Source organism: Stegostoma tigrinum, chromosome 21 (genome assembly GCF_030684315.1).
Source record: "Stegostoma tigrinum isolate sSteTig4 chromosome 21, sSteTig4.hap1, whole genome shotgun sequence".
NCBI classification, from domain to species: Eukaryota; Metazoa; Chordata; class Chondrichthyes; order Orectolobiformes; family Stegostomatidae; genus Stegostoma; species Stegostoma tigrinum.
The window spans coordinates 48,458,685-48,564,611 of record NC_081374.1 but is presented as its reverse complement, the minus strand read 5'-3'; the positions used below and the strand labels follow the sequence as shown (position 1 = coordinate 48,564,611).

The window sequence follows — 105,927 nt, the reverse complement described above, 5'->3', positions numbered from 1 at the left end:
AATGCTCCACCAGTGAATTAATTTATTTTAATTGTTGTCAACTATAGGTGGTTTTCTCTGTACCTTGTTGAGCTGCATGATGTCAAATTCAGCAGCCCCAGCTGGCTTGGATACAGTAACTGTGACTGAATCCCATTCACAGGTTGGCTTCATTATCATGGAAATGATACTCATCCTGTTTATCTCCTCAAGTTGTTTCTCAACTAGTTCTATTAAAGGATTTGGAATCTTTCCGTTTCTGTATAAGCATTACTCTTGAGCACTTTTCATCAATGTGATATGCATTTAATATTAATCTTTCCTGATCCTGTTAAGAATTGAGGATATTCATTTCAAAGGGGAATCTTGATCTTTTGCTGCTTAACCTGTCTGACTTTTTGAAAACGTTTGAGGTACATATTCTGCATCAAGAGTAAGAACTCTTAACTGTGAACTATATAAGAACTAAAAGAACTGCGGATGCTGTAAATCAGGAACAAAAACAAAGTTGCTGGAAAAGCTCAGCAGGTCTGGCAGCATCTGTGGGGGAGAAAAAAGAGTTAACGATTCAGGTCCGGTGACCCTTCCGCAGAACTCACTACTGCACTCTGATCCATTCTCACCCCACCCCCACATCAACCAATTCCCTCAGAACTGTGAACTATATGCTAGTTCTCTATTTTCTAGCACCACTTGTGTTACAAGCTGATTATAGCATATCTTTAATCCTTAGTGCTACACTTCTTGGGCCATGGAGATCCATTGCTGTAAGCTGTAAATAGTATTTCATCAACTATATTGCACTACAGATACTACAGTGATACTCATCTCTGCACCCAGCTTAAAATTAGTGAGATTTGCATTGGTGTAAACATAAGGACTGTAATTCCATGATAAATATGATAAATATGAATAGAAAATGTTTCTTTCCCTAGTTCAAGCTGCCTACGTAAAGGAAACAGTGTTGTGCTAATAGTACTTTGTTAAAAGTAAATTGTGTTTAAGCATCTTGCGTATTCTGATGAGGCCACAAAGAAAATGTAGGTGAGTCATATATTTGATGTGAATTATATGGATTTCCAAATGGTATAGACTCCCTAACAGTGTGGAAACAGACCATTCGGCCCAACAAGTCCACACCACCCCTCCAAAGAGTATCCCACCCACACACATTCCCCTGAGTGTAGGTAGGGAGGTAGGGAGGAGATAGGTCAGTCCAGGGAGGACAGTCAGGTCAAGGGGGCGGGAGGCAGGATGAGATGCCCAATGGTATCAATGTGGACTTCACAAGCTTCAAAATCTTCCCTCCCCCTACCATATCCCAAAACCAGCCCAGGTCGTCCCCGTCTCCCTAACCTGCCCTTCCTCCCACCTCAAGCCCCACTCCTACCTACTAACCTCATCCCGCCCCCTTGACCTGTCCATCCTCCCTGGACTGACCTATCCCCTCCCTACCTCCCCACCTGCACTCACCTTTACTGGCTCCATCCCCGCCTCTGTCTGTCTCCTCTCCACCTATCTTCTCCTCTATCCATCAATTAACTCAGTCAGTCAGGATATCCTACTAACAAATCCATGCTGACTATCCCTGATCATCACACCTTACCAAGTGACAATTTATCCTATCGTCCAGAATTAATTGCAATAATCTCCCTATCACTGATGTCAGACTAAGCAGTCTGCAATTACCTGACCTCTGCTGTCACTATTGAATAAAATAACTACATCAGCTATCTTCCAGTCATCTGGCACTTCACCTGTAGCCAATAAAGTGTAATAGACTATTAGGTTTGAAGGCTGATAAGTCCCCGGGACCTGATGGTCTGCATCCCAGGGTACTTAAGGAGATGGCTCTAGAAATTATGGACGCGTTGGAAATTATTTTCCAAGGTTCTATAGATTCAGGATCAGTTCCTGCGGATTGGAGGGTGGCAAATGTTGTCCCATTTTTCAAGAAAAGAGGGAGAGAGAAAACAGGAAATTACAGACCGGTTAGCCTGACGTCAGTGGTGGGAAAGATGCTGGAGTCAATTATAAAAGATGAAATTATGACTCATTTGGATAGCAGTAACAGAATAGGTCAGAGGCAGCATGGATTTACGAAGGGGAAATCGTGCTTGACTAATCTTCTGGAATTTTTTGAGGATGTATCTATGAAGATGGATAAGGGAGTGCCAGTGGATGTAGTGGACCTGGACTTTCAGAAAGCCTTTGATAAAGTTCCGCATAGGAGATTGGTGAACAAAATTAGGACACATGGTATTGGGGGCAAAATACTGAGTTGGATTGAAAATTGGCTGGCTGACAGGAAGCAAAGAGTAGTGATAGACGGGTCCCTTTCAGAATGGCAGGCAGTGACCAGTGGGGTACCACAAGGTTCGGTGCTGGGACCGCAGCTGTTTACGATATATATTAATGATACAGACAAAGGCATTAGAAGTAATATTAGCAAATTTGCTGATGACACAAAGTTGGGTGGCAGTGTGAAATGTGAGGAGGATGTTATTAGAATACAGGGTGACTTGGACAGGCTAGGTGAGTGGATGGATGCATGGCAGATGTAGTTTAATGTGAATAAATGTGTGGTTATACACTTTGGTGGCAAGAACAGGAAGGCAGATAACTATCTCAATGGAGTCAAGTTAGGTAAAGGGGAAGCACAATGAGATCTAGGTGTTCTTGTACATCAGTCAATGAAAGCAAGCATGCAGGTACAGCAGGTAGTGAAGAAAGCTAATAGCATGCTGGCCTTCGTCACAAGAGGAATTGAGTGTAGGAGCAAAGAGGTCCTTCTGCAGCTGTATTGGGCCCTGGTGAGACAGCACCTGGAGTATTGTGTGCAGTTTTGGTCTCCCAATTTGAGGAATGACATTCTTGCCATTGAGGGAGTGCAGCGTAGGTTCACAAGGTCAATTCCCGGAATGGCGGGACTATCATATGTTGAAAGATTGGAGCAACTGGGCTTGTATACTCTTGAGTTTAGAAGGATGAGAGGGGATCTGATTGAGACGTATGAGATTATTAAGGGATTAGACACTGTGGAGGCAGGAAGCATGTTTCCGCTGATGGCTGAGACCAGGACCAGAGGACACAGTTTAAATATAAGGGGTAGGCCATTTAGAACAGAGTTGAGGAAAAACGTCTTCACCCAGAGAGTGGTGGATATATGGAATGCTCTGCCCCAGAAGGCAGTGGAGGCCAACTCTCTGGATGCTTTCAAGAAAGGGATAGACAGAGCTCTTAAAGATAGTGGAATCAAGGGTTATGGGGATAAACAGGAACAGGATACTGATTGTGGATGATCAGCCATGATCATAATGAATGGTGGTGCTGGCTCGAAGGGCCGAATGGCCTACTCCAGCACCTATTGTCTATTGTCTATTGTCTATAAATATCTCTTCTACCGAAGAGGGTCCCAAAAATCTCCTCCCTTGCCTCCCATAAACAGCCTGGGATATATCTCATCAGGCCCTGGAGATTTATGCACCTTCATGATTGCTAGAACATTTAATACTTCCTCCTTATTAATCTTAACATGCTCTAGAACCTCACCATCCCAAATGAAACCTCCATCTTCAAAGTCTTTCTCCTTTGTGAATACCGATGAGATTTAAGACCTTAACTATGTTCTCTGGCTTCATACACAAGTTGCTGCTTTAGTCTCTAATATGCCACACTCTTTCCCAGGTAATCCTTTTGCTTTTATGATTAAGGAAAACCTAAAGGCTTTTCATAGATATTTTATGGCCCTGCTTTGCCCTCCTAATTTCTTTTTTAATGCTTCTATAAAAGAGGCACCTGCCAGTTAACCAACTTGGAAAAACTATGGAATTGGATTCAGGAATGCACATGAAACAAAATGTTGAGCAGCAGAGCAGCGAGAAGAAAAATGGAACTGTAAACAAGTACTAGAAGGCTCTCTCTCTCTCTCTCTCTCTCACTCTCACTGTTTGTTTTTCACATCATCTCAAAGTACAGCTCCTGTGGAAAATTGACCAATCCCCAAGAACTCAAAGAATCTAGATTCTGCTGAAGTTGGGGATTCAGATTTATAATTAAACAACTGTAATCTCAGACACCTCAATGACTCTCAGCAATTTTTAAGTATGAAGCCTCTATTTTAGATTAATAAACATCATAAATTAGAGATTGGAGTTAAAACAATTTTGTTTGGAGTAGGCTCCTTGATTCCCTGGCAAGCTCTAATAAAGCATGTCAATTCTACTCCTGCATGTACTATGCTCCATCGAGGGGTAATATTGGCCTCTTGTCTGGAAGAAAGATGAAATTTTATTATCTGCTAACCCTGACAGAAAAAATGTCATAAAAGTTGAGACATTAACACAGCTAGTAAGTTTGAGGTAGGAAGACTGGCTATCCTCAGCCCACTGCCTTCAAAGTAGTTCAGAGTCCACACTGAGTCAGGAATCAGAAATGGGACTGACCAGAATGAATGTAAGGAAGATATGTGGAACCTTTCAGAATTAATGATCAGACCCCAGGCTGGAGTATTATTACTCCCACACATGTAAGGGGAAAAAGGTGGTAACTTCATTCATATGCAAATGAATCCTAGTCGCCAACTTTAATGGCACTGTGCATTTCAAATATATAACCTGCTGAACAAATCCTTGGCAATCAGCTTTCTCATTTTCAATTGAACTTAATAAAACCAAGTGGCTGTGTGCTAAAAAGAAATAAAACTACTTGTTGTGACCTTGTCTGGTTGTAACAATCTTAAAAGCTGAAATTGGTGAAGGAACATCAAGATTGCTTGTTGGTCAATAGTGAGAATCAAGTGACTGATGTAATTTTGTCAAGGAAATGATCAGATGATGACAAACATCTTTTCAGGCAATTAAAAAGAAGACTGCAGAGTCTGAGAAATCCAGGCAAAGCGTTTGCAAATCAAATCAGTGATTTGGCAGTGATACGGAAATGTTAGAAAGAACATTTGGACCTATGTCAGCGAGGATATAAATCCAGATCATTTAGGCAAAATTAAACAGAATCTTAACATGCCAAAGAAGAAAAAGATGGATGACTGTTTAGAAAGGGCTTTGAAAAGTTGGAGACAGTAATCCACTGAAGGCCACAAGCTGGCATTTTGGGGTGACAAGACTCTGAAGCAGCAATGGCTGCCATAGTGCTCTGATCAAGTTACAACAGCTGTCCAGCTATCCTCCAACTCCAACAATTTTCATTTTGATCATTTTCAAATCTCAAAATGAGAATCATATAGGGAAAAAGTTGGGAATTAGTAGTGATTTACACCTTGACATGCCAAAGAATGAGAACATCAGAGAAGCAAAGAGGTCCACTCGGAGGATCCCTGTAATGGAGGGATTATCTTATATGCAAAAGCTAAACAGGTTGAGACTCTATTTACTGGAATTTAGAAGGACGAGAGGTGATCTCACTGAAACACATAGAATTCTTAATGAGCTTGACTGAGTAAAGGCTAGCAGCATATTTCCCTTCATGGGAGAGCCTAGAACCAGAAGTCAGTCTTAGAATAAAAGGGCCCCAATTTATTAATGAGATGAGGAGGAATTTCTTTCCTCAGAGAGTTGTCAGTCTGTGGAACTCCTTGTCACAGAGAGCTGTGGGGCAAGGTCCTTGCATGCATTTAAGGCTGAGATAGATAGGTTCTTGATCAATGGGAAATCAGTGGGTTAAGGGGAAAAGGCAGGAAAATGGACATAGGAAATCAGCCACGTTCCTACTGAATGGCCGAGCAGGTTTGAGGGGATGAATGGCTTAATCCTGTCCTATTCTTCATGGTCTAAATATTTACTCTCAAAGTCAAAGTCAAGGTTGAATGTCTCAGGATTGAGGAATCAAAACAGAGCTCTCATAGCAAGAAACAGAAAGCAAATGGACAAGGACAAAAGAGACGCTACATTCTACAAAGGAAACATTACCAAATGGAAAAGGAGAAGAGACAAGGAATGAAATAGAGACAAGGATAATAGAAAAAAGAAAGGAAATAAACTCTGGAGTATGCTGACATTAATAAGAAAATAAAACATGCTTGTCAGCAGGTCAAAGAAGAACAGGAATAATAGGATGTGCACGAAAGTTTTGAAGTTGGAATGAAATCACAAGACATGAGTTATACTCCAGGAAATGAACTCTGGTCATTAGGTAGGAAAGGATTACAGCAGTGAATTCGTAAAAGACTAAGATGATGAAATATTATTTGAAAGGGCTGCAGTAGCAAATAATAGAATATAGAAGTACAATGATCCAAATCGAGGGAGACTTCAAGATATAGCCGCAAACAATACATTATAATACGAGAGGTAAAGAATGCTTTAACTGGATGAGTTCAGGTGAAGCGGCCATTGAACATCAAGAAGGCTTGTGAGAAACAATGGGATTATAATAGAAATTGTAGCAGACATAACTGAATATGTTCAAATAAAGAGCAGAGCATATGTTCTGTGTGACTTGAGACATTCACTACTTAAGTTACCTAAGAAGCTGAAAGCAGCGGAGTGTAATCATTTTAAAACCTAAGTTTATTGAGTCATTTGCTTATAATGATCCTGAAAATCAATGGAAAGAGAGGGCAGACGGGAAAATGGGATTAAAACAATGGTTGTTTTTGACTGGCACAGACACAGTGTGCTGAAGGACATTTTTCTATGACTGTATGATTCTAAAGAAAGAATAGCATATTCAAAGCAGGGATTGGTGAAACACAGGGATTTAGAGTCTTGGTCGGAATAAAAGAGGAAATATTTAATTTATTTTAATAATTATCTTGAAGTAAACAAAACATTTACATATATTTCATAGATCATGAAAAATAATCTAGTAAATGAATTAATAAAATGTGATATTGTCAAAAAAGATGTGAGGTTCATTTAGAGTCAATACCGGGACCCAATAGTGAGGATCAGCTGAAAAAGAAACAATTAGATATACTTCTGAATGAATTTTCAGGGGTAAAAATTGGAAGCAAGACCATAAATTTATAGCAGGCTGATGACAGACCAGCAGAATCAGAGGGCCTGTCAAGGTATCACAGATGAAGTAAAATCTAGAATCTTAGAAATGGATTGAATATGAGCACCAAAAAGACACAAACAACTGGGTTCAAACACATCGGCAGAATCTAGAGTGAAGATGGAGTCACTCTGGAACATATGTCAGCCAAATGATAACAAACGATGGCAGATGTGATGCAGAAGGCCAAAGAAAGCTTGAGATAGTCAGAAGTCATTGTTTGAAGTTGAAAAGCATCAGTGTTTCAACCATTCCATCAGAGCTGAAAAATATTAAGATTCTCTTCCAAAGGGTGATGCCAGCAGAAGGATATACTGTTGATGCAAGAGGGTAAAAGAAGTAAAAAATATTCATACTTCGAAATGAACAAACTTATTACCATTAAACTGCAATTCTGTTTTGAGGTACAGGATATGTTAGATCTGCACATGTTATCTGCAACTTTTATTGCCTTTGCCGTTCTGGGGAAACATCTGAGGGGAGAACGGAATAGAGGGTTTTAGAGAAAGACTAAGATGAGGAACATTGGGAGGAGACTCAAAAAGAGCATTGACACCAGTATGGGCTGGTTGTGCTGAATGGTCTATGTCCAATGTTCACTGTAATGCTCAGTATGTGATCTCTGAACTTCTACAAGATGACAGAGGAAGGGGATTGCCAACCTTGTGCCTTTTATTCTTCAAACCATTTCCACGTGCAGCAAGTAGCACAGGGCTGCCACAGCACTGTCATGATACAATGCAGATACAGTGTGGTTTATCTCTGGGATACACAGCCCACAATGAAACAGTGGAAAAGCTGTGAAGAGGCTGCATTAAGTTGAGCTCTCTGTTCAGCTAAACACAGGTGTTGTAACTCAGAAGTTATCATTGAAAAGGAAAATACACATATATATTTTTTTTTTCTTTTACAGGTGTCACTGGCAATGTCAGCAGTTACTTTCCATCCCCATACTACTGTCCCTGGCCCCCACTGCCTTCCCCCTGCCCTCCTTTCCCCTTCCCCATTGGCCCTCACTCTCCAAGTCCTGGCCCACACTGCCCCTCCCACCCACTTCCCGATTGGTCCTCATTCCCCCATCCCAGGCCATCACTCCCCGTACCCTCCCTGTCCACTCAATCCACCTTCCCCTGCCCTCTCTCCTGCCCCAGCTCCAGCCCTCCCCCACTCCCCTCACTCCATCTCCCCCTCCTCTCCTTTCACTCCCCCTCCCTCTCTACTCTTCTCACTCCCCCAGCGCTCACTACCCAGGCCCCGAACCTCACCATCCCAGCCCGAGCACTCACTCCCCTCTCCCTGGCTCTCACTCCTTCCCACTCACCTGGTCTGACCCCACATACTCCATGCCCCTCCACTCATCCCGTAGTATTCTTCACACTGCCATACACCACATCTCCTCCCTCACACTTCTTTCTCCCTACACCCTGACACTCCCTAACTCCCTCCTCCACACTCTCCACCCCTCCACTGTCCACCTCAACAACAGGCACTCTTTCCAAGATCTTACAACAAGTCACTGACCGGATCTCCCACTGAGTCGTTACAGTCTCCATTCTGGGAATGCAATGATCATGTGAAGGTATCGGAAAATAGAGAGGCCATTCAAACGACCTCCACTTTCAAATTTTGCCACATTTTGCCTCCTCTACATTGGGGAAACCAAGTGGAGACGTGGGGACCACTTTGCAGAACACCTACACTCGGTTCGCAACAAACAACTGCACCTCCCAGTCGCGAACGATTTCAATTCCCCCTCCCATTCCTTTGACAACGTGTCCATCCTGGGCCTCCTGCAGTGCCACAATGATGCTACCCAAAGGTTGCAGGAACAGCATCTCTCATTCCGCTTGGGAACCCTGCAGCCCAATGGTATCAATGTGGACTTCACAAGCTTCAAAATCTCCCCGCCCCCTACCGCATCCCCCAACCAGCCCAGCTCGTCCCCGCCTCCCTAAGCATTCCTCCCACCTCACGCCCCACCCCCATCTCCTACTCACTAACCACATCCCGCCTCCTCGACCTGTCCATTCTGCCTGGATCGACCTATCCCCTCCCTAACTCCCCATCTATACTCACCTTTACTGGCTCCATCCCTGTCTCTTTGACCTGTCTGTCTCCTCTCCACCCAGGTTCTCCTTTATCTATCTCCTGTCCGTCTCCCCCTCTCCCTATTTATTTCAGAATCCCCTTCTCCTCCCCCATTTCTGAAGACGGGTCTCGACCCGAAATGTCAGCCTTCCTGCTCCTCTGATGCTGCTTGGCCTGCTGTGTTCATCCAGCTCCACACCGTGTTATCTCAGGCTTACCAATATCCTTGAGGGAAGTAAGTCTGCTGTCTTTTCCTACATGTGACTCCAGATACCCAGCAAAGTGGTTGACTGAGAAGTGTCCTCTGAAATGGCCAAACAAGCCATTCAGTTGGAGGGGAAATTAGGGATAGCAACAAGTGCTGTTGCTGTTGACATTCTGTTAATTAATAAAGGGAGTGATGATGTCAGAGAGGGAGCAGTAATTTTATCTTTCTTCGCTGGGAGAGATGCAGCTGATGTAAAATTACATTCTTTATTCAGTCATCAAAATCTTACCTGATCTTTCTAGAAAAGCTTGCACTCAATCCTCTTCTCTCACTGAACACGTAGACAGTTCTTCTGTTTTCAGTAGCTATCTGTTTCCTGCTGTATTTAGTTTCTGTGAGGTAATTTGCCCTAATCAACATTTGGATATCATTAACTCACATGCTGATCCATCCCGACATGAGCACTTCTCAAACGGTCACAACCAAGACAGGTGAGAAACAGTGTTCAATAGGAGCGACTGTGCCATCTCCAGATGAAAAACAGTGTTCAATAGGAGAAACTGTGCCATCTCCAGGTGAGAGACAGTGTTCAATAGGAAAGGCTGTGCCCTTACCAGGTGAGAAACTGGGTCTTCCCCAGATGAGTGAATGATTTTGTTTTGAATGCCTGAGGTCTTGCTATTGTTTAAGGTATTTCACCTCTTCATCTCATCAGGATAAGAGACCAAGATTAGACCCTCTGATGAAGGGTCTAGGCCCGAAACGTCAGCTTTTGTGCTCCTGAGATGCTGCTGGGCCTGCTGTGTTCATCCAGCTCCACACTTTGTTATCTTGGATTCTCCAGCATCTGCAGTTCCCATTATATAGGATAAGAGACCAACTGTTGACAGAATGCTCAATGCCTATTGATGGAAAATGTTATCTGCCTTATTTTTAGCCATTTGCCTTCTCTGTCCTCACGTTACTCAACTTCTTAATTTGTACTTCAGTTTCAAAGCTTATGTTATTTGCTAATGTAGCAACAATGTGCAACTTCAATCCGACTCATTTAAGATTTGAGTACCCTCCCCTAAGGCATCTGTCTACAAAGAACAACTATTCAGCACTTCTCTCACTGAGTGCTCTCAGAGCCTTGCCCCTCAATCTCCATTTCAACCTTATAACTTCCTTCCCCTCATCCTCACTCTTCTCTGATGCTCTTCTGTCCCCTCACACTCTCTCCATCTCCTCATCCTTTCCCTTTCCCCTCACCGCCTTCTCTATCTCCTCACCCTTTCCCTTTCCCTCTCCTTTCTATCAGTACTCATCTGTAACAGTCTCTGTGCCCATTACTCCCGCTCCAGCTTGTCCATGCTCACTTCCCTTCTCCTGCTTTTCGTTTTGGGATTGCAGGCTGTGAAGAGGACACAAAAAAGCTGCAACAATGTAGATATCAAGGGAGTGGTCAATAAGGTGGCTGATGGAGTCCAACTTGCAGAATATAATAGAAATACATTTAAAAGACATGAACCTTGTAAATACTCAGAGACACGGATGGACTCGTACAATGAACACAGGAAACAAGCAAAAAGCTACAGGTAGCAATTAGCAAGCAAATGGCATCTTAGAACACAGAACATAGAACATTACAGCTCAGTACAGGCCCTTCAGCCCACGATGTTGTGCCAAACGTTTACCCTAAACCTAAGGTCTATCTAACCTCCACCCCTCCCTTATTCTATCATCCATATGCCTATCTAATAGCCACGTAAATGCCCCTATTGAGGCCGAATCCACTACCCTCTCCGGCAATGCATTCCAAGCCCCTACCACACTCTGAGTAAAGAACCTACCTCTTACATCTCCCCTGTGTCTACCTCCACTCACTTTAAAACTGTGCCTCCCCGTAATAGCTACCTCCACCCTTGGGAAAAGTCTCTGGCTGTCCACCCTATCTATACCTCTGATCATTTTGTACACCTCTATCAAGTCACCTCTCATCCTTCATCGTTCTAAAGAGAAAAGCCCTAGCTCTCTCAACTTTTCCTCATAAGACCTTCCCTCCATTCCAGGCAACATCCTGGTAAATCTTCTCTGCACCCTTTCCAACACCTCCACATCTTTCCTGTAATGAGGCGACCAGAACTGGACACAATACTCCAGACTGGCCGAATCAGAGTTTCATATAGCTGGAGCATAACTTCACGGCTCTTGAACTCAATCCCTCTATCAGTCAAAGCTAACACGCCATACAACTTCTTAACAACTCTATCCACCTGGCTGGCAGCTTTCAGGCAGCTGTGAACATGAACCTCAAGATCCTTCTGCTCCTCCATACTGCCAAGAATCTTTCCTTTAACCCTGTATTCTGCTTTCAAGTTTGTCCTTCCAAAACAAATCACCTCACTCTTTTCCGGGTTAAGCTCCATCTGCCACTTCTCAGCCCAGCTCTACATCCTCTCAATGTCCCTTTGAAACATAGAACAGCCCTCCGCACTGTCCACAAAACGACCCACCTTCGTATCATCCACAAACTCGCTAATCAACCCTTCCACTCCTTCATGCAAATCATTTACAAAAATCACAAATAGAAGAGGGCCCAGGACAGATCCTTGTGGTACATGACTCGTAACTGAGCACATTGTATCTTGGCCTTTACTAAAAGGGGTTTGAATACAGCATTAAGGAAGCCCTGCCATGGATTGTGCAGGGATTTGGAAGCTAGATGTACTTTAATCTCCATATTCGGGAAGGATATAGTACCGTGAAGCGTTGCTAGATTGGTCGCTGGGATGATAATGTTGTCTTATGATAGAATGCTGAGGAAATTGGGTTTGAATTCTCTGCAGTTTAGAAGAATAAGAGATGACCTCATTGGGATGTGCAAGATTCTGAAAGGGTTTGACAGGGTGGAAACTGAGATTGTTGCCCAGTTGAGAATCTATAACACTCTTCAAAGTGAGATTAGGAGGAATGTTTTCTCCCAGTGGATTGTGCATGGTTGGAATTCTGTCCCCACGCGGGGTGGTGCATGGTTGGAATTCTCTCCCCACATGGGGCTGTGGATGGTTGGAATTCTCTCCCCACACGGGTCTGTGGATGGTTGGAATTCTCTCCCTACATGGGGCTATGGATGGTTGGAATTCTCTCCCCACATGGGGATGTGGATGGTTGGAATTCTCTCCCCACACGGGGCTGTGGATGGTTGGAATTCTCTCCACACACGGGATTGTGGATGGTTGGAATTTTCTCCCCACATGGGGTGGTGGATAGTTGGCATTCTCTCCCCACAGGGGGCTGTGGATGGTTGGAATTCCCTCCCCACATGGGGTGGTGCATTGTTGGAATTCTCTCCCCACATGGGGTGGTGGATGGTTGGAATTCTCTCCCCACATGGGGATGTGGATGGTTGATTGTTGAATTTATTTGAGACTGAGACAGACAAAGTTTTGGTAGATGAAAGAAGATGGATTGAAAGGTGAGGCTGAGAGTCAGCCTTGATCGAGTTGACCAAGGAAGGAGCCAAATGATTGATTCTTGTTCTCGGTTCCTATGTTCTTGAATCCTTCTTTCTTCTAATTCTCTGACCAATCTTTGTCCCCTATTGCACTTCACTCTCCTCTCAATGTCACACTCTCTGCCGTCTCTGCTCACTCAAGCTGACTACTGTCTTGATTCTTTCCCTCTATTTTCACTCAATACTCACCCTTTACACTCCCTCCTCTCACCCTCACTCTCTTTAATCTAGTTGCACCTTCATTCTTCTCTCTCCCCCAGTACTTCCTCTTGGTCTCATCATTCCCTTCCTCATGGCTTTTCCATTCTCTATCTATCCCCAATTCCATCCTTCAGTCTCTCTCACTCTCTTCTCTCTCTGAATCCCCTGATGTTCCATCAGCCCCTGTACCCTGACCATCTAGCGCCTGTTGCTGTAGGGTTGGTTTTGGAGAAGGTCATAAAGCTGACTCTATTCTTGCGTCTTTGCCCAGCTCCTAGAGAGGGTGTGCCCTCCAATCCTGGAGGCACCATGAAGACCGAGCGTGAATTGGAGTTGGCACTGATGAGCTTTGAAGCTGATGGGGGTGACATGCTCCTGGAGAGTTGGTCGAAATCTGATGCCAGCTTTATAAGCCCATTGTGTACCTCAAGAATCCTAATGGGATATAAGCACCTCCCCAAAAACATCCCGAGCGAGCCAGACTTGGAGACACAATGTGAGATGGAAGAACTATTGGAGCAGGAAGGCAGTCACAAGGTTATCGTCAATGTTGCTGGCATGAGATTTGAGACACAGCAGAAGACCCTGGCTCAGTTTCCAGACACATTGCTAGGGGACCCCATCCGCTGTCTGCCTTACTTTGACCCCCTCACCAACCAGTATTTCTTTGACAGGAGCTGACCAAGTTTTGATGGGATTCTATTTTACTATCAGTCAGGGGGTAAGATTCGGAGACCTGCCAATGTACCCCTGGATGTCTTCACTGATGACATCATCTTCTAGCAGTTAGGTCCTGAAGCCATGGAGCAGTTCAGGGAAGAGGAAGCTTTCATCAAGGAGTTGGAGGTTCCACTTCCTATGAGTGACAGCCTCAGGCAGCTGTGGTTACTTCTTGAGTACCCGGAGAGTTCAGGGACAGCCCGCGGCATGGCCTTAGTCTCTCTCTTTGTCATCATCCTCTCCATTGTTGTATTTTGCCTGGAGACACTGCGTGAGTTTCGGGAGGGCCCTGAGCTAGGTAGCCCCAGCCATTTGGCCAACCCAACACAAAGCAATGTTGCCAATGTCAATCACTTCACCGATCCCTTCTTTCTCATTGAGAGCTTGTGCATGATCTGGTTCTCTTTTGAACTGCTGGTCAGATCTGTGGTTTGTCCCAGCAAATGTGACTTCTTCAGCGACATAAATGAACATCATCGACGTGATCGCCATCATCCCGTATTTTGTAACCCTCATCACTGAGCTGGCAGAGCAGCAGCAACAGGCAGGCAATGGGCAGCAGCAAGGGCAACAGGCCATGTCTCTGGCCATTCTGAGGGTCATCCGCTTGGTCAGGGTCTTTCGGATCTTCAAGCTGTCCAGACACTCCAAAGGGCTACAAATCCTCGGGCAGACCCTAAAGGCAAGTATGAGGGAGTTGGGTCTCCTCATCTTTTTCCTCTTCATTGGAGTCATCCTCTTCTCCAGCGCTGTCTACTTCGCTGAGGCGGATGAGCCCCAGACCCAGTTCTCTAGTATTCCTGATGGTTTCTGGTGGGCACTGGTCACTATTACAACAGTTGGCTATGGAGACATGTGTCCTGTAACAATCGGAGGTAAGATGGTGGGGACCCTGTGTGCCATCGCTGGAGTGTTGACCATCGCCCACCCTGTGCCCGTCATTGTCTCCAACTTTAACTACTTCTATCACCGAGAAACAGGGAATGAGGAGAAGCTCAATCCCCGAGAGAGTCCTGAGCATCAGGCTCTGCTCCTGTCCCTCAAGACTGCATTGCTTCCATCAACAAAACCAACACATCCTCCCCCACTGAAGATCCCTCATAACCCAAAGCCGTACACTGGCCACATCCACTCTGGATAGTCCATTCCCAGCTCAACATATCAGCTCCTCACCGTTTACCATGGAACAGCAGGGGGCCCTTCAGCCCCTTCTATCTGCCCCAAAATTCAAATCAAATTAGATGTGTATCTTAACTCAACTGGATAGTGTGTGAGCAGGCTCCTTTCCAGGCTCACGGGAAAGCATTTGAGTATTTTTTGCAAGTGGGTAGAGTTTTTTTCTGGTGGATGGGGCATTTACTCTTGGTGGTTGCGATGGGTGAGAGCCATGGACAAGGTTTGAGTGTGTGGGTGTTTGTGACTGTGTTGACGGGATAAGGGTAATTGAAGGTCAGGTTGTGTCGGTATGAATTTGAGGGCAACTGAGGGTTTGAGAGTGAGTGTATGAGGATGAATGAACCTGAGAGCAAGGACATGAGGGTGAGGTGAGTGAACATGAGGGTGAGTGAATGTAACAGCAAGGATGTGATGGTAAGGGTTGGGGAATGTGATCAAGGGTGTGAAGGTGGTGAACATGAGAGTGAGTGTGTGAGGCTGTGAGTGATGATGGAGTTGAGTGTGGAAGGGTAAGTGAGGGCCACAGTCTGAATGACTGGTGATGAAAAAGGGTGCCATTGTGTAAGTCAGACTGTGAAGAGTGTGATGGTCTGAGAATGTGACGATGAGCGTCTCAGGGTGAATGATGATGTAGGTGAGGGTGAGCGAGGTGAGGGTGAGAGTTTGAAGATGTGAGATGAGGATGCGAGTTTGACGGTGAGGTCAGGTTTGAAGGTGACGGTTTAACGGTGAGTAAGGCGAGAGTGTGAGATTGTGGGAATATGTGAGGGCGAAAGTTTGAAGGTGAGGATGAGGATGAGAGAGTGAGAATTTGAGGGTGTGAGGGTGAGTTTGAGGGTGGGTGAGGTTACAGTGAATGAGGTGAGAGTGAGAGGATGAGAGTTTGAGGGTGGGTGAGTTGAAGGTGTGAAATGACAGTGAGAGTTTGAGGGTGAGGGTTATTGAGGGTCAAAGTTTGAGGGTGGCTGTGTGAAGGATTCCCTGGGAACACTTAACTATTAGACAGAAATGTTTCAAGCATCAATTTTATTGTAAAAAGCGTACTTTATTTTGAACAGAATGGAAACTGTTCGTTGTAAATTTATTCTTTATATTTTTTTCTGTTGAGTTGCCTGTTTAATGGTAAATAAACTGTTTTGGCACTTAGTTTTGGCTCAGCCATTTATTTGTGAGTTCAAGGTTTACCACCTTTAGCAGGAATGTAAAACACTGATGGCCATTACACTTCGTCACGTTTACTTCCACATTGGACAAGAAATCCAGAACTTTCAGCTTTGATGTCCAACGTAACTGTGGCAAAGAAAAATGTTCCTTCCCAACTTGTCTGCAACCTTGGCTCTTCCATGGTGCCATCATCTTCTGACATCTCTCTCTGTGGTTCAGCTGGTTGGGAGTACTCTCACCTGTCACCATCACCATTAAAACCACAGGCCAGAATATGTCGGAGCAGAAGTAGGACCCACTGAGTCTGCTCCATCATTCAATGAGATCATAGTTAATCTAACAATCCTCAACTCCACTTCCCTGCCTTTTCCAAATAAGCCTTGGTTCTCCTCCTGATTAAAACACAGTCCATCTCAGCCTTGAGTATACTCTACTTCCCTCTGCAGCAAAGAATTACACAGATTATCTGTTTTAAATGTGCACCCCCTTACTCTGAGATGATGCCCTCTCCCACAAGGGAAAACGGCCCTTCCACATTCACCCTAACAAATCCCGTCAGAATCTTGTAGGTTTTAATAAGGCCGCCTCTCGTTCTTCTAAATTCAAATGAGCACACACCCAACTTACTCAGCCTCTCCTCATAAGAATCTCCCTCCATGCCCAGAATAAACCTCATGAACCTTCTCTGGTCTGCCTCAAGTTCCAGTATATCTTTCCTTAGATGACAGGGCCAAAACTGTTCACAGTTTTCCAGCTGTGGTTTGCCAATGCGTTTCCTATTTTTAGCAAGATCTCCCTATTTTTATACTCCACTTCCTTTGCAATAAATTGCAACATTGCATTTGCCTGACCTATTACCCTTGAACTTGTATGCCAGATTTTGTGACTTATGGATGAGAACCCCAAAATCCTTCTTGATGTGGCCTCTCCAATTTAAATAATATTCAACTCTTCATTTCTTCCTGTCAATGCATACATCCTCACATTTCATATTAGATTTCTTCTGCTTAGTTTTTGTCTATAGCTCCCAACAAACTCTTCATTATCATCCTTCCAACCTATTTTTGTGTCATCCACCAATTTAGTGGCTCTACTCATCCAATTGTTTAATATACGTTATAAATAATTGTGGTCCCAGCACTGTCACACTCCACTAGTTATATGGATTATCATCTTGAAACATGTCTCCCTGATCCCCACTCTCTGTCTTCTATCAGTTAGACTATCCAAGCTAATACAGTACCTCTAACGCCATGGAATCATACGTTCTTAACTAGCCCTACATAAAGTACCTCAATGAATACCTTTAGGAAACCCAAATGTACGCTGTCTACCAGGTCCTCTTTATCTATTTTGTTTAACAAATATTGCCCCTTCCTGAAGCCATGTTGACTGTTTTTAAAAGCTCTGCTATAACATGATTTAGATTCTAACATTTTTCAAATCGTACTTGGAGATTCATTTCCAAATTCTTTTCATTCTCCTACTCCACTATCTGTTGCTAAATTATCAGACCCTTTCTCTGGTCTCCAGTACTGGGTGGGCTGACATTTCATCAAATTAAGTAGCAGGAAGATAGAAATGCTCTCTTCCCATTTCGAACTCCATTGTTCCTGATAAGTATCTCACATTAAACCAATGTGCTCATAATCATGGTGTCATATTTCACCCCAGGATGAGCCTCCAAAGTCGTCTTCATGAAAACCATTGATTTCTATCTTCATTACATTGCCTTCCTTGTATCATCTGCTGCAACCTTCCTTCAGGTGTTTGGTACCTCTAAACCTGACCATTCCAACTCACTTCTGGCCAGTCTCCCACTTTCTTCCCTCTTCAGATTATTCAAAGTTCATGCTTACTTTTGCCTTAACTCCTATTCCGGCATCAACCATTGAGCTCTGACCTACACTTGTTCCAACGCCTTATTTTTAAAATTCCCAAGCTTATTGTTAAAACCACTGTATGACTTCATATCTCCCTACCTCCATAATCAGCTACACCTAGATCTCCAAAGAAATCATATTGGCCTTAAAACGTTAACTGTTTCTCTCTCCAGAAATTCTAAAAAGCATGGGGAGGTGATGGACTAATGGTATTGTGCCTGGATTATTACTCCAGAAACCCAAGTAATGTTCTGTGGACTTGGGATCAAATCCTGCCATGGCAGCTGGTGGAATTTCATTCAATTAAAACAAAACTGGAATTAACAGTCTAATGATATCCATGAAACTATTGTCAGGAAAACCCATCTGGTTCACTAATGTTCTTTAGGGAAGGAAACTGCCATCCTTACGTACATGCGACTTTAGATCCATAACGATGTGGTTGACATTTAACTGCCCGCTGGGCAGCGGGGATGTGTAATAAATGCTAACCTAGCCAGGGACACCCATATCTCATGAATGAAAAAAGTGCTGAGCTTTGCAGAACTTAATTTAAGACTTCTACACTCCTCTAATTCTACCGCATGAGCATCTCTGATTTTAATCTTTTCACTTCTAGTCACCTTGCCTTCATTATTGTGCCCCAATTCCCACACTCCACCTCTCACATCTCACCCTTATGTTCCTCCTTTAAGATACTCTTAAAACTTGCCTAAATAAAAAACCAAAGAACTGTGGACTCGGAAAAGACCTTGCTGGAAAAGCTCAGCAGATCTGGCAGCATCTGTGAAGAGAAATCAGAGTTAAAACTTCGGGTCCGATGACCCTTGCTCAGAACTGGTCACTGGAGCTGAAATTTAACTCTGATTTCTCTTCACAGATGCTGCCAGACCTGCTGAGTTTTTCCAGCAACTTCTGTTTTTGTTCCTTAAAGCTTATCTCTTTGACTAAGCTTTTGAACATCTAATATCTTATGTAGTTCAGTGGCACACTTTGTCTTATAAAGTTCCTGTGAAGTGCCTTGGAATGTTACATTAAAAATGCTACAAGAATAAGTCATTTTTTTGCAATGTGATGTTCAATTACAGGACTACAGAGAGTCACCAGGCTGTAGCAAAACAGTAACCAGCCAACATGAATTGGTAACATGGCCTCAGTGAACTAGTAAGTAGGCATCATTGAATTGTTAATCGGCCACAGTAAACTAGTAATTTGGCTTCACTGGTAACCAGGTCTCACTGATACTGGTAAACTGGTGCTACAGGTAAACATGCGTCACTGATGTGGTAACCAGATCTCACAGGTAACCAGGCTCACGGGTAAACAGACCTCACTGAACTGGTAATTAGGTCTCAAAATAGGAGATTTCCAGCTAACAAGGAGTTGCAACCAGGTCTCACTGTAACCAGCGACAGTAGATGCTGGAGAGTCTGAACACAGCAGGCTGAGCAGCATCAGAGGAGCAGGAAAACTGACGTTTCAGGCCTAGACCCTTTTTCAAAAATCAGCTTTCCTGCCCCTCTGATGCTGCTTGGCCTGCTGTGTTCATCCAGCTCTACACCGTGTTATCTCACTGTAACCAGGCCTGAATGTGCAACCATGTCTCACAAAAATGGCAACCAGACCTCTGTGTATCTAAGTCAGCAAATTCACCCGGTCAACCAGTTTATTCAAATGACACCATATATTTAGAGTCTTTTGTTTAAAACAATTGCAAGAATTTTCATAAGTTTATGTAAAATAATTGAAGCATTACAAGAATGAGAACCTGTCCAGGTTTTTTTCCACAATACAGAAAAATAATTGGTATCTACTTAAATTAACCAACAAGCAACTAGATATTGGATCGATTTCCAATTCGAAAGGTGCACATAGTACTGAAAGAGTCGCTGCAATCATCCAAATGTCACATCATGTCCTGTGAATTTCGAATCGCACAGCACAGAACCATACTGAAGATCATCCCAAATATCTGTCAAATAACACAACGTAAGTGCATCAGTAGTGAGAAGCAGAAAATTATACCAGTTTCTGCAAAATTCTAAACGTCACAGCAAAGAACACAGCATTGGCAATAAACTCTTCAACAAACTGAGAATGCGATAAAATCAGCAGAAAGTAATCCGTTATCACTCAGACAGAGGCCATGCAGCTCATTATGACTGTGATAAGTCCTTTGATAACATTATCCAACTCATCACAGGCAACTCCCCATTGCATTCAATCCTTTCTATTCAAGTCCTTTTCTTTCTTACAAATGAGCTCTTGTCAAGTGTGTGAAGCAGCATTATCGAGTTTGCAGATGATACAACATTTATGGTAGAGTGTGGAGCAATTGCTCACGTCTGACAGATGGAAGAGTAAAATAGCCAGGAGCATGCAGATCGACTTAATCCAGAGAGTGCACTTGCAAGGATTATTATTGGGACATAATTTGTGAAAATCTGGTAGATTATACATATATTTTACAACGTAATTTTTAATTATAGGATTTAAAATATTAACTATGAACAAATGGGAACCCTGTTTTATAAACAGATAAGCAATTCTGAGGTAAATGCATTACAAGTAAGTTTTTGGAGTTGACTGCATTTAAAAGGTAGCCTAGGAAGGTCAGAACTCATGACAAAAACTTGAACAAAGAATGATCTGTATCTTGTCATGCAACAGAGCTTGGGAACATGGAGAGAGAGTGTGATCATGTCCACTAGAAATTTAAATTATTCCTATCAAAGAATTCTGAAGGTAACTTTTTTATGTATTTGTGATTGAATCAACCCTTAATATGTCATGTTACCACAGAGATAGCCTTAGTTCAAAGATTCTTTTGATTTTTCTTAACTTATCCATCTTTTTTGTGGCCAGAAGCAAGCACTTCAGTTTCGGTTTCATAAGGGAAAAGCAACTGGACATTCTGCCACTGCTAACAGCCAGTGAAAGAAATCTCCGGTGGTCTTCAAAGATCATTGCGGCAGAAAGCAGTCAGCTTAAAATGTTAACATGGTAGGAGTTGTACTGAAGTTACATGTGCAAACTGGGAAATAAACATGCTATTTATGATCAAAATAAGAACAGGGAGGTGAAGAGTCCACCATTGTGAAAACTGAAGGGTCATTTCATCAAAAGCAAGTTAAAAAAGAGTCCCCATGTTATTCTTACCTTGAAGAATGGCTGGAATATGAAGTAGAATTCAAATAAATTCTGAAGTGCTATGGCACACAATTAGGATTGGTCCCAGGAAAAGGGAATGAAACTTCATGATTTAATAAGATAAGGGAACTTAAATGTGGAACTGAGCTTATAACGTAAAAGTATTTATAACCTAGAGCGTTAAGCTAGCAATGTTTCTCCTTGTTTAGTTTCCCCTTACATACAATAAGTTTGTTTTTGCTGAAAGAACATGACATCTTGTGGAATAATTCTGTTTGCTAATTACTGTGATGTGGAGGTGCCAGGGTTAGACTGGGGCAGACAAAGTCAGAAATCACATAACACCAAGTTATAGTCAAACAGGTTTATTTAAAATCACAAGCTTTTGGAGCACTGCTCCTTCGTCAGGCAAATTGACTTCATTTAACAAAGGAGCAGCATGCTGAAAGCTTGTGGTTTCAAATAAACCTGTTCGACTATAACCTGGTGTTAAATGATTTCTGAGTCAGTTAATTACTGAGCATTGAATTTCATTTTAGGATGTTAATAGTGCCTAACAGGGTCATAACAAATTATTTAACATAAATAGCATAATTATGAAATTGTAGATGAGTAAAAACATAGAAGATAAGAGTAGATGTAGGCCACTTGACACTTCAAAATTGCTCCACCATTCAACATGGTCATCGCTGATCATACAACTCAGTCCACTAATCCTGCTTTTCCCATACTCTTTGATCCCTTTATCCCTAACGATGACATCTAACCCCTTCTCAAATTTTTGTGTGGCAGAGAATTGCAGACTCACCGCTTTCTGGATGAAGAAATCTCTCCTCATCCCACTCCTAAATGGCCGACCCCATATCCTTAAATTGTCTTGACTCCCTGGTAAATGGGAACTTCCATGTATTTATCCTGTCCACTCCGCTTAGAATTTTATAGGTTTCTATGAAATCCTACCTCATTCCTCCAAACCCAGTGACTTTTGTTCTAACCAATCCAGTCCAACTTCACATGTCAGGCTTGCATCCCAGGAATTAATCTGGTAAACCTTTGTTGCACCCCCTCCCTCCAAACATCCTTCCTCAGATGAGACAACCGAAATCACACACAATATTCCAGGTGTGGTCTCACAAAGGATCTGTCCAATTGCAGTAAGACATCCCTGCTCCTGTACTCAAATCCTCACGCTATGTAGGCTAACATACCATCTACCTTCTTCACCGTCTGCTGCATCTGCATGATTATGTTCAGTAAATAAAAATCAAAAGAACTGCGGATGCTATAAATCAGGAACAAGAACAAAGTTGCTGGAAAAGCTCAGCAGGTCTGGCAGCATCTGTGGAGGAGAATACAGAGTTAATGTTTCAGGTCCGATTCTGAGGAAGTATCACTGGACCTGAAACATTAACTCTGTTTTCTCGTCCACAGATGCTGCCAGACCTGCTGAGCTTTTCCAGCAACTTTGTTTTTGTCACAGATTATTCCTGACTGATTATGACAAGGGAAGGAAGGTATCTGGCTAGGACTGTTGGTGCTGAAACCTCCCCAGTAAGCTGGCCTATGACAAACCTTGATACGTCAGTCAGGCCTTTAACAGCAGTTTTAAACATTTCTTCAGCCAGAGAATGGTGGGCTTGTGGAATTCATTGCCGCAGAGTGCAGTGGAGGCCGAGACGTTGGATGCCTTCAAAGCAGAGATCGACAAATTCTTGATCTCAAAAGGAATCAAGGGCTACAGGGAGTGTGCAGGGAAGTGGTGTTGAAATGCCCATCAGCCGAGATTTAAATGGCGGAGTGGACTTGATGGGCCAAATGGCCTTACTTCCACTCCTATGTCTTATGGTCTAAACCAGTTGTATAGTGGATTTACAAGCTCTTTCCATTCACACACTGAAAGGCTGATCTTGGGATCCATTTTGAAATCTCATAATTTCCCTGATCAATAAGTCTGTAGGCTCAATGTCCTTAAATCTGGTGATTTGATATTATTTTAAATCTGCACCATTCAGCCTGAAGGGATTGAGGGAGGAATACTTTCTAAAGAGAGAAAGAGAGAGATTTGAGTTCTATGAACATGGCTTACCAATTTAGAGTCTTTGTCCTTACAATTACAAGAGAAAATAAAAAAAAAAGTCAACCATAAAGTAAGCAGATAATGCTAGAAACACTCAGCAAAACAGCCAGCATCTGCTAAACAACAACAATAAAAACAAAGTTGCTGGAAAAGCTCAGCACGTCTAGCAATCTGTGAAGGAGAAAGTAGAGTTAATGCTTCGGGTCCGGTGACCCTTCCTCAGTGGAAGGGTCTGAGGAAGGGTCACCGGACCTGAAACGTTAACTCTGTTTTCTCCTCCACAGATGTTGCCAGACCTGCTGAGCTTTTCCAGCAACTTTGTTTTTGTTCCTGCTAACTTTCAGTGACTGGTGTACAAGGACATCCAGGTCTCGTTGCACATCACTCTTTCCCAATCTGTTGCCATTCAAATTGCAATCTGCCTTCCTGTTTTTGCTACCAAAGTGGATAACCTCACATTTATCTATACCTGCCATGTATATTTCCACTCATTCAACTTGTCCAAATCACACTGATGCATCAGTTCACCTTCCCACCCAGCTTTGTGTCATTTGCAAACATTGGGAATAGCTTGGGTCGTAGAATCCTTACAGTGTGGAGGGAGGCCATTCAGGCCATCATGTGCACACCGACCTTCTGAACAGCAGCTACCCGGATCCACACCCCTACCCTATCGCTGTAACCCTGCATTTTACCTGTCTAATCCACATAGCCTGCACATCAATGAACACTATGGGCAATTTAGCATGTCCAAACTACCTAACCTGCACATCTTTGGGCTGTGGGAGGAAACCAGTGCGCCCAGACAGTCGCCTGATGGTGGAATCGAACCTGAGTCCCTGGTGCTGTGAGGCAGCTGTGCTAATCACTGAGCCACCATGCCACCAAACACTATTCCCCGCAGATTCCCACTGCCACGCAGAAAGTGATAGACTTATTTATACCCTTTGTTTCCTGTTTTGCCAACCACTTTTCTATCTGTGTCAGTACATCACCCCCCAATCTCATATACTTTAATTTTACGTGCTCATCTCTTACATGGGACATTATCGCACACCTTCTAACCATATCCACCAACTTCCCCCTTATCAACTATACTCGTTACATATTCAAAATTTCCAGCAGATTTGTCAAGCATGATTTCTCTTTCATAAATCATGTTGACCCTGTCTGATCTGTCTCTGTTTTCCAAATGCTCTGGTGCTAAATCTTTTATTTAAAAACAAATCCTTAAAGATAGCATGGTAACAAAGTGTGAAGCTGGATGAACACAGCAGGCCAAACAGATGAAGGGTCTTGGCCCGAAATGTCAGCTTTTGTGCTCCTAAGATGCTGCTTGGCCTGCTGTGTTCATCCAGCTCCACACCTTGTTATCTTGGGTTCTCCAGCATCTGCCGTTCCCATTAACCCTTAAAGATAGCAGCATAAGTTGCAATGATGTTTAAATAAAAAGATTGGTTTTGCCATAGAATAAGCATTCTGTTAAAAGATTTTCATCTTGTATGAATCAGGGCATAAAAAGAACACCAAATTTAAAGGGAGCAATAATTTATACTGCATGGCAAAAGAAGAGTGCTGATTGGTTGGCAAGTAGACTCTAATTGGTTGAGATGTTGCCACGGAAAATTCACCAGGGAACAGTTATTTCCCAAGCTCGTTTCCCTTTCAAAAGGGATAGATCGGCTCTGATTAGTAGGGCACATGAGGAATGCATCAAAGAATAGTATAAGTTAGTGTATGATAGTATAATGTAGGGATGGAGGTTAGATAGACCTTACTTACATGCACATGGACAACAGTGAATTGAGGGGAATGTAGGTTAGGTTATTTTATTTTTGGATTAGGATTATTCCACGGCACAACATCGTGGGCCAAAGCGTCTGTACTGCGCTGTACTTTTCTATGTTCTATGTTCTTAGGTTTAGGGCAAACGTTCAGCACAACATTGTGGGCCAAAGGGCCTGTACTGTGCTCTACTGTTCTATGTTCTAATTGTGACCTCCAGATTTCTGTTAATTAAGAAATGCATGCTGTCAGTGCACATTGTTTCCGTTTGCAGTCCGCAGGGTCCTGCATGAGAATTTAAGCAGCTCCTAGTCAGTATAAGCGAGCAACATTGCACACCTGACTGAGTCTTAAACTGGTTGTCAGCATAATTCTTAGCACACTCTGGACAATTGCAGACAGAGTTCAATCTGGATAAATGTGAGGTATTGAATTTTGATACAACAAACAGGGATAGGACTTATACCATTAATGGTAGGGTCTTAGGTAGTGTTGTAGAACATATGGACTTAGGGTTTTAGGTACATAATTCTTGGAAGTTTGCATTGCATATAAACATTGCTATTGTTGTCTGCTTCTACAAGATCCTCTGGCAGCACATGCCAGGCACCTACCATCCTCCATGTAAAAAATCTTGCCTCACACAACTCAATTTCCTCCAATTGCTGATACTTTCACCAAAATATTATTTCTTATTCACTCCCATCAAAACTATCAAGGATTTTTGCCAACTCCAATAAATCACCTCTTACCTTTCTCTTCTCCAATCTATCCGTGAATTCCCTCATTACTGAAAATGTTCCCAGAAATCTCTTTGACCCTCTCCAAAGTTTTCACACCTCTCTTCATGGTGGTGACAATATTTTTCCAGCTGAGATCAACTATGAAGCTTTCATGTTACTTGTGTAACCTAGTTATCAATTAATAAACCAAGGGTCCCATTTGATTACTTCTCAACTTGTCCAGCCATTCTCAAACATTTTAAATTGTGCCATTTAAATAATATTGTCTCTCCACATTCTCCTGCCACTATTATTGTATTACTTTTCACTTAATTTTAATTTGCTCCCTGTTTATCAGCAGTCTCTGTCTTCCTCAAGTATGCTCTTAGCCTTCCAATGGTTTTGCTACATTTCTGAGTTTGAAATACTGGCAAATATTGAAATCGTACCCTGCCTACCTAAGTCCAATCATTCATATAGCTTCAGAAGAATCTTTGGGAAACAGCATCGTACACTTCTCTCCAGCCTGTAAAAGCATTCATCACTACTCATTCTTTCTTTCAATTTAACATACATATTTATGCTGTCCATTTAGTAACAAACACATTCATTTTTATTATTATGGCCCAGGCCAAACCCCTCCCCCCCAGAATATATTAAGAAGACAGCCTAGAGCCCAGATTTGACTTATTTTTAAAGGCAAGTATAAGCCATTGTGTTCTGGACACAATTTGATTGATCAAACTACCAGGCTTCAAGCCAAATACACTTTATTGCTACATTACAGGTAAAATACAAACAAAACAAAGACTGAAATTACGAAGTCAATTGGAAAACCTAACAGAATAATAGATTATTTCACTTCTACACAGCAACTGTTCCAAAATAGTAACATCCCTATAAACACGCCCTTAGCAAAGGCAAATTCAGTAAGGTAACTGTCTCACATGCAATTCTCCAATGCAGGAGGAAAGAACATCAGTCGAAAAGTCTGAAAGAGAGAGAGAGAGAGAGAGAGAGAGGAGAACTCAAGCATTTTGCTGTAACAGGGAGAGATGCACAGCAGCTTCTGATCCCCAACAACTACTGAAAGTTAAACTGAAATCCTGGTTCAATGGGAGCTTGATCCAACCCATTTAAGTTGTTTCTATTGTTCTACCTTTAAAATAAAACTCCAGGCCTTACAACCTGTTTTCTTTTATTAGGTTGGGACAGACCACTCAGTACCTCTGCCTCAACCTCTCCTCATTAAAAAAAAATGACAAAACTACATCTTTTAAAACCATAATGTCATCACATTATAAAAAAGAATACTATAGAACCATACAACAGACAAGACACACAGTTAGGCCATTTGGCCTGTCCTATCCAGTCTGGCCATCAAAAGGGACAATTCAACTCATTTCACTCCACTGCATCTCTCAATAAACACTGAAGGTTCTTCCTTTCCAGATAAGAATCCAATTCCCTCTTAAATACCTCAGTTGAAGCTGCCTCCATCACACTCTCAGGCAGTGCTTTCTGAATCTTCCTGATGAAAAATATCTTGCTCATGTCAACCTTGCTTCTTTTTCCAATCATCTTAAATCTATGCCTTCTGGTTCTTGATTCTTCTACCAATAGGAACAGTATCTCCTAATATACGCTATCCAAGATGTCTCATGATTTTCAACATCTTTATCAAATCTCTTCCTAACATTCTCTTCTCCAAAGAAGTGTGTCCAGGGATGTGCAGGCTAGGCAGTTTGGCCATACTTAAAAAATGAGAGACTTGGGCTATAGGGTTGGGGGCTGAGTTTGGGAGGGATTTTCTCTGGATGGTTGGTGTAGACCCAATGCTCCAGATGGCCTCTTTCTACACTGTAGGGGTTCTATGATGAACTGGGCATAAAGTTTGAGTTGAGATGTTTTATACAAGTTGAGAGTAATTTCTTTGTTTTGTGTCTATGCTCCTATTAAGAAAGGCCAGGATACTGTTTGCCTCATTAACTGATCTCTCAGCTTGTCTGACACCTAACGTGATTTGCGTATATCCAGCTCGGCCTGCTTCTGTATTCCCTTAATTTTACATTCTCTCTCCATGTCTTTCCAATGAAAATGAATCATTTCACTCTGATGTAATCAGTGGACTCTATCTTAAATGTGCATCTTGTCAGCCCACATAACATATACTGCAGAACCGGGTTTGTAATGCATCAGATATCTGCAAGTTTACTAACAACAATACATGCTGATATGATATCTCAGGCGTACATATACAGCCTGGGATCTATGCTTACTTAGATTACAATTGTTTACTGAATGACTGGCTAGCAGATTGAATATACAGAGTAAGGTGGAGACATTGTATATTTGTGTCACAGGTCATGAAATCACCTAGCTGTCTTAAGAGATATTTTCAGGAATCTGTTCAATGTATGACACAATGCTCTGCATTAAGTTTCCCATCATGCAAGCATTGTTGTCACTGAAAATGTTGAAATTGTAGCCTTTACACAGAAGTCTAGCATCTTTTTAACTCACTCATGGGATATGGGAATTGCTGGCTGGGTCAGATTTATTGCCCATCCAGAGTTGCCCTTGAGGAGGTATTGGTGAACTGCCTTCTTGAACTGCTGCAGTCCATCTGTTGTAGATAGATCTATAATGCCCTTATGCAGGGAGCGCTAGGGTTTTGACCCAGCAACAGTGAAGGGACAGCAATATATTTCCAAGTCAGGTTGGTGAGTAGCTTGGAGGAAAAATTACAGCTGGTGGTTTTCTCATGTACCTGCTGTCCTTGTCGTTCTAGATGGAAGTGGCCGTAGGTTTGGAAGGTGCTATTCAAGGAGTCTTGGAGATGGTCCTGCTGTTACCAAACATCGGTGGTGGAGAGTGTGGACGTAGTGCCAAACAAGCGGGCTGTTTTGTCCTGATGGTGACAAGCGTTTTGTGTGTGAATGGAGAAGCACACATCCAGGCAAGGGGGGAGTTTTCCATCAAATTCTCAATTTGTGCCTTGTTGATGGTGGACAGGCTTTAGGGAGACAGATGGTGAGTTACTAACTGCAAGATTGCCACTGTGTTTATATGGCTAGCCCATTTTAGTTTTTGATCAATAGTCAATAATGGGCAATTCAATGATGGTAACACCATTGATTGTCAAGAGTGGTGATGAGATCATCTGTTATTGTAGATGGTCATTGCCTGCATTTGTGTGGGGTAAATGTTACTTACCAGTTGTTAGCCTGGATGTTGTCCAAATCCTGTTGCATTTGAACATGGGCTGCTTCAGTATCTTAAGAGTTGCAAATGGTGCTGAACATTGTGCAAACATCAGTGAACATTCCCACCTCTGACCCTAGGATGGAGGGAACGTCATTGGCAAAGCACCTGAAGATGGTTGGGCAGAGAACACCACTCTGAGGAACTTCTGCAGTTTCGGTCTCCTAATCTGTTGCAGGACATTATTGCTGTTCAGGGTGTCCAGCGAAGGTTCACCAGACTGATTCCCGGGATAACAGGACTGACATATGAGGAAGCATGGGGTCAAATGGGCTTGTACTTGCTGGAATTTTGAAGAATGAGGGGACTCATAGAAACATATTAAATCCTGATGGGATTGGACAGGCTAGATGCAGGAAGAACGTTCTCTATGTTGGGGAAGTCCAGAACAAGGGGTCACCGTCTAAGAATAAGAGGTAAGCCATTCAGGGCTGAGATAAGGAAGAATTTCTTGATTCAGAGAGTTGTGAGCCTGCAGAATTCTCTACCACAGGAAGTTGTTGCAGGCAGTGCATTACAAATATTCAAGAGAGAGCTGGATGTGCCTCTGCAGCTAGAATTCTTTATATTTGAAATATACTTCACAGAATCCCTACAGTGTGGAAGCAGGCCATTCAGCCTATTGAGTCCACACCAAATCTCTGAACAGAATCCCACCCATACCCACATCCCTATTCTATCCTATAAACTTGCATATATCATGGCTAATCCACCCAGCCAACACATCCCTGAACACTATGGGCAACTTAGCATGGCCAATCCACCTAACCTGCACATCTCTGGATTTATTCTGGATATTCTGAAATATCCATTAAACGTCTGTCACTGCGTCTCTATTATTACTTAATCTCTCATGTTATTTACATACACTTCATAAGACATTTAATACAACCATTAGCTAAATCTTGGTGCTAGCCCCAGGCGTTACAATTTATTAGAGATAATGGGAACTGCAGATGCTGGAGATTCCAAGATAATAAAATGTGAGGCTGGATGAACACAGCAGGCCAAGCAGCATCTCAGGAGCACAAAAGCTGACGTTTCGGGCCTAGACCCTTCATCAGAGAGGGGGATGGGGGGAGGGAACTGGAATAAATAGGGAGAGAGGGGGAGGCGGACCGAAGATGGAGAGTAAAGAAGATAGGTGGAGAGAGTGTAGGTGGGGAGGTAGGGAGGGGATAGGTCAGTCCAGGGAAGACGGACAGGTCAAGGAGGTGGGATGAGGTTAGTAGGTAGCTGGGGGTGCGGCTTGGGGTGGGAGGAAGGGATGGGTGAGAGGAAGAACCGGTTAGGGAGGCAGAGACAGGTTGGACTGGTTTTGGGATGCAGTGGGTGGGGGGGAAGAGCTGGGCTGGTTGTGTGGTGCAGTGGGGGGAGGGGATGAACTGGGCTGGTTTAGGCATGCAGTAGGGGAAGGGGAGATTTTGAAACTGGTGAAGTCCACATTGATACCATATGGCTGCAGGGTTCCCAGGCAGAATATGAGTTGCTGTTCCTGCAACCTTCGGGTGGCATCATTGTGGCAGTGCAGGAGGCCCATGATGGACATGTCATCAAGAGAATGGGAGGGGGAGTGGAAATGGTTTGCGACTGGGAGGTGCAGTTGTTTGTTGCGAACTGAGCGGAGGTGTTCTGCAAAGCGGTCCCCAAGCCTCCGCTTGGTTTCCCCAATTTAGAGGAAGCCGCACCGGGTACAGTGGATGCAGTATACCACATTGGCAGATGTGCAGGTGAACCGCTGCTTAATGTGGAATGTCATCTTGGGGCCTGGGATGGGGGGGAGGGAGGAGGTGTGGGGACAAGTGTAGCATTTCCTGCGGTTGCAGGGGAAGGTGCCGGGTGTGGTGGGGTTGGAGGGCAGTGTGGAGCGAACAAGGGAGTCACGGAGAGAGTGGTCTCTCCGGAAAGCAGACAGGGCAGGGGATGGAAAAATGTCTTGGGTGGTGGGGTCGGATTGTAAATGGCGGAAGTGTCGGAGGATAATGCGTTGTATTCGGAGGTTGGTGGGGTGGTAACCTACAAAGAGGCAGGCATAGCTGGGGCCCATGCGGGTGCCCATGGCCACCCCCTTAGTCTGTAGGAAGTGGGAGGAGTCAAAAGAGAAGTTGTTGAGTGTGAGGACGAGTTCAGCTAGGCGGATGAGAGTGTCGGTGGAGGGGGCCTGGTCGGGCCTGCGGGACAGGAAGAAGCGGAGGGCCTTGAGGCCATCTCCATGCGGAATGCAGGTGTACAGGGACTGGACGTCCATGGTGAATATGAGGTGTTGTGGGCCAGGGAATTGGAAGTCCTAGAGGAGGTGGAGGGCGTGGGTGGTGTCACGGACGTAGGTGGGGAGTTCCTGGACCAAAGGGGAGAAAATGGAGTCCAGATAGGTGGAGATGAGTTCGGTGGGGCAGGAGCAGGCTGAGACGATGGGTCGACCAGGGCAGGCAGGTTTGTGGATTTTGGGAAGGAGATAGAAACGGGCCGTGCGGGGTTGGGGAACAATGAGGTTGGAGGCTGTGGGTGGGAGGTCCCCTGAGGTGATGAGGTCGTGAATGGTGTTGGAGATGATGGTTTGGTGCTCGGGTGTGGGGTCATGATCGAGGAGGCGGTAGGAGGTGGTGTCGGAGAGTTGGCGTCTGGCCTCGGCGATGTAGAGGTCAGTGTGCCATACTACCACTGCGCCACCCTTGTCTGCGGGTTTGATGGTGAGGTTGGGGTTGGAGCGGAGGGAGCGGAGGGCTGCCCGTTCTGCAGGGGAGAGGTTGGAGTGGGTGAGAGGGGTGGAGAGGTTGAGGCGGTTAATGTCTCGACGGCAGTTGGAGATGAAGAGGTCGAGGGAGGGTAGGAGGCCTGGGGGTGGTGTCCAGGAGGAGGACATGTGTTGGAAGCGGGTGAAGGGGTCAGTGGAAGGAGGGTTAGGTTCCCGGTTGAAGAAGTAGGCATGGAGGCGAAGACGGCGGAAAAGCTGCTCTATGTTCAACCGTGACTGGTATTCGTTGATGTGTGGTTGTAGGGGGACAAAGGTGAGTCCCTTGCTAAGGACTGACTGTTGGTCCTCAGTCAGTGGGAGGTCTGGGGGGATGGTGAAGATGCGGCAGGGCTCAGTGTGGCTGTCTCCTCTGGGGTTGCAGGCTGTGGAGGTTGTGGGCGGAGCGATGAGGTCGTCGGGCGTGGGCGGGGTTCCGTCGGCCGTGGGCGGGGTTCCGTCGGCCGTGGGAGGATCACCTCACCTCAGCTGCTGCCGCCCACCCCGATCCTCCCACCGCCGACGGAACCCCGCCCACGGTAGACGCCGACGGAACCCCGCCCACGGCCGACGCCGACGGAACCCCGCCACACGGCCGGCGAAACCCCGCCCACGGCCGACGCCGACGGAACCCCGCCCACGGCCGACGGAACCCCGCCCACGGCCGACGGAACCCCGCCCACGGCCGACGGAACCCCGCCCACGCCCGACGACCTCATCGCTCCGCCCACAACCTCCACAGCCTGCAACCCCAGAGGAGACAGCCACACTGAGCCCTGCCGCATCTTCACCATCCCCCCAGACCTCCCATTGAATGAGGACGAACGGTCAGTCCTTAGCAAGGGGCTCACCTTTGTCCCCCTACAACCACACATCAACGAATACCAGTCACGGTTGGACATAGAGCAGTTTTTCCGCCGTCTTCGCCTCCATGCCTACTTCTTCAACCGGGAACCTAACCCTCCCTCCACTGACCCCTTCACCCGCTTCCAACACAAGTCCTCCTCCTGGACACCACCCCCAGGCCTCCTACCCTCCCTCGACCTCTTCATCTCCAACTGCCGTCGAGACATTAACCGCCTCAACCTCTCCACCCCTCTCACCCACTCCAACCTCACCCCCGCAGAACGGGCAGCCCTCCGCTCCCTCCGCTCCAACCCCAACCTCACCATCAAACCCGCAGACAAGGGTGGCGCAGTGGTAGTATGGCGCACTGACCTCTACATCGCCGAGGCCAGACGCCAACTCTCCGACACCACCTCCTACCGCCTCCTCGATCATGACCCCACACCCGAGCACCAAACCATCATCTCCAACACCATTCACGACCTCATCACCTCAGGGGACCTCCCACCCACAGCCTCCAACCTCATTGTTCCCCAACCCCGCACGGCCCGTTTCTATCTCCTTCCCAAAATCCACAAACCTGCCTGCCCTGGTCGACCCATCGTCTCAGCCTGCTCCTGCCCCACCGAACTCATCTCCACCTATCTGGACTCCATTTTCTCCCCTTTGGTCCAGGAACTCCCCACCTACGTCCGTGACACCACCCACGCCCTCCACCTCCTCCAGGACTTCCAATTCCCTGGCCCCCAACACCTCATATTCACCATGGACGTCCAGTCCCTGTACACCTGCATTCCGCATGGAGATGGCCTCAAGGCCCTCCGCTTCTTCCTGTCCCGCAGGCCCGACCAGGCCCCCTCCACCGACACTCTCATCCGCCTAGCTGAACTCGTCCTCACACTCAACAACTTCTCTTTTGACTCCTCCCACTTCCTACAGACTAAGGGGGTGGCCATGGGCACCCGCATGGGCCCCAGCTATGCCTGCCTCTTTGTAGGTTACGTGGAACAGTCCCTCTTCCGCACCTACACAGGCCCCAAACCCCACCTCTTCCTCCGGTACATTGATGTCTGTATCGGCGCCGCCTCTTGCTCCCCAGAGGAGCTCGAACAGTTCATCCACTTCACCAACACCTTCCACCCCAACCTTCAGTTCACCTGGGCCATCTCCAGCACATCCCTCACCTTCCTGGACCTCTCAGTCTCCATCTCAGGCAACCAGCTTGTAACTGATGTCCATTTCAAGCCCACCGACTCCCACAGCTACCTAGAATACACCTCCTCCCACCCACCCTCCTGCAAAAATTCCATCCCCCGTTCCCAATTCCTCCGCCTCCGCCGCATCTGCTCCCACGATAAGACATTCCACTCCCGCACATCCCAGATGTCCAAGTTCTTTAAGGACCGCAACTTTCCCCCCACGGTGATCGAGAACGCCCTTGACCGCGTCTCCCGCATTTCCCGCGACACATCCCTCACACCCCGCCCCCGCCACAACCGCCCCAAGAGGATCCCCCTCGTTCTCACACACCACCCCACCAACCTCCGAATACAACGCATTATCCTCTGACACTTCCGCCATTTACAATCCGACCCCACCACCCAAGACATTTTTCCATCCCCTGCCCTGTCTGCTTTCCGGAGAGACGAATCTCTCCGTGACTCCCTTGTTCGCTCCACACTGCCCTCCAACCCCACCACACCCGGCACCTTCCCCTGCAACCGCAGGAAATGCTACACTTGCCCCCACACCTCCTCCCTCACCCCCATCCCAGGCCCCAAGATGACATTCCACATTAAGCAGAGGTTCACCTGCACATCTGCCAATGTGGTATACTGCATCCACTGTACCCGGTGCGGCTTCCTCTAAATTGGGGAAACCAAGCGGAGGCTTGGGGACCGCTTTGCAGAACACCTCCGCTCAGTTCGCAACAAACAACTGCACCTCCCAGTCGCAAACCATTTCCACTCCCCCTCCCATTCTCTTGATGACATGTCCATCATGGGCCTCCTGCACTGCCACAATGATGCCACCCGAAGGTTGCAGGAACAGCAACTCATATTCCGCCTGGGAACCCTGCAGCCATATGGTATCAATGTGGACTTCACCAGTTTCAAAATCTCCCCTTCCCCTACTGCATGCCTAAACCAGCCCAGTTCATCCCCTCCCCCCACTGCACCACACAACCAGCCCAGCTCTTCCCCCCCACCCACTGCATCCCAAAACCAGTCCAACCTGTCTCTGCCTCCCTAACCGGTTCTTCCTCTCACCCATCCCTTCCTCCCACCCCAAGCCGCACCCCCAGCTACCTACTAACCTCATCCCACCTCCTTGACCTGTCCGTCTTCCCTGGACTGACCTATCCCCTCCCTACCTCCCCACCTACACTCTCTCCACCTATCTTCTTTACTCTCCATCTTCGGTCCGCCTCCCCCTCTCTCCCTATTTATTCCAGTTCCCTCCCCCCATCCCCCTCTCTGATGAAGGGTCTAGGCCCGAAACGTCAGCTTTTGTGCTCCTGAGATGCTGCTTGGCCTGCTGTGTTCATCCAGCCTCACATTTTATTATCTTACGTTACAATTTATTTGTCAGTTTGACAAGATGTCAAAATGGGGATCACCAGACTGGCCCGCACGCTCTGCAGCAGAAACCTTTGACCCTGCAGGCCTTTGGGACTATCTCAATAGAGCGGCTTTCCGCAGACCAGGAGAGAGAGTTAATATCACTTACCATTATTCCTGCAATCCCGATTCCCACCACTCCAATCATGTATAGCTTTGAGTTGAAAAATTCCTTTAATTTCGAAGTGCAGTTCTGTGGAGACATTAACGGGAAGCATTTCCAATCTCAGTGATAGGGATCAGAAGTTGGGGGAAAGTGGCATATTTTCAAAGATAACATGAATAAGTGATTTGATGATGCAAAAGCAATTTTCCCAAGTGTTGTAGTTCCCAGTTTCCTCCCCTAAAGTTTATTTTAGTTGTGTTCCTTGAGGTAAATATTGAGTAGGACAGTAAGAACTCCCCGTTCTTCCTGAAAATACAGAGAGGGATATTTACATGCAGGGTACAGGACAGGCAAAGCTCAGGTGAACAGATTTTCTGAAAGACGGCACCTCCAACAGTGCAGGTCTGTCTCTGCGTTTTATTGAAATCTCAGTTCGGATGATCAACTGGAGTGGGGCATAAAAACGCAATATTCTTTTTGAAAGACAGCATGTTAACACTGAAACACAGTGAGTTCTAATTGTGACCAGTGCGGTCTCCCAGGGATCAATGCAAAGGGAATACTGTACAAGAATCTGTTCAAACTCCGTCTTAACACTGAATTCAGTTTCATGAATAGCAATGAGAAATACATTGTTGAGGCTGACGAAAGAATACGTGGAAACAAAAGGTTTATTGCTTGCGTAACCAGGGCAACGCAACTACGAGTCTAATGCTCAACAGCAAAGCACAGATGTTGCCTACCGTCAGGTGGAGTTTTATTTAAGAAGCACTATTACTCAGAATGGAGGGCTTTTGAGGTACAGTGGTAATGTCTTTACCTCTGAGCCAGAGTTCTCAGGCTGAAGTCCCACCCTGCTCCAGAGGGTGTCAGACATCTCTTAACAAGTTGACTTGAAAAATATCTACTCAGACTGGGAAAACTTGCAGCAGAATTGAAATCTGATTAAGGACTGGAAGGAAAGGCCTGTATGAAAACAGATGCAATAGCTTCAGTCAAGAGACTACATTGCTTTACTTTGTAAGATTCAGAGGATAGAATGCTCAAGGTCAGTATTAAAGTTTGTAGTTGAAGGGTCACTGACGCTCTGCAAGAATGGGCAAGTAAACAAAACAATCAGGTCCCAAATTCTGCTTAAAACATGGAACTCACCACAGACACTTGCAATGTAGGACACAGATGCTGCACATTAGGATCTGGTAATGAGTCTCCACAGCACTGCAACTAAACAGAGAGGGAAACATCACAAAACATATCACTTAACATCTGGCAATGCACGAAAGACAGCACAGAACACATCAGGAAGTTGGAGCTGTACAGTGTCAACTAGTGAGAGTTGTGCAGAAGTGAGGGTGAGACCACATGGTGACAGTGAGTGTGAGACTGCAGTGTGTCAATGGAAGGAGACTGCAGTGTGAGTGTAAGACTAGTATCAGTGAAACAGAAAATGCAGAGAGAGACTGCAGCGCGTCAGTGAGAGAGAGACTGCAGCGCGTCAGTGAGAGAGACTGCAGCGTGTCAGTGAGAGAGAGACTGCAGCACGTCAGTGAGAGAGAAACTGCAGCATGTCAGTGAGAGAGAGACTGCAGCATGTCAGTGAGAAACAGCCTGCAGCGCGTCAGTGAGAGAGAGACTGCAGCGCGTCAGTGAGAGAGAGACTGCGTGTCAGTGAGAGAGAGACTGCAGCGCGTCAGTGAGAGAGAGACTGCAGCGTGTCAGTGAGAGAGAGACTGCAGCGCGTCAGTGAGAGAGACTGCAGCGTGTCAGTGAGAGAGAGACTGCAGCGTGTCAGTGAGAGAGAAACTGCAGCATGTCAGTGAAAGAGAGACTGCAGCATGTCAGTGAGAAACAGCCTGCAGCACATCAGTGAGAGAGAGACTGCAGTGCGTCAGTGAGAGAGAGACTGCAGCGTGTCAGTGAGAGAGACTGCAGCATGTCAGTGAGAGAGAGACTGCAGCGTGTCAGTGAGAGAGAGACTGCAGCGTGTCAGTGAGAGAGACTGCAGCGTGTCAGTGAGAGAGACTGCAGCATGTCAGTGAGAGAGACTGCAGCATGTCAGTGAGAGAGAGACTGCAGCGTGTCAGTGAGAGAGAGACTGCAGCGTGTCAGTGAGAGAGAGACTGCAGCATGTCAGTGAGAGAGAGACTGCAGCGTGTCAGTGAGAGAGAGACTGCAGCGTGTCAGTGAGAGAGACTGCAGCGTGTCAGTGAGAGAGAGACTGCAGCGTGTCAGTGAGAGAGAGACTGCAGCGTGTCAGTGAGAGAGAGACTGCAGCGTGTCAGTGAGAGAGACTGCAGCGTGTCAGTGAGAGAGAGACTGCAGCGCGTCAGTGAGAGAGAGACTGCAGCGTGTCAGTGAGAGAGAGACTGCAGCGCGTCAGTGAGAGAGAGACTGCAGCGCGTCAGTGAGAGAGACTGCAGCACGTCAGTGAGAGTGAGAATGCAGTGTGTCAGTGAGTGAGTTGGCAGCGTGTCAGTCAGAGTGAGACTGCAGCGCGTCAGTGAGAGAGAGACTGCAGCGTGTCAGTGAGAGAGACTGCAGCGTGTCAGTGAGAGAGAGACTGCAGCGTGTCAGTGAGAGAGAGACTGCAGCGCGTCAGTGAGAGAGACTGCAGCGTGTCAGTGAGAGTGAGAATGCAGTGTGTCAGTGAGAGAGAGACTGCAGCATGTCAGTGAGAGAGAGACTGCAGCGTGTCAGTGAGAGAGAGACTGCAGCGCGTCAGTGAGAGAGACTGCAGCGTGTCAGTGAGAGAGAGACTGCAGCGCGTCAGTGAGAGTGAGAATGCAGTGTGTCAGTGAGAGAGAGACTGCAGCATGTCAGTGAGAAACAGCCTGCAGCGTGTCAGTGAGAGTGAGAATGCAGTGTGTCAGTGAGTGAGTTGGCAGCGTGTCAGTCAGAGTGAGACTGCAGCGCGTCAGTGAGAGAGAGACTGCAATGTCAGTCAGAGTGAGACTGCAGTGTCAGCGTGTCATTGAGTGAGCGGGTGAGTGAGTGACACTGTAGTGCGTTAGTGATTGTGAGAGTGCAGTGTGTTGGTCAGAGTGGTTCTGCATTTTGTCAAATTGAGTGAGACCACAGAGTGTCCATGAGTGTAAGGCTGTAGCATCAATGAATGAGTCTGCGCTCTATCAATGAGAGTGTGACTGCAGTGTGTCAGTGGGGGAGAGAGAGAGAGAGATTAAAACTGCAGTATGTCAATGAGTGTGAGACGACAGGTTACCAGTGGGTGACACTGCAGTGTGTCAGCAGGCAGGGGATTGACACTCCAGCGTGTCAGCGAGGTGGGGGGTTGACACTGCAGTGTGTCAGCGAGGGGGGAGAGACATGGCAGCATGTGAGCGAGGGGGGAGAGACACTGCAACGTGTCAGCGAGGGGGGAGAAACACTGCAACATGTCAGCGTGGGGGGAGAGACACTGCAACGTGTCAGTGAGGGGGGAGAGACACTGCAACATGTCAGCGTGGGAGGGAGAGACACTGCAGTATGTCAGTGAGGGGGGAGAGACACTGCAACGTGTCAGCGAGGGGGGAGAAACACTGCAACATGTCAGCGTGGGGGGAGAGACACTGCAACGTGTCAGTGAGGGGGGAGAGACACTGCAACATGTCAGCGTGGGAGGGAGAGACACTGCAGTATGTCAGTGAGGGGGGAGAGACACTGCAACGTGTGAGCGAGGGGGGAGAGACACTGCAGCGTGTGAGCGTGGGGGGAAAGACACTGCAGTGTGTCAGCGAGGGGGGAGAGACACTGCAGTGTGTCAGCGAGGGGGGAGAGACACTGCAGCGTGTGAGTGAGGGGGGAGAGACACTGCAGCGTGTGAGCGTGGGGGGAAAGACACTGCAGTGTGTCAGCGAGGGGGGAGAGACACTGCAGCGTGTGAGTGAGGGGGGAGAGACACTGCAGTGTGTCAGCGAGGGGGGAGAGACACTGCAGTGTGTCAGCGAGGGGGGAGAGACACTGCAGCGTGTGAGTGAGGGGGGAGAGACACTGCAGCGTGTGAGTGAGGGGGGAGAGACACTGCAGCGTGTGAATGAGGGGGGAGAGACACTGCAACGTGTGAGCGAGGGGGGAGAGACACTGCAACATGTCAGCGTGGGAGGGAGAGACACTGCAGTATGTCAGCATGGGGGGAAAGACACTGCAGTGTGTCAGCGAGGGGGGAGAGACACTGCAGCGTGTGAGCGAGGGGGGAGAGACACTACAGCGTGTGAGCGAGGGGGGAGAGACACTGCAGCGTGTGAGTGAGGGGGGAGGGACACTGCAGCGAGTCAGCGTGAGGGGGGGACACTGCAGCGTGTCAGCGTGAGGGGGGACACTGCAGCGAGTCAGCGTGAGGGGGGGACACTGCAGCGAGTCAGCGAGGGGGGGACACTGCAGCGAGTCAGCGTGGGGGGGACACTGCAGCGTGTCAGCTGGGGGAGGCACTGCAACGTGTCAGTGACGGGGGGAGGTCACTGCAATGTGTCAGGGCGGGGGAGGTGACACTGCAGTGTGTCAATGAGGGGGTGACACTGCAGTGTGTCAGTGAGGGTGTGATGGCAGTGTGTCAGTGAGTTTTGTGCGGAAATGTATCAGTGAGAGTAGGAATGCAGTGTCGGTGAGAGAGAGAGACAGAGACTGCAGTATGACTGAGGTTGAAGCTGCAGTCTGTCAGTGAGAGTGGGACTGCAGTGTATCACAGTGACTCAGCAAGGTGGAAGAGAGTGCGAGACTACTGTGTCTCAATGAGTGTGAGACCGCCGTGCGTAATTGTGAGACTACAGATTGACAGTCAGATAGAAAAAAGAAGTCTGAGACTGCAGTGTCAGTGAGCATGAGTGCAGTGCAAACGAGTGTGACACAGCACTGTCAGTGAGCATGAATGTAGTGCAAATGAGTGTGAGACTGCACTGTCAGTGAGCATGAATGCAGTGCAAATGAGTGTGAGACTGCACTGTCAGTGAGCATGAATGCAGTGCAAATGAGTGTGAGACTGCACTGTCAGTGAGCATGAATGCAGTGCAAATGAGTGTGACACAGCACTGTCAGTGAGCATGAATGCAGTGCAAATGAGTGTGAGACTGCACTGTCAGTGAGCATGAATGCAGTGCAAATGAGTGTGACACAGCACTGTCAGTGAGCATGAATGCAGTGCAAATGAGTGTGAGACTGCACTGTCAGCGAGCATGAATGCAGTGCAAATGAGTGTGAGACTGCACTGTCAGTGAGCATGAATGCAGTGCAAATGAGTGTGAGACTGCACTGTCAGTGAGCATGAATGCAGTGCAAATGAGTGTGAGACTGCACTGTCAGTGAGCATGAATGCAGTGCAAATGAGTGTGAGACTGCACTGTCAGTGAGCATGAATGCAGTGTAAATGAGTGTGAGACTGCAGTGTGTCAGTGCGAGAGTAATTGCAGCGTGTGGATGGGAGTGACACTGCAGTGCTTTAGTGAGACTGGAACATCAGTTTAATAATGAGCGAGACTACAGTGCGTGGGTGTGAAACTACATGGTATCAGTGAGAGAGAAAATATTGAGAGGCACTGCAGTGTCAGTGAGTCTGAAGTGAGTCAATGAGAGTGAGTCTGCACAGTGTTATTGAGTGTGAGACTGCAGGGTTTCAATGGGTGTGAGAATGCACCTTAACGGTGAGTGCGAGTCTGCGGTGTGTTGGTGGGAGGCACAGCTGTGTGTCAGTGAGAGTGGGACTGTGTGTGTCAGTGAGAGTGGGACTGTCGTGGGTCAGTGAGAGTGGGACTGTGTGCGTCAGTGAGAGTGGGACTGCCGTGGGTCAGTGAGAGTGGGACTGTGTGTGTCAGTGAGAGTGGGACTGTGTGCGCCAGTGAGAGTGGGACTGTGTGTGTCAGTGAGAGTGGGACTGTGTGTGTCAGTGAGAGTGGGACTGCCGTGGGTTAGTGAGAGTGGGACTGTGTGTGTCAGTGAGAGTGGGACTGCCGTGGGTTAGTGAGAGTGGGACTGTGTGTGTCAGTGAGAGTGCGACTGCCGTGGGTCAGTGAGAGTGGGACTGCCATGCGTCAGTGAGAGTGCGACTGCCATGGGTCAGAGAGTGGGACTGTGTGTGTCAGTGAGAGTGGGACTGTGTGTGTCAGTGAGAGTGGGACTGCCGTGGGTCAGTGAGAGTGGGACTGTGTGTGTCAGTGAGAGTGGGACTGTGTGTGTCAGTGAGAGTGGGACTGCCGTGGGTCAGTGAGAGTGGGACTGTGTGTGTCAGTGAGAGTGGGACTGCCGTGGGTCAGTGAGAGTGGGACTGTGTGTGTCAGTGAGAGTGGGACTGCCACGCGTTAGTGAGAGTGGGACTGTGTGTGTCAATGAGAGTGGGACTGTGTGTGTCAATGAGAGTGGGACTGCCGTGGGTCAGTGAGAGTGGGACTGTGTGTGTCAGTGAGAGTGGGACTGCCGTGGGTCAGTGAGAGTGGGACTGTGTGTGTCAGTGAGAGTGGGACTGCCACGCGTTAGTGAGAGTGGGACTGTGTGTGTCAATGAGAGTGGGACTGTGTGTGTCAATGAGAGTGGGACTGCCGTGGGTCAGTGAGAGTGGGACTGTGTGTGTCAGTGAGAGTGGGACTGCCGTGCGTCACTGAGAGTGGAACTGCCGTGTGTCAGTGAGAATGGGACTGTGGTGTGTCAGAGGGTGTGAGACTACAGAGTGTCAGTGGAAGTGAGATAGCAGTGTGCCAAAAAGTGTGAGACTGAAGTGTGTGAATGCGAGACCAAACAGTGTCACTGAGAGAAAATGCATTGTGACACTACAGTGTCAGTGTGAGTGAGACTGCAGTGTGTCAGAGTGGGAATGCAGTGTGTCAGTGGGAGTGAGAATACACCGTGTCAATGAGAGTGAGGCTGCATGTGTCAGTGGAGACAGACACTGAGACAGCAGTGTGTCAGTGAGTATGAGACTGCAGTACGTTAGTGAATGTGAGATTGCACAGTACCAGTGAGAGGGAAAATGCAGTGTGAGACGACAGTGTCAGGGACCGAGTCTGCAGCGTGTCAGTGAATGTGAAATGCAGTGTGTGAGCACGAGACTACACAGTATCAGTGAGAAAGAGAAACTGCAGTGTGTTTGTGACTGCCGTGTGTTAATGTGTGTGAGTGTGAGAGCACATCGTGTCAGTGGGAGAGAAAATGCAGTGTGGTACTGCAGTGTCAGTGACAGTGAGACTGCAGTGTGTTGGTGGAACAGACTGCAGGGTGACAGTGTAATGGTCAGTGGAAGTGAGCCTGCAGTGTGTCAGCGTGTGTGAGAGAGACAGAGAGAGAGAGATAGAGACTGCAGTGTGTCAGTGACATTGGGATTTCAGTGTGCCAGAGTGAGTTGGCAAGGTGTAACTGAGTGTGAGACTGCACAGTGACAGTCAGTGTGAGACTACAGCCTGTCAGTGGAAGGGACACAGCAGTTTGTTAATGAGTGTGAGATTGCAGTGAGAGTGTAATACTACAAAATACCAGTGAGATAGAAAATGCAGTGTGAGACTGCAGAGTATCAGTGAGTGTGATGTTGCAGTTCTTTTAGAGAGGAGTGAGACTGGAGTCTGTTAGTGTGGGTAAACTGCAGTTTGTCTGTGGTAATGCAAAGAGAGTAACAGCATTGGTCAGTCTATGAGAATATAATATTTTTGCAATCTCTGGTATGTGGTTGAAGGAAGGGCAGGACTGGCAGCTGCCAAGGAAGAAATGCCCCAGGCCACTGGCACTCGAGGGCTGTCAGAGACCAGGCACCTGCTCAGCTCCTGTGATGTTGGCAATGAGGGACTTTGCACAAACAGACACAGGAGCAGCTGCCGAGGGTCTCAGGGGCACTGGGCAACCTGACAAAAATTTGCCATCCTGAGAGTGTCTGGCTACCTCTGTGGAGAGGTTGACAATTACCATGGAGATCCAGGCCCAGACCCTCAGGGTCTGCTGGGTAAACACACAGACCTGTTCTCCATCACTCTGACAATGCCAACAGCAAGGGAGCTAAGGAAACTTGACCTCACAAGCAGGCACCCAGCCAGAGGACCCTCGAAGACTCCTTTCAGGACACTCCAGAGGTGGTCAGGCCTTTCACTTTCACCCTGCCTGCCACCCTCAGCCCTGTAGGAGTTCAAACTGAGGAGGCTCCCCCCTGCCTTTGGGCAGGACACACTCAGTATGTCAGGATACTCTAGACACAAACATCCCATCCCCACACGTGCCCCCTCAACACCAGGGTCACCTGACCACATCTCCAAGGTCAGTGGGCCCCAAAGTAGGGCAGGCTCCTTCCACCCCATCTGTAAACCCCAAGACATAGGGGGACAGAGAGTAAGAAGCCCTTCTGAGGGCACATTGGTGGCACGATGACACTTCAGTGTCAGTAAGTTATTACATTTGTAAATGGATTCTCTCTTTACACCATCAGCTGTATGTGAGAGTCTCTATCTGACTGAAATGCCAACATTCAAGAGACTGAGCTCAGCTGTTGGACACTGTTTGATGGTCCAAGGTGTGAATGAATAGCTCCTTGCACCAAATGGAGCCAATGGGAAAATGGCAGGCCACTATTACTTTGGCAACTACAGTGAGCCTTTCCAGGCTACAGCACATTGCTTGTGGAAAAGAGTGGAATTGGTTTATTACATTGCACGATTTTTTTTAAAAAATTCACTTATGGGGATGTGGGTGTCGCTGGTTGGTCAGCATTTGTAGCCCATCCCTAGTTGTCCTTGTGAAGGTGCTGGTGAGCTGCCTTCTTCAGCCACTGCAGTCCACCTGCCATGCATTGACCCATAAAGCCATTCGGGAAGGAGTTCCAGGATTTTGACCCAGCGACATTGAAAGATTTTGAACAGCTCAGTCAAATCTCCTCTCAGCCTTCACTTCTCCACAGAGAATTCCCTCAGTATCTCCAATCTCTCCACACAATGGAAGTTTCTCATCTTTGCACTGATATTCCCTACTCCCATTGGTAGAGCTAACATAGAACAGCACAGGACAGTACAGGCCCTTCACCCCTTGATGTTGTGCCGACCTATTATCCTACTCTAAGACTAAAAGTAACCTGCATACCTTTCATGTGCCTATCTAAGAGTCACTTAAATGTCGCTAATGTATCTGATTCTGCTACCACCACTGGCAGTGCATTCCATACACCCACCACTCTCTGACATCTCCCCTATACCTTCCTCCAATCACTTTAAAATTATGGCCCCTCGTAATAGTCATTTCCGCCCTGGGAAAAAGTCTCTGGCTATCCACTCTACCGATGCCGCTTATCCTAAACATTTCTTTAAACATGCTCTCAGCCTGTGCTACCAGCTTCAATAATTGTTAGAGCCCCTTGCCTGGGTCCTTCTGATGCTGCCGACCGTTTACAGTTGTATCCTTCATTTATATTGTCTGCCCACACTCTTCCAACCAAAATGAATCACTTCATCCATCTCTGTGTTAAATTTCACCTGCTGGTTTTCCCCTGTTCCAGCAGTCTGTATCCTCTTGCTGTCTCACACTCTCCTCCTCAGTTTGCAACATTTCCAAATTTTATGTCATCTGCAGATTTTGAAATTGTCCTTTGTGCTCCTAGATCTGGAGAGTGAATAGATATCAGGAAGGGCAGTGACTCTATCCTCGAGAGTCCCGCTGTGTGCCTTCTTCTAGTTCAAGGACAGCCCCACAACACTCTTATTTCCAACCCTCAGCCCACTTCATATCCACATTGTCCTTTTCATTTAATGGACTTCAACTTTGTTCACAGGCTTATAATGTGACATGTTCCTGCACAGCTTTTGGGATTCCATGGGCACTACATAAACCATATTTCGCTCAGCAAAGAACTTCAAATTATTTAAATACAAAGTGCCTTTAACAATTCTGTGTTTGTTTTCCAAAGTGAATCCATGTTTCTCTAAGTGGCTGCTACTTCAGTCTCAGATGACTGCTTCTTAAAGGAGTATGTAGACAGTTCACAGAGGTGCGTGAGAGTAATAACTGGATCATTGTACTAGGGGATTTCAACTTTCCCAATGTAAATTGGCATAATCATAGCATTAAGGGTTTAGAGAGGGGACAGATTTCTTGAAATACCTCACCGATGAGTTAAGCAACAGCCCCATACAGCTATGCTGAGAGAATCACATCTTACACACAGTGTCCCAGACATCACACCACCATTCCTGGGTATGTCCTGAACCATATCACGGTGAGCTGGTGGCTTTTAAACACTTGAACATAAGCCTAGAAGTCTCTGGGATATTACGCCACGGCCTCCCCAGTGTATATACTGCTGTGTAAGTCAATGACAGCATCTCTATGTTGAGGGGATCTTGCCATCTCCGAGCTGCCTCAGTCACGCCCTCTGCCTCCCCGTCTGAGCTGACAGCCTTGCGATTGGTCCTTTAGTGTTAGGACCTTGCCAACAAGCAGAGGCAGCCAATCGGGAGAGTGCCTCTCAGAATATTCCAAGCTCGTCTCACAGGTGCCAAACGCACACTCGACACCCCCATTTACTCACTGCATCGCAGCCCTGAATCCCAGGCGAAACTCCTGCCCACTGTTTCCCCCTTTGGCCCAATAATGTGACAATTTGGAGAGTTGGTTGTGTAGGTCTCTGTATTGATTGTGAAAGTCTACTGTAAATCCTCAGTACACTCTGGTGTTTTGGTCTTGAGGTTTGTAGGTTGTAAATATATGGCATAGGAAGGTGGGTATGTATTATGTTTATCCATGCATGATAGACATTTGAGTTGATTGAGTGTGTAAATGTTCCACTCTGAAGGTACTGTGTGAGGCATCCACTCACCACACTATGAATGGCACGTAATGTCCTGTTACCCGCTCCAGTCATTTTATAGGCTTGCAGGGATTTGCTGTAGTACCCACTCATCTCTTGCAGAATCTATCAGTAAACAGAAAAAGAAAGTCATTACGCTGGAAGATGCCTTATCAACAATGGTGGAGGGGAGAGAGGCTCAGGAAATGAGAAACAAGGTCACCGAAGAGAGAAAGAGAGAGAAAATGACTGATCGCACAAACAAGGCAGGGAGAGAGAGAGTTAAAGGAGGGGAAGATCAAGCAAGGTGGAGAGAATGAGAGATAACAGGAAGGAGGGGAGAGACAAAAAGCACAGAAAGGAAAAGAAACAAGAAGGGAAAGCAAAAAATACCGTAAAAAGGGAAGTGGAGGAAGGAGAAGCAGGAAGACGAGAGAAAGATGGAGAGAGCGAGATTGGAAAGGGAGACAGGTTTTCTGAAGAAGGGTCCCAACCCAAGACGTCAAGCTTTCCTGCTCCTCTGATGCTGCTTGGCCCGCTGTGTTCATCCAGCTCCGCGCCGTGTTATCTCAGGTTAGAACTCAAGAGGCCTGGGACACAGGCAGAGGAGGGGGACAGGAAATAGATGGTAGTTTGGAAGAGGAATGGAGGAGGAGGAGGAGGAGGATCAGGAAATGACAGATGCAGGGAGAGAAGGTGAAACAGGGAGAGGCCTGGGAAGGGGAGATACAGGGACAGGAGTAGAAACAGAGAGAGTGATAGGAAGGAGTGGTGCAGGAAGAGGAACTGAAGGTTAAGAGAGACAGAAAGGAGAAATGCAGCAACAAAAATAGAGCGAGAGAGAGTGATGGGAAGGAAAGGCGGAGAGTGAGAAACAAACTACGAAAGCTGGAATAAACTTAATGGGCTGAGTAAAAGCCTCTTTCTGTGCCATAAGTGTCAATATTTCTATTAGTTAGGGAGTGAAAACTGGATGGGATAAACAGATGGGGGAGGCAAACACATGCCTTAAAAAAGGAGCTGGGAAAGAGAAGGTGCATGAAATAACCCCATGGACGTTGGTGTTCCGTCACCATGTCATCCTTTATTTACATGTGGAAAGTTCTTGATTCTGACCCTCCTCATCAGAATCAGCACCCAGAAGGTTAGAAACAGACCTGACAGTCCTGCTTATATCTGTCAGCCAGGGCTCCCTGACTGGACCAGGTTAACAGCCCCACTCAGGGAACTCATATTCTATGATGTCCAGCTGGCTGACTGCTTTACAATCACTACAATGCCGTTTCATGGAACACTGCCACGAATGGAGGGGAAAGATATCTGATGAAGGGTCTAGGTCTGAAACGTCAGCTTTTGTGCTCCTGAGATGCTGCTGGGCCTGCTGTGTTCATCCAGCCTCACATTTTATTATCTTGGATTCTCCAGCATCTGCAGTTCCCATTATCTCTATTACACTGCACACTTGGGGTGGGTTTTACAGAACTGGGCCAAATGAAAGTATAAATAGAGCAGAGGGCAGGCCTTTCACATAATAAGTGAGGAGGATGGCTTGCATAGAAAAGGTGCATAAATAATGGTTCAGAAACTTGGGAGAAAATAGAATAACACTAAAGTAACACAAGAACTGCAAATGCTCTAAATCTGAAATAGAAATTGCTGGTAAAACTCAACAGGTTGGGCAGAATCTGTGGATAGAAAGCAGAGTGAACATTTCAAGCCCAATGAATTCTGAAGTAGAGTAACAGACAGGCTGTGCTTCAGGTGCGACAGCTAAAAAGTAAAAATAAAAGACACAAGGTCAGGAAAAAGAATTAAGAAACATCTAAGAGTTTAGCTGAAGGATAGGTTGGGGTATGCAAATCAAATAACCATGGCATCTAAAAAGCAAACACAATAAACTGCAAATGGAAATTCAACTCAGACGCCAAGACATAGACTGCATTAGTCATGCAGAGCTGCGAGCTGGTCAGATCAGGAGCCAAGTACACCAGGGTGAAGTGGGGCATTTTCAAGTTAGCTAGCTGAAACAACAGTGTCACAGGGTTTTTTGCTGTGCCCTCAACCATTTATAATTCATATCAATTGCAATCAAAGTAAATATCGATATAAAAGTAAGTTGTCAAGATGACATAAGGAGTCTGCAAAGTGATATAGATAGGTTAGTGAAGAGGTAACAGTTTGACAGATAATGTAGGAAAATGTGAACTTATCCACTTTGGCAGAAAGAATAGGAAAACAGCACATTATTTAAATTGAGCATTATTGCAGAACATTGCAGTTCATAGAAATCTGAGTGTCCCAGTATATGAATCATGAAGAGCTGGTTTGTGGATTCACTAAGTGATTAGAAAGGTCAATAGAATGTTGGTGTTTACTGTAAGGGAAATGGAATACGAAAGTTGAGAAATGTTGCTGCAGCTGTACAGAGCCTCGGGAAGACAGCACCAAGAGTACTGTGCATCATTTTTGTCCTTTATCTAAAAAAGGTACCACAAGCATAAAATTATACTACAGCTTTAGTAATAACTGTAGTCTCCTTTTAACGGTGGGCAGAAAGAAGCTTTTAACATTGGCTTCTCTTGTGGCATAAACCACAATTGGAACCAGATGGTACTTATCTCAAAACCTTCCATAACATTTCCAGAGGGGAAAACAGAAAAACATTGACAATGGTTTCGCCGGAAGTGGGAATACTTCTTTTCAAACTCACTAAACACCAAAATAATGGGAGCCAGTTGTATTAATAGCTGAAAGAATTAAGTAGGTAATTATATTGGCTCAAATCAATAGGTGGGTATGCTTCAGACCTGGGCAAACTCAATGTCGAGTATAGAAGCATGATTCAACATTTCGGGACAGCAACTCATTTTGAGTTTTGAACTGAAATCTGGTTGGGAATAGCCATTCAGAGCAGAGGTATCAAGAAGACAGTACCAATCAATGCTCTCCACTGAACTAACTGTGAACTGTATGCCATAGTTACATTTTCTCTCTGATACCAAGGAAAGCTGCCCAAAAAATCCTCACTGTCCCATTGCAAAGGAAAGCAGCAGTTTCCAACTACAGTGGGAACATCACAATCTGCAAGTTGCCCTCCCAGTCACTCACCACCCTGACTTGGAAATATGTCACTGTTTCTTCACTGTCTCTGAGTCAAAATCCTGGAATTCCCTCCTTAATAGCATTGTGGGTGAACACACAGCACATGGACTGCAACAGTTCAAGAAGACAGCTTACCACTACTTTCTTGAGGGCAACTGGGGGGGGGGGGGGGTGGCAGGCAATAAATGCTGGCTGAGCCAGCGATGCCACATCCCACAAGTGAATGAAGAAGGAACAATGTCAACAAGACAGGAGGAGAAGGGGCCTTCACTCACTGCCTGAAGCTGTTCTGCCTACTGAGCGCATCTACAAACTCCAGCTTTTTGACTACAGAAGCCATCATAGTTTGCAGGTGAAGTGTCAGTTGCCTAGAGTGAAGGGTTAAAGTCGAAGAGTTGTGCTTCACACTTGTCTTCCAAACTTGACTCAATTCATGAATTAAGGATTTGTCTGATATTGGTTGGGCCTGTCCTGATGGGAATTTCGAAGAATGAGAGGTGAACTTACTGAAACAAATATGATTTGACAGTGTGAATGCTAAGAGGATGGTTTCCCCCAGAGGGGGAGTTTAGAAGCAAGAGACAGATTTTAGAAAGTAGTTGTCTCTCATCATTCTTTCTCAGAGGATTATTAGAATACTGAGTTCTCTTCACCAGACAGTAGTGGAGGCTGAAACATTGAATATATTCAAAGATGAGTTAGACAGATCTGTAATTGAGCAATGAGTCAAAGGGTTCGAGGGATACACAGGGGACTGCAGTTGAGGCCACAATCAGATCAATTATGTTCTCACTGAATGGGACAGCAGGTTTTAGCAGATGAACAGCCTCCTGCTCTGAATTCTTGTCTTCTTCTGATTGAAACTGGTGACATATATCCTGAATGGGCTGCCCAGAAAATCCATGATATCAATTTATTTTGTATCTGTTTTTTAACATGTAATTTGTAACATATATTGACCCAAATTTGTCTGGTGATTTATGTTTAATTTATGTGGATTTTATATTAAAAGTACAATCATGTCCATTGCCTTTCATATTGGTGCAGTTCAATAAATTTGATCCTTTTGGTTAGTTCTTGTTATTGTCCTTGGGTTCACTACAAAGTAATGAAGCAGGAGTAGGAATGCTGAATTTTATACCTTTCCCCACTAGGGCTTGATAATTGATATCTCAGAACATGAAAGGAAGTGGCCCTGGAAATATTGAATGCGTTGGTGATCATCTTCAAAAATTCTATAGACTCTGGAGAAGTTCTTACAGATAGGAGGGTGGCAAATGCAATAACATTATTTAATAAAGTAAGGAGGGAAAAAACAGATGATTATAGACCAGTCCGTCAAACATTAGTTGTGGGGGAGATGCTAGAGTTTATTACACGTGATAAAAGGACATTTGGAAACTACCCAATGGGGCTGGGCAGAGCCTGCAAAGGTTTATGAAAGACAAATCTTGCTTAACTAATCTACTGGAACATTTTGAAGATAGTATTAGTAGAATAGGAAAGGGAGAACCAGCAGGTGTGATGTTAGATTTTTCAGAAGGCTTTTGGTAAGATCCCTCATAAGAGATTAACGGGCAGATGTTAAGCACATGGGATAGGGGGTAATTGGGGATATTGGCATTGATTTGAGAATTGCTTGACAGGCAGGAAGCAGAGTGGAAATAAAAGGCGGCAGAAAGTGGCTAGTGGAGTTCAGCAAGTATCAATGCCGAGGCCCAGCTGTTCACAATATATATAAATAACCTGGAACAGGGTACTAAATGTAATTTTGCCAAGTTTGCTGATGACACAAAGTGGATACAAAAGAGGCTTCAAGGTAGTTTAGACAAATTGAGTGAGTGGGCAAATATGTGGCATATGTCATACAACATGGTTAAATGTGAAGTTATACACTTTGGTATAAAAAAGAGAAAGGCAGAGCATTATTTAAGTGGTGATCTACTGAGAAACGCAGGTGTACAAAGGGAACTGGGTGGCCTTGTATGCCAGCAAATGAAAGTAGGCATGCAGGTGCAGCAAGAAGTTAGGAAAGCAAATCGTATATTGGCTGTTATTGCAAAAGCATTTCAGTTCAGAGGTAGGGATGTCTTCCTGCATTTATACAGGGTATTGCTGAGTAATTGGGATTACTGCTTGCAGTTTTGGTCTCCCAATCTAAGAGAGGATATACTTGCCACAGAGAGATTGCAGTGGGGGTTCACTTGCCTGCTGCCAGTGTAGCAGGACTGTTCTATGAGGAGTGGTTCGTTCAGACGGCTCTATATTCACCAGCGTTTAGAGAATTAGAGGGAGTCTGATGAAAACATATTATAAAATTCTAACAGGGCTAGACAGACTAGATGCAGGGTGGATGTTCCCTGTTTGGGTAGTCAGGAACCAGGGGTCACAGTCTGGGATACAGAGTAGACCATTTAGGACTGAGATGAGAAAAGGTCTCTTCATTCAAAGGTTAATAAACCTGTGGATTTCTCTACCACTGAGGGCTGTGGGGGTGAAGTCATTGAATACTTCCAAGGAGACAGATACCTTTTAGATTTTAAAGGCATCATAGGTAATAGGGAGAACATGGCTGTGAGATAGAGGATCAGCCATGATTATATAGAATGGTGGAGCAGACTGTAAGAGTTGAATGGCCTACTCCTACTTCTAGTTTCTATGTTTCCATAATCTGCAAATCAGTCCTGGACCAATAGCCTATTTGAAATCTACAATTGATAGATTTTTGTTAACCAATGGTATGGCGAAGGCACCGGGGGTAAAGGGTAACTATACGGTGAACTCATTGATCAGCAATGCTCTAGGCGCCTGGCTGAAAGCCTCCTGAATGGCCTCCTCCTGTTCCGAAGTGTGTGAAGTTGAGTGCTAAGGATTAAGGAGTTTGGAGAATGGGAGGGGTGTCTCTTTTGAATCCTGGAGCTGAGAATGGGGAGAGCAGTTCTGATATTTTACAGCTGGGCCGATTTAATACATTACCTCATGCTTGTTCAGGAAACCCCAGACTCCAGCTGTGATCTCAGCTACAAAAATCACCAGCAGACACATGAAGAACTGGAGAGAAAAAGTCAGCATTGTTAACAACAAACAACCTGCAGCACCCTGTACTCTAACCCCAGAGACTCAATAACACTGAGCTGAAACATAATCTAACATTTCCCCTGAAATTCATGATGAATCCATGGACACCAGACTCCAGAAGCACATTAAACATCCACCTATACCCAGGATGGACTCTGATCCCCGACAGGCTCTGAGCCCTGACCCCAGGCAAACTTCAATCCCAGACACACATCAATCATTGACCTAGAAGCACATTGAGCACAGATCTACAATGCACCTCAGCTGCACAATCACCTGTGGTCCCACTTGTAGAATCCCCCATGACACCAGAACCAAGTCTAAGCCGTGACCCCAACAAACAATGATCAATTCCAAACTCACATTGTCCAAAGATTGTAATTCAGTCTGGACTACGAACCTGAGACAGTCAACAAATCCTATCCCTGCTGCACACCGATTCCTGACCCCAGACACACTCTAATCCCAGAGTGTAGAGGCCCAAAACAAAGCCAAAGATGTCAGGGTAATGGAGGCAGAAACTCCCAGAACATTTAAGAAGTATTCAGATGGGCACTTGCAATACCATAACATACAAGGCTTTGAGATACACACACCTTTATGACTTGATTACCTATAATCACGAATTCACATTTAATACAACCCTCGACACCAGAAATAAAACAAATCCTAAACTCAGGCACGTGCAAGTCACTTACCTCATCACGGACACCAGACACGCTGATCCCTGACCCAGGCAAATATTAGCACCTAATCTTTGTCACAGATAACCCCTGACACTAGCTAGGCATCGACATGTGACCTCAAACACAGGTCAACCTTGACTCATGATGTACAATCCACCTGATCCCAGTCACACACTAAACCCTACCCCAACACACAACGACTGAAACCACTGATTGCAAACCCCCAACACCGTTAGAGAGTGACATATGGCCACATCCATAAAACCAACATGGAACCCAGATATACACAGAGCCCTGATTCTGTATTCCAGCTAACTCCTAACCCTATGTCACCAACCAATGAATAAGGCACACATACTGAATCTAACAACAAATAGAAATTATCTTGACCCAACCCCAGGCACAGATTAAACACCGGCCTCTGAGCCTAGTGATACTTACAGCTCCAAGTAAACACTGAGATTCATGCACCACGCCACAACAGCCAAGAAACCCCACCAGCATCATCAGGGCACCAGTGGCAATCAGTGTGTAGACTCCTGAAAAATGAGTGAACAGAATGAGTGAGTAGTAAGTGCAGCGAAAGTGGGAGCAAAGGCTGGGTTAGCAGGGAGGGAAAGGGAAAGGAAGTTAAAGAGTACAGGCCCAGGAGGATGATAGTCAAAGGGAAGAACGATAGAGAGGAATGAGAGAAAAGATTGGGGAAGGAGAGAAATCGAGAGTCCAAGCAGAACAGAGTGTGGAAAGAGAGGGACATAGAAAAGAGAGTGAGGAGGGAAATGAAAAGAGAACTATAGCAAGAGAGTTACAGAAAGATATGCAGTGAGACAGGAAGAGATGGGAGGTGGAAAAGAGAAAGGACCAGGATGGGTGAAAGAGACTAGAGAGGGAATGTGAGAGGTGGGATGGAGGGCCAGGCTGGGGGGAAGTATGTGAAAGAGAGGGAGGAGGGGAGAGGGGCAGTGTGGAAAGGGGTGGATGGCGGTGCTGGGTGGAGGTGTGAGACAGGGGCAGTATGGAAAGGGAATGGGTTGAGGGCCTGGCTGGAAACCATTCCATGTTCAGCATTTAATGGCTTCTGTTCATAAACATAAAATAACTATGTCAGATAACACGGTGCGGAGCTGGAGGAACACAGCAGGCCAGGCAGCATCAGGGGAGCATGAAAGCTGACGTTGCGTGTCAGGATCCTTTCTTCAGAAATGGGGGAGGGGAAAGGGGGCTCTGAAATAAATAGAGAGAGGAGGGGTGGGGCTGGGGAAGGTAGGTGTAATGGTGATAGGTGATTGCAGGCAGGGGGTAGTGAGGATTGGTCACTGAGTTGGGAGGAGCAGATAGCTGGGAGAGAAGATGGGCAGGTCAAGGAGGCAGGGATGAGAGGGACGGTTAGTCATGGGATGAGACCTGGGGTGGGGAGATTTTGAAGCTGGTAAAGTCCACATTGAGACCATTAGGTTGTAGGCTCCCGAGGCGGAATATGAGGTGCTGCTCCTCCAGTTTCCGGGTGGTGTCAGTGTAACACTGAAGGAGGCCCAGGATGGGCATGTCATCCGAGGAGTGGGAGGGGGAATTGAAATGGTTCAATGTTGTCGTTTGTCGTGTGCTCTGTGGAGCACCTGCACTCAGTTTGCGACGAATGACAACACCAATTTTATTTAAGGCAAAGTTGCATTATTATTTCATTGATTTATGCTGCAAATAAAAGATGCATATACCCCCTGCATTAGACTTCTATTACTTAATGTGTGTTTTTACTTTGAATATGTGGACTTCTTGATCAACCAGAATATTCAATTAACCAGAACACTCCTGGTCCTATAGGTACCAGTTGATAAAAGGTTTATGTTCCTCCAGCTCACTGGGTTCCTATCTCTTAGGTAGTGAAGATCCTGATTTAACACATTATGTTAATTCAAACATTTTACATCCACTGCTTCCCCTAGATCTGTTCTGCTTATTACCTCCTCAAAGAACTGTAATTAACTTTTCAAGCTTGATTTACCCTACATGAAGCCATGCTGACTCTGCTTGATTTTATCAAGCATTTCTAAATGTTGTGGTATAATATCCTTTAGAACAGACTCTACCATTTTCCCAATGACAGATATTAAACTAATTGGCCTGCAGTCACCAGTTGCTTGCTTCAGTTTTCAAACAAATGCAATACACTGGTTGTTTTTCAATGATCTAGGATTTTTCCGGATTCTAAGGATTCCTAGAAAATTACTACCAGTGCATCCACTATGAGCTGTAACTATTTCCTGGAATATCCCAGGGCACAACCCATTAGCTCTAGGGACTTATTGGCCTTTAGGCTCAGTAATTTTCCTGGTATTTTTTCTGAAGTGAGAGCTATTGTATTTATTCCTCTACCCCACCAATGTCTCCACCCTCACCATTTTTCCCCTTGATTATTTATCTTTATTTGAATTCTATTTGTGTCCTCTACCATGAAGATGAGAACAAAATATTTCCTCAACTCCTCTGACATTTCCTAGGATCCCCATTATTTCTCCAAACCCATTTTTTGAATGGGCCTATTTTAACTTTGACCTTTCTTTTCCTTTTCACATATGTAAAGAAACCTTTACTGCCCATTTTTATATTACTTTCTAATTTACCCTTATTGTTTGATTTTCTCCCTCCTCCTTTTGGTCATCTTTTGTTGGTTTTTAAAACTTGCCCAATCCTCTCGCTTACCACTAATCTTCGCTGCATTGTATGGTCTTTTTCTTCCAAATTGATGGGAGCCAAAACTTACTTTGTTAACTATGATCTGTTTATTCCCTCCCTCGAATCTGACTTCCTCACTGGCATATGTCTTTCCTCAGAGACATAAACTGCTTTCTTAAACATCTGTCATGTTTCCTCTTTACCGCTAAACCCCTTTCCCAATCCACTCCAGCCAGCTCTGCCCTCATTTGTATATAATTACCCTTATGAAGAGGAGGTGCCAGTGTTGGACTGGAGTGGACAAAGTCAGAGGTCACATGACACGAGGTTTATTTGACTAAGGAACAACACTCCAAAAGCTTGTGATTTCAAATAAACCTGGTATCACGTGACTTCTGACCTTATTTAAGATTAGCCTAGGTTTTTTTTATCAACCCAGACCTCTGCCTCTGAAACTGAATGCTACAATCTATCATGTTATGGTCACTGTTCCTTATAGGATCTTTTATTTTGAGATCATTTATTAAAACTATTGCATTATACATCACCTGATTCAAATCAGCCTGGTCATTGTTTTTTTCCCTTAGAAGTAGGAGGCTGTATATTACAAAGCACGTGCAAGGGTGATGTGTTTAAAAAAACTTCAGAAATATAGAAACAAAGAAAATAGAAGGAGTAGGTCATTCACCCTTTCAAGCCTGTTCCATCATTCATTACGATCATGGCTGATCAGGCAACTCAATAGCCTGTTTCTTCCGTTCCCCCACACCCTTGATCCCTCTAGGCCCAAGTGCTACATCCAGGGCGCTAACTCTCCACTGGCTGGATTCATACCTGACACATAGGAAGATGTCTGTTTTTGATAGACATCAGTCATCTCAGCTCCAGGACATCTCTGCAGGTGTTCCTCAGGCTAGTGTCCTAGGGTGCAGCCATGTTTAGCTGCTTCATCAATAATCTTCACTTCATTTTAAGGTCTGAAATGGGGATATTCATCAACTATTGCGCGATGTACAGCAGCATTCATGACTCCTCAGATCCTGAGGGAGTCCATGTTCAAATGCAACAAGATCTGGATAATACCTAGGCTTGGGCTGATAAATGGCAAGTAACATTCATGCTACACAAATGCCATGTTATGATCATTATCAATAAAAGACAATCTAACTAACCCCCTTGACATTCAATGGTGTTACCATCACTATCTACATCCTGGGGGTTACCATTGACCAGAAACTCAACTGGACTCACCACATAAACACAGCAGCTATAAGAGTCTAAGAATATCACGGTGAGTAACCCACCTCCTGACTTCCCAAAGCCTGTTCACCATCGACAAGATATAAATCAGGAGTGTGATGGAATACTCCCCACTTGCCTGGATGCGTGCAGCTCCAACAACACTTAAGCAGTTTGACACCATCCAAGACAAAGCAGCCCACTTGATTGGCACCACATCCACAAATGTTGATGCCCTTCACCACCGATGCTCAGTAGCAGTGTGTAATATCTGTAAGACGCACTGCAAAAATTCACCAAACATCCTCAAACAACACCTTCCAACCCCACAACCACTTTCAGCGAGAAGGACAAGGGCAGCAGATACATGGGAGCGCCACCATCTTCGAGCTCCCCTCCAAGCCACTGACCATCCTGATGGAAATATATCACCGTTCTTTCAATGCTGCTGGATCAAAATCCTGGAAATCCCTACCTTTCAGCATTGTGGGTCAACCCACAGCAAGTGGACTGCAGTGGTTAAAGAAGACACCTCACCACCACTTTCTCAAGGGCAACTAGCGATGGGCAATAAATGCTGGCCCAGCCAGTGACACCTACATCCCACAAATCAATAAAATATGACCACAAACACCCCCAGGTCTACATTTTTTGTTATCCAGAGGCGCTTTTAAACAAACCCGAACAGATTTATTTTACCATCATCAAATCACTGAGACATTTTTTGTTCATTTGTTAACCACCAATCGATCACTCATGTAGCCAAATGGATACTTACACACAAAGCCCATTGAGGCCAACGTTAATCATCAAAAGGTGAGAGAGAGACAGGGAGATGGGAAAGGGCTGAGTGTGCTTTTTTTGGTATAAATTTAAACCTATTTTTCTAATCAACCTCGTCAGACATATTATTACACACCTCTGGTGCAGGTAGGAATTGAACGGGGTCCTTCTGCCTCAAAGATAGGGATCATTGCACCACAGCAGCCCACTCTGCATCTGCTTCTTCTTTCAACTTCACCTATTTTTTCTAATCAACCTGATCAGAGACGTTACTACACAATGCAAGTAAATGGAGAAACTGCCAGTTAATAATTTCCCATCAGAGCAGCAATTGACAATAAGTTGGTGGGACTTGAACCTGGGGCTATCAGTCCAGGAGTAGGGTCACTACCACTACATACAGGACAGCACCCTCAAGACTGCTTTATAAAGGGCTCAGGTGATGAGTTCCTGTTGGACAGGCCATTGCCTGTTAACCAGGGAATTCATATTCAAAAAGCTCCACAGAGAGATTAATTCATGATTGACGAAGGGCCTAGGAGGCGTTACGGTAGTTTATTACCTTGTTGTGTCATTAAATATTTGTTGGAAATCCATTTTTGTTGGAATACCATGCCCACAGATAGACCTTCAAATGCCCTACCAGCTACATCCCCAAAAAAGGATAAATTTATCGCACATGGTTTCCCTTCAAAAATCATGTTAACTTTGTCTAATCAGACTATGCTTTCAGAGGGCTTCATAATAAATTCCAGCACTTCCCAGCACTGTCAGTCTCTGTGCTGACTGGGAATAACTGTGACCAGTCTCTGTTAGATGTTACAATGGACTGTAACAGTATTTTCACTGATAAAGAGCGACTGTGTCTGTAGCCAGTGTCATGCTTCTGTGACTGCTTCCAGCCTTTGCACTGACATGTCTGCTCTTCAGTTACTCCCAATCAGTCCACTGACATTGTATTGTAACATGAAATGATTTGCTCGACATACTGGCAATTCCTGAGCTTATTGTCAATTGCTGCTCTGATGGGAAATTATTAACTGGCAGTTTCTCCATTTACCTGCATTGTCAGTCACACTAAAAACTAGCAGATTCCGTGACAAAAATAGAATTTGCTGGAAAAGCTTAGAGGGTCTAGCAGCATCTGTAGAGGGAAATCACACCTAATGTTTCAGGTGGAGTGATCTGAAACATTAACTCTGATTTCTCTCCACAGATGCTGCCAGACCTAGTGAGATTTTCCAGCAATTTCTACTTTTGTCTTCGATTTCCAGCATGCACAGCTCTTTTCGGCTTTTACTTTTGTTATAGCAGACCCTGCCGCTCACAGTACTGCTCTAGATTTTCTGGAACTCCTGCTACTCTCTGTACAGCAGCACAACATTATCACTAAAGTCAGCATGCATTTCACCTGGGCCTTATCAGTCAGTCCCCACCCTGTTACTGTGGTTACTGCCACTCACTGTTCTGACTGGGCGTTTCTGGGATGTTTGCCAGACTGAACACATGCTGCCTGTTGCAATTTTTGTGCCGACAAAGATTGACTGTAATCATGATCGTTCTCTGCAATCACTCTGAACGCTGACAGTTCAGAATCAGCACATGGTGTCTGCAGAGGGTTAACCAACCCCGCTGATTCCCTGCAATCCAATCTGGAACTCCATCCTAACAGGCACAACCTGCTCCCAGTCAGGAATCCACCACTTCCTGCACACAAGCTATTTATAGAGAAAAATGCAGAAAACCAGGCAAACATCACCCCACCCCCGCACACCATTCTTCACCCAGCCACCAACTCACCGCAGCTCAGCTCAATACAGCCTTGATCAATACACAGAAGCACACTGCAGAATCAGTTCAAACTGAGAGGAGGTCAAAGATGAATAAAAGAGGTTAGAAGAAAGCTAGAAGGAGTTGGGGCAATGGGGGCTGCGATGGCCTCGTGGTATTATCATTGCACTGTTAACCCAGAGACCCAGATAATAACCTGGGGACCCAGATTCAAGTCCTGCTGCAGTCGATGGTGGAATTTGTATTCAATAAATATCTGGAATTAAGAATCTAACGATGACTGTGAATCCATTGCTGATTGTCAGGGGGGGAAAGCTCATTTGGTTCACTAATGTCCTTTAGGGAAGGAAATTGCCATCCTTACCTGATCTAGCCTACATGCAACTCCAAACCTACAGCAATGCAGCTGATTTTTAACTGCCCCCCTGGGCAGTTAGGGATGTGGCAATAAATCCCGCCTAGTGAGTGAACTAGAGGTGAGGAGAATTTATTTCTCTCTGATGGTAATGGGTTGTTGGACCTCATCTCACAAGGGCAGTGGAAGCAAAGTTTTTTTAAGATTAGATTCCCTACAGTGTGGAAACAGGCCCTTCAACCCAACAAGTCCACACCGCCCCTTGAAGCATCCCACCCAGACCCATTCCCCTATAACCCACACACCCCTGAACACTACGGGTAATTTAGCCTGGCTGATCCACCTAGCCTGCACATCTTTGGACTGTGGGAGGAAACCGGAGCACCCAGAGGAAACCCACGCAGACACGGGGAGAATGTGCAAACTCCACACGGACAGTCGCCCGAGGCTGGAATTGAACCCGGGTCCCTGGCGCTGTGAGGCTGCAGTGCTAACCACTGAGCCACCGTGCCCCCCCCCCCACCAAGTTCTTGAATACATTTGTGACAGTAGTAGATTCTTGTTAAGTAAGGAGCTGAAAAGTCGGGCACAGGCAGGAATGTGAATCTGAGGTTACAAGCAGATCAGCCAATAACAACGTTTTGTGGAGCAGGTTCGAGGGGTGTACTCCAGCTCCTAAGTGAATCTTAGACAAATCAATAAAGAGAGGGAGAGTCCGAAAGTAACGTGGAAACAAATAGCGACTTGCAAAACCAAAGATACCCACAAAGAGGGAATCAGAAAGAGGGTGCTACCTACAGTGTGGGAATCAGAGAAACTGACACCCACAGACAGAATCAGAGAGAGCGAGAGACAGACAGTAACACCCACACAAGCAGACAATCAGTGAGACAGTGACACACATTCACAGGGTATCAGAGAGAGAGAGAGGGAGAGGCACCCACAGAGAGAAGAAGTCAGAGAGAAAGTGTTACACACACATAGAACATAGAACACAGAATATTACAGCGCAGTACAGGTCCTTCGGCCCTCGACATTGCGCCAACCTGTGAAACCAATCTGAAGCCCATCTAACCTACACTATCCCATTATCATCCATATGTTTACCCAGTGACCATTTAATTGCCCTTAAAGTTGGCGAGTACTACTATTGCAGGCAGGGCATTCCAAGCCCATACTACTCTGAGTAAAGAAGCTACCTCTGACATCTGTCCTATATCTATCACCCCTCAATTTAAAGCTATGTCCCCTCGTGCTAGCCATCACCATCCGAGGAAAAAGGCTCTCACTGTCCACCCTATCTAATCCTCTGATCATCTTGTATGTCCCTATTAAGTCAACTCTTAACCTTCTTCTCTCTAACGAATACAGCCTCAAGTCCCTCAGCCTTTCCTCATTAGGCCTTCCCTCTATACCAGGCAACATCCTGGTAAATCTCCTCTGCACCCTTTCCATTGCCTCCACATCCTTCCTATAATGCGGTGACCAGAACTGTGCGCAATACTCCAAGTGCAGCCACACCAGAGTTTTGTACAGCTGCAACATGACTTCATGGCTCTGAAACTCAATCCGTCTACCAATAAAACCTAACACACCTTATGCCTTCTTAACAACCCTATCAACCTGGGTGGCAACTTTCAGCGATCTATGTACATGGACACCAAGATCCCTCTGCTCATCCACACTACCAAGAATCTTACCATTAGCCCAGCACTCTGTATTCCTGTTACTCCTTCCAAAGTGAATCACCTCACACTTTTCCGCATTAAACTGCATTTGCCACCTCTCAGCCCAGCTCTGCAGCTTATCTATGTCCCTCTGTAACCTGCATCATTCTTCTGCACTATCTACAATTCCACCAACTTTAGTTCATCCACAAATTTACTAACACATCCTTCTACACCCTCATCCAGGTCATTTATAAAAATGACAAACAGCAGTGGCCCCAAAACAGATCCTTGCGGTACATCACTAGTAAGTGAACTCCAGGATGAACATTTCTCATCAACCACCACGCTCTGTCTTCTTACAGCTAGCCAATTTTTGATCCAAACCGCTAACCACCCTCAATCCCATGACTCCGTATTTTATGCAATAGCCTACCGTGGGGAACCTTATCAAATGCTTTACTGAAATCCATATACAGCACATCAACCACTTTACCCTCATCCACCTGTTTGATCGCCTTCTCAAAGAACTCAATAAGGTTTATGAGGCACGACCTACCCTTCACAAAAATCGTGCTGACTATGCCAAATCAAATTATTCCTTTCTAGATGATCATAAATCCTATCTCTTATAATCCTCTCCAACACTTTACCCACAACTGAAGTAAGGCTACTGGTCTGTAATTACTAGGGTTGTCTCTACTCCCCTTCTTGAACAAGGGGACAACATTTGCTATCCTCCAGTCTTCTGGCACTATTCCTGTCGACTGAATTAGGGACAGTGACATACACAGAGGGTATCAGAGAGTCACCACACATATATGCACACATGCAGAATCAGAGAGATTAATATACATACAGAGAGAATCAAAGGGAAAGTGACACTGTTTCACCGTTTATCTGATTCCCTCTATGTGCGTCATTCCCTCGTGTGCAACTGTGTGTGTGTGTGTGTGTGTCTGTCTGTCTGTCTCTGTGTGTGTGTGTATCTGTGTGTGCGCGTGTGTGTGTCTGTGTGTGTGTGTGTGTGTGTGTGTGTGTGTAGGGGCTGTGAAACACACAGGGAATTACAGAGAGAGAGTGACACACATGTAGACTTATTCAAACAGAGTGACACACAGAGTCTGGGACAAAGAAGAAATCCCTGCTGATCACAGCCATTGCCAGAGTCCTCAACAAAAGGAGACAAAGAGAACTGTGGGAACTACAAAGGAATCTCTACTCTTCTTCATCAGGAAGATGACTGCCCAAATGACATCTGTGCTGCCAAGCTTCTTATGTCATCCTTCCGAATCTTCGAAATAACTCCTAACTTGGACAATATATCGACACCAACTCGATGCCCTGGAGAAGTAGAAGCAATTCTTTTTGAGACTGATTCTCTACATCAGCTGGTAGGACAGGTGTACTGACACTGCCTTCCTTGAAGGACTCAATAGCATTGAAGCCGTGAACATCAAAAACTAACTCCGCTGGACCACTGTCTGAGTTCCAACTGCCAAAGCAAACCTTCCTCACTCAGCTGAAGGCACTCAAACAGGAGCAGGAGAAAGGAAACGGTTCAAAGACTCCCTGAAGGCTTCCCTCAAGTAATGCAATGTACATATCAACTTGTCGAAGACCCTCATTCAGAAGGAACCAACTTGGAGGAGCACCCGGATGAAGGGACACAATTCTTTGAGAATACCCACCAGCACGAGGAAGTATGGAAAAGGAGCTAGAGAAAGGAATGCCAATGATCTCAAGGCCAAGGACCTGTTCCAGCTTCTGAAAACATGTGCAAAGTGTGTGGCTGAATCGGGCTCAGCAAGGACCCACAGAACTCACAACCAAATACATGGAATTTCCTACAGGAACATTCATATTCGTTAGACAGTGCTTGCCAACAATGATTAGGATCTAGAACGCAGAGCCTGGAAGTGGGGTGGAGGCTTTCAAGAGGGGTACTGACTGATTGCTTAAATGGAAGCAATGTGTACAGTTGTGGAGAACTGGGAAAAAGGCAGGACAATGGCAGTGATGTTTATTTGGAGAGCCTGTGCAGAGGTGATGGGCCAAATAGCCTCCTTCTGCACTGTAATATTGTTGTGATTCTATACAGGTTTTTTTTAAGCTCTGATATACAACACGGCAGCCTCTGTGTCTTAGCCAGCTTTGAAGTGCAGAAGGAGTAGCAGGCAGTTTCTAACGGTGAGGAGAGTAAATGAATCAGTCAGAGAGAGGGGTGGACATGTCACTGGATGGCTCAGTGCTCCGTCAACAACAGAGAGTGCAACACCCACCAACAGCATACGCAGCAAACACACTGCACATGTTTCCAGTTACTGGACATTGGCCCATCACCAAGATCCAGCACAACCAGTTCAGGGACTGCTGGGACATCAGTCGTGGGCGGGTAGGAATGGGATCTGATCAGTCAGGGCTGTCCTACTGAGTCAGTCCAGAGGGTGGACCACAGTCGGTCTTCAGGGATGGTCAGTAATTGTCCGGGGGCAGTTCCATGGCTTCAGAGAAAATGGACAACAGAAGTTTGGGGGATGGGTTTCATTGGATTGGGTTGCAAACAGAATGGTCACTGTGGTAGAATGCAATTGGAGATGGTAGGGTGGCACCTCATAGTGAACTCAAAAGTAGCGTTACTCTGGATAGAAAAGATGTAGGCCCCAACAACGGCATGGAAACTTCCACAGAGAGAGGGTCTAGGTGAAAAATAGGCACATTAATAATAGTGATAGAGAAAGGTTCATCGAAATGGGGTGGGGGCTGAAGGGTTATCAGGTCCATGGAGACAACAATATGAAATGGAAAGTACAAAAGAGAACCTGAGAATCACAGATGGAGCAGGTCACTCAAACACAAACAAACTTTGAACCTTGCTATATCAGAGTCAAATTCAACTGCACAATAAGTTTACTAAATGGCTGGGACAACGTGCAAAGTGGAAGAGGCAGGATACTCATTTTTTGACAGGGGTAGAATTTGAAACTAATGCCACAGGCAATTAAAACCATTCCAATTCCTCACCTCAGAGCTATACCAGTTGCTAGACGAGGACTGGCACTCACGAGGATTGGGTGGCGATGCCATCCAAAGGTTGTCAGACCCACAGCTGCCCTAACATTTTTATGCCAGCAAATTTCAGCAAACTACTGGGGACCTGCATGGAATCTGCTAACCCTCCACTCAGATTAATCTTGATGAGATTTTCACCAGAGCTCACCTCTTCTTAACCTTCAACCTTGCTGAAGAAAGTCAAGCAGCTTGGTCATTGAGGTTCTTCACCATCACTGGCTTCTCCCAAGTCCAGGGTACAATCACTTGTACCAACATTGCTTTGCGAGTGCCCTTTCACCAAACACTGGCGACTGTGAATAGGAAAGGATTCCATTCCCATTAATATTCAACACATTGCACCCAACAAAGACACATTTTACAGATATCCTGGGAGGTGCCATGACTCACACTTATTATCTAAGTGGAGAAAAACTTTGGTGCAGAGGGATCTGGGTGTCCTTGTGCATGAATCTCAGAAAACTAGTTTGCAGGGACAGCAGATAATCAAGAAGGTAGATGGAATTTCGGCATTTATTGCTAAAGGAATAGAATTTACAAGTTAGGAAATGTTGCTGCAACTGTACAAAGCATCAGTGACACCATACCTGGAGTACTGCATACAGACTTGGTCTCTGTACTTGAGGAGAGGTGTAGTTCGTTTGGAAGCAGTTCAAAGGAAGTTCACGAGACTGATGACAGAGGTGAGGGGGCTGTCTTATGAAGAGAAATTGAGCAGTTTAGGCATACACTGTCTGGAGTTTAACAGACATGGTGGAGATCAAATTGAGGTCTCTCATATGTTAAAGGGGAATGTCAAAGTAAACGTGGAGCAGATGTTTCCTCATTCGGAACAATCTAGAATGATTTAGGATAAGGGGTAGGAGATTTAAAATAGAGATAAGGAGAAATTACTTCTCTCAAATGATTGAGAATCCTTGGAATTTACTACTCCAGAGTTTGATGGATGCTGGGTCATTAAATAAATTTAAGGGGGAGTGAGACATGCTTTTAACTAGTGATGAGCTAAAGGGTTACAGAGAGCAGCAGAAAAGTGAAATTGATGCTGGGATGAGACCAACCGTGATTGTATTGAATGCAGAGCAGGGTCAAGGAGCCAAATAGCTAATCCTGCCTCTAATTCTTGTGTATGTACTGGAGCACTTGCACGCTCCTGTCTTTTTGCACAGTCTTCGGCCCATATAGGGACAGCTGGTGGGACACAAGGGCTACCCCCCCTCCAAATCTGGCTATGACACCTGTTGGAAATACACAGACAGATACGAGGCTGAGATATTCACCTCACAGATGGTAAAAAAATGAGGGCAAGCTGGCTGCTGGTGCATTCCCTGGATATTGCCTTTAGCCTCAGTGTCCTCCAAATTAACATGCAACATCTTGGACTGCAGTAGATCACAAAATCCCTAAAGGGTGGAAGCAGGCTATTTGGCACACCAACCCTCCAAAGAGCCACCCCCTATGCTAGGCAATGTAGCATAGCCAATCCACCATCTTCAGACTGTGGGAGGAAACTCATGCAGACACGGGGAGAATGTGCAAACTCCACGCTGACAGTCACCCAAGGCTGGAATTGAACCCGGGTCCCTGGCGTTGTGAGGCAGCAGTGGTGCCCCAGTATGAAGTTTCAGGTTTTGTGTTAAACCTTCAGGCTATTTGCTTGTGAGAGCTGAGCAATGCCTGGTGGTTGCAAAGCATCCGTGGGGTGCATGAACTGGTTCCTTTTCTCTCACATCGGTGTAATTTCACCAGCTCCTGTCAGAGACAGTGTAACAGTACAAGTGAAAACCTTTTGACAAAAGTGATAAGAAAATTTATATTCTTGATTTTTTTCAGCGTCATGCCTGTCTTATTTGATCTTTTTGTCTGTTTATTTTCTGTGCACTGCTTTCCTTATCTCCATATTTTCTTTCATCTTCATTCACGGGCTCTCCATTTTTACACCATTGTTTTACAATATTGTCACTGTTTTATTCACATTGGTATTTCTTCAGGTCTAATCTCACTCACATTCTAACTCCTACAGTATTTCAGCATCTTAACCTAATGTAATCTTCTTTCTTGGCTCACTCATCATATCACTTTATGTCTCATTCATTTGAGGCCTGTCCTCCTGCTCACTCCATATTCCTCTCAATATCTCTCAATCAAATTCCACTGTCTTACTGATTCTCCAAACCATTTAACCATTTTCAGTCGAATTCCACTCTTCTGCTTATTCCTTTTGGATTTGATTTGATTTGATTATTGTCACATGTACCAGGATACAGTGCAAACAATTGTTTTGTGTGCTAACCAGACATATCATACCTTACATAAGTATGTCAGGGTAACAGAACAGAATGCAGAACACAATGCTACAGCTACCGAGAAGGTGCAGAGAAAGATCAACTCGAATATATGAGAGGTCCATTCATAAGTCTGATAATAACAGGGAAGAAGCTGTCCTTGAACCTGTTGGTATGTATTTTCAAACTTTTGTATCTTCTGCTTGATTGAAGAGGTTGGAAGAAAGTGTTCTCTGGGCTGATTATGTTGGCTGTTTTCCCAAGGCAGCAGGAAGTATAGATGAGGTCAATGGGAACAGCATAAGAAACTGGAGCAGGAGTAGGCCATTCAGGCCCTCAAGCTTGCTCTACCTATCAATGAGGATTTGGCTGATCTGATGCCAATCTGAAATTGTCTCTCCTGCCTAGTCCTCATAAACCCGGTTTCCCTGTAAGTTCAAAATTCTGTCTATCTCAGCCCTGAATATATTCAATATCTCAACCTCTGCAGCTCAGTGGTGGAAAATCCCTATGATTCATGGCCTTCTAAAATTCCTCATTATCTCTGTCCATTAGTTCTGAACTCCCTACAAGGAGCCTATCATCCACATTGACCCTGTCAATCCCCCTCAGAACCTTATATGTTCCAATAAAATCACCTCTGATCCCTCGAAACCCACAGGTCAACATATGCAACCTCTTCTTATGAGTCAACCGTTTAATCTCAGGCATTAGCCGAGTGAACCTTCTCTGAACCACTTCCAGTGCAAGTCTATTCCTCCTTCAACTAGGAGTGCAAACTGTGCTCACTACTTTTGACATGGCTTCAGCAGCATCTTGTACAGGAACAGCAAAACTTCTCTCCATTCCACTTGCCTTCTGCGTAACTTCTTAACTTGAGTTTCACGTATGAGGACACCGAGAGCCCTTTGGACCACAGCACTCTCCAGTTTCTCTACAGTTAATGTACTGCTTTTCTATTCTACGTACCAAACCTTACCATTTGGCACATTATCCTCTTGCCAAATTTTTTATCTACGCACAATATAACTGTCATCCTTTGCAAACAGTGCCCTGCTTTCCTACCTGTCTCCATCTATTTCCTTCACATCCACGGTCTCTAATGGGTACCAGCTCAGCCTACAAACCAGACTTCACTTACAGCTCAATTGTCAAAATGTAGAATCACATCAAACTTCCAGAAGTGAAGCTTATATTCCATTTGCATGGAGCAATACACTTATACCATAGCTCGTTCGATTCATCTTGTTACTCATTTTCTTTTGGGCCATGCTTTGTGTCCCTACTTGCTTTATACAATGAGCAGTGTTTACAAATTGTCCAGAATGGTGTTCAGCCAACAATATCTGCCCCTGAAACAACACATCACTTACCGACATAGAAAGACGTGGGACAATGGTCGCCACTGAAAATGGTCGTGGTCTCAGAGTCAAAGCGAAGCCACAGGCCGAGCGAGAGGACTGCAGTCCCAGACAGCTGGCAAATAAAAGAACATGCACAAGTTAATGAGGACCAATCAGAGTAATGACAGGACTAAGTTAATTGACAGCAACAGTTGGAGGGATTGGCAGCAAAGGGAAGTGACAGTAACCAGGAGTGACTGTACCGAGTGGCAACAGTAATGAGCAGTGACTATAATGGGGAGTAAGTGTAATGGGGAGTGAGAGTAGGGAGCAGTGACAGTAACAGGGAGTAAGAGTAATGAAGGGAGGAGTGGAGTAACAGGGAGTGAAAACAATGAAGAGTAACAGAAATGAGGAGTGACAGCAATGAGTGAGTGAGTAACAAGGAGTAAGTACGTGAGAGTAACAGAGAGGAACAGGGAGTAAGTAATGACGAGTGAAAGTAATGAGGAGAGACTGGAATAAGACAAAACTGGAATAAGGAGTTACTGGAATTGTGGAGTCCATATGGGGAATAACCTTAAGGAAGAGTGAATGTACAGTTAAAACTGTAACACCAAAAACCTATTGTAATGAGTGACAGTCCAGGCCAGAGCCTAACTTCCACACCTTTCCTGCTGGGATCTGTTCAGATTCTGCTCTCGGTCCCTGTCCTATTTCAAACATTTGTTTGATACCAGGCTCATGTTACTCCTGTCTCACCATGCTGTTTAGCACAGAAACAACGCTCAGAAGTCTGGATAGCACAGTGTTACTGATGGTGCAGGTGGGGAGGTATCCCGAGCGAGTGAGTAGGTAGAACAGCGGGCATGCAGGGTTAGTGGTGTCGGGTGTTAGGGTGAGTGGGGGAAGATATTGCAGCTAACAGTGCGAGTGGTAGAGCATGAGGCTCAGTGGACGGCAGGTGCAGTAATAGAGAGAGAGTGAGTGGAATCGGAAAACGGATGGGTGACTCGTACTTTGGCAGGTGGAGACAGGTCCATTGACCCTCTTCCTGCAGTGCTACGCACCCCTTCAGACATCTGAAACTTTACCAAACTAGGTGACAGCCACGGACCAGGCTGGGATGCTCTGGTGTAATGGCCTTCACCAGTGGTCCTGGGAAAAGAGGAATTCCCACGTCTTCACCGCCGTGCACAGCAGGAGCTGCACATGCAGGGCTCCAAGTTCCCCACCTGCCATGCCTGAGGAAAATGTCAGAAATCAGGCTGGGCATCTGTAGGTTGACAGTACCTGTCTGAGTGTACAAGTCTTTTAAAAGATAACGCAGGTGCAAGAAATGCTGGTGAATTCCAGGATATGTGCTGAGCTGCAAGTGGGGACAAAGGGTCCTTTTTCAGGTTGGCAACGTGCGCCCAGTGGAGTTTCACATGGATCAGTGCTGGCACCATAAATGTTTATAGCATACATTAATGACTTGGAGGAAGGAACCAAATGTACTGTAGCCGAATTTTGCAGTCAGCACAAAAATAGGTGGAAAGCCAAATTGCAAGAGGGATGCAAAGTTTACGGAGAGATATTAATAGATTAAGTAAGTGGGCAAAAAGTTGGCAAATGGAGTATAATGTGAGAAAATTAGAAGTAGTTCATCTTGGAAGGAAGAACAAAGAATTAAAGGAGAATAGCTGAAGAAAGCTGCAACACAGAGGGACTTGACAAACTTGTGTAGAGAAAGTTAGCACACAGGTGCAACAGGGAATCAGGAAGGCGAGAGGAACACTGATCCTTATTTTGAGGAGTAGGGAAGTCTCACTGGAACTGTACAAGGTGGTACCTTATTTAAGGGAGGTTGTAATTTCTTTGGACGAAGTTCAGAAATTCCCAGTAAGGAAGGATTGTTTTATGAGCAAAGGTCAAACAAGTTGGGACTCTACTCATAGGAATTTAGAAGAATGAGAGATAATCTCATTGAAATCTCTAGTTAGATCACACTTGGAATGTTGTGTTCAGTTCTGGTCACCGCATTACAGAAAAGTTGTGGAAGCTTCAGAGAGGGTGCAGAGGAGATTTACCAGGATCCTGCCTAGACTGGAGGGCAGGTCTTATGAGGAAGTGTTGAGGGATCTGGGGCTTTTTTTCATTGGAGCAAAGAAGGATGAGAGGTGACTTGATAGAGGTGTACAAGATGAAGAGACATAGATAGAGTGGATAGTCAGAGACATTTTCCCAGGGAGGAAATGACTATTACAAGGGGGCATAATTTTAAGGTGATTGGACGAAGGTATAGGGGAGATGTCAGAGGTAGGTTCTTCACACAGAGAGTGGTGGGCGTGTGGAATGCGCTGCCAGTAATGGTAGTGGAGTCAGAAACTTTAGAGACTTTTAAGAGACTGTTGGATAAGCACATGGAGGATAGTAAAATGTAGGGTATGCAAGGTAGATTGATCTTAGTAGGATAATAAGTCGGTACAACATTGTGGGCCAAAGGGCTTGTACTGTGCTGTACTGTTCAATGTTCTATGATACATTTAAGATTCTTAAGGAGCTCAACAGGGTAAATGCTGAGAGCATATTTCCACTCATGGGAGATTCCAGGACCAGAGTGCATAATCTCAGAAGAAAGGGGCACCAATTTAATTCTGAGACAAAGAGGAATTTCTTCTCTCCAGAGGGTTGAGAGTCTTTGGAGCTCCTTGCCACAGCTAGATGTGGGGAATCAACTGTTACAGAGAAAACACAGGGAAGCAGGCACAAGGAACATTGGATCAGACATGATCCTATTGAATGGGGCTAAATAGCCTACCCCTGTTACTATTTCTCAAGTCTTATGGTCTTATTATTACCCGGTTCGAGTGGTTGGGAGTTGGTTGCAGTAGATCATCATGGATTTGTCAGTCGTGATGCTGAAATCTGGATTGCAAAGTGGGGCAGAAGCCTCTATGTGTTGTTCCCATAATGGGCAATGACATGATTCAGGTCTCCAGAGGTACTGGGGACAGAGGAGCACTGACTTAGAGATGGTGTTCAGGTGGCATATAGCGGAGGGAAAGTAAAATGTGCTGCCTGGAGGTTACACCACGAGTAGGGTGAGAGAATGGGGTTGTACATGAGGCAGTGTCTCCCATGCCGGCTCTGTGCTGAGGGCAGCATGTTTTTGTGGCTGCTGCACCCTGATGTTTCTGGAGATGGACAATGCCAGATTGTCAATGCTTGTCCATACGAACAGCAGCTTTTCAAACGTGGCGCAGGTACAAGGGATGCTGGTCTTCTGTTCGCTAAAGCCCTTTAATGAAGGAAATCTGCTGTCTTCACCTGTACTGAGCCACGCATGTAACTCCAGACTCACAGCGCAGTGCTGGAATCTTAACTGTCTAGAAAATGACTGTTCTGAGGTCATTATGGATTGGTCATAATGTTGTCTCAGCTTGTGATGCCCACATCCAATGAAAGAATTATTTTGCTTATTTTGTTTAATTACTCTTTATATAAAGTTTGTTTTTGTTACAAAACCTGAAATATTGTGGTGTAATTCTGGTTCATTGCTTGGTGCTCTAATTTCTTCGTATAGCTTTGACAACCCACAATGGGATCGTAACAATAGAGTTCTCTGATGCCCATTCTAATGTGGCTCTCCAGACCTACTGCAGAGCTCACGGGTGGGAGGCTGGAAAATCACAGCAGGTTAGACAGCATCCACAGAGCAGGAAAGTCAACCTTTATCCCAAAACACTGTGATTTTCCAGTCTCCCACCGATAGAGTCTGGCTTCCAGCATCGGCAGTCCCCTACTGGCTCCAACTGCAGAGCTCAACGTTTTTCGAAGAGTGAGCCAAAATGAATTGCCTGAGTTTGCTGGGACTGCACAAGTTTCTAACTTTGTCTTTTGACCTGAGCTGCACGGAATCTTCACAGTTTGTAGGAAGAAACACACTGAGCATTCCACATGCCAAATTTCCTGAGGTTCACCTTTTAGAAATCTTCCTCTTCATCGCAGCCTATCCTGTGGGCAGTGTCCATGTTTGAGTTGTGACACCTGACTGCATTAGGGATTTTATTGAGTTATCTGTACTACATGGGCACTCCATCTGAGTTTGGATGAGATAAGTGCTTCAATTTTAGGCAATTCCATTCTTTAAAGTATCTCAGTTTTGGTCACTTGTGTTTGATGATTCCCCCATGACGTTCTGAATGCTTCCCACTTAGATCCAAATTAGTAACCCGACAATGTGTCCAAGTCTCACAGGGATGTAGGAGGTGAGGGTATTAGCGCAGTTTTATACGTGGCAAGTTTTGTTGTTAGTTTATCACCTTGATTCCTCCGCAGTGTATTGTATGAACGGACAAATGCTGACTTACTCTGGTACATGGAGGAGCAGTGGGAGAGGAGTGGATCAAGGCAGCAGGAGAGGGAGAGGGAGCAGATCGAGCTCAGCCAGAGTGGGAAGGGAGAGAGAGCAGATCGAGCTCAGTCGGAGTGGGCGAGGGAGCAGATCGAGCTCAGCCGGAGTGGGAGCGGGAGGGAGAGCAGATCGAGCTCAGTCGGAGTCGGAGAGGGAGAGAGAGCAGATCGAACTCAGTCGGAGTGGGAGAGGGAGCAGATTGAGCTCAGCCGGAGTGGGAGCGGGAGAGAGAGCAGATCGAGCTCAGTCGGAGTGGGAGAGGGAGCAGATTGAGCTCAGCCGGAGTGGGAGAGGGAGAGAGAGCAGATCGAGCTCAGTCGGAGAAGGAGAGGGAGAGACAGCAGATCGAACTCAGTCGGAGTGGGAGAGGGAGAGACAGCAGATCGAGCTCAATCGGAGAGGGAGAGACAGCAGATCGAGCTCAGTCGGAGTGGGAGAGGGAGCAGATTGAGCTCAGCCGGAGTTGGAGCGGGAGAGACAGCAGATCAAGCTCAGTCAGAGAAGGAGAGGGAGAGAGAGCAGATCGAACTCAGTCGGAGTGGGAGAGGGAGAGAGAGCAGATCGAGCTCAGTCAGAGAGGGAGAGGGAGAGACAGCAGAAAAAGCACAATCGCAGTGGGAGAGGGAGAGAGCAGAACAAGCTTAGTCGGAGTGGGAGAGGGAGCAGGAGCAGATCAAGCTCAGCCAGAGTGGGAGAGGGAGCAGATCGAGCTCAGTCGGAGTGGGAGAGGGAGCAGGAGCAGATCAAGAGAGGGAGCAGCCAGAGAGGGAGCAGATTGAGCTCAGCCGGATTGGGAGACGGAACGGATCAAGCCCAGCCAGAGTGGGAGAGGGAGTGGATTGAGCTCAGTCGGAGTGGGAGAGGGAGCAAATCGAGCTCAGTCGGAGTGGGAGCGGGAATAGATTGAGCTCAGTCGGAGTGGGAGCGGGACTGGATTGAGCTCAGTTGGAGTGGGATCGGGAGTGGATTGAGCTAGGTCAGAATGGGAGAGGGAGCAGATCGAGCTCAGTTGGAGTGGGAGTGGGAGTGGATGGAGCTCAGTCGGAGTGGGAGAGGGAGCAGATCGAGCTCAGTCGGAGTGGGAGCGGGAGTGGATTGAGCTCAGTCAGAGTGGGAGAGGGAGCAGATCGAGCTCAGTCGGAGTGGGAGCGGGAGTGGATTGAGCTCAGTCGGAGTGGGATCAGGCGTGGATTGAGCTAGGTCAGAATGGGAGAGGGAGCAGATCGAGCTCAGTTGGAGTGGGAGCGGGAGTGGATGGAGCTCAGTCGGAGTGGGAGAGGGAGCAGATCGAGCTCAGTCGGAGTGGGAGCGGGAGTGGATTGAGCTCAGTCAGAGTGGGAGAGGGAGCAGATCGAGCTCAGTCGGAGTGGGAGCGGGAGTGGATTGAGCTCAGTCGGAGTGGGATCAGGCGTGGATTGAGCTAGGTCAGAATGGGAGAGGGAGCAGATCGAGCTCAGTCGGAGTGGGAGCAGGAGTGGATGGAGCTCAGTCGGAGTGGGAGCGGGAGTGGATTGAGCTCAGTCGGAGTGGGATCGGGAGTGGATTGAACTAGGTCAGAATGGGAGAGGGAGCAGATCGAGCTCAGTCGGAGTGGGAGCAGGAGTGGATGGAGCTTAGTCGGAGTGGGAGCGGGAGTGGATTGAGCTCAGTCGGACTGGGAGAGGGAGCAGATCAAGCTCAGTCGGAGCGGAACCAGGAGTGGATTGAGCCCGGTCGGAGTGGGAGAGGGAGTGGAGTGGAGTAGATGGAAACTTCTCTGAATCGAGAGGCAATATCTGACTTTGAAAAGTGATGCAGAGCAATAAGTTTGGTTGCTTAGGAGCCAGCTTTAGACTCAGAGACTAGCACTGGGAGGGAGACAGAGTGTAATATCTCTACTTTCATGGTTTGTAGTTTATTAGGAATACAGAGAAAGTAAGCAAGAAACCTGCTTCGGTGAATAGTGGATAAAGTTGAGTAATGTGTTCTTAGTTTATTGTTTGTAGTTGCTAAGATGCACTCAGCCCCGTGGAATATTTTTCCAGCAATATTTGGGAAATCAGGGATACTTCCAGTCTCCATGGTGACCACATACGCAGGAAGTGTGTTGCTGCAGCTCCTGACAGACTGCATGGAGCAGCGGATGAACTCAATATGGGGCAGCCTGAGGCTGAGGACATTGTGGATAGTACATCAGCGAGCTGGTCACACCACAAGTTAGGGCTGCACAGGCAGAAAAGCATTGGGTGGCCACCAGGAAGTGTGTCAATGTACTGCAGGAGTCTCCTGTGGTCAATGCCCTCTCAAACAGACTGCTGGTGGCGGGGGGAATGGCCTCTCAGGAGAAAGCAGCACCAGCCAAGTTAGCGACACTGTGGTTGTCTCTTCTGCAGAGCAGGAGAGGAAATAGATTGGGGGATCTTTAGTGATAGGGGTCTTTATTGTAAAGGGAACTAGCAGGCAGCTCTGGGACAGCTACCGAGCATCTCAAATGATATGTTGCCTCCCTGTTGCCAGGGTCAGGGATGTCTCAGGGCACCTGCAGGGCATTCTGAATGGGGTGAACATCCAGCAGTCATGGGACAGGTTAGTACCAACAACATGGGTTAAAACACAAGTGCTGCAGCAGGGAATTTAGATTGTTAGGTAGTAGGTTGAAGTGCAAGGCTACTAAGTTTGTCATGTCCTGAATGCCCCAAACTACTGCGTACAGCTCAGATGTGTGTGTGGCTAAAAGGGAATAGTGAAGCAGGCTGGCTTTAGACTTTTGGATCATTGCGACAATTCACAGAATCCCAACAGTGCAGATAAAGACCTTTCAGCCCATCAGGTCTGCACTGACCCGCCAAACAGCACCCTACCTTCCCCCACACCCACCCACGTAACCCTGCATTTCCCATGGCTAACGCACCTACTTTGCACATCCCTGAACACCATGGGGCAAGTTAGCAAATTCACCTAAGCTGCACAGATTTGGACTGTGGAAGGAAACCCTCGCGGACACAGGGAGAATGCACAAACCCCACACAGTCACTGAGGGTGGAATTGAACCTGGGTTTCTGGCGCTGTGAGGCAGCAATGTTAACCACCAAGCCACCCGCTGACCAAGTTTCTGGACAGGATAAGGACAATTGGAGGTCTGGAAAGTTAAATTGTATTTATTTTAGTGCAAGGACCCTGATTGGTAAGACAATTTAGAGCATTAATCAGTTTGTAGGAATATGATATGTTGCAATCACTTAAGACATGGCTGAAATAACAGCAGGACTGGCAGTTGAACAAGTTTCAGGAATGATGGGGTTATATAAGAGAGGTGGGGCAGTGCATTCTTGATAAAACAAACGATCACTGCAGCAATGAGGGAGGATGCCCTACAAGGCTTTTCACATGAGCCCATCTGGGCAGAATTTAGAATTAGGAAAAGGGCAACCACTTTGTTAGGCTTATACTACAGGCCTCCCAACAATCAGAGGGAGATAGAAAAGCAGGTATGGAGGCAAATCACAGAGAGGTATGAGAGAAACAGAGTTATTGTTGTAGGGGATTTCTACTTTGCTGAGGGAACGCCTTAGAATGAAAGGATTAGATGGTGCTGAATTTTTAAAGTGCATTCAGGAGAGGGTTTTGTGCTGGTACATGAATAAATAAATGGTCCTACAAGGGATGGAGCAGCTCTAAGACCTAATCCTAAGGAATGAAACCAGTCAAATGTTGAAGTGTCAGAAGTCAGGAATTTTGAGATAGTCACTATAACCCTAGGTTTCAAACTCATTAAAGAAAGGGATTAAGGGGCCTAGAATCTAGGAGGAGAGAAATCTCATTACAACTTTATAAAACAACTTGGTCCGGCCACAGATGGAATGCTGTGTGCAGTTCTGATCGCTGCACTATCAGAAGAGCAGGATTGCACTGGAGTGGATGCAGAGGAGATTCACCAGGATGTTGCCTTGTTTGGAAAGTCTCAATTATGAGGAGAGGCTGGGTTCATTTCCCCTGGCGCAGTGGGCGCTGAGGGAGATCTGACTGAGTATATAAAATTATGAGACATAGACAGATTAGACCATGAGAATCTTTTCCCCAGACAGACCAGACAGTATAAATTTAAGGTGAGGAACAAGTGGTTCAAAGGTAATCTGAGGGAAAAATTTTTCTCCCGGAGGGTGGCGGAAATATGGAACGTGCTGCCTGAGGGGGTGGAGGCAGGTACTCGCAACATTTAAGAAGCACTTGAAAGAGTACTTAAAATACCGGGGCATTGCAGGCTATGGACCAAGTGTGGGTAAAGAGGTTTACTGTAGTCTGATGTTCGTTGATTTGCATAAACGTGGGCTGAAGGGCCTATTCCTATGTTGTATGATGTCATAAGTTGATTAATTCTGTTGAGCACATTTATACACTTTGCTGGAGCTGATGTTTCTGAGAGAAGTAACTGACAACAAACACAGCGAATGCTGGAGCAACTCAGCAAGTCTGGCAACATCTGTGAAGAGAAAACAAAGGTAACATTTCAGTCCTGAATAACTTTTCTTCAGAACTGAATAAGCTATTGACAGCGTTCTGCGTGGTACAGTGTCACTCCTTTCCTGATGGTTAACCCAAAATCCTCAACTGCTTTTGAAAAAGAATCCGTGATCCTTTGAAAGACCCACTCAGAGTGTTACACGAGGGGCTGGTCATGAGCAAACAGTAATTCTCGCACTTCATCACTGATGGTAGTTGCCGATTTCAGTTTCAGAATGAAATGATTTACTGCATTCTGTGTATCCCTCGTCCACCAACTTTGCCAAATTCCCAAGGAAACCTGACAGCAGACAGTTTGCTGAGGAGCACAGACACACCCCTGCCTCACACCAACTTGTGACATCAAGGGGGTCAGTGCATTTGCCACAATCAGTGAATCTGACCAGTGTTCAAGTGTAAAACTAAAACTCCATCAATTTTGACTGATCATTCCCCCCCCAACAAGGTGACCCTATTTCCCAAGTCAAGGGCTTCATCAGTTTAAAGACACAGCAATGTCCCAGCATCGCACCACTTCTCTCATTATTGGCCAAAGCTGAGGATTATGTTCAAAGCATCTTTCACTGAACTCACTTTATGTTTCCTGGCAGTGCACATTCTGCAATGTGGCCAACAGTCCATACAGAAAGGATTCCTGGCAAATGGTTTGTTGATCTTGCATTCTGTGTTGTAATTGTGTGAGGTTGATGTAAAGCTACAACTCCCTCAGGTTTGTACATTTCTCCTGGGATCGGAGCCTGGAGCTTCCCTGCCATCCTTGGATCTGGTGGCATTTTCAACGTTCCCAAAGAGGGCTTTCTGTCCAGGTTTTCAGATTGGCAGCCAGTCCAAAAGCTAGTCTATTACTGCTCCAGTTATGGTGAATGGGAGGTGAAGTATTTACTGTAATCAGGCCCTGGTGAGACCTTAGGTAATATGGCAGGAGTCTTTAGATGCAGAAAATCCAATCTTTTGTTTAAACACGATGAACTTTGTGGTCAAGGCTCCACCCCAGCAACGAGACTGAGGAAAACAGTCATGTGATCTTATATCACTTTCCAATGATGATCTAAACACACTACCATTAATCCTTTACACAGCACACCCTGCAAGTGCTCAGCCCCAGGCTGTCAGGGCCTGTACCCTACCAGCCCTGAGAAGCAACAAGTATTTGGCTGAGCGAGGAGCCAACTCTGTCTTCCCGGCTTCAGAGAAGCTTCTCCTGTCACACTCATCAGCACAGACACACTCAAAACTCTCCAGTTCATTTGAGTTCCCATGTATCTTACATCATCTACTACAGCCATTACAAGACCCTTTCACTCTCAGGCAGTGATTTCTTGTAAGCAGACACTCTTTCTTTCCCAGCTTTGCCACATTTCCCATTCTCAACACTCTGCATTGAGTTGAGGAAGAACTTCTTCACCCAAAGGGTTGTGAATCTGTTGAATTCCCTGCCCGGTGAAGCAGTTGAGGCTACTTCATTGAATGTTTTGAGGGCAAAGATTGATAGATTTTTGAACAGGAGAGGAGTTAAGAGTTATGGTGAGCAGGCAGATAAGTGGAGCCGGGTCCATGACAAGATCAGCTCTGATCTTACTGAATGGTGGAGCAGGCTCAATGGGTCAGATGGCCTACTCCTGCTCACAGTTCTCATGTTCCTTCATTTGATCTTGGGTTTCGTTGAGACAATCTCACTGGCTCCTTTTCTACATTTCTAGTGCATTCTGTGGTAGCTTCCACAACATGTTCATTAGCCACTTCCACGTTATCATTTGTATTTTCTTTGGGGGACTGGTGTTTCACAAGTCTGGGCCTGAATACCCTGCAGCTCTCCGCAATTCCAATCTTTGCTCATGCAACTCTTGGCAACGCCAGTCTCTATGGACTCAGCTGTCATGGGGCTCTGGCAGAGGATGTTCCTCTTGTCAGTGAGCTTATATATTTTATCTTGCAGTTTAGTGTACTGTGTTCCATAGAACACTCTGCTCCTCCAGTAACCCTGGGTCATATTCCTCAGTGGGATGGTGACGGTCATTCTGACACCAATTGTGGATGTAACAAGTTTTCTTTTCAATTTTGCCTCGTGTCAAAAGATTTTTCTGTAACTAACATAATAAAGTGGATGTAAAGACTCAGGAGCAGCAAGTCAGCACTATCCCTGTTTGCCACACACTGGTTCCACAGGTGCTATCCCAGGTTCAGCCCCTATCTTCATATTGAAGTTCCCGGCTGTGCTGTCCCAATCAGATAGGCCCATTGCTTTAGGACCGTTAGTTGACATTACAGTGTGTGAAATTCCGGAATAAAGGTCCTGAGCTTCAGGAGACACAGCACAATGCAGTTAGCTCAGTGTGCCGTTAGCCACTTATAGTGTTACCATCCCTATGACATAGCTCCAATGTCAATAAGCACAGAACCCAGACTAAACTTAAGTCTGTGATAAGTGTAAATGGTTGGTCTTGTTAATAAACTTCAAGACTTCTGTCACAGAAAGTGGAGTCGCAGGTAGACAGGATAGTGAAGAAGGCATTTGGTATGTTTGCCTTTACTGGTCACTGCACTGAGTACAGGAGCTGGGAGGTCATGCCATACCTGTACTGGACACTGGTTAGACCACTTACAGAATACTGTGTCCAATCCTTACCTCCCTGCTATAGGAGAGATGATGTGAAACTTGCAAGGGTCCAGAAAAGATTTATAAGGTTGTTGCTATGGTTGGAGGGTTTGAGCTATAGGGAGAAGCTGAAATAGGCTGGGGCTATCTTTGCTGGAACATTGGATGCTCAGGGGTTTTTATAGAAGTTTATAAAGTCATGTGGAGCATGGATAGGATGAGTAGTCAAGGCCTTTTCCCCAGAGTAAGGGAGTCTAAACTAGACAGTGTAGGGTTAAGATGAGAGGGAAAAATTTAAAAGGGACCAAAGGGGCAGCCTTTTCACACAGAGGGTGGTGTGTGTATAGAATGAGCTGCCAGAGAAAGTGGTGGAGGTGGGTACAAATGCAACATTTAAAAGGCATACGGACGGTTACATGAACAGGAAGGGTTGAGAGGGATATGGGCCAACTGCTGGCAAATAGGACTAGATTAATTTAGGATATCTGGTGGGCATGGACGAGTTGGACCGAAATGTCTGTTTCTGAGCTGTACATCTCTAACACTCTATAACAAGAATCAACAAAAATCCAATCTTTTCATGGCATATGCTACAAGGGCCAATGTGTAGGGAACACTCAGATGACTCACTGAAGAAACTACGTTACCTACCACCACAAGTTTGACTCCACAAGAGTCCTTGCAACATTTCTGTCCAGGTCCTCATAGAATCTGTTCTTAAAATCTGCAGTCATTGTCAGTCTAAATGCATGGACAATTATCACAGACTATTTTGTTCTCAAGAGATGGCTATAGGGTCACCAGGCGATCATGTGTACCCGTAGGAACAGGCCATTCTGCAATGTCAGACCTGAGCAAAGCCACAAACTGTCTCATGCCTCTTTTTTTTTATCCTTATACCCAGAAGAATGTACAGGCAGTCCCCAAATTGCAAAAGGGTTCTGTCTAGAGTCCATTTGCAAGTTGATTTGTACACAAGTCAGAACACAATGCAGGACAAAATAAAGTAGCTGTTCATAAGTATAAGAAATGCCGTTGATTTGTTTGCTGAGCAGGTAGGTTGGTTTTCAGACCTTTTGGCACCATACTAGGTAACACCATCAGTGCGCCTCCGATTGGTCTGTCCCACTTTTTATTTATGTGGGTCTGGTCTGATGGGGTGGTTGGCCTCATTTATGGTTCTGCTTCATGGTGGTAGGTGTATGGGGCCTATTCCCACATGTTTGTTTGTGGAGTTTCGGGTTGAGTAACATTCTGTAGGGATTCACATGCATGTCTTTGGTTAGCTTGCCCTAGGATAGTTCTGTTGTCCCAGTCAAATTGGTGGCCTTCTTAGTCCAACTGTCTGGAAACGAGTGATAGTTGGTCATGTCTCTTGGGAGCTGGTTGGTGATCGTGGACCCTGATAGTTTGTTTTCTCCCTGTCTTTCTGGTGCAGTGACTGTGGCAGTCCTTACGCGGGTTTTATAGACAACATTGGTCCTGTTAACTGTGGGTATGGGATCTTTTGTTCCTGTCAATAGTCGTCAAAGTGTAGCTGTGGGTTTGTGTAGTAGTCTGGCAGTCATATCTGATTGTTTGATCCCTCCAGTTTCTTTTTTTTCTCATTCATTAACAAAATGAGGGTGTCACTGCCTAGGCAGCATATATTGCCCAGAACTAAATGTACTGCCTCCAAGTTTGCGGATGACACAAAACTGAGTGAGAGAGGATGCAGCAGAGATGATTCAGTGTGATTTGGATAAGTTGAGTGAGTGGGTAAATGCATGGCAGTACAATGAGGTTAATTGTAGGGTTATTCATTTTGGGAGCAAAAACAGGAAAGGGAGATTATTATCTGAATGACAATAGACTGGAAAAGGGAGAGGTGCACTGAGACCTGGTCCTTATACACCCAGGTCCTTAGGGTGACACAGTGGTTTTAGTGATCAGCGCTGCTGCTGCCTAACAATACCAGGGACCCAGGTTCAATTCTAGCTTTAGGTGACTGTCTGTGTCAAGTTTGCACATTCTCCCTGTGTCTGCGTGGGTTTCCTCTGGGCGCTGTGGTTTTTCTCCCACAGTCCAGGAATGTGCAGGCTAGGCAGATAAGCCATGGGAAATGAAGGATTATATGGAAAGGGTGTGGGGATGTGTCTGGATGGGATGCTCTTTGGATTTTGTTGTGGATTCTATGGGCTAAACGGCCTGTTTCCACACTGTAGGGATTCTAGGACGGATGTTCCTGATGACAGGGGTGTCCCAAACAAGGCCGAGGATTTTGTATAGCTGCAGTACAAATTCTATATCCTTATGCTCTAGTCCTCTAAAAATAAAGGCCAGCATTCCCTTAGCTCTGAGATTATTTTCTGCACCTGTTTGTGGCATTTTAAAGATTATGCATCTGAACCTTCAAATCTCATTGGACAACTTCATACCATCTTGTCTACTGAGAGAGGACAGACATACATACATTCTGGAGAGCAAATGACAGGCACAAAATGCTGAGGTTGGTAAATCAGCAGCTGCAGCACGTTCATGGTAGAACAGCCCAGCTCTTGCATTATGCTGACAGATACACCAGGCGCAAAGGGGAACACGGTCGCAGGCAAATGCTTGGCATTACAGAATGGAAACATTGTTACAAAGGGAATAGAAGTTGAAGCTTCTTGTCTTGCATTCAAGAAATAAACTTGAACAAAGAGAGATTGTGTTATGCAGAATGACAGAAGGGTGCTGAATGTTTGGGTCACCGTTAGTTGGAGATGCTGCAAGAAGCTGTCAATCTTCATTCTCAGATCAGGCAGGTAGATTCTTACTGGTCAGGGTGTTGCTTGAGGCAGCCCAATTTGGCTGTTTCCTTGACCCCTCTGTTTGAAAGGAGTGCGATGTACACATGAACTCCTTTTGCTTACATAAAACCCGAATGCCTTCAGTATTTCAATATGTAACTTATAGTACATGCAAATTCATCACACTGTAGACCTGACTGATGATCTTAAACTGGTTCCTGGTGTAACACTTAACAAAGTATGGATTATTTAGTGATAATGGGAACTGCAGATGCTGGAGAATCCAAGACAACAAAATGTGAGGCTGGATGAACACAGCAGGCCAAGCAGCATCTCAGGAGCACAAAAGCTGACATTTCAGGCCTAGACCCTTCATCAGAGAGGGGGATGGGATGAGGGCTCTGGAATAAATAGGGAAAGAGGGGGAGGCGGACCGAAGATGGGGAGAAAAGAAGATAGGTGGAGAGGAGAGTATAGGTGGGGAGGTAGGGAGGGGATAGGTCAGTCCAGGGAAGACAGACAGGTCAAGGAGGCGGGATGAGGTTAGTAGGTAGATGGGGGTGCGGCTTGGGGTGGGAGGAAGGGATGGGTGAGAGGAAGAACCGGTTAGGGAGGCAGAGACAGGTTGGACTGGTTTTGGGATGCAGTGGGGGGAGGGGACGAACTGGGCTGGTTTAGGGATGCGTTGGGGGAAGGGGAGATTTTGAAGCTGGTGAAGTCCACATTGATACCATTAGGCTGCAGGGTTCCCAGGCGGAATATGAGTTGCTGTTCCTGCAACCTTCGGGTGGCATCATTGTGGCAGTGCAGGAGGCCCATGATGGACATGTCATCTAAAGAATGGGAGGGGGAGTGGAAATGGTTTGCGACTGGGAGGTGCAGTAGTTTGTTGCGAACTGAGCGGAGGTGTTCTGCAAAGCGGTCTCCAAGCCTCCGCTTGGTTTCCCCAATGTAGAGGTAGCCACACCGGGTACAGTGGATGCAGTATACCACATTGGCAGATGTGCAGGTGAACCTCTGCTTAATGTCTTGGGGCCTGGGATAGGGGTGAGGGGGGAGGTGTGGGGGCAAGTGTAGCATTTCCTGTGGTTGCAGGGGAAGGTGCCGGGTGTGGTGGGGTTGGAGGGCAGTGTGGAGCGAACAAGGGAGTCACGGAGAGAGTGGTCTCTCCGGAAAGCAGACAGGGGTGGGGATGGAAAAATGTCTTGGGTGGTGGGGTCGGATTGTAAATGGCGGAAGTGTCGGAGGATGATGCGTTGTATCCGGAGGTTGGTGGGGTGGTGTGTGAGAACGAGGGGGTCCTCTTTGCGCGGTTGTGGTGGGGGCGGGGTGTGAGGGACGTGTTGCGGGAAATACGGGAGACGCGGTCGAGGGCGTTCTCGATCACTGTGGGGGGAAAGTTGCGGTCCTTGAAGAACTTGGACATCTGGGATGTGCGGGAGTGGAATGTCTTGTCGTGGGAGCAGATGCGGCGGAGGCGGAGGAATTGGGAATAGGGGATGGAATTTTTGCAGGAGGGTGGGTGGGAGGAGGTGTATTCTAGGTAGCTGTGGGAGTCGGTGGGCTTGAAATGGACATCAGTTACAAGCTGGTTGCCTGAGATGGAGACTGAGAGGTCCAGGAAGGTGAGGGATGTGCTGGAGATGGCCCAGGTGAACTGAAGGTTGGGGTGGAAGGTGTTGGTAAAGTGGATGAACTGTTCGAGCTCCTCTGGGGGTTTTTCCGCCGCCTTCGCCTCCACGCCTATTTCTTCAACCGGGAGCCTAACCCTCCCTCCAATGACCCCTTCACCCGCTTCCAACACAAGTCCTCCTCCTGGACACCACCCCCAGGGCTCCTACCCTCCCTCGACCTCTTCATCTCTAACTGCCGTCGAGACATTAACCGCCTCAACCTCTCCACCCCTCTCACCCACTCCAACCTCTCCCCCGCAGAACGGGCAGCCCTCCGCTCCCACCCCAACCTCACCATCAAACCCGCAGACAAGGGTGGCGCAGTGGTAGTATGGCGCACTGACCTCTACATCGCCGAGGCCAGACGCCAACTCTCCGACACCACCTCCTACCGCCCCCTCGATCATGACCTCACACCCGAGCACCAAACCATCATCTCCAACACCATTCATGACCTCATCACCTCAGGGGACCTCCCACCCACAGCCTCCAACCTCATTGTTCCCCAACCCCGCATGGCCCGTTTCTATCTCCTTCCCAAAATCCACAAACCTGCCTGCCCTGGTCGACCAATCGTCTCAGCCTGCTCCTGCCCCACCGAACTCATCTCCACCTATTGGACTCCATTTTCTCCCCTTTGGTCCAGGAACTCACCACCTACGTCCGTGACACCACCCACGCCCTCCACCTCCTCCAGGACTTCCAGTTCCCTGGCCCCCAACACCTCATCTTCACCATGGACGTCTAGTCCCTATACACCTGCATTCCGCATGCAGATGGCCTGAAGGCCCTCCGCGTCTCCCGTATTTCCCGCAACACGTCCCTCACACCCTGCCCCCACCACAACCGCCCAAAGAGGATCCCTCTCGTTCTCACACACCACCCCACCAACCTCCGGATACAACGCATCATCCTCCGACACTTCCGCCATCTACAATCCAACCCCACCACCCAAGACATTTTTCCATCCCCACCCCTGTCTGCTTTCCGGAGAGACCACTCTCTCCGTGAGTCCCTTGTTCGCTCCACACTGCCCTCCAACCCCACCACACCCGGCACCTTCCCCTGCAACCGCAGGAAATGCTACACTTGCCCCCACACCTCCCCCCTCACCCCTATCCCAGGCCCCAAGACATTAAGCAGAGGTTCACCTGCACATCTGCCAATGTGGTGTACTGCATCCACTGTACCCGGTGTGGCTTTCTCTACATTGGGGAAACCAAGCGGAGGCTTGGAGACCGCTTTGCAGAACACCTCCGCTCAGTTCGCAACAAACTACTGCACCTCCCAGTCGCAAACCATTTCCACTCCTCCTCCCATTCTTTAGATGACATGTCCATTATGGGCCTCCTGCAGTGCCACAATGATGCCACCCGAAGGTTGCAGGAACAGCAACTCATATTCTGCCTGGGAACCCTGCAGCCTAATGGTATCAATGTGGACTTCACCAGTTTCAAAATCTCCCCTTCCCCTACTGCATCCCTAAACCTGCCCAGTTCGTCCCCTCCCCCCACTGCACCACACAACCAGCCCAGCTCTTCCCCTCCACCCACTGCATCCCAAAACCAGTCCAACCTGTCTCTGCCTCCCTAACCTGTTCTTCCTCTCACCCATCCCTTCCTCCCACCCCAAGCCGCACCCCCAGCTACCTACTAACCTCATCCCACCTCCTTGACCTGTCCGTCTTCCCTGGACTGACCTATCCCCTCCCTACCTCCCCACCTATACTCTCCTCTCCACCTATCTTCTTTTCTCCCCATCTTTGGTCCGCCTCCCCCTCTCTCCCTATTTATTCCAGAACCCTCACCCCATCCCCCTCTCTGATGAAGGGTCTAGGCCCGAAACGTCAGCTTTTGTGCTCCTGAGATGCTGCTTGGCCTGCTGTGTTCATCCAGCCTCACATTTTGTTGTCATGGATTATTTAGTAATTGATTTCCAACAGCAATTAAACTAGCTTCCATGATAACAGATACTCTGATCAAATCATCACTCATTGCCTATCACAAAAAGTCACTAAAGGGCCTTCGCCCATGACTTTTGTCCCTACGTGGTGCCCAGTCAACCTTAGATTAGAGGCAGAAGGTGTCTCAAAAACATGAAATATAGGTGAAGCTAACTGTTGCTTATGTTACTATGCAGTTATCCCAGGAGTGGTTTGCTCCACTAAGAGGGTGCAGCTGTCGAGCCAAGAAGATGTATCTGCAAACACACAAATTAGTTTTTTTTCCTTATTCATTAACAGGATGAGGACATCACTGGCTAGTCAGCACTTATTGTCCATCTCTAACTGCCCTGAGGGAGGTCAATCTCATTGCTTTGGGGCTGGAGTCACAAGTAGGCCAGACCGGATAAAGATGGCAGTTTCCTTCCCTAAAGATCATTAGTGAACCAGGTGGGATTTTCTGACAATCGACAATGGATTCATGGTCGTCATTAGATTCCTAATTCCAGATATTTTATTGAATCCAAACTCCACTATCTGCCATAGTGGGATTTAAACCTAGGTCCTCAGAATGTTGTCCAGGTCTCTGGACTAACAGTCCAGCAATAATACCACGAGGCTATTGTATCCCTCAGTAAAATGACAGACAGTTTCAGTGCCAAACAACCTGTGCTTGCCAACCTCAGAAAATTATATTTGCTGTCACAGAATGCAAACATTGCAGAATGGAAATACTGTAGAAAACATTGTGCAAAGAGAAAGGGAAAGTGTAGGGAACGAGTTTAGGGAAAGCTGTTAGAATGAGGACTACAAAAACAGCACATCGTCAGTAAAAAAAAATGGACACCATTGCATTGTGAACCTTCAAAATGAAGTGACTCAACATGGCTATCCAAAAATGAAGACCTTAAGAGTAAGGTTAAGGCTATATGATGGCATCATACTCATACGAAGAGAATAGATTACTCTGTGAGCCCATTGCAACATGAACAAGGATGTAACAGCAAGTAACTGCCACCCACCCCAGTCAGATCCATCTACAGCACCCAAATAAAAGCATAATACTGGGGTCACAGGAAATCTGAAACAAAAATAGGAAGTACTGGAGAAACTCTGCAGGTCTGGCAGCATCTTCGGGGAGAGAAAGAGAGTTTGATGTTTTGAGTCTAATATGACTCTCCTTTGGAACAGCTCACCTTCTGCAAAACTGAGAGCTGTAGCAGTCATGCAGATATCAACGGACGTAAAAGCAATACATTGATTTGTAGGGTTCAAAATCATTTGACAAAATTCTTGCCCAATTTGTCAGCAGAGTGCGAACCATTTCACCAATGATGACTAGTGACATGCAACATTACTGGGCATGGATTCAGAAGCAAAGTTGATGAAAATCAAGCAGCTGTAACAGCAATACCAGTGCTGAATGAATTTATTGATGAAGGCTCCCTGCTGTGTGTTACCAGCAAAACAGGACTTAGAGCAACCTGAAAACAACCATCAGACCTAGAGGTCTACAGGAAGCCAACAGCAGAAATGGACTAACAATGAGTGCCACAGCAACTATAAAAGACACAGGAACAACAGTCCACAGCAAAACAACATTACGCAGATGAACGGTCAATGATATTCCTGAATTATGCCTTGTCGTTGGTGGGAGTGAAGAGGAGAGTTACTTGCTCTGACATTCCCAACCTCTGACCTGCTCTGGTAGCCATAGCAATTTGGTCCAACCCAACTTCTGGTCAGTGGTAATCCCCAGGATATTGATAGTATGGGGTTCAGTGATGCTCATGTCATCGAATGGTAAGGGGTGCTAGCTGGATTCTCTCATGTTGGAGCTGGTCATTGAACGACAGATACGTGACATGAATGTTACTTGTCATCCCAAACCTGGATATTATCCAAACCTTGTTGTACACTGGCATGGACTGTTTCAGTCTCAGAGGAGTCACCAATGGTGCTGCATATTGTTCAAACATCAATGAATGTCCCCACTTCTGACCTTATGATGGAGGGAAGGTCATTGATGTATCAGCTGAAGATGGTCGGGCCCAGGACACTACCCTGAGTAACTCCTGCAGAGATGTCCTGTAGCTCAGATAACTGACCTCCAATGACCACAGCCATCTAACAAGGCAAGTTTGACTCCAGCCAGAGGAGTATTTCCCCTGATTCTCCTTTCTTCTAAAGGTTTCCCAACTAAGGTTAAACTAATTAGTCTGCAGTTGCTGGCCTAATGTTTTATACCTTTTTAGAACAATTATCTAATATTTGCAGTTCTACAATTGATAGAGTTCATCCAGGTCTAAGAAAGATATTAGTTAGGCCAAGCTTGGAGTATTGTGTGCAGTTCTGGGCTTCACACTATAGGAAGGATGTGCAGACTTTGGAGAGGTTGTCTGCATGGGAATGAACTAGCTATAAGGAAAGGTTAGATAACTTTGGATTTGAAGGCTGAGGGGATACCTGATGGTAGTATATGAAATTATTGACAAACATGGATAGGCTTGATATTAGGAGTCTTCTTTCTGAAGTGAAAATTTCAAATACTAGGTGCCATTGGTTTAAAGTAGGAGGGGAACATTTAGCGGAGGTGAGAGAAAAGTGTTTTACACAGAGGGTAGTAGGTACCTGGAATGCACTGCCAGGGGGAGGTGGTAGAAGGAGATCCAATAGCAATGTTTAAGTGGCATTTACACAGATACACGAACAGGTGGGAAATAAAGGGATACGGACCATATGCAGGCAAATGGATTAGCTCAGAATGGCCTCAGGGTTAGCACAGGCATGGTGGGTTGAGGGGCCTGTTCTTGTGCTATATAGTTCTATGTTCCATGTAAGTCTGATAATTATAGCCAGCACCTCAGTAATTTTCCTCACTTCCCTCAATATCCTTGGATGTGTCTCACCCAGTCCTAGCAACTTACCAAGTGATGGCAGACTATCCAATACCACCTCATCATCAGTTTAAATCCTTCCAGTGTCTGAATTATCACAATTTTGTTTCACCAGGATCTGTATAGCAATTTGCTTCTTGTGAAGACACATGCAAAACAGAGTCAGCAACTGACATTTGGCTGTTTCAAGAAGCTAAGTAAAGTAATTATCCTTCTAGCAGACATGACAAATTAAAAATAATGAATTGTTAAGTACGTGCATGCTAAAGGTGTAAAATTCAGGATGTATCTGAGGGTAAGGTACACAGACAAGAAACACCTGCATTGGAATGATCATGGTCAAAATGGATTTTTACATGATCTACTCTCCCAGTTCCCTACATCTAATCATAAAGGTTTAACAAGACAAGTGGTCAGATGCAGCATATACAGTATCAGAGAGCCAATTCATTTCCTCTATGAAATCCGCCACCTAAAAGGGGTATTGGAGATAGGGGCTTTCCTTCAGCCTGCATGTTATATCCGGCCTACAAACCTACATTAACAAGAGTGCAAATGCTGCCACATTCAACCAACTAAGTGAAGCCACCAGTGGCTGCTGAGTGAAAGTCAAGAACAATTAACCATCCAGCTGGTTTCTGTAAAAGGGACTGCCTTTGATACACAGCCCAAGGTCTCTTGTAGTGCAGTAACAGTGTGTCTACCTCAGGGCCAGGAGTCCTGGTTCAAGACCCACCAGCTCCAGAGGTGCATAATAACACGCCTGAACAACAGGTCGATTTGAAAAATATTGGTACAGAGCCCCAACACACTCAGCAGAATGTACCATGTACAAGCTTTGCTGTAGTAATTCACCAAGACTCAGTGACCTCCACCATCTAGAACAGTGCTTCCCAAACCTCTTCCCTCTGTAACCCCATTGTAAAACTCTTACAGTCCTTCAGTGAGGTTAGGTAGAGCACAGGGCAGCTGTTGTAAATCCATTGTTGTCTTTGAGCTCACAACACCAAAGCCTCAGCTTGTGACCCCACTTGGGATCCTGGAGCCAACACTGATCCTGACCTGGAAGGGCAAGAACAGCAGATGTACGGATATTCTGCCCACTACCTGAAACGTCCGCTCCCTCCACCAGCCACACTCAGTAGCAGCAGTGTGTACCATCTCTCAGATGCACTGCAGATAATCAGAAAGGCTCTGTCCACAAGATCATCCAAACCCAAACCATTACCATCTGAAGGACAAGGGCAGCAGATACATGACAACACCACCACAAGTCCCCTGTAAGTTCCCCTCCAAGCCATTCACAATCTTCACTTGTAGATATATATTCCTGTTCCTTCTGTGTCACTGGGTCAAAATCCTAAGGGTATTGTGGGTCAACCTATAGCACATAGACTGCAACAATTCAAGGAAACGACTCACCACCACCTTCTCAAGGGCAGCTAGTGACACTCACATCCCATGAATGAATTTTAAAAATAGGTTAGATTCCCAAGGATGGCATTCAATGGCAGATTACGGACCCAGAAGGAAGCGTTCAGTCATGGGTTAGGGTCAAAAATGTTGTCCCCGCCAACGATATACTCATTCCATGAATGAGTTTCAAAAAAGGATTTAAAGACTAAGAGAGTTTAGGGTTAAATGGATAGTGAGCATAAGGAAAGTTGAGGTTAAATGGGAGATCAATGATTGGTGCACTGGAGCCTGAGGTGTGTGTACAGTCTGAGACACTCACTTCCTTGAGCTAAGCCACAAAGCATGAGGTAATGGACAAGTGTCGTCAGCTGTGGAAATGTGGGTAGTGCTAGTCTCAGCCTACAACTCCTTCAGTCTGTTACTCAAAATTAAACTAAACCAGTTTCAATCTCACTGACTGTTAGTAGCTACACAGACCCAGTACCCACAGCTCTCTTTGAAAGTCAACTCGAGAGTAACAAAGACAACTGGAAAGAAGCCACTAGTGGGACTGCAGCACGAGCAGCAAGGGGCTGCAGGTGAAACAACATGCTGATGCACTCCAGGGGGTTAACCATGTACTGAAGCCAACTCACAGTAACAGCACAAATGGAAACCTCCTGGAGGAGCAGCGACAAGCCGCCCAGGGTAATGAAGACAAGGTGGAGGCTCGAGGTTTGCTCAGGCATGTAGCAAACAAGCTAAATCTAGCCTCTCAAATTTAGAACATCTGGCAAACACATTCTGTGGCACTGGCCATTTAAAATTAGGCACATCACCAGGATGTGGGAGTAAACAGCATCCTCACAGACAGGGCTTGGAGCTTCTGTGCAAAGGACACACTTGCAAATGGAATGGCCTGGCCTCTCCCCAGTCCTAGTGCACTGCCACTCAGTAAGCTTTCTTGTCTGACTGAGGAAGAAAGGCTCCACAATATGGACTGTGTTGTGAAGGGATGGCATGGAGGTGGACGTGGTTGGGGGGGGGAAAAAGATGGTGAGTGCAATTATTAGGAGAGGCAAGCCCATATTGATAGAGTAGCTGTGTGGAGCTCTGTAGGCCCAAATAAGGTATCGGTTACCAACAGTCTTGCCTGCTGTCCCCAACCCTGATAGCAAGAGGTGGAGCCTGATTGGAAGGTGGCTTGGTTAGGCAGATGTCAGATTTTTGAGGGAAGGCTTGATGGCATGAGTGACCCAAGGAATGACAGAATTCATAGTTCGACTCCTGACAGCATAGGTTCAAAGGAAACATGGCGGAGCTTGGAGTCAGGGTGCACCAACGAGAGTGATAGGAGAGTTAGAATCCTGAAATGACAGTCTTCAAAGGAAGTGTTTGAGTTTTTAGCAGCAGGGCCTTCAGTTAGCCCTATAGCTGCTGTGTGTACCATCTGCAAGCCACACTGCAGTAATTTACTTTAGACAGTATCTTCCAAACCCACGGCCACTCCCATCTAGAAGGACAATGGCAGCAGACACATGGGAACATCACCCACCTGCTACTTCACCACTGAGCCACTTACAATTCTGAAGTCAAAATATATCATCGTACCTCCACTGTCGATGGATCAAAATCCTGGAATTTCCTCCCTCATAGCATTGTGGGTCTACCTACAACAGATAGACTGCAGGGGTTCAAAAAGGCAGCTCACCTCCATCTCCTCAAGGGTAACTAGGGATGGGCAGCTAGTGACACCCAGATCCCATGAATGAATTTTAAAAATAGGTTAGAATCCCAAGGATGGCATTTAACATCAGGTGAGGGGGTTCAGTGATGGGGAAGGGTCTTGAGCGCCAGGATCAATAATGGGTTAGGGCACCAGAGGTCAAGGGAATTCAGTGATTGGTGAGTATCTCGGGGGAGGGCATTTGAAGATGCATTGGTTTCTAGAGGGAGGAATTCAGTAATAGTTTAGGGGCATCTTCCTGGGCTGTTTATATGAGCAAAACTCCTTTCAACTTTGAAGAAGCTTTAGTTATACATTTCTGAAATCTTGCCTCAGACAATCTCCTGCTAACAGCACAGGTGCTGAGAATTGAACTTGAGGCACCACTACGAGACTCCGGATGCAGCTCAGCCTGACTCTGTGTATACATGTGTGTGTATATGTGTATGTCTGTGTTTGTGTGTTCGTTTATGTGTGCATGCATATATGTCTGTATATGTGAGTTTTTTTACATGCATATGTGTGTGTGTAAGCAAGTATGTGTGTACATGCAGGTGTGTGTGTGTGTATGCATGTGTATGTTGTATGCGTGTTTGTGTATATGTATTCATGAATGTGTATGTTTATGTTTGCATATAGAAGTGTAGAGAATGTATATATGTATGTATGATCATAAGTATGTGTGTGTGTGTTTGTGTATGGTTTGTATGTATCAGTGTATGTATATGTGTGTGCATCTGCATGTGTGTATGTCTGAAAGTCTGCATGTGAGTGTGTGTATACGTGTGAGTGAAAGTTTAAGAGTGTGTGAGAGTGTGTGTGTCTGCACGTATGTCAGTATGTGTGAGTCTGAGAGTGTGTGTGTATGTTTGTGAGTGATTAAGTATGTATGAGTGTGAATGTGTACTAGCGTGTGTGTCTGTGTGTGCATGTGCACATTTAAGAGTGTGTGTGTGCAAGTGTCTGTGTGTATGTATCAATGTCTGTGTATATGGAGTGAGTTTGGGTGTGACAGAGTTTGAGAGAAAGAGATAGAGAGAGTGTGTGTGTGTGTGTGTGCATCTGTGCGTCTGTGTGTGTAAACACCAGTGTCCTGCCCCAATCCAGCAGCAAAGTCCAGTCTAAGATAACAAAGTGTGGAGCTGGATGAACACAGCAGGCCAAGCAGCATCTCAGGAGCACAAAAGCTGATTTGTCAGTCCAGTCGATGTGTGTGTGTGTGTCTATGTGTATGTGAGACTGTGTGTGTGTGTATGTACATATCTATCTATCTATCTATAAGTGAGCGTGTAATTGTGTGTATGTCTATGTCTGTGTGTGTGTGAGTAAGTGTGTCTGTGTGTATATGAGTGAGTGAGTAAGCGTGTGTGTGTGTGTGTGTGTGTGGAATGCGCGTGCAGATGAGTGTCTATGTTCATGCCTGTTTGTTTGTTGCAACAACCATTCTGGCATTGAATACATAAATAGACCATAATTTTAATGTAACCCTGTCGTGGAACATTTAAAATCTGAACTTCACAAAAAGATGCCATAGCCTATTTCAAAAAGGGAAAGGATGAGAAAAATTTAAAAATACCCTTGCTTACAGACAGAAGAAGATGAACCTGAAAGAACTGAATTTGTCTCTGTCTCCTGTCTGTAAGCTTACAGACAGTGCGGTGGTGGGGCATCAGGATGGATGAGTTTATTCGACAGCACAGAGGACACATCACAGAGCCAATGAAAGATGCAGATTTCCTGAATAACATTACTGAACCCATTCCTGTTTTTACAAGAATCCAGCCAATTTTACTCTGGTTCCAGCACAAACAAGAAGGTTATTATTTCCACTCTACAATTTCCCACTGAGGGAGGGAATTTCTTGACCATATCTGGGTTGTTGTGTGTTCGGGGTCTAACTCAGTTTAGTTAATGCTGCTTGATTTCACATTCTCAACACATGAGATTCGAGCTTCGAGCGCCATTCAGGTAATCATGAGACTCGGACACAATACGGTCCCGATTATAAGCTGTACTTTATCCCATCATACACCTCCCTCCACCCACACCTCCAATTCACAGACGTCTCACAATGGGCTCCTTGCCTTCTGCAACCCTGGCCTGAGTACAAATACCTTACACCATCACTCCCTCATAAAAACCCAACATCACTGCTCCAGGGGAAGAGTTTCAGAATTTCCCACTTCTGAGGTGAATGCAGCTTGATTTAAAGGTACAGGATACAGTCACGATATGGCAGTACTTTCCATTGCTCATCAGAGAAGAAGTATTAATCTCTCTGTCGGTTCTCCCGTCTGGATATGGGTACAGCAAGGAAAAGCTGCAATCAGATAGATATTCAGCCGTGATCTAATTGCATGGTAGAGCAGGCTCAATGGGCTGAATGGCTTACTCCTGTTCTTATGATCCAATGTCTGTTCCTCTCTCAATTCTATTCCACTGTGCCTTACTTTCTGTTCATGAGTATAGTCCAACAGCAGCATCCTGCCCAGGGCAACACCAGCGTGCTGCCCCAGACCAACACCAGCATCCTGCCCAGGGCAACCCCAGCGTCTTGCCCCAGGGCAACACCAGTATCCTGCCTCAAGGCAATATTAGTGTGTTGCCCTGGCCCAATCAAACAGCAGGGTCCTGTCCCAGTCCAATACGTTCAGCATCAAGGTGCTCAGTGCGAGGTGTCACAGATTCCTGAGGCAGTTGCTCCAATCCAAGCTCACTCACAGCAGGAATGGATCGTCACTTAGGCCTGCACCTCAAGCAGAGAAAACACTAACTTTATCATCACCATTTAGAATGTGCTTAGGGCTCCTCATTTGGATTTCATGAAAGAAAAACAGCTGGAAGATTTGCTAAAGCCGACAGCTGTTTGAAAAAAAAATTCTACAAGAATCCTCATAAAGCCTTGCAGCTAGGTTCGCTTGAAGGCTGTGGAAGGCAATTGAGTCTCTTACAACAATACAAACAAGGAACTAAGGGATCCACAGTCTGGAGGTTAGTAAAGGAAAGGATTGTGCTGCCAAAAGAACCTAATGGAAGGACCCCATTGACTATTATGGAGGAAAATTAGAACACTGAGGAGAGATAAAGTATATTCTGGGGGGCTGTGGCATTCATTCAGTTGATCTGTAGAGAAATGAATGCACTGTCAGGACTGTTACATTGTACAACAAATTCCTTTTGAACTGAAACTCACTCTATAATGGGTGAGACAGATAACAGGAACTGCAGATGCTGGAGATTCTGAGATAGCAAGGTGTGGACCTGGGTGAATACAGCAGGCCAAGCAGTATCTTAGGAGCTTCTAAGATGCTGCTTAGCCTGCTGTGTTCATCCAGCTCCACACCTTGTTATCTCTGTAATGGGTGAGTTAGACGACCAAACTGCCCCTGGCCTTTACAGAAGTTAACTGTCATCTCTGCCCACCATTGCTTCAGTCTGGCACGAAGCAGTTCGCTGTTAACTTTTGAGTCGGCCCACCAAATTTCTCCACTATCAACTCTGACATTCTAAAATAAACACAGGTTACTTAAATTGACATGTTGATTTGCCTTTTCGTCAGGCTTATCTGATTAATAACCAGGCACTTAGATTTACCTGACAGCAAAATCTTTCATTTTAATTGTAAATTCAAATTAATTTCTAAAACACAAAGTTTGTATTCTAAATTAAAGAAATTACAAATTAGATTTTCATTATACCTCATGCATTTAGAAGTGGGGACAATGGTATTTTGTCCACACAACTGAGAATTCATCTCAAAAATTAACTGTTTTTGGACAGAGGATCTTTGAATATTTTATGTGGGTGCAAAAGGTTTGTGAAATGCTACAGAAGCATTTGTTAATTACACTAGTGTTTAGTAGTCAGATTTGTAATGAATTTTAAACAATTCAATGTTTTAAAACTAGTGTCAATCTTTGGAGACTGCTGATGAATTTTTTTGAGACTTCCTTCATGCCTGTCTTTGAGTAGCTTAATACTACATCAGATTGGATTGAAAATTCCTGAACCCAATATACTTAAGAACAACTGAGAAGGGGAAAGGAAGGGGGAGTGGCACTACTGAATGAATACACCACACAGCCTGAGCGCAGAATGATATAGTATCAATTTGGTACAAATAAGGACTAGTCGAATATCTATAATGCTAATGGATATCTGCCAAAGAGTGGACGAGACTTAGGGATGAAAACTCACAGCAAAATTGCAAAAAGGTACAAGGACTACAGAGTAGTGATAACAGGAGATCTCCATTTGCTAAATCAATCCCTGAAATACCTGCATAAAAGTAGATTGGCGTACCCAAAATGAGAGCTCCCAAATGAAACAAAAAAAACTAATGACACCTGCTATAGGAAGGATGTTGTGAAACCTAAAAGTGTTCAGAAAAGATTTACAAGGATGTTGCCAGGGTGGGAGGGTTTGAGTTGGAGAAGGACTGGGGCTATTTTCTCTGGAGCATTGGAAGCTGGGGTGGGGGTTGACCTTATAAAGGATTATAAAATCGTGGTGGGTATGCAGAGGGTAAATAGACAAAGTCTTTCCCGCAGGGTGCAGGGAGTCCAAAACTAGAGGGCACGTGTTTAGGGTGAGAAGGGAAAGGTTTAAAAGGGATCTAACAGGCAACTTTTTCACGCAGAGGGTGGTGAATGTATGGACTGAGCTGCCAGAGGAAGTGGTGGAGGCTGGTACAATTACAACATTCAAAAGGCATCTGGATGAGTACATGAATAGGAAGGGTTTAGAGGGATATGGGCCAAATGTTGGCAAATAGGACTAGATTTATATATCTGGTCGGCATGCATGAGTTGGACCAAAGGGTCTGTTTCCATGCTGTACAGCTCTATGACTCTCTGACTCTGACAAGTTCAATTTGTAATGCAGGAGAGAACCAGCCACAAAAAAATACAAACCGGGTAAAGATAATACAGGAACAGAGTTACTGAGAATTGGTTTGTGTAGGGTAAAAGCAACTCAATAATCTTTTATAAAGACTGAATCAGTTAAAGGGTTGACAAGGGAAGGGTGAGGTCAACTGGGGACCAAAAGGAAATGTTTTTGTGGAAGCAGACACCCATAACTGAGGTAAGAATTGAATATTTTGCATCTGTTTTTACTAAAGAACAGGATGTTGCCAACATCACAATAAAGGAGGCGTTGGTAAATATATAGGATCAGATAAAAATAGTTCAAATCACTACACACTGCTCCTCCATGTTAAACACCATTGTGCTCTGTAACATCATCATGGGATGGACTTCGAACAGATCTAGCAACTGGAAACTAGGCATCCATAAAGTACTGAAAGCCAGCAGCAACTGACTTGTATTGTCCCTGAATCTGTAACTTCATGGCTCAACATAACCCTCTCTCTACCATTGCCATCCACCTCTGGTATAGTCAAGAGTGTAGGAGACCAAGCCAGCAGTAACACCTGACACACTTAAAACCAGTTCCAACCTGGTGAAACTACAAACAGGACTACGCTCATGCAGAGGCTGATCAGCAATGATCTGCCGACTGACATGCAGTTTGGGTTCTGCTCGGGCCACTCAGCTCCCAACCTCATCACAGTTTGGTTCAAGCTTGGACATAACTCCGGGGGACGGTGACAGTGACTGCCCTTGACATCAAGGCTGTATTTGACCAAATATGACATCAAAGAGCTCTCATAAAACTGGAGTCAATGGGAATCAAGCCATAAGTGTTGACATTCCCTAATAATTGCAGTCATCAGTACTATTCACAACTCCTCATGTAATTAAGGAATCTCAGCCTGCAAAATCTGATCAATATTTAGGTTTGTACGTAAGTGATAAGTACCACCTCAGGAGAAAGTCCAACTACTTCCTGTTGACTCTAAACAGAAGAGCCATCACTGAACTCCCACTACCAACATCCTCGGGATTATCATTGATTCGAAATTGAACTGGATAAGCAAGAAAAATACAGTGGCTACAACAGTGAGTCAGAGGCTAGGAATACTGCAGCAAGTAACTCATCTCCTGACCCACAAAACCTGTCCACAAGTCACAAGTCAGGAATGTGATAGAATATAGAACAATACAGTGCAGAACAGGCCCTTTGGCCCTCAAAGTTGCGCCAAAGGGATGGAATACTCTCCATTTGCTGGATGAGTGCAGCTCCAACACACTCAAGAAGCTCAACACCACACTGGACAAAGCAGTCACTTTACTGACACCACATCCAACATCTCTAACATACACCACCAACTCACAATCGCAGCAGCAAGTACCAACTACGACATACAGTGTAGCAACTCACCAGGCTTACACACCACCTGAACAAAAGTAAAGTGTAATGAGTCCATGGAAATGTAGCACAGTTCAGATGAGATTCTAAGGGAAGTGAGGATGGAAAATGTGGCACTTTTGTGCAATTTACCTCAGTGCCCTTCAAAATGGGGCATGTTCAGAGAGGTTGGGAGATAATAAACATCTCTGTTCTCTTTGAAGATAAAGGAAAAGAATCAATTCAGCAACAGATCAGCAAGCAATAGGTCAGCCGGGTGTGGGTCAGACAGGCCAGGTACCCAGGATGAGGAATGCATAGACCATGGTGTGGTGCAGATAGACCGAGGTGAGGGACAGATAGACCGGGGTGAGGGACAGATAGAGGGAGACCAGGGTGAGGAAGAGATAGACCGGGGTGAGGGACAAATAGACCGGGGTGAGGGACAGATAGACCAGGGTGAGAGACAGATAGAGGGAGACCAGGGTGAGGGACAAGTAGACCAGGGTGAGGGACAGATAGGCCAGTGTGAGGGACAAATAGGTCAGAGTGACGGACAGATAGGCCAGGGTGAGGTGCAGGAAGTCCGGGGCGAGGGACAGATAGACCGGGATGAGGGACAAATAGGCCAGGGTGAGGGACAAATAGACCGGGGTGAGGGACAGATAGACCAGAGTAAGGAACAGATAGACCAGTGTGAGGGACAGATAGAGGGAGACCAGGGTGAGGAACAGATAGATCGGGGTGAGAGAGAGACAGACCGGGGTAAGGGACAGATAGGCCAGTGTGAGGACAGATAGGCCAGTGTGACGTGCAAGGAGACCGGGGCAAGGGACAGATAGACCGGGATGAGGGACAAGTAGTCCAGGGTGAGGGACAACTAAGCCAGGGTGAGGGATAGATAATCCAGGGTGAGGGACAGTTCTGACAAAATTCTTTGGAGCAGAAATGAAAATAATTGACACTGGATGAATGGTGTGTTAATAAATTAAAAACATTGTGGTTCGTTTGCTCCAATTGTGTTTGACTAACACACTTAACTTCTTAAGGAAGCAGTGCAGAAGGTCAACGTGTTGAGTATATTTAATTTTGTGTATTACAATGAAATCTATTTTCTTTCTATCCATACGTACTAAGGAATCCATTTTCTCAAAGAGAGCAACATTCAGAGCACTATCGGTTCTAAACATTATTAGGTAGAAACGGTCAATTCTGCCCAATGTTAGGAGCGTGACATATTGTAAGGTTTTCAATAGTTCATTCAGGACTGTGCAGGGGAGGGAGTCGCTACTCCGAAGTGCAAGAATGACTGACACAGACTGAAGGTCAGGCAGTAGGGGAAGGAGACTGTCACTCCAATTTAGGAGTGCAGCAGTTGGTTGTACTGCAATGGAAGGAGCTGAACCTCACAGTTTACAAGTAGGAGAATTATTAAGAATCCAAGAGCAGTAGGATGGCTCGGTGCCGTCAGAACTCAGGGGCTGCTCTAGGAATTAACTGAAAACTATGAGTTGGAATCTTTAAGAAAGTTGGTCCTCTTGTGACACAATGGTAGTGTCCCTGCCTTAGGCCCTTGAGGCCTGGGATCAGCTCCAGAGCTACGATAATACCTCCAAACAAGTTGATTTGAAAAATAGGTTAATAAAGAAAAGCACAAGGAAGTTTCTCCCTGCCTTGTTTTCATAAGCTTTTTCTTAATTAGAGTTGTCCTGTCCTTCATAGTCAGTGTTCGCATCTGTCAGTTTTATTTCAGTGGAACTCAAAAGCAGAAACATGTATCATTATTATATAGGATCCCAACAGTGTGGAAACAGGCCCTTCAGCCCACACTGACCCTCAGAGCAACCTAATCTACACATCCCTCAACACTATGGGCAATTTAGTAATACCAATCCAGAGCACCCAGAGAAAACCCACACAGACACGGGGAGAACGTGCAAACTCCAAACAATCACTTGCCTGAGGGTGGAATCAAACCCGGGTCCCTGGCGCAGTGAGGCAGTAATGCTTACCACTGAGCTACCATGCCGCCCCTTCAATTGAGTGAAACTAGCTGTCAGTGAAAAGCTGGAGTTGTGCCTGTAAATAAGTATTGGAAAACAGCGGCTGGATTCCGTGCAAGTGTAGACAGAAGATAGGAGGGTGATTGAATAGAATAGGAGCAGTCTTTGAGGCAGTCCATAATGGAGCTGCTCTTGAGAGACAGTTTCAAGGCCAAATCGGAAAAAGTGAAGAATTATAATCTCTCGTGAAGTTTAATGAGATTTAGTGAACTGTGGTGTTGTTAACATTTCCGGCATGCTACTCAGAAATCCATTGAGTCTCTCTTGATGGCATTTGATATCTCAATAAATGCTATGAAGTGTTTGAACATTGTCTATAACCCATGTTTATCACATATTAATTCATTCTGGGTGATTGAAATGAGTTGTACTTATATTGAAGATTGTGTTACTGCTGTAATTTTTATAATCGAACATTATTGTTTGTTTAGAACCATGGAATCATTTGACTTTATACTGAGTATGACCCAGTCGTATCTTTACAAATAAAGTTAACAAGATCATTCGCTGATCTGTGGTCTCTCGGAATCATAATAATAAATTTGGTGGACTGATCCGGGATCATAACATAATTTAGGGGTTCATGCGGGATTTGTAATCTATGGATCAATATGAATGTTGGGACTTGTTACAGTTTGGCCTAGTTAAAATTTTCATGGTGAACTGTACATATTCAAAATCAAAATGGTTTTGTCAGTTCCTACAAATTTTCTGTGAAGACACGTCTATCCCTGAGTGATTTTAAAACAATGACCAGTTCAGGTTAATAGCATTAGCAGAAAAGTTGGAGTTTAAAACAGGGATAAAAAAAAAGCAGACATTATTGAGGCGAAAGTATAGCATCCCAGACTGGAAAAAGAAGAACCTAAGATAGGTGAAACACAGCCTGAGTTGATCAGAGATAATGGGAACTGCAGATGCTGGAGAATTCCAAGATAACAAAATGTGAGGCTGGATAAACACAGCAGGCCAAGCAGCATCTCAGGAGCACAAAAGCTGACGTTTCGGGCCTGGACCCTTCATCAGAGAGGGGGATGGGGAGAGGGAACTGGAATAAATAGGGAGAGAGGGGGAGGCGGACCGAAGATGGAGAGTAAAGAAGATAGCTGGAGAGAGTATAGGTGGGGAGGTAGGGAGGGGATAGGTCAGTCCAGGGAAGACGGACAGGTCAAGGAGGTGGGATGAGGTTAGTAGGTAGCTGGGGGTGCGGCTTGGGGTGGGAGGAAGGGATGGGTGAGAGGAAGAACCGGTTAGGGAGGCAGAGACAGGTTGGACTGGTTTTGGGATGCAGTGGGTGGGGGGGAAGAGCTGGGCTGGTTGTGTGGTGCAGTGGGGGGAGGGGACGAACTGGGCTGGTTTAGGGATGCAGTGGGGGAAGGGGAGATTTTGAAACTGGTGAAGTCCACATTGATACCATATGGCTGCAGGGTTCCCAGGCGGAATATGAGTTGCTGTTCCTGCAACCTTTGGGTGGCATCATTGTGGCCCTGCACTGCCACAATGATGCCACCCGAAGGTTGCAGGAACAGCAACTCATATTCCGCCTGGGAACCCTGCAGCCATATGATATCAACGTGGACTTCACCAGTTTCAAAATCTCCCCTTCCCCCACTGCATCCCTAAACCAGCCCAGTTCGTCCCCTCCCCCCACTGCACCACACAACCAGCCCAGCTCTTCCCCTCCACCCACTGCATCCCAAAACCAGTCCAACCTGTCTCTGCCTCCCTAACCGGTTCTTACTCTCACCCATCCCTTCCTCCCACCCCAAGCTGCACCCCCAGCTACCTACTAACCTCATCCCACCTCCTTGACCTGTCCGTCTTCCCTGGACTGACCTATCCCCTCCCTACCTCCCCACCTATACTCTCTCCACCTATCTTCTTTACTCTCCATCTTCGGTCCGCCTCCCCCTCTCTCCCTATTTATTCCAGTTCCCTCTCCCCATCCCCCTCTCTGATGAAGGGTCCAGGCCCGAAACGTCAGCTTTTGTGCTCCTGAGATGCTGCTTGGCCTGCTGTGTTCATCCAGCCTCACATTTTGTTACCCTGAGTTGATCAGAATTCAGTTACAGAACTTGAGACAAACATAAAGTTTGAGACAGAAGGGGAAGCAAATGTTTGATCTTAACTTTAAAGGGAGAAACAAATGAGAAATCATGCGATAGAAGAAAGAAAATTTAGGTTATGACAAGAAAGTGAGTCGAGTGCTTCAGATGAGGAGGGAAGTCCCAGTTGGAAGTTAGATTTAATGAAAATCTTCTTTCTGTTCCTAAAGATACTTTCCTTTGCTTGATAAAGTTGTTAAAATCTTTTAGAAACCAAAGCATTTCAAGACTCTTGTGCTACGAAGTACCCTGACTATTAAAGTGATGCATGTTTATTCTAGTCTTTCAGGAGGACATTCTTCAGATTATAAAACGAAGGGAACTGAGGTACTTATAACCTATCAGCTCGTTCCTGCAGCTTACCAATGAAAGTTTAGAACAAAGACGAAACCCAGTCCAGCATTTTGAATTCACTAGAGATAAAGAAAATATCAAGATTGTTTTTTGTTGAAATTACAGCAAACTTTTGAAAATGTGAGAGAAATCATAATGGTGGAAGAGCTTGGCATTAGCACTCTAGTAACACTTTTTACTTGAACAATTCCAATTGAAAAAAAGTCACATATCTAAAGTCAAAGAGACAGTTATACCTGATATTTTGCTCAGTTAGCTAAGGGTTCAGGAGTTGTCACATGGAAACCAACAGAGGCACTGGTGGAATTGGCAAGAATGAGGCTTTGGGGAGAAGGTGAAGCTGTTTAGGGTATTAAAAAGGAATATAGAAAATAAACCAGTATGTTTTCATTGCCATAAGAGAGGGTGCATAAAAGAAAATTATTGGAAGTAAAATGATAAAAATTAAAACAAAGAAAATAGCAGTAGGTCATTCAGCCCTGCGATCATAGCTGACACTCTATTTCAACAACATACTCCCACACTCTCCCCAAACTCCTTGACACCTTTAGCTTTTTGAAAACTATCTCTTTCTTAAATAGGTAGCAGAGACAATAGGATCTGCAGATGCTAGAGAATCCGAGAGGTGTGAAGCTGGATGAACACAGCAGGCCAAACAGCATCTTAGGAGCAGGAAAGCTGGCGTGTTGGGCCGAGACCGTTCATCAGAAATGGGGGAGGGGGAGAGGGTTCTGAAATAAACAGGGAGAGAGGGGGAGGCGGATTGAAGATGGATAGAAGAGAAGATAGGTGGAGAGGAGACAGACACGTTAAAGAGGCAGGAATGGAGCCAGTAGAGGTGAGTGTAGGTGGGGAGGTAGGGAGGAGATAGGTCAGTCCAGGGAGGACGGACAGGTCAAGGGGTCAGGGGGAGGTTAGTAGGTAGGAAATGGGGGTGCAGCTTAAGGTGGGAGGAGGGGATAGCTGAGAGGAAGAACGGGTTAGGGAGGCGAGGATGAGTTTAGCTGGTTTTGGGATGCGATGGGGGGAGGGGAGATGTTGCTTGGCCTACTGTGTTCATCCAGCTCCACACCTTGTTATCTCTTTCTTAAATATATTCAGTGACTTGGCCTCCAAAGCTTTCTGGGGTAATGTGGTTCACAGGTTCATCACCCTCCACATGAAAAAAATTAAATGCCTCAGTCGAACCCATTCAAAGGAATGTCGGAGATGCTCAGCCTTTTCATCATCTCGAAGGTGCTTGTTAAGTTGGTGAAATAGACAGACACATGATGCATTCAATTTAATGGAAAGGTGTGAAGCCACACATTCTGATATGAAGAATCAGAAAATGATAAAGTATGAAAGGAAGTGTGGGTCCAGGAAGATCAGCAAGTGAATCTTCACAAACCAGTGAAGGCAATAAGACCAGCTCAGAAGGAAGATCAATTATTTTAAAAGACCTATTAAATGCTGGTTAGGTTGTGGCTCAGTGTTTTTTTCATTTCTGCAGCAAATGTAGGAAGAAACTTATGACCATAAGATACAGGAATAGAAACTAGGCCATATGGCCCATCAAATCTGCTGTGACATTTGAAATGTTTCTGAGCCCTCATATTCCTGCCTTCTCCCCGTAACCCTTGATCCCCTTACCAATCAAGAACTTCTGATTTAAACACACTCAATGACTTTGCCTTCTGCAGCCAATGTGTTCCACAGATTGATCACCCTCTGGTTGAACAAATTCTCCCTCATCTCAGTTCTAAAGGGTTGTCCTAGCCTTCCTACTGGTGGAAACCTCTTCTCAGTGTCCAGTCCATCCACGTCTCTCAATGTTCTGTAAGCTTCGGTCATCTTTCTAAACTCCATCACGGACAGACCCAGAGTCCTCAAACTTCCTCATACCATAAACCCTTCATTCCCAGGATCATTCTTGCAAACCTTCTTTGGACCACTACCCCCCTCCCCCACCCAATGACATCCTTCCTTAGATAGGAGGCCCAAAACTGCTCCCAATATTCCAAATGCAGTCTGACCAGAGTCTTATACGGGCTCAGCAGTACATCCCTGGTTAAGGTGGTGGAGAGAATTTACTGAACGGAGAGTAGGGAGGTGGGGGTACAGTTTGATGGAGGTGCTGGGGCTGAGAGTCGAGATTAGAGAGAGAAGTCCAAACACACAGTACATCAGTTCAAACTGCTCTGGATTTCATATCCTGCCACAGAGCTGTGTCTTAACCAGAGGAAACGGAGTTAAGGTAAGCGCTTCGCAAACTGCCCGGGAAACATGAGGAAGGCGTACTGTACTCAGTGGTGGAGTGAATGCACCGTTTGAACGGACTCAGTCGGAACTCTCAAAAGCGGGGACTGCAGGACACACTGAGCCGGCTGTGGGCAAACAGAATGTGCGGGTTCTCCTTCTCAAAGAGACGGCACGGAGGCGAAGGGCCGAACAACTTCTCTCGGTCATGCATCGCTCGAACTCTCCTACTTCTCTCTCTCGGTTCCTCTTTCTGTCTATTTCTCCTCCCCCCCCCCCCTCTCCCCGGCCACTCACCCAGAAGAAGAGGTTAAACGTGAACAGCAGATATTTCATACATCTCATTCCGCCCGATACATTGCCCATGGTGACGGAGCCCCGGGACCTGAGCTGCTAACTGCTTCCGAACGAGAGGACGATCCGACCCGAGAGTAGGAGGGGAGGAGCACTGGGGAGGGGAGTAGGGTGGGAGGTGGGTAAGAGACAGAGGGAGGGATAAAGGGAGAGAGAGTGAAAGGGAAAGAAAAATTGAGGAGGGGTGAAAGAGAAGTTAAAAAACAGAGACAGAGGAAGAGGTGGGAGAAAGAAGAGAGGGAAAGAAATAACGGGAGAGTGAAGGAAGCAGAGGAGAGGATATATTGAGAAACTTGGAAGGAGGAGCGGGGAACGGGAAGAGGGAGGGATGGAGCGAATCTTGGAAACAGAAGGAGCCATTCTGTCCCTCGAAACCCCCCCCCCCCCCGCCCGACACTTCAATAAGATCTGATTATTTTTTGACTTTCATATTCCGTCTACTCCTTAATGCCCTGACCAACTCAAAGTACTGTGATGCAGGAATTCTGAACGAAACCCAGGAATTTCTGGAGAAACTCAGCAGGTCAGGTCTGGTAGCATCAGTGGGGAGAGAAACACAGTTAATGTTTCCGGTGCAGGATTTCTTCTCTTCAGTTTGGAGGGGGGCCCAAAGCATTGACTGTTT

General features: G+C 45.9%; 2 protein-coding genes across 3 annotated transcripts; one reads left to right on the top strand and one right to left on the bottom strand.

Annotated features, from left to right (window-relative positions):
- The first annotated feature begins 9,746 nt into the window (after positions 1-9,746).
- Positions 9,747-14,847, top strand: LOC125462706 (potassium voltage-gated channel subfamily A member 10-like). The gene is given in 3 exon segments (XM_048552957.2): positions 9,747-9,780; positions 13,258-14,171; positions 14,173-14,847. Coding segments are annotated over 3 exon segments (1,623 nt in total).
- Positions 14,848-19,508: 4,661 nt separating this feature from the next.
- On the bottom strand, positions 19,509-105,532 carry LOC125462705 (CD9 antigen-like). Of its 2 annotated transcripts, XM_059653235.1 has the most exons (9): positions 105,246-105,532; positions 68,068-68,170; positions 53,271-53,368; positions 52,042-52,116; positions 45,994-46,089; positions 36,384-36,455; positions 35,235-35,318; positions 26,611-26,654; positions 19,509-19,901 (listed from the first exon to the last, which is right to left on the bottom strand). In XM_059653235.1, the coding sequence occupies exons 1-9, from the start codon at positions 105,312-105,314 to the stop codon at positions 19,889-19,891; spliced, it is 654 nt and encodes a 217-aa protein (XP_059509218.1). In that variant the 5' UTR covers positions 105,315-105,532; the 3' UTR covers positions 19,509-19,888. The 2 variants fall into 2 exon arrangements, with proteins under 2 accessions (XP_059509218.1, XP_059509217.1); XM_059653234.1 differs by lacking the exon at positions 26,611-26,654 and having other exon boundaries at positions 19,515-19,901; positions 105,246-105,529.
- Between the last annotated feature and the right edge of the window lie 395 nt (positions 105,533-105,927).

Excerpts from the sequence above, each read along its gene's own strand:
- LOC125462705 (XM_059653234.1), bottom strand. The coding sequence starts at position 105,314 with ATGGGCAATGTATCGGGCGGAATGAGATGTATGAAATATCTGCTGTTC. Across the intron at positions 36,456-45,993 it reads TACGTGCCATTCATAGTGTG|TTGCAGTGCTGTGGAGACTC; the intron begins GTGAGTGGATGC and ends CTCTCTGTTTAG. Across the intron at positions 35,319-36,383 it reads CTACATTGCAAGTGTCTGTG|AACTGCACTTCGAAATTAAA; the intron begins GTGAGTTCCATG and ends ATGTCTCCACAG.